Source organism: Suncus etruscus, chromosome 18 (assembly GCF_024139225.1).
Source record: "Suncus etruscus isolate mSunEtr1 chromosome 18, mSunEtr1.pri.cur, whole genome shotgun sequence".
Lineage (NCBI taxonomy): Eukaryota > Metazoa > Chordata > Mammalia > Eulipotyphla > Soricidae > Suncus > Suncus etruscus.
In genome coordinates this window covers 15821182-15965360 of record NC_064865.1, presented here as the reverse complement: position 1 = coordinate 15965360, position 144179 = coordinate 15821182, and the positions used below count along the sequence as shown (strand labels likewise).

Below are 144179 nucleotides of genomic sequence, written 5' to 3'. Positions count from 1 at the left end.
ACCTGGGATTGAGGCCCTGCTGCCTCCTTTAAAACCTGACCCAGCAATGGGACCCTAGCCATCACCCAGATCTGCATGACTGAGGTAGCCTACTGGCTGCAGACATTGGCAAAATTGAATCTCTGATGGTTATGCAGGCTCATTAGAACTTAACCCAGGTGCCCCCAGATACTTGTAATCTCAAATCCCATGTAACTTGCCAGGCTTGCTTAAACTTAGATCATATCAGGGAAAAAGCACAGGAGACTATATCCATTGCTTGTTCTCAACCACACATGACTTTATAGCAGGGGTCTCAAACTCATGGCCCGTGGGCCGCAAACAACATTTTGTGGCCCGCGGCCGGCCTTCAAACATCGTAGTATTCGCGATTATTCACTTACCAAATAATCACAATAAAAATTGCATTAGTAAGAAAAAATCGCATTAAACATTCGCATACCCCAAGCAGTTCCGTTTGGGGTATGCAAATGTTTAATGCGATTTTTTGCGATTTTTTTTTTATTCTTCTTTTTTTTTTTTTTTTTTTTTGGCCACACCCGGCGGTGCTCAGGGGTTACTCCTGGCTGTCTGCTCAGAAATAGCTCCTGGCAGGCACGGGGGACCATATGGGACATCGGGATTCAAACCAACCACCTTAGGTCCTGGATTGGCTGCTTGCAAGGCAAACACCGCTGTGCTATCTCTCCGGGTCCTAATGCGATTTTTTATTGCGAATACTCAGTGAGTGAATAATTGCGAATACTTTGCGCCTAGCGCAGACATCATTTCTGCTGCTCCTGTCCACTGTCCCTTGCATTATTGGAGGCCTAAGGGAGAGAAGGGAGAGAAGTTTATTACAGAATTAGATTTTGTCATACCTTCATCATGACTTCATCAAAGCCTGTAGTGAAGACAAAGATTGATGACGAGCACAGACAATTTCAGGAAAAGTGGAAGATGCAGTATTTCTTTGTTGAGCACAGGGGCATCCCCACATGTCTTATTTGCTCAGAGAACATTGCAGTGCACAAGGAATACAACTTGAAATGCCATTATTTAACTAAACTTGCCGAGGAATGTGCAAAACATTAAGGAAATGCTAGAGCCAAGCAGGTTGCCAGTCTTAAAGCATGTCTAATGAGGCAACAAGATTTCTTCAAGAAAGCAACCAAAGAGAATGTTGCATCAATCCAAGCTAGTTACATGGTTAGTGAGATGATTGCTAAGACAGGGAAACCATTCACAGAAGGAGAGTTTGTTAAAAAATGCATGTTACAGGCTGCAAGTATTTTCTGTCCAGAAAAGAAAGGTCAGTTTAGCAAAATCAGCCTTTCTGCCAACACTGTGGCAGAGTACATTTCTGACATGTCAAGTGACATTTATCATCAACTGTGTGAGAAAACCAAATGTTTTGATGCATACTCAGTTGCTATTGACGAGGGCACAGATATAACAGGCACTGCACAGCTCACAATTTATGTCCGTGATGTTGATTGCAATTTTGAATTGACAGAGGAGCTGCTCACAATAATTCCAATGCATGGCCAGACCACCTGTGTGATGCCATTGAGAATGCAGGTTTGCCATGGAAGAGGTTTGTTGGAATAATAACCAATGGAGTGCCATCGATGACAGGGAGAGAAAATGGACTGGTGGCACTTGTTCCAAAAAAACTTGAAGAGGAGGGTGTAGAGAAGGCTATCGCTCTTCACTGCATTATCCATCAGCAGGCCCTTTGCAGTAAATGCCTGTCGTGTGACAATGTGATGTCTGTTGTTGTGAAATGCATCAACCAAATCAGATCCAGGGGCTTAAAGCACAGGAGGTTCCATGCTTTTTTAGAGGAAATGGAGTCAGAATATGGAGATGTGCTCTATTTCACTGAGGTACATTAGCTTAGCAGGGGAAATGTCCTGAAAAGATTTTTTGAGTTGAGAGAAGTGAAAGCCTTCATGGAGAAGGATGGGAATGCTGTTTCTGAGTTGAGTGATAACAAATGGCTCATGGACTTAGCTTTTCTTGTTGACATCACATATAAGCTGAATGTACTAAACAAGATGTTACAAGGCCCCGGGGCAGCTTATCAGTGCTGCCTATGACAACGTGGGAGCATTCTCCACTAAACTTGTGTTATGGAAATCCCAGCTCTCTCAAACAAACCTTTGCCATTTCTCAGCATGCAAGGAACTTGTGGATGCAGGCATACCATTTCGTGATGAGAAATATGTTGATGCTATTTTTAAGATAGAGAAGAAATTTGATCACCAATTTGCAGACTTCAAAAAGCACAGAGCCACTTTCTAAATTTTTGTGGACCCCTTTTCCTTTGATGTGCAAGATACCCCTCCTGTGCTTCAAATGGAGCTCATTGACCTGCAATGCAACTCTGATCTCAAAGCCAAGTTCAGGGAGATTAGTGGAAAAGCAGACATGCATGGGCAATTTTTGAGATAATTGCCCCCCCAGCTTCCCTGAGCTTTCCCGAATGTTGAAGCGCACCATGTGCCTTTTTGGGAGCACCTATTTGTGTGAAAAGTTATTCTCCACATTGAACTTCAATAAGTCAAAGTACAGGTCTAGACTTAATGATGATCATCTTCAAGCCATACTGAGGGTCTTAACTGCTTCCTTTCTAAAGTCAAATGTGGTTCAGATTTGTGAGAAGGAGCACGGTCAAGTCTCTGGCAGGAAGGAATAGGCAAAAGATGCCATGTTCAGAAAACCTGTTCATGATCTTCACTCAATGTTCTATTCATGTTCAGAAGAAATAATTAAAACTGTTAATAATGATGTTTGAGGACTTTTTTTTTGTGGAATACCTTATGCAGCCCTGCCTCACCCCGACTTTGCCTCCTGCGGCCCCCAGGTAATTTGAGTTTGAGACCCCTGCTTTATAGAGAGAAATGATCTCAAGAACTCCTGACCATAAACTCAGAGTCACAGCTAGGGTCAGGCATCTATGAGTATGAGTTCTATGGCTTCCTCTTAAACCTGTCAAATACAGGCCACTACCATGGAGCACAAGGCATAATGGGAGACAAGGAACTCACCTACATTGATGAATCAAGATAAGAGCCCATGGAGAGATAGCATGAAGATAGGGTATTTGCCTTACATGCAGGACAGTGGTTCGAATCCCAGCATCCCATATGGTCCCCTGAGCCTGTCAGGAGCAATTTCTGAGCATAGAGCCAGGAGTGACCCCTGAGTGCTTTCAGGTGTGACCCCCCCCAAAAAAAAAAAAAACAAAAGATAAGGACCCAAAAATAGGGGCTGGCGAGGTGGCGCTAGAGGTAAGGTGTCTGCCTCGCAAGCGCTAGCCAAGGAAAGACCGCGGTTTGATCCCCCGGCGTCCCATATGGTCCCCCCCAAGCCAGGGGCAATTTCTGAATGCTTAGCCAGGAGTAACCCCTGAGCATCAAATGGGTGTGGCCCGAAAAACCAAAAAAAAAAAAAAAAAGAGCCCAAAATAATTAATAAAATAGAGTTATTCAATGTGTCTGAGGAATATTTGATTGCCACAGTCTTACTCATGATCACAGAAATGAGATCAAGGGGGCCAGAGAGATAGCATGGAGGTAGGGTATTTGCCTGGCATAAAGAAAGATGGTGGTTCGAATCCCAGCACCCGATATGGGCCCCAGAGCCTTCCAGGAGAAATTTCTGAGCATAGAGTTAGGAGTGATCCCTGAGCGTTGCCAAGTGCAATCCAAAAACAAAAACAAAAAAAAAAATGAGTTCAAGGCAAGAAAACCTCAACAAAGACATAATACTAGAGAAAGTTTGAGAAAAGTCCAAACAAATAATAGTTGTAAAAAATATAGAGGAACTAAAATATGCAACATTGGGAAGAATCAAGAGCAGAACAAAAAAGAAAGAAGGGACTAGAGCGGTGGTGCAAGAGGTAGGACATTTGTCTTACCTAGGTCAGACAGTGGTTTCATCCCCTGGCGTCCCATATGGTCCCTCAAGCCAGGAGCAGTTTCTGAGCGTTTATCCAGGAGTAACTCCTAAGCATCACTGGGTGTGGCCAAAAACAAAAACAAAAACAAAAAAATAGAAAATCATATCAGTAAACTAAGAGATAATGTAGTAGAAATAATTTTAAAAAAGCAGCAAAAAGAATTAAAGACAGTGGAGATAACATGAAAGCTATTTGGGATAGATAGCACAAAAAATATCATTCATGTCATAGAGATTCTATAGAGAAAAAAAAGGACAGAAATCTCTCTTTTTTTTCCTTCTGGCTTTGGTCCATACCTGATAGTGTTTGGGGGAACCATGTGCTACCAAAGATAGAATCTAGGGGCCGGAGTAGTGGTGCAAGGGTATCTGCCTTGTCCACACTAGCCTAGGACAGACCATGGTTGCAGTTCGATCCCCCAGCATCCTATACTGTCCCCCAAGCCAGGAACGATTTCTGAGCACAGAGCCAGGAGTAATCCCTGAGCATCACCGGGTGTGGGCCCCAAACAAAAAACAAAACAAAACAAAACAAAAAAACAAAGATAGAATCTAGGCCCCCCTTCATGCAAAGGATATGCTCCAAAATTTTAAGTTATTTTTCTAGCCCAAGGTACAATGCTTTTTTTTTCTTTTATTTTCTGCTTTTAGTTTTTGGGCCATGTCTGTCAGTGTTCAGGGGTTACTCTGGCTCCGTGCTCAGAAATTACTCCTGGCAGATTTCGGGGACCATATGGGATGCTGGTGATCAAACCCTGGTTGGCGTCAGATCATACAAGGCAAACACCCTGTCTGCTGTGCTACCACTCTGGCCTCAGTTTTCTTTTTTTTTTAATTAATTAATTTATTTAAATACCATGGTTAGTAAGTTGTTCATAATACACTTGGGTATTTTTCACTGTTACAAAGTTTTTCATGATTGAGTGTCAGTCATACACTCTTCATAAGTGTACATTTTCTGCCACGACACCTATGTCCCCAGTTGCTCTCACAGCCAGTTGATTTATTTTTAAATTAATTTTTATTGTGGCCAAAGTTTATTACAAATATTTCACAGTAATATTCAAGATTCTTAGTGACAATAAATCAAGGGCATTCCCACCACTAGTGATGTCCTCCCTCCACCCCTGTTCTCAATATGCATCCCGTATCTCCCTCCTTCACCTCCTAGAATACTAGTGTAACTGGTCCCCACTTGTAGAGCTTGCTGTGGGTTAGGTAGAGATTCTGTTGTCATTGACTTTGGGTTTGATGTTCAGGTTTGAACAATTGTTATTTCCACTAAATTTTCATGCAGTTGTCTGGACCTGGTACCATTCATTCCCCACCCTTTCAGTTTATGAGGCTGAACAAGATGATTCAATCAATGTGGTTCTGTTAAAGATATAGAAAAAGGAAATGGAAAAGAAGGAAAGAAAAAAACAAACAAAAAAAACCTAAGAAGGGTCCTTCTAGGCGTTGTAGATATCAATTTAGAAACGTGAAGAAAGGGGCCGGAGAGATAGCATGGAGGTAAGGCGTTTGCCTTTCATGCAGGAGGTCATCGGTTCGAATCCCAGCGCCCCATATGGTCCTCTGTGCCTGCCAGGAGCAATTTCTGAGCCTGGAGCCAGAAATAACCCCTGAGCACTGCCGGGTGTGACCCACAAACCACACACACACACACAAAAAAAAAGAAACGTGAAGAAAAAAAAAAAAAAAGTAACAAGCTTTTTTAAAAAAGGTTTTGCACTTTGTTTTATAGAACCTTTGCTGATAGGATTTTATGCATAACACTTTACCACCTTTTGGTCCCAACTGAACTCTCCCCCACATCATAATAATTCATAATTTATCAAGGTAGAATTCTAATTTGAAAAAAATAATAGCCAAGAAAGAACTTAGACACCAGATCCTGAGAGATCAAAGTGAACCAAAGAGAACCAAATAATCCTAAATAGATGCACACCCCACATATATAATTCAAATGTTAAAAGTCAAAGATGAAAGGCCAAAGCTATAGCACAGTGGTAAGGCGTTTGCCTTGCACGCGGCCAACACAGGAAGGACAGTGGTTCGAATCCCAGCATTCCATATGGTCCCCTGAGCCTGCCAGGAGTGACTTCTGAGTGCAGAGCCAGGAGTAACTCCTGAATGCCTCCGGGTGTGACCCAAAAAAAGCAAAACAATAACAAAAATAAGAAAAAATAAAGTCAAAGATGAGAGAAGATCCTAAAATCAGAAATAGAAAATCAAAGTCACTTATAAGGGAGAGATTACAATGATTAAGATATGGTTAAGATGCTTACCTCGAATGCAGTTGACTGGTGTTCCATTTCCGACACTACATATGGTTCCACAAGCACCAAGAGTGATCCCTGAGTTCTGAACTGGGTGTAAGTTTTGAGAACAGGTAAGTGTTATACAAAACTCAAAACAATAAAAAGTAAATTAAAAGTTACCTTATAATGTAACCCTATAAGACCATCCACAGATTTTTCTACAAGAACTCTACAGTCCAGAAGGGAGTGGTACAAACTATGAATACAATGTGCTAAATGACTAGGATGGCCAGGGTTTGATTCCGGCATCCCATATGGTCCCCCAAGCCTGCAAAGAGTCATTTCTGAGCACAGAACCAGGAGCACCACTTAAGTCCCCCTTAAGTCCCACTGGGTGTGTCCCCAAAACAAAAACAAACAAAGAAAACAATAAAGTGCTGAATGAAAAGACCTCTAATCCATTTATACTCTGGCTAGGAGATCATTCAGATTTAAAGGAGGAATAGAGAAGTTTTCAGACAAACAATAAAGAAATTTATCATGACAAATAGGCCATCCAAGAAACATTTAAGAGGCTTTTATAAAGAGACATGAAAACCCACTTGAAAGTAATAAAATGGCTGAAAAAAATGTAAATGCAAGAGAGGACAATAGTAGTGAGAATCTAATTTCAAGTTTACGAATTCTTTTATCTTCCATCTTTTAGATTTAGAGAATTTCAATTCCACTATATATCTTTTAGTACATTTTATACTTGTTTCTTTTCAAATACAACTTATTTCAGTGTCAAAAAGAACATTTAGATTTATTCATGTTATATGTTTTATTTTGACAAGTTTCTGTAGTTCTTAAGAAATAAATTTGTTTTATCCAAATTTTTAAAATTCATGGTCATCGTAGTTTCTTATGATCCTTCTAGTATTTTGTATAAATTCTACACTTGAGATTCAATTTTATTATGGAAATGATAAAAGTTGCCTCATTTATTTTTCTTCTTTTTCTGTTTTGTTAGCTTTATCAGTTATAACAAACTTTCCCAAAAATATTTGTTTCATTTGATTGTTTTTCAGCTTTCAAGTTAATATTTTCTTAATATCCTATGGCATTTTTCTGCTTACATGATGGATTATTATGTTCTTCTTTTGCTAGATTCTCGAAGTAGAAACATATTGAGGTCAGAGTAGAAACATCTTGGGGTCAAATGCAGGGAAGGCATTTGCCTTGCATGTAGCCTACCCAAGCATGGTTCCCTTGAGCCCTTCAAGGAGTTTGAGTACAGAATCAGGGGTTGTTCTTGAGCACCTCTAAGTGTGGCCCCCAAACAAATGAAAAACCAATTAGAAAAATTAAAATGTAAGTTAGAAAAATTAAAATGTAAAACTCTTCTGAATGAGCTGTAAATAGAGCTTGGAAAGATTATGACTGCACTGGCCCATGCAGCATAAAGCTGACCATCTCAGGAGAACAGGATGGCCAAGTACCCATCCTTCCAAAGCCACATGTGCTGTTTTCATCACCAAGAATCACTATTTCCCCGATGGCCTGCCTCATCACTGACCCTCTACAATACCCTGTAGTGATGCTGATCTGACCATGCTTCAGGTGCACAGAATGTTGGGCTAATATCACCAGAGCTTTTTTCAAGCAAGTGTGGGCACTCTCCCCTGAATCTTCCTTCTTCCGGGAAATCCTGGCAGCTATAACCACGCCCACAAACAGTCACCATGTTAGATCTGGGCCTTCTCCAGGGAGGTCCTGTGGCTGAGTATATGCCCCTAAATGTTGTAGTATCTTAGCTTTGAATTTCTGAATAACTTCATTTGTTTATGCTGTCATTCTTAAAGGAACACCCCAATGTAACAGACTGGACATATAACAAGAGCTTACTAAACTTTCTGCCATAGTATTAATGATTTCGTTGATGAAACAATTTTCGCAAATGAGCTTGCTACTGTGCTTTTTCTTTTTCCTTCCTTCCTTTCTTCCTTCTTTCCTTCCTTTTTCTTCCTTCTTTCCTTTCTTTCTTCTCTTTCATTTTATTTTTTTCATATTTTTCAATAATTTTGCTTTCACTTATCTGGGAACAAATGTATATGATCAACTATGTGCTGATCTATATGTCAACTATATGCCAACTATGTGATGCATTTTCTTTAAATAAATAAAATTATTAAAATGTAAGCATGTAGGGCTATTAATTTCTTCCCAAAACCTTGGTTCAAGGATTGGAGAAATGATTCAAAGGGCTGGCATGTATAATTTACATGTGGAGCCCTGCATTAATCATTCAATACTTGATATCACATGGTTTTCTGAATATTGCTAGCAATATTCTAAAATTTTTCAAAGTAGTTTCTAATCCTTTATGAAAAATAATTTTCCTCTTTTACTCATGAAACACAAGTGTAAAGTTTAATTTGTTTCTAAGATTTGTTATTGACTGTTTCTCTTATTGATTTATGGTTTAATTCTATTATAGTCAAAACAGACACTTGATATGAATTAAATTATTTTAAATGTATCTCCCTAATGTCAAAACAGAAGAATAAAAATATTTTAAAAGAAAATTGTAAGAAACTATTTCCTCAATAAGCAAATATTTGGGAGTTAAAATTTGGTATGAGAACAAATGAAGTCGATATAGAAAGCAAAGCCAGAGTGACAGCACAGTGGTAGTGCATTTGCCTTACACGTGGCTGACCAGGGATAGACCCAGGTTCAATTCCAGGTATCTAGGCATCCAAGCATCCAGGCATTCAGGCATCCAATATACTTCTCCAAGCCTGCCAGGAGCGATTTCTGAGCACAGAGCCAGGAGTAACCCCTGAGCACCTCCAGGTGTGGCCCAAAAACCAAAAAGAAGAAAAAAAATCAAAGCTTTATAGAACTAACTTGGGAGTTTCTTATTGTTTAAGTATTAGGTATTAGCATCTGACTTTCTGTGGTTCAAATATTCAATCTGCCCCATTTTTACTGCATGATATTGGATAAGTTACTTTATAAATTAGGGCCTAATTTCCTTATTTGCAGAGAGTAATAGAGTAAAAACTATGTAGCCATGTCTCCATATTTTATAGTTATTTAAATTATAAGAGGTCTTCATGTCATTCAATGAGAAGACAGTTCCATTTCTTAGCTGTGTGACCCTGGATGGTTCTCACCATTTATCCCCAATTAAGTCATCCCCTAATAATGTCACAGTCCAGGACAAGCAGTATATAAGTTGATGAGGAAGCAAAAGACTTAAGGACAGTTAATCTATCATAGTAAATATCTTGAGTTCTGTCAAGTATCTGACACATTTTATGTGTGCATTAAATTTTATTGAAGACGTGTAAATATTGAGTTACTATTTAATTTAACCTGGTGAACTATTTAACCAGAATAAAACTCATGGTTTATGATAAGGACTTATTTTGTCATTTTAATTACGAGTAATTACACAAAATTTAGACAAGTGCACACATCCCACTGACCCCATCATCCTGATTCAACAGCAATCATTCCATGGTCAATCTTGTTTTATTTCTCTCCCATTCAATCCATGACCAAGTTATTTTAAAGCAAATTCAAAATTTCATCTTATGACTAGTATAATTCAAAAAGGAAATGAAAAAGAGAAGGGCCACATATATTTTACTTAATGTTTACTTTTCTTTAAAAAAGAAAAAGGATGACATGGTAAAAATGAAAGCATAATAATCCAGTTCCGAGGATGGGCATAAGGGGGCTCATTCTATTCCATTTTAATGGCTTCTCTATTTTGTATTTATAGTTTCTCTTTTATTTTTGTTGTAGTATAGAATGCCCTATAATTTATAACTTTAATGGTCCCTCTTGGCTTTCTTCATCAACTCTATTGTAAATATTTGTTTAGCAAGACCCATGTCTTCTTACTAAATAGCTGACTTCTCTAATACTTTATCTGGCATCGGCTTAACTCTCTCCTTCCATTTCTTTTCAAGGTCTTCCTTCCTCCCTAACCAATCTCTTTACAATGCATAGCTCCCAACATTTTTAGAGAAAATTAAAATGAGGTGAAAACACCCTGAAGTCCACCCAGCTGACTTAGACCACTGAGAAGGAGCAACAAGGTGGTGAAAGCAGCTGTCCTGAAGAGAAAGAATGAATTAGCTAATAAAGAGGCTAGGAGGAGCTGAAGGAATGAGGGTTTGGGAGGGGACTAGGGGGCTTCTTTGGGACACTAAAATGTACCATATGGCTGAGCCAATGAATTTGAATGGGCAACGAGTGAAGAATCATGAGGGTTAAAAATGTACAAGTTAGCACTGTCTTGATCTGGGCCTATTTGGATTAGGGCCTGTGAGAAGAGAAACTGCGTTCTCCATGTGCCTAGATAATCAAAATACTTTTAACTTCACCAGCATCTGCTATGAGAATATGTCCTAACAAAAAGACTAGCATATCTAAAGTTAACCTCAATGACATTTTTGTGATACTGAGCCTACCTACACACCAAATACATGGACATATGTTTTTCCTGAAAATATTTTAAGAACATAAATTAGACAAGACCTTTTTATTTTTATGATCACTCCTTGCAATTAAACAAATGCTAATTGGGATGGTAGGGAGGAAGGGGATGGATGCAGATAACTCATTTTGTTCATTTGGATTGTGTTCTTAAATGCTTTGAAATTGAGATGGTCAAACCAAGCCAGCTCCATAGACCCACTCTTTTCTCAAACAAGATGTAAACCAAGCCGTGAAAGAGTATAGCTACACAGGCCTATGCAGCATAAAGCTGGCCATCTCAGGAGGAGAGGTGGGCCAAGTACCCACCCTGCCAAAGCCACATGTGCTGCCTCTATCACACACAGTCAACATTTCCCTGATGACCTGCCTTATTACTGACCCTCTATGATTCTTCACAGGATGCCAATCTGAGCACACTTCAGGTACACAGGATGTTGGGTTCATATCACCAGGGTATTTTTTGGAGTGAGTAGGGCACCTTCCCCAGCATCTTGCTTCTTCCTGGAAATCCTGGCAGCTATAACCACGTCCATAAACACTGTGACCATGTTAGATCTGGGGCTTCTTCCAGGAGGCTCTGCAGCTGAGTAGATGCCTCTAAAACCCATAGTATCTTAGCTTTACATTTCTGGACAACTTCATTTGCTTGATGCTGTACATCCTTAAAGGATCATCCCTATGTAACAGACTGGACATATAATGACAGCTTACTAAACCCTCTGCCATTGTATTAATGACTTCATTGATGATAGAATAATTTTCACAAACGAGCTTGCTACTATACTTTTTCTTTCTTTTCTTTCTCTTATTTTCCATTTATTTTTTTGCATTCCATTTTTTTCAATAATTTTGCTTTCACTTATCTGAAATAATATGTCATAATCAACTATGTCAACTATGTAATGTATTTTCTTTAAATAAATAAGAATGTTATTGAGGCCAGAGATAGCATGGAGGTAAGGCATTTGCCTTTCATGCAGAAGGACGGTGGTTCGAATCCCAGCATCCCATATGGTCCCCTGTGCCTGCCAGCGGCTATTTCTGAGCATAGAACCAGCTTGAGTGCTGCCAGGTGTGACCCAAAAATAAATAAATAAATAAACAAATAAATTAAAATGTTATTATGTTGACTATATCTGCAGTATATCTATAGAAATAAATTTATAAAGGTGATTTTTAGTGTAAGTACTATTGAATCAAGTAGTGGAGATTTTAAATTAGATCTGAAAAATTCAAATTGATACCACGAGTTGCCAACTGGCTGCTGGGTTGGAGTATGCAGATAATCATTACCACAGGATTATCTTTTCTGGCTATCTTTATTGCCCCATTAAAAATGCTATACTTTGCACTTGAGTTGTTGCACTTGAGTGATTTCAGAACTTCAGGGCTGGTGGGCTGAATGTTTTTTAAGTTCCAGGTCATGGATTTGAATTGCAGTAAAGTACGCAATAGAGAGTATAGGAGTGCAAAGTGTGATTAAATAACCTCTAATGTTTCAATTTACATAATATTAAGCTCCTAGGGCCACAGATCTAGAGAGCTACTAAATGTACAGTGATTTTTATTTCCAAAGTTAACTAAACTTCAGGGAAGTGATGTAATGACCAGCATAAATAGTGGAGGAAAAAAGAAAGTGCTTTTCTGTTGTTGTTGTTGCTCTTGTTATTTTGTTTTGGTGGGCACACCAAACCAGTAGTGCTTAGGGCTTACTCCTGGCTCTGGACTCAGCAATCACTCCTGGAATGGCTCAGGTAACCATATGCACTACTGGGGATTGAACTGGGATAACAAGTGCTAACATTTAAAACCCTGGACTACCTCTCCAGCCTACCCAACTCTAATTTTAAACAATTAGACCTTGGAAATGCTCTGTACAAATCTTTGTTCTATGTTCTAGAAATGCAAAGTTACTGAAACCTCACCCTCCTATATATCTCAGCTAAGCTCTCAGGGCGATACTCGGACATTGCCATGCTCAATTTGACAGCTTAGTCTGGGTTTTGAATCCCACAATCTGCCAGACCTGAAATTTCTCTTATAATCAGAGATTTTTTTTTTTTGATCAAGGAGAAAGTGATAGTGGAATCTCTGTCTTTGCTAAAGCATGGTGTTACTTATCAGTACCACATTATATAATTATCTTTCTTTGGCATCCATTTTCTTTTTTATTATATATAACATTTATATAATGTATATATATTTTAATGTATGTATTTATATAAAATATATGTTTAGGGGCCGGAGAGATAGCATGGAGGTAAGGTGTTTGCCTTTCATGCATGAGGTCATCGATTTGAATCCTGGCATCCCATATGGTCCCCCGTGCCTGCCAGAAGCAATTTCTGAGCCTGGAGCCAGGAATAACCCCTGAGCACTGCCGGGTATGACTCAGAAACCACACACACACACACACTCACAATATATATATGTTTATATTTATATTTAATATATTATATTATATAAAATATAAATAAATATATATAATATATGGAGGCTAACCCTGACTCAGAAATCAATTCTTTGATCATGGTAACTGTCATGCCCCATATGAAATTTTCAAGTCCCTTGAGCCTCCAGAATTATTTGTTTACTTGAATATATTCAGAACTCTTTAGACTTAACCAACCTGTGGGACCAAAACTTCTAACACCTAACTCACTGTACTTTTCTGGTTGCCATATTGCTAAATCTTACCTCAGTGTCCTTTAAACTCTTCATGTAGGGGCCAAAGAGATCACACAGTGGGTAGGACATTTGCCTTGCATGTGGTCAACCGGGGTTCAATTATTGGCACTCCATGTGGTGCCCTAGCTCTCCAAAAGTGATAACTGAGCAGACAGCCAGGAGCAATCCTTGAGCCCTGACAAATATGGTTGGGAGGAGGAATCTGCCCTGTTAAGAATTACTATCCCATGTGATGATAGACATTTGTAGAAGCAAGTATTTATGTGTGTATTTTATGATTATGTGAATTTTGGAAATACTATGTTTAATCAAGTTAAGCAAGTACCTTCATAATAGGATTTTATGGGGGCTTCTAAATTCTGTCAGTGAGCCTGTAATGTTCAAGGAACAGAAGGACTGGCATATACCATATTTTCCAGCGTATAAGACGACTTTTGAAACAAAAAATGTCAACCGAAAATCAGGGGTCGTCTTATACGCCGAGTATATCCCGACAAATGTTTCGATATGCAGCTAAATGAAAATTGTCTGAATATTGCCACAAAACGAATTTTCCAACTCGATCCTGCACCAATCACTGCCAGGCTGCTCGGACTGCCTCTTTAACTCAGCCAATCCAAGCAGGCTTTTGATGCCTGCAAATTAGACAATGTTCTGGACCCGAATCTACACTGCCAAAAGCCTGCTCAGATTGGCCAGAGTCAGAGAGGAAGTCTATGACAGTAGAACCTTTGAACCTTTGCTTGTTGTGTTTGGCTCACTGTGGTACATACAGTTGTAGCACAGGAACGTTCTGCCTGATACAGCAAATATAGGCCTAAACGTACGTTTTAAGTGCAAAATTAGGGGGTCGTCTTATACGCCGGAAAATACAGTATACCATTTTTACTCTTCAAGTTTATTAACCAGGCTGAAGAAATAGCATAGAGGTAGGACTTTTGCCTTACATGCAGAAAAACAATGGTTCAATTTCCAGCATCCCATATGGTTCCCGGAGCCTACCAGGAGTGATTTCTGATCATAGAGCCAGGAGGAACCTCTGAGCACTGCCAGGTGTGACCCAAAAACAAAAACAAAAACAAAACAAAACAAAACAAAAGTTTATTAGCCCACTGAGATATTTTTTTTTTTACTATAAGCTCCACCAAGCATACCACCAGAAGTTCCTCCAAATACTGTGTAGGAAAAGCTGTGCCATTTTTTTTTGGGGGGGGGGGTCACACCGGCAGTGCTCAGGGGTTACTCCTGGCTCTATGCTCAGAAATCGCTCCTGGCAGGCTCGGGGGACCATATGGGGTGCCGGGATTTGAACCACCGTCCTTCTGCATCTAAGGCAAATGCCTTTCCGCTGTGCTCTCTCTCCGGCCCCAAAAGCTGTGTCATTTAAGACACTCTCCTAAGACATTCTGAGTAAGTTTTCCTGGGTGAAAATTTAACTATAGCAGGGATGCAAAAACTTTCCTAAATATTAGAATGACATTTAAGCTCTAACTTATATCATACATAAAAATTAACTCAAAATGATTAAGATTTAATATAAAAACTGTACAACTCCTAGGTGAATGGAGGGCTTCCTCATAGTACTTTTGGCAATTATTTCAGATCGTGACTCCAAGAACAAAAATAAATACATGTGTTTCATTAAACTAAAAACTTCTGAACCCCAAAAGAAATAGCCCAACAGTCAAAAGTAAAATCACATTGGGAGAAAATATTTGCAAACCATGTACTGGTAGGGGGTCTCTTTCTGAAATATATTAAAAATTCTCACAACTCTGAAATAAAAACTAGTAACCAAAAATTTTTAAGGGTGATAGAGTTGGATAAATATTTCTGCAAAGACCACATAGAAATGGCCAAGAGAAATAGAAAACAATGCTCTGCATGACTAGTCATCAGGAAAATGAAAATCAAACTTACAGTGAGCTAGTACTTCACACCTGTTAGGATGACCATTGCCATAAAATAAAGAGCACAAGTACAGTGAGATTTAAAAAAATGGGGGAGAAAGAAACCCTTGTACAATATTGTGTATAAGTCAGTTACAGCTATTGTAACCCAAATATCAAGAGCTGGAGAGATAGCTCAGTGGCCTATGGGTAGCTCAATCAATGCATGTGGGAGGCCTGGATTCAATCCCAGGCACTGCTAGGTACCCAAATTCTCTTGGGATGAACTCCTGACTCAGAAGAGCCAGTTATAGCCCCTAAATTCCCCTGGGTGTGCTTCCAAGAAACAAACAAAAGATAAAAGGAATAAAAATTCCTTTAAAAATGAAAATTTAAAAAGCCATATGATATGGCAATCCCACTTCTGTGTTTCATCCAAAATAATTAAAGTATTAATCTCAAGGAGACAATAACACTCCAGTGTTCACCCTAGAACTCTTGACACTAGCCACGATGTGGAAACAACCTAAGTGGCCATTGACATAAGAATGGAAAACCAAAACTTGCTATATATTTAGAATGGAAAGTTATTCAAATTTATAAAGCAATAAAATTCTGCAATGTATGACAAGGTCAGTAAACTTTTAGATTATGTTAAGTGAAATAAGTCAGTCAGTCACAGAAAAATAATACATCAATACCACTTATAAAAGGTATCTAAATAGTTGCATTAACTATAAAACAAACTATTAGTGACTGCCAGGGGTTTCAGGGAGGGGGGAAATATCAAAATTTCTAATTAAGGGGCATAAATTTTATTTGTGCAAGATAAAATACATTTTCTTTTTGCGTGCCATCCTTACACAGGGGCCATGCTAATCATCTCTGTATCGTTCCAATTTTAGTATACATGCTGCTGAAGGGAGCATGATAAATATTTTCATTTTTGTTTGTTTGTTTGTTTTTGGGCCACATCCGGTGACACTCAGGGGTTACTCCTGGCTGAGAGTTCAGAAATTGTTCCTGGCTTGGGGAACCATCTGGGATGTTGGGGATAGAACCCAGGTCTGTCCTGGGTCAGCCGCGTGCAAAGTAAAACGCCCTACCGCTGTGCTACTGCTCCAGCCCCAAATAAATAAATTTTCGAGACTTGCTACGTATAGTCAATATGCTGCAAACTATAAAGTGAAAAAAATAGTTAAAAGAATAATTCTCCTTTTAAATGTTATTTCCTAAATAAAAATGAAATTATAGCAATTAAATATAAATGAGCAATGAAAGAGATTAAACTTTTAATTCTTATTTTTATATCTCTTCTTTATATGTCAAAATTATACCACTACACCACTATACTAAAATTACTAAAATTAAAATTTTGATATTTAGGACTAGCAAGAACACAGAGCAACTGGATCTCTCATACATCATTCTAAGAATACACAATATTATCTCTACTGTGAATGGATTTGACAACTTGCTGGAACATTTAGAATACATTGCAGGATTTACATATTTGAGTATTCACTTTAGAGAAATGAAACCTAGACTCTGGAGATATAGAACAGTGGACCACTGACTCAGTGGTCTTCCAAGCACTGACTATAGTGATACCTGAGATTAGAGTCAGGAGTAACCTTGAGCATAATTGGGTGTGCAAAAAAAAAAAAAAAAAAAAAAAACCTTAAAAAAAGAAAAAAGAGAAATGAAGTCTATTTCTGTACAATAACTTGTTCATAGATTAGTATTGCACTGCTTCCTATAGTAGCTCCAAATAGGAGACACTGCAACTCTTTTCCAATGAAGGAAAGATTAAATAAGCTATGATGAGGGGCCAGAGAGGTGGTGCTAGAGGTAAGGTGTCTGCCTTGGAACGCTAGCGTAGGACAGACCGTGGTTTGATCCCCTGGCGTCCCATATGGTCCCCCCAAGCCAGGAGCGACTTCTGAGCGCATAGCCAGGAGTAACCCCCTGAGCGTCAAATGGGTGTAGCCCAAAAACCAAAAAACCACCACCACCACCAACAACAACAACAAAAATAAGCTATGATACATGTTCTACCATAGAGTATGCCTCAGAGGTAAAAAAAAAAATTATATACATGGAATGATTTTGTTAGATCTCAAGGGATGCTGCAGAGTTGGAGAGAAAAGACCAATCTCAGGTTTTACATGTATAATTCCATCTATGGAGATGTCCCTAAATGACAACACTATGATCATAAAGAACAGTTGATAGAACTTAAAGTGGGGCTAATGAAGGAAGCACTATAAAGGGTGGCAGCAGAGAATTTCTCTGTGGGAACAAAGCAGTTACATATTCTGGTTATGAAGGTGGTTACATAAATATATACATGATCAATTTCTGTGTACCACCTATATACATACACACATAAACACAAACATACAGTGCATGTGATGAGATCTAAGCTGAAATCACCAAACTTTGTAAGTTGCCCATCAAGGTGGCAGATGGGGGTGAGTTGGGAGAGGGAGATGATAAAGTATGTGAATATTGGTGTTGGGAGTTGACACTAATGCTGGGATTGGTGTTGAAATATTATGTCTAAAACTCAACTATCAATAACTTTGTAAATTACAATCTTTAAATTTAAGTGCATGTGAAAACTGGTGTGAACTAAACAATGTATTTTATTAATAATATTTTACGAATGTCCACTTTCTGGTTTTGCTAATACCTCTATTTACATAAAACTTTATCATTGGAGGAAGTTGGGCAAAAGATGATAAAAATTTTTAGTTCAATCTGTTATATGAGTGTGGAGAGAGAGATGGGTAAAGGAGGAAAGGGTGCTGGGGATTGAATCAAGTCTCATGCATACAAGTCAAATATTGCAAATATTGAGCTATATCTTTTTTCTTTTATTCTACAAAAATGTATATATTTTTGAAATATATATTTCAAATTATTTCAAATAAAAATAATTAACAGGAAGAAAGTCAAAAGAATTATTCTATGTTGGTGCTGTATAGATGAGCCAGGTATGCTCTATTCTCTAATTTGAATTTATTTTAAGAGCTGTGCAACTTCTGAGAAACCATAATCTATGTGTGTGCCTCAGTTTCTCCAGTGGAAGAACAAAAGTAAAGTCAGTAGCTATATAATACGATTTAGCATATAGAATGAACAGTATGAAGTGCTTTTATAAGCTAACTTTTCTCCTTTCATTCCTTACTGCATGAGATTTCCTGTTTGGTGTTTTGTTATAGAAGTAGATTGATGAAAAGAAAACAATGTTAGTAAAGAAGAAATAATTTTATTTTATGAGGGGAGGAATTCCATGAAGGGACACATGCACTCTGACTTCTACAGGTGTGAGGTCTGCAAGCAGCCACAAGACTTACCTCAAGAAGAAAATAATTGCTGCCAATACTTCCAAGGTAGTCCAGTCTGAGCTGATACTTATGTGGCAGTCTCAGAAACAAGAGAGGCAGATTCCCCCTCCAGCATGAACTACCACAACCCATCGCCAACACCAACACCCACCAACAGAAAGGACCCAGCTCTGCAACTGAAATTATATATGAGCAGCTAAATCCTCTCAGGTGAGATAATACTACATGGCTGAAATCTTTTGGTATTTTCTTTTGAAATAGTCTAGAGTCAAGCCCTCCTGAAGAACACACCTCACCACTGGAAAGAAAGAAAGAAAGGACAGAAAGAAAGAAAAGAAGAAAGAAAGAAAGAAAAGAAAGAAAGAAAGAGAAAGAAGAAAGAAAGAAAGAAAGAAAGAAAGAAAGAAAGAAGGAAAGAAAGAAAGAAGAAAAGAAAGAAAGAAAGAAGAAGAAGAAAGAAAGAAGAAAGAAAGAAAGAAAGAAAGAAAGAAGAAAGAAAGAAAGAATAAGAAAGAAAGAGAAAGAAAGAAAGAAAGAAAGAAAAGAAGAGAAAGAAAGAAAAAAAGAAAGAAAGAGAGAGAGAAAAAGAAGGAAGGAGGAAGGAATGGAAGGAAGAAAGAAAGAAAGAAAGAAAGAAGAGAAAGAAAGAAGGACAGAAAGAAAGAAAGAAAGAAAGAAAAGGAAGGAAGGGGGAGGGAGGAAGAAGGGAGAGAGGAAGGAAGAAAGAGAGAAAGAAAGAATAAAGAAAGAAAGAGAGAAGAGAGAAAGAAAGAGAAAGAAAGAAAGAAAGAGAGCGAGAGAAAGAAAGAAAGAAAGAGAGAGAAGAAAGAAAGAAGAAAAGAAAGAAGAAAGAAAGAGAGAGAAAGAAAAAGGAAGGAAGGAAGGAAAGAAAAAGAGAAAGGAAGGAAGGAAGGAAGAAGAAAGGAAGGAGGAAGGAAGGAAGGAAAAAGAAAAAATACGGAAAAAGAAAAATGCCAGCTGTGCCACCATGCTCCAGAAAAAAAAATTATTGCAGATACTTCCCAGGCAATGTGGTTTGCTAATAGTTCTTTTGCAGTCTCAGAAGAGAGAGGGGCAGATTATCCTTCCTGCATACAACAGCCTAATGCCATCCCCAACACCCTCCAACAGAATCCAGCTTGAAGTTGTGAAAAGTGATAACTCACATCATTTTTTCCAAGGAATGCTTTAGCTATTCATGTAGATTTATTGTTTCATATGAATTTCAGAAGTGTTTGATCTATTTCATTGTAAAACATCATGCATATCTTTATAGGGATTGCATTGAATCTGTACAACACTTTGAGAAGTATTGTCATTTTAATGATGTTAATCTTCCCAATCCTTGAGAAGGTGTTTCCATTTGCTTGTGTCCTTTTATTCCTTGGAACAATGTTTTGTAGTTTTCTTTGTATAGGTCATTCACTTCTTTAGTTAACTCCAAGGTACTTAATTTTCTGAGGCACAATTGTCAATGATATTTTTTAAAAATATTTCACTCTTCTCTTTCATTATGTGTATGTAGATAATCCATACATTTTTGCACATTAGTTTTGTAGCCTGTCACTTTACTATAAAAATCTATTGTTTCTAGAAGTGTTTCTAGAAGTCTTTAGGATTTTCTAAATATAGTATCATGTCATCTGCAAAAAGTGAGAGTTTGACTTTTTCCTTTCTTATCTGAATGCCCTTAACATCTTCTTCTTGCCTAAGTGGAATGGCACATACTTCCAGTACAGTATTGAAAAGAAGTGAAGAGAGTGTACAACCTTGTCTTGAGTCAGACACTAGAGAAAAGACTTAGTTTTTGCCCATTGAGTATCATGTTTGCACTAGCTGTGGCAAATCGATTTGACTATTTTGAGTTTTTAACTATAGTAAAGTATATATTTAACTATAATACAGTTTTTTCAATGTCTTTCTTGTTGAGAGTTTTTATCATAAATTAATATTAAACTTGTCAAATGCTTTCTCTGCATCTATCACTATGATTGTGTGATTTTTACCTTTTCTTTTATTGATATAGAGATATATTGATTGATTTATATATGTTAAACTGTTCTTGCCTCTCTTGGATAAATCTTATAAAGCAGCAGATATTAAAACAGCATAGTACTAGAATAAATATAGACTTTCCTCTCAGAGGGATAAATTTGAGTATTTTAAGACTGACCCTCAGGTATGTGAACAATTAATCTTTGATAAAGAAGCAAGAAATGCGAAGTGAAGGAAGAAAGCCTCTTCAACAAGTGATGTTGGAAAAAATTTGATTAGCTACATGCAAATGTGAACTCAGTCCTCTCTTTAGTACCATGCACAAAGGTCAAATCAAAATGGATTAAAGACATTTTCATGTCATATCTGAAACCATAAGGTACATAGAGGAAATGTAGGCATAACATGTAGGCATAACACTCCATGACATTGAAGCTAAAGGTATCTTCAAAGATAAAACATCACTGACCAAGCAAGCAGAAGAAAATTAAACAAAGAAACTGCATAAAACTTAGTAGCTTCTTGGGGCTGGAGCAATGGCGCAGCAGTAGGGCATTTGCCTTGCATGTGGCTGACCCAGGATGGACCTCGGTTGGATCCCCAGGCATCCCATATAGTTCCCCCAAGCCAGGAGCGATTTCTGAGCATATAGCTAGACGTAACTGCCCCCCCCCCCCCAAAAAAAAAACTTAGAAGCTTCTGCACCTCAAAGGAAATGGTAACTAGAATAAAAATCTCCCCACAGAATGATAGAAATTATTCACCCAATACCCATCAAATAGGGGTTAATATCTAAGATATACAAGGCACTGATAAAACTTAGCCAGAACAACAACAGCAACAACAAAACATTTAACTCTATCCAAAAATAAAAAGAATTGAATAGACATTTACTCAAAGACTAAATACAGATGGCCAAAAGGTACATGAAAAAAAAAATGCTTCACATCACTAATCATCAGGGAGATGCAAATCAAAACTGTTAGGTCACACCCTACCTTTACCAAAAGCAAAGGAGTTCCCCTAATTTCTTCTTTCTTTTCACCAAGCCCTTTGACTTGTAAAAGTCCACCCAGATAAGTACTTTTATCTCTCACTTGACCTTCCCCCAGTTGGTTGAATTTGTACTGGTTTAATAAAGAAAGGTCAGTGAGGCTTGGCTTGTAGAGTGAGACCATAGGCAAGAAGTAAACTGACTCCCTGCTTTCTCCTGATAGCATTAGATTACTAATTCTTTGCAGTTACCTGCTTCAGACCTATTTACCTGGGTTTGGAAATACGGCACATGGTGGGTGATTTCACAATGTGGGATGATTTTATACAAAACAATAACGAGCTATCATCTCACTACACAGACTGGCACACACAGAGAGAACAAGAACAATTAGAACATCTGTGCTGTCATGGATGTGGGATGAAAGGAGCCCTCATTCACTACTTTTGTCAACTAGTCCAGCTTTTTGTAAAACAATATGAATGTTCCTCAAAAAACTAGAAATTGAGTTTCCATATAATCCAGCTCCAGCCTAAGAGCCCCAAAACACAATGCAAAAAAGTCCTCGGCATTCCTATGTATTCCTATTCCATTGCAGCACTATTCACATCCAGAATCTGGAAAAAGAACTGATGAGTGGCTGAAGAAACTGTGGTACATCTACATAATTGAATACTATGCAGCTGTTAGGAACAATTAAATTTGCTTATACATAGATGATAAGGAGAGTATTATGTTGAATAAAATTAGTCAAAGGGAGAGGAATATAGAGATATAGAATAATTGCACTCATTTGTGGGATATGAAAAGAAAAGATAATATAGTAATAATATCCAGACACATATTGATAAGGGCCAGGAGGAGCAGATCATGGTAAGAAGCTTGCCACAAATAGCAGGGGAGTGTATTTAGGGTAAAGAAGAGACTACTAGGGCAATGATAGTTGAAAATGATCAATTGGGATTAGAGCTACGTGCTGAAGGAAATAAAGTGATAGGCATGATAACCATTTAGCAACAGTATTAAACCACACTGTCTAAAAGAAAAAATATGAGAGAGAGAAAGAGAGGAGAGAAGAAAAATACCTGCCCCAATGGCATGTACGGAGAGAGTGTGGGAGGGAAACTGGGAACATTGGTAGTGGGAAATAAGCACTGGTAAAGGATGTTGTACATTGTATGAATGAAACTCTATCAGGAACAACTTTGCAATTGTGGAAAAAAGCCCAATTGAACAACCTTGTAATCAGTGTTTAAATAAAGTAATTAATTTTTTTTAAAAAAGCCCAGCTCCTCAACTTCACCTTTTCAAACGTCCAAGCTACCAAATGTTTTAGATTAATAACTCATGTACCATGCAGCAGCAAAAGGCTGCATCTCAGTATCTTGTAGTGACAGCCCAGAAGTATCACAGAAAATCTGATGAGTAAGTTACATAGTAATATATCCACTCCAGGGGACCTAACCAGTAGCAGAAAGGGCTCAACTGGCACCAAACCACAGCACAATCAATTCTCAGACACTGATTTTAGTAACGCAAGGTGAGATATAAGTACTGTATCATTTTAAACTAACCTGTCTTGATCTGTTTTGGTAATTCCATTTGTCTTTGTGTTGTAACAAATATGCAGTACACTTGTTTGTGCTTGCATGGAGGCAGGTACGTGGGTGACTGTAGGGTCACTAATGAAAGAATGGCAGGTCACACTAGTGGTGGAATTTATGTTTGAACATTTAATGCCTGGAATGAATGTATTATGAACAAATTAGTAAATCATGATATTATAATAAAAATTAGAAAGAAAAACAAAAATAAAAGTCTGAGCCCGGACCTGAGCGGTGGTGGTGCAGTTGTAGGGCATTTGCCTTTGCTTTGCATGCAGCTGACTTAGGACAGACCTCAGTTTGAACCCTTGGTATCCCATATGGTCCCCCAAGGCAGTAGCCAGGAGTAACCCCTGAGTGCCACCGGTGTGTGGCTCAAAAACGAAAACACAAAGTCTGAGCTCATGGCTCATGATGGTTTAGAACACACCTGGGAAGAGTAGAGCAGTCAATGTGTAAAAGGAACCAACCCATGGGGTGGGAAAACAAACAAACAAACAAACAAAAACAACCCCATGTGTCTAAAATGCTGCCTACAACAGCAAATTTTTCTTATTTTTTTCTACTTTTCAACCTCTCACCTCTTCAAAGACTTTTCTTTTGACTCAATTTTCTCTGCATTTCATTAAAAGGCAGGCCACACAAGGGACTTTGCAATAGTTTTCTTTGGTTCACATTGGATTTGTGATTCTTTAGGCCCTCTCTTGGATGTTTCTGTCACTTCACTTTTTAATTATGGGCCACACGCAACTGCTCTTATGCCTTAATCTTGACTCTGCACTGAGGGATCACTCTTGAAGAACTCAGGAGATATGCGAAGCTGGGATCAAAGCCTGGTTGGCTGAGAGCAAGACAAGCACCTTATCCAATATATTTTCTTTGACCCCTCTATCACATCACATAGATATATTTGAATCCAATATCAATAAGTCGGTTCTCCTTACTGAGCAATGAACAGTAGGTCAGGAGCCTGTGGGCATTCACTTATTCAGCATCTAATGACTGAAAATCTACCAAGTTCCAGATACTGTTCTTGGAACTGAGGACACAATGAGAACAACACTCTGGAGCTGTTGGCAATTAATTTTGTCTAGAATTCGTTGTATAACTAACTCCTAACATAATACCCACCCCACAAGTGAGTGTTTATGTTTTGATGAATGGGTGGAGTGATAAGATGGGTATTTTTAATGCTATGGTCATTATATTTAAGCAAAACTAAATTTGCTATTTTTAATTTTTAGAGAACTAGAAACTACTGTAGGATGATTGGAAACAAGCTGACTTTTCTTTTATCATTCATTTATGAGATAATGTTTGGCAATTTGATATGAAAGAAGTATATGCAAAGAAGACAATGCTAGTGACAAATAGAAGCAGCATCTCCTTTGGAGAGAAGAATAACTTAAGTTAAAAAGACCTGCATAATATTTCAGTGTACATATACCACAACTTCTTAATCTATTCATCTGGTGGTCATTTGAGTTGTTTTCAGTTTGGCTATTATACTAAGTGCTGGGATGAACATAGCATCCATTCATTCTTTAGAATTAATGGTTTTATGTTTGGGGATAGATGCCAAGTAGTTATATTATGGGGCTATACAAGAGCTCTATTTCTAATACTGCTAATAATATTCCTAATTATTGCTTTGTATAGAGTTTAAATCAGAAGACATTCCCAACAGTGGCAAATTCATTTTTTATACAGTCCCAATAACACTGGCTGTTTCCAGTCTTTTTGATAAAATACCATTCTTACTATGTATATCTCAGTATTATTTTACTTTGTTTCCTAACTATGAGTAACAATGAGCACTTTTTTAATATCTATTAGCTATCTGCATGTCTTGTTTTGAGAAATACCTATTTATCTTCACACTTTCGGGTGGACTAGTTGTATTTTTGTTAAATTTTGTGTGTTTTAATAGATGTTGGATATTAACCCCTTATATGACATATTGTGTGCAAATAATTATTTTCTCCCATTCAATAAATAGGATGTCTATAGCTTGAGTTTCTCTTGCTGTGCAAACCTTTACATTTTGTATAAACCCATATACAATGGCCAACATATGAAAATCCAAATGCCCCAACTTTGGATGAATGGATCAAGAAGTTGTGATATATATTTATATACCACACATATGCATATATACACATATACACAGGGGAATATTATTGCAATGCTAAGGAAGGATATATCATGCAATTTGCTGTTATTATGCTGAGTAGTCATAGAAAAGGAAAGCAATAGACACATAATGATCTCTCTCATATGTGGAATTTAAAAAAATACAACAGGAGACCTGATTCATAAACTTAGGTTCGTGCAAGGAATGGCTGAAAGGAAGCACTGGGGACTTTGAGAGGGGCGTGGGTGTACTGGCATACTGATATACTGATAAGTTTGGTGCTGGAATTATGTAATGTGAAGCTGTCATTAACAATACTATAAATCACAGTACCTCAATTAATTTAAAAACATCTAAAAACTTAAATGTGATGATTCAACAAAAACCTTGAAGACATATAAAATAGTTGGTATTTTCTTGTGCTATATTATCTGAGTGATGACTATGGTGAAAAAGTTGTGCTGTGTTCAAACACTCTAAATTTCTAAGTTTGACTTCTTGCCATTCAGATTTTGCAAAACGTTCACCTTTGTGATCTAAGTCTAAGATCACAAAAAAGACTGGGGTTGTCCATGTCACCTCTGGAGCGCCGGACAAGAGGCTGAATTCTTTTGCAGATTTTATTGAAATGCTTCTTACAAAACTATTACTAAGATTTTAAGTCTAATTCATGCAACCCTTTGTTTGGGGGGGGTGTGCTCAGAGGTTACCCCTGGGTCTGTACTCACAAATTTCTCCTGGCAGGCTTGGGGGACCATATGGGATGCGGGGATGTGACCACCATCTGTCCTGGATCGAATGCTTGCAAGGCAAACACCCTCCTGCTGTGCTATCTCTCAGATCCTGGTTCATGTAATTCTTATCATGGTCCTCCTTGGTATCTTATTTTCTAGATGCCACCAAAAGTCTAAAATTATTGTTAATTTATTGTTTTTAAAAATTCAACAAGGGGCTGGAGCATAGCAGGTGTTTGCTTTGCGTGCAGCCGACCTGAGATGGACCCAGATTCGATTCCCAGCATCCCATACAGTGCCCCAAGCCTGCCAGAAATGATTTGAGAGCAGAGCCTGAAGCACCTTTGGGTGTGGTTCAAAAACAAACAAACAAAATCAACAAGACATAAACATGGTGTAAAACTCAAAAGACTATAAGGAATCAATTCTGTGAAACAAAACATGTCCATCATCCATCCTTCTTCTTCCTGTCTGATAAAGAGCATATTGTCTCCTTGCATGCACTCATTGACAGGCTGCTTATATATATTATCACAAGACATTTTCTAGTATTCCTATTATCTCTGTTTTCACATAAAAAATATTTCAGCCTCGGGGGCCGGGCGGTGGCGCTAGAGGTAAGGTGCCTGCCTTGCCTGCACTAGCCTAGGACGGACCGTGGTTCGATCCCCCGGCGTCCCATATGGTCCCCCAAGCCAGGAGCGACTTCTGAGCGCATAGCCAGGAGTAACCCCTGAGCGTCAAATGGGTGTGGCCCAAAAACCAAAAAAAGAAAAAAATTTCAGCCTCAAAAGGCATTACCCATAACTATTCAAAATCAAATAGAGTTTCAACTTAAGATTTTCTATTTCAAATAATTTTTGCTTAAAAGATTAACTTTGTGTTCTTTTCACTTTTAAGAAGAGGCAAAAGAACTGTTTATGCAAGAGTAAAAGCATTGATGGGGACTACAGTAACTAAATTAATCTGCGTGTAGCAGTTATGGGCTTAACTTCTTACCTGAAAACCAAGTCTCTATATTCTATGATGAGCAAGATAACCTTCTAAAGGGAAGGGCCAGCATTCTGCTGACTTCAAGATCATATTTATTTTTCTCAAGTAGATGTTAAAGGTAAGTCACTAGGTAAGTCCAGTAGGTACTGGACTGAACAAGATTTGATCATATATCTATGCCACTTTTATTATATCTTCATTTGAAAAGTGGGAAACCTATTATATATCAAAATAAATCAGAATAGTGTCATTTCCTAAACGCTTATGATCAATTGGACCTTAGTAATATCATTCCCCAGATATTCTTTTTTTTTTTTTTTTGGTTTTTGGGTCACACCTGGCAGTGCTTAGGGTTTACTCGGGCTCTATGCCCAGAAATCATTCCTGGTAGGCTCAGAGGACCACATGAAATGCCGGGATTAGAACCACCTTCCTTCTGCATGCAGGGCAAAAGCCTTACTTCCATGCCATCTCTACAGCCCCATCCCCAGATATTTTGATTAATCATTCTTTATACATCATGCTCCAAGCTATGGAAAATTGATGATTTGCAGGTGGTTCATCAATACAATTAGGCTAAAAGATGTTACATGGTTGATGGGCATCAATTCTTTGATAGTTACATAAGAGTTTACAGTAGAGCTATGTATGGGTCAGAAAACTTGTCTGCAGAATTGAAAGGGACTGGGATACAGCAATATTCTAATGTCATTTCCCAAGTTTACTCTGTTATCAGAGTTATTAGATCTGGAATGAGGCTTGAGCAGTCTCTTCACAAGTCTCTGTAATCAATGCTTCACCAAACTGAAGCACAGACATCTCCTGAGAGCTTGGGGTGGGGGGATGCCTATATCTGAGCTCCAGGCCCAAGATTCGAAATCAGTCTGGGATTTGACCAAAGTGTTGAGATTCATGAATCCTCTTCTCCTGAGTGTAGTGTGTGACCAAGATTGAAAACACTGCAATATAATTTTGCCCAAGAGAGAGCCTGCCTGTGTGTGGAATTATAACCAGGAATTGTTTTTCCTTACGGGGGCATTGGTATAACCTTCCCTCCCTATTAAATGCTCTCCTCTGTTTGAAACTGGACATCAATTTATTATAATATGGAAATCCACAGTGTCCCCAGCACCCAAGTCCTCTGCTACCTAACAGCAAAAATAGAATCTGCATTTTAACAAAATCTCCAGGTATTTGTTTCATTTGCTCATTAAACTTGAAGGGGCACAGCAAAGAGATTTCAAATAACGCACTTATACCAGCTCTTGGGTGCTGTGGTTTGGCTGGGACCCTGTTCACAGAGGCAAGGAATAAAAAGTACTTTTCCCTCCTCAAAAGAAAGCCCCTGAAAAGTTTCCAGAAAAATTATATGGAAATTTCTACATCTCTAGTATAAGTCTTCCAAATGAAACGCTCTGGAATTCTGCTGTTATAAATAACTGCCCATTTTAGTGGTTCTTATTTACACAAAAAATGTCTGAGAACCACTGAAGCAGGTTCAATTCCCCCCTACCACCCCCCACTCACGAATCATTCTCTCCTTGGAAAATAAGTCTCATTTAATTTAAAAGGTCCTTTGTATTTGGCCTCATTCAGCATCAAGGAAACCATACTACTCTCTAAAGGAAAACAGTCTCTTCCTTAACCTTACTTCAAATAATTGAGCATAATCTCTCCCTTGCCCTTAAGATCTCTTCATCTTCAGGCTTGGGTTTTCTCACAGTGACTCCTGGTTTGGTTTCTTACCTTATAGTTATCCCCATCGCCACCCACAAAGGAGATTTTTTTCATTTGAGCCATAAATGAGTTAAGCAGCTCAAACCAGAAAGAAGTTCTGAAGAGAGCAAATCAATTACAAACAATTTATTGTCTGTCTGCTCTGATGGTACATTTTCATGCAGCTCAAATTGGATTTATTTTTTAAGTTATGCATATATCCATTCAATATTAAACTATGTTTAAACACCACTCATATATATACTTTTATTTCTGGGGCATCGAGATGGTGTCCCATTTATTACTTTACTTTGAAAATTACTGAAGTTCAGGGCTTTCCTAAGAGATAAATTTCACCATGTAATCTCTCTTCATGAAAAGTGGCTACTCCTGGTTCCGGAGCAGTGGTGCAAGTGGTAGGGCATTTGCCTTGCACGTGCTAACCTAGGATGGACTGAGTTGCGATCCCCCGGCATCCCCAAGTCAGGAGCGATTTCTGAGCAGAGCCAGGAGTAACACCTGAGCATCACTAGGTGTGGCCCAAAAAGAAAGAAAGAAAGAAAGAAAGGAAGGAAGGAAGGAAGGAGGGAGGGAGGGAGGGAGGGAGGGAGGGAGGGAGAAAGAAAGAAAGAAAGAAAGAAAGAAAGAAAGAAAGAAAGAAAGAAAGAAAGAAAGAAAGAAAGAAAGAAAGAAAGAAAGAAAGAAAGAAAAAAAGAAAGAAAGAAAGAAAGAAAGAAAGAAAAGGAAAGAAAGAAAGAAAGAAAGAAAGAAAGAAAGAAAGAAAGAAAGAAAGAAAGAAAGAAAGAAAGAAAGAAAGAAAGAAAGAAAGAAAGAAAGAAAAGTGGCTACTCCTAAACAGAATAGTGTTGGGTTCAAGTTCAAGTCTGATAACCACAGCTTGGCTTGTACTGGTTTATGCAAGCCCTTTAGCTTTTACAATCCTTTTTCCCACGTGGAAAATGAGCGCAATAGTAAGTACCAATCTTACATGGTAATTACGACAAGATAACATAAAAAGCACTTGGTCAAGTATAAAATTGGGTAAATGGTTAACTAATAAAAGCATTCTGAAACTATACACTTCAATATATACCATTTTATTTCATTCATTCGCTTTTTATCCCATAATAAAAAAAAGTAGCAGTCTGAAAATCCTCTGAAATGCAAAACCAGTTTCTTCTACCTGGAGTTGTAATTCTAGTTTGTTTTGTCTTTAGGGAAGATATCCTCTCTACACATGGCCTGAGAACCATGAAGCCAAATACTAGGATGGTTCTTTAAAAATAAACCACATGGGGGCCCGGAGAGATAGCACAGCGGTGTTTGCCTTGCAAGCAGCCGATCCAGGACCAAAGGTGGTTGGTTCGAATCCCGGTGTCCCATATGGTCCCCCGTGCCTGCCAGGAGCTATTTCTGAGCAGACAGCCAGAAGTAACCCCTGAGCACCGCTGGGTGTGGCCCAAAACCCAAAAAAAAAATAAATAAATAAACCACATGGACATAGATTAAACCCAAAAACCCCATCCATATTGCTGATGTGGATACAGCATGTTCAGACAGAAATTCTACTTCCAGTTTCTCATTGAAAGAGGAACCCCAAGTTGCTGATTTTCCAATTAGTGTGAATTCCCAAGTGAAGGGGAACAAGTGATAAAATATTTTTTTAAAAATAGATTTATTGTAATATAATATAATGTTATCTATCCCACCATTCGACAACTTTCCTGCCTTTCTGCCAAAAAAAAAAAAAAAACTCCCTGAGATTCAAATGAGACCCGGGATGTTGTACAGACCTTTCCATGCATAATTAACTTACCTAGATAGAAAGGAGTAAAAATAGGAGCCTGAGTGGTGGCACAAGTGGCAAAACTTTTGCTTTGCACAGAGGCTAACCTAGGACTGACCACAGTTCAATTCCCCTGGGTTCCCATATTGTCCTCCAAGCCAGGAGCAATTTCTGAGTGCATAGCTAGGAGTAACCTCTGAGTGTCGTCAAGTGTGGCTAAAAAAAAAGGGAGTAAAAATAATATATTCAGTCATCATTTGCAATTCTCCATGTTTAAATCAATTGCTCAAAAGACAGGTGATCTCAAGACAGGAATCTCTTGCGTTTCATTCAAAAATTTAAGGAATGCTTTATCATCTTTACTGCTTGATAATCTCCTATTAATCTCTGTATTTTCCAGATACAAACTCTTAATGAAATTTGCATGATTCGAAGATTAGAAGGCCTGAGCTTTTTAGAATAAACATTTTATCTAAGATACTAACCAAAGAGTCGTAACTTGAGCTCATCTACAAGGCAAAGATTAAATGCACTCAAACTACTCAAGTAACAAACACCTAATATTTATTAATAAATTAGTACACTTTGAAGGCATTTTTTCCAATTTCAGTCCCTCACCGCTATCCACAAACCCCATCCATACAAAGGGAGTCTTCTCTTTTTTTTTTGCTTTAGATCTGGCAACGGAGCATTAGAGAGTACACTTATAATTGAAAGCAGAGGCAAATATATCAGACAAGAGTTCTTAGAGCTGCAGCCATTTTTTAATTAAAGTGATTGATGAAAGAACTCCATTAAGACCAAGCAAGGCCTTAAGGGCAGACTGGACCTATAGACTATGTGTGTATTAAAAAAAAAAAAAGACATTTTTTTTAAAGCAAAGCTGGACAAGTTCCCTAAGGAAAAGCTGCCACTGTCACTTGGTTTTAAGTTTCCCAAGTGAAGTGCTGTGTTCCAGAACATTTCAATCAAATCCCTGAAAGATGAATTTCTAATTGTTTGGTGGCTCCATTGTCAAGCCACTTAAAGAGCAAGTCCCAATGACTGAAGATTTCATGTGTCCAGCCCAGAGCATACGTATGTAAGAGGAGCAGAGAGAATCAAGCATTCTACATGGGATCCAGGTGAAAACCATACAACCGGCAAGTGTGGTCAAGTTTCAGCCATTAATATGAATTGTACAACAAGGCATATTAAAAAAAGATTACTCAAAATCTAACTGTGGTACAGGAACGCAACAAGGTCTTACATTCCCTTAACCTTTAAGAAAATTCATAAATGACAAAAACACCAATAGTTTTTTTTGTTTTTTTAAAAAAGCAATTGTGGCTATTGAGACATGAAGGCTGCTTTGAGAAATCACAAGATGCATTACATGTTGAAGAAGTAAAGAGCCTCACCATTCAGTGTGGAGAAAAAGTCACACTGCATTTGTGGTATGTTAAGTGAATTTAAAGTGCACATAACAATTCCAAGGTATGTAAGAAGGCAAAACAGAGGGGGGACCCCCCACCAGAAACTTTAGTGGTAGATATTTTTTGACAGTTTCACCTTGAAAAGGCTCTTTAACTTCCCAGAAAGGTTTTAAAGGAAAGAAAAAGAAAAAGTAACTCAAAACACTGGCCATATATTCAGTTAAACACGCATACGCTCACTCACATGAGTGTTCACACACAGGGAAATAAAAAAAAAAAAAAAACAACACACACAACAAAACTAAAAAGACAAAACAAGCCACCCTGCCACTATAATTGAGTATTCCGGAGTGCGATATCCTTTGTGGTCTACAATAGGTCAGGAAGATGACTATAAACAGAGTCCAGGAGGGTCTGGCTAGCTTCCTGGCTCTTGACTCCAATGATCTCAAACAGTCGATCCAGCTTGTCCTCAGCCTGAGGAATCTCTTCAATCACACGCAGCTCCTCGGGATTCAGAATGTGGAGCATGTCATCAAAAATAGGCTGCAAGTCGCAGGGATCCAGGCGTACTTGCCGCAACACTGTGTCCTTCTTTTCTGTAAGGAAGAGAGGAAAGCAGCCGGTCATAGAGGGTCTCAATTATATTGAGAGAGAGCAGAGCTAATGGATATCTAGTCCTCTCTTCCCACTTTCAATCTTCATTTCTAATCTGAGGGAGTGAACTTCCGATCAGTTTCAAATAATACATACATTTTTTACTTGCAATGCACAGAAAAGGACAAACAAGATTTACCTAATAGAGATCAGACAAAGATCTACTTGAAATGGGTTGTGGATGTACCATTAATATGACATTTGCAGGACTATAGAAAGAGGACACTGGTTTGCAATGTGGCATACACTGGCTTGCAATGTGGCTGACCTGGGTTCAATTCCCAGTACCACAAATGGTCCCCCCCCCCAAACCTTCCAGGAGTGATCCCTGCCTGCAGAGCTAAGATTATGCTCTGAGTAATTCTTAGCATGGCCCAAAACCAAATCAGACAAACATGGGCTTGTCTAGACTTTGATGTCTTCCTAAATTCTTTAAAGCTTAGAAAGCTTGAACGACACCAGGAATGAACCCCCACGCCAGCCAGGTGTAGCCAAAGACCAGGATATCAAGAGACTATTTACAATATATGTTCTCTACTTTCCCATCTCTCATTTGTTTCCCAAAAGAAGCTCTTAGCAATTGTTTCCCCCTCAAAAGTTCCAAGACTACAGATCTGGCATTCAAATTACAATGCAAGTTTTTGTTTGTTTGGGGGCCACACCTGTTTAGGTGTGTTTAGGGCTTACTTTTGGCTCTGCACTCAGGGATCACCTCCTCACATGGTTTGGGGAACCATATGGGGTACCCAAGATGAAACCAGTGTTGGCCAAATGCAAGGCAAATGCCTTACCCACTGTATTAATTGCTCTGGCCCAACATTGCAATATTTTAAAACTAAATCAGATGTGGGAGAGTGGTATAGCTATATATTCGAAGCATAGACTCAACAACACTAAAAACATAAGTGAGATCTAAATTACAACCACATATCTATGTAATGTGCCTATTAAGGTAGGGGGATGGAGGAGATTGAGTACCGAACACTGGTTGAAAATTAAATTTTATATGACTAAAACTTAATTATCAATAACTTTTTGATGTCCTTTAATTAAATTTAAAAAGTCATTAAAAATAAACAAAACTAAATCAGAAAGCAAAAGAACTTAAAAAACACTGTTTCTGGGGCCGAAGTGATAGTATAGCAAAGAAGTCATTTGCCTTGCACACTGCTGGCTCAGGTTCTATCTCTGACATCCCATATAGTCCTTTGAGCCTGCCAGGAATAATTTCTGAGAGCAGAATCAGGAATAATCCCTGTAACTTGCTGGGTGTGCCCCCCCAAAAAAGAATAAAAGCAAAAAAAGTTTATTTTTTAATTTAATTTAATTTTTTAAATAATATATTTAAAAACATTGTTTCTTGATCATAACTAACAATAGGGTGAGGAACTAAAATTTTTATTAATATTAGAAAAACTTTTCCTTAAAATATGTAAAATATATAATACAAAATAGATGACTATAAACATAAGTTATAAAATATAAATATGCAAATCCACATTTGAAAAAAAACATGAAATCTGTGTAAACTACAAACTAAAATATAACTGAAATGCCAAAGAAAAATTAGCCATTAATGTAACGTGCATCTTAATTTCCTACCATTTTCTTAAAAACTGAAAACGGCAAATCATTTAGCTAAGGTAATGATCCATAATATTTAAAACATGGTTATTTGCAACCAAGCTTAAACAGTGAATTTTAATTCGAGTTCTTAAAATCTGTACTTCTGACTCTCAAAATAGATTAGACTTTAAATTCGTGGAATTTGCAAGCCTGATGAATATTAAAACAAAAATCAAAACCTGCCAGACATTTTATTAGACATTTTTTGATAGCATCTTGAAAATATAGGGTGCTTTATATTCCAACACACAGGCCCTTGTCCAGGCAGTCAGGCTACAGGTCTTTCTCAGGGGCATCCCCAATTCCCAGTCGTGTGGTTTCTCTGAGGCCAGTCACATCCAGAGCCTAGGACAGGTCTCATCTAAATGACTCAAGCAAGAGACAGAAACCTGGGGCCAACCTCGGCAAACGAAGACACCTTAGAAATAGTCGGTTCTGGATATTGTACCTTTGGTAATAAAGGAGCCAGTTCTACTCAGTGCAGAGGAGCCACTGGAGGTGGAGTCACAGCGAAGAAGGGGCTCTGATTCATCCACAAAGAAGCCCTTGCTCTTCTCTAGCGGAGATGGCTCCACAGTCAGCAGAGTGGAATTCTCAAGTTTGGTGTTGGGGCTGGGAATGGGACTCGGACTGAGTGGACCAGGGCTCATAGGGAGAGCCAGTTTGTCAGTCTCCAGCTGTGGGAGAGGGAAAGAATTTACATTTTAATTATAGATGTCCAAAAGAAGTATCAAGTACAAAAATGAAAGCCTTGCCTCCAATGACTTTTCTTTAGTGCCACTTAACTTTTATACAGAAGTTCTCCCTTTGGGGTAGCTCATCACATTTTTCTCAAAGAAGCTGTTTATTTCATTCAGGAAATGCCAGCATTTATTGTAAGCATATCAATATTATACACCAGACACCTGAACAAAATCCTGGGTATAGTTTCCTTAAATGAATTTTTGTTCTTTATGGTACTGTGTATTGAGCCCAGCACATGATCCATCACTGAGCTACAGACTCAGCTTGGATTTAATATCTAGTACTTTGGGCACAGGGGGTCAGGAGAAATATTAAAAAAAAAAAGACTATCCCTTAAGTTGGGTATTGTATTAAAATATGTCCTCAAAACACTTACATAGAAATATTACTCAATATGAAACATCACTACAAATTAAAACATATGCAGATCCTTAACTGCTTTTTTGTATAAAAAAATTTTTTTTTTTGATTTTGGGCCACAACTGGAGGCATTCAGGGTTACTCCTGACTCTGCACTTAGAAATCGCTCCTGGCAGGCTCTGGGGAACATATGGGATGCTGGGAATCAAACCCGGGTCCATCCTGGATCAGCAAGGCAAATGCCCTACCACTGTGCTATCACTCCGGCCCCTAAAAATTATTGTTAACTTGGTTTTTATCTTTAAATGCTCATATATGAAAATTAAGTCGCTCTAAAACCAGTCATTTTGGTGCTCAAGATTTTCTCCAGGCTCAAAACTCATGATCAGAAAGCAGTTATGCCACATTAGTGGAAGAAGATACTGTGTAGAGGAAGATTTCCTACTTAAATCATTGGATAGAGCTAGGAAAGATTCTAGATAAAAATCTAGGATATTCTCTTTGTTGTAGATTAAATTATGTCCCCATAAAAAGTCCGATGTTTTAGTCAGAACTTAGAAATGTCTGGCCTTCAGCCTGTGAGAAACGAATTGCTATTGTTTAAACTAGTGTTTCTCAACCTCTTCCCAGCTGTGCCACCCTTCTCACTGGTTTCCTTTCTGTGATTTGCCCTGTCCTGCTGATAGATTCCCCATGTATGATTTTTCACCTGTAGCCCCCTTAGCCTATCCCTGGAGTCCTACCAACTGATCACGTCTCATGAAACCATGGAAACTGCAAACATGCCTCGAGATTTTGATTAGAAGGAAAATAAGAAGCAAGTAAACTAACCAAGTGGTTACAGGGAGCTGGCTATGTTGAACACTGTAATGCTTGGAGGGTAATTTTATTTAGGTAGTAGGAATCAAGAGGCAAATGAGTTCGAAGGCTGCCCTAGTCAGGTGAAGTATGAACATAGATTTGTACCACAGTATATGGTGTCGACCATGGGTGGGGGGGATTGAAAAGTGAATATCACCCTCCATTTTTATAGATCTAGAGAGGGCATAAAGCTCCTGAGAGGGCAGAGTTCCTGGGAGAATGCTGGTGCTTAACCCATGTCAGATTGACAGCTTGACACTTCCTAGTCTCCTAAACTACATGGCAAGTCACTGGGGGCAGGGTTCAGGGGAGCGATGTACACTATCTCCAGAGCTGTTACTCATCCACCATGAATCCATATTCGAACCCTCATGACTCATACAAAACGTTTTCAAGTTCCCCAACCCAAAAGACATTGACCCTTAATTCAAAATATTACCCTTCAATTAGTTGCAAAACACACAAAGCAAACACAGCATTTTCTTTACAACCATAAGTCTAAAAAATGCTTGCTCCTGTTACAGCTTCTGAAGAGCAGGACTGGCTGCTCTTGCCCTGTGTCCACCGAGCAAGGTGTTCCCATGGTAGCATCAGCCACACACTCTTCTAGCTTTCACACAGTCACTCATAAGTCACACTTTTCCAGCAGCAGACATGTTTTATGTAAACAGTTTAAAAATTTTAAGTTAATAAACCATGGCATGTGTTCTTCCTTCCTGAAAATGCACATGGCCATTCATAAGGGAACACTTATTTTTGCACACTCAAAGATTATTTGCCTGTACTTTGGTTCTCAGGGACATTGCTTTGCATGGCATGATCAGTCAATATAGTTCTTGCAAGTTGTTCTGGAAAAAAAGAACTTCCCACCCACAAATCACATGCCCCTAACACACTGAGTCCACCCACTTATTTCCTGAACTCAGTTCAAACTTTGAATACTAGATTTTTTTCCTCCAGTCTTTTAGCAAGAGATCTTATCTGTGGATATTTAGCACACAAATTCCAGCAAAATTTGGGAGAATACAATGCTATAGTGAAGCTCTCCAGTAGTTAGGAGAACAAGTGCATATGAAAACACCCCAACAAATAGTTCTATCATTGCCACAATGGAGCTAACAGAGAGCTGGCTATGCTGAACACTGTAAAACTTGGAGGATTATTTTATTTAGGTAGTAGGAATCAAGAGGTAGAGATGTTTTGTCAACCATCTTTCTAAAAAACCTATCCAACTACTGAACGTAATATTCTTTCCTTTGTGGTTGATATACAGTAGACAACTGCATTCCAGATTTTTCTAAAGCTTCTTGCCTGTTTTCCTATTACATGTAGACACACACTTCTCTCCTTCCATTAAAATATTTATGCTATCAGAAGCACTGCAGTGACATTAAACATTGTGACCTGTAAAGTCTCTAACCAGAAAACTAGGTCATTAAGATATGTGGCATAAATCATCTATTTTATTAATCAGAAATATCATGACTCAGTACTGGGTTTATAGCAATAGATAGCATTTATGACTAAGATTTTAAAATTGAAGAAGGTTATTGCTAAGGCAGAAAGCCAGGTTTCCCTAGAAGGTCTAATCTTTTGTAGTACAAAAGCTTAGGGCACAAACTTATCAAAATCTTTCCCAAAATAGATGGGGGCCCCAACTTAATTTATTCCTTATGCTCCTTTTAGTTTCCCAAATGCTCCACAGGGCTTTGCTCACTTTTATACATAGAAAAACAATAACTGTTATTTTTAAAAAGCCATCATCACTGATAAGCATTTTCCTTCTGCTAACTTGGAAATATTGTGACTACTGCTACTCTTACTGATATTGATATTGGTAGTCAAGAAACAAGATAGTTGAAGAGGATCCATCTACTTGGATGAGCTCCTGTCTACCCATTCTTTAGTTCACTAGCACATATGGGCAATATTGCCCCCCAACATCTGAGGCAGATGTTAAGATCGAAATGAGAGACATCTGGGAAAATTTAGCCAGTAGAGGTGATGTAGCCACTGGATATTGAAAATCTCTGGTGAAACTTGAGAAGTACAGTTCTTTTTTTTTTTTTTTTGCTTGATAGCCATGAGGTAATCATGCTGACTTGTGAGATTAACTTGAGAAATGAAGTAGACAGTAAGGCAGAAAAGGAAGACAGCAGGGATAATGAGAGAGAGGAGAGCTACCCCAGCGGCCAAAACAGGAATGGTTCTATTGTGTGAACTCCAAAAGCAGGCAATTTATTTTGGCTGAATGAGCCCCAAATGTCCGCCTGCTTAGCTCCCATGCAAGTACACTGAGTCCTTTCAGATACTAGATTTATTAGCCCACAATGATAAAAGAAGAGAGGTAAATGTTCACCTTATTCAAAGGCTGAGTCACACCTAAATTTCCACTGCTGATTATTTTCCTTTCTGATTATCAGAACTGGGGAGTATCTGAAACTATCTAAATGGATTAAGTAAACAGAGTATTAATTAAAGTCTGCCATCTCAAACATCACTGTGCCCTAGAGGTTTACAGCATTGTTTGTGAGAACAACGAAAACCTTGTGTTTGGGTTGTTCCTGAATATGTCAAGGTTTCTCTCTTCCACATTTGCAACTCTGTCCTCATAACCTATCACTCTCATCTCAGCTCCGATATGTACACTCTGAGTAGTCTCCAAATCAAAATATGAGACTTGAGATAAAAAAATAATTCATCTTGTCTGTAATGAATACAGGCAGGGGAGGGGGAGGAAGAAGATTGGGGGCATTCATGGTGGAATTGTTGCACTGGTGAAGAGGGGTGTTCTGTTTATGACTGAAAGCCAACTACAATCATGCTTGTAATTATGGTGCTTAATTAAAAATTTTATTAAAAAATTATAATTCATCTGTACAGCTTGCCTTGCAAGCTGCTAACCTGGATTCAACCCCCAGCAATCCAAGTGGTCCCTGAGCACCACCAGGATTAATTCCTGAGTGCAAAGCCAGAAGTGAATCCCTGAGCATCATCGAGTGTGGCCAAAAGTCAAAATACAAATAAAAAATATATTTTAATACTAAACCCCAAACCCCATTCCCTTTTTTACTGGCATTTCCAATGATAGGGAGGAAGTTCTAATCCTATGAAAGGTTAAGATGTCTCTCTAGTCCCAGGGCAAGGGTTGGTGGGGCAGGTAAAGCAAATCTTTTCAAACTTCATCCAAGACAAGGATGAGCAGGTGAAGCAAATCTTTTCAAACTTCATTCAAGGCAAGCACTGAGCAGAGAGGAATCTGTCAGAACATTTGACAGTCTCAGAAACCATCTTTTTAGCATGCCTTTCATCTGTTCACAATTAACTCCTAAAAAATCAAACTCATGAAAATCCTAAAATATCACACAAGACAAGAGACAACTGACTGTGGTCTTAGACAAACCACTTCCCCTTCGGCTCTAGTTCCTTATTTCTAAAGCAACAAAGGTTAGATAAGGTCATCCTGTTCAAGTTATGCCTCATTGTCTTGCTATTGCTTTTCTGCTCCCCACTCCCCAACCCAATTCCCTTTCTCCCTCCAAATAACCCCTCAACTGGTTGGCTCAACCAAGGTTGACTACTGAGTAATTTTCAATTACTACCCAATTACAATTTCCCTGTGGTTGCACAATCTGTTTTCATAAAATTAATTAACAACCTTGATGCATCACTGACCTCCTGAAATGAAGCATTAATTACCCAGCCTGAATTGCTTCTTTTTAATCCACTAATACTGTTAGATTTAACCCTTGGGTTCCTAGCACTATTACTCAGACAAGATTCCAAAAGTCCATCACCCTTCCTCATCTCCCCCCAATGGTTTAGTAGGTATATAGATTGATAAAGCTCAATATATATATAAGTATGTATATATATATATATATGCCCAACAGATTCAATCTAATTTTCTGTTCAATCCCTATCATTGTAATAAGTGTTTAAAAAGCCTTATATTCAACTGAAGCTCATTGTTATTCCATCTGAGTAGACCAGCTACATAGATCTAGCAAATAGTAAGGGCTGTAAAGAAAAGCCATTAGCAATACTATGCTAGATATTTCATCATAAAATATGTGTAATCTGTTTGGTGTTATGGTAGCTGTCATTAACCCCATTTTACACATGTGAAGACCAAGGTTAAAAGGTTCAAGCAATCATTCCTAATTTCCCAGATCTATAATTCAAGATTAGATCAGACCTTTCAAAATAATCATTTTTGCTGAGTCATGTCATTTCTCTGTCTGAACACATAGAAACAGAGCAACTGTCTCCTTTAGAGAAAATGACCAAGCCCACAAATTGAACAAAAAGTTGAATATAATTGCAGTCAGAAGAAAGGCACTAGACACAAGGTATACTAATAAATATGGGGGGGGAGGGAGTGTTATTTCACTATAGCCTATAACTATTTAAATATATTATATATACATATATACATATATATATATATCTTTTTTTTGAGGGGGTCACACCCAGCAGTGCTCAGGGGACCATATGGGATGCCAGGAATCGAACCACCGTCTGTCCTAGGTTGACCATGTGCAAGACAAACGCCCTATCACTGTGGTATCTCTCTGGCCTCATATTTAAAATATTTTTAAAACTTTAAAAATATTTAAAAATATGTCAGATCCCCACAGACCAGTGATTGTTGAAAAACAAATTCAATTTCCACTAAAGGTTTGTCTCAAACATTTTGCCACAAATTACTATATTAAGTATATTGTTTAAAGGTCATGATATTAGCTCGAGCTTGTTTCCCTTGTTCTTCCAGCTACCTACATAGTCAAAGTAAGATTTTGATCTCCTGTAGATCAATGTAAAATGTAAGATTGGGTTCTGATATGCAGAAGGCCCAGATTTGATTCTTGATATCCATGATACCTTGGGCATTGTTGGTACTTAAAGTGACCATAAACTCTTCCAGCCTAAACACTGAGCCTTCAAGCTCATATAGCCAGGCAAACCTCCCAAGAATAGCCTTGAGACCCCCTAATCAATGCATATGACCTTCACAACCCTCCCTTGAAGAAAGATTAGTTGCTGATATAAGCAGCATCTTCTATGTTCTGAATGATAGTCCAATCTATTCCGTTTTCTATGTTCAGAGGAATTCAGATAAGGACTGCTTAGCTCCCCAAATTATGGCTCCAGGATTTTAGAAATTTTAAAGGGTTCACTGCTTATTAAATTCTTCTTTTAGCTCCCCTCTTCCATTTGGGAACCAATTGGGCTAATATCAGGGCACAGCCCTGGCTCTGTGTTTAGAAACCATTCCTGGCAAGGCTCAGGGGACTATCTGGGTGCTGAGGATTGCACCAGGATTGGCTGTGGGCAAGACAAACATTTACTTGTTGAGACCCTTCTAGTGCTTTTTCTACTTTTGCCCACCCAGACCCAAGAAAGGAGGCACTTGCATTGCTTGAGAAAGGAGCTGTGCTAACACATAAATCTAACTCTCATTTAGAAACCCAAGACTTTCTAGAAATTTTAGATTTAATGGAGTCACTGGAGATGTAGGGATGGAAGAAGGAAGAAGGAGCACATGGGTCCTGCTTAGCTTCTCTGGGAGCCACAGAAATAGCAGGGCCGAAAACTCATTTTTTCCTCACTCTCCTCTCTCCTCTTTCCCCTCTGATTATCTCCCTTTCTCTCTTATTTCTCATAATCATCTCTCTTTCTTCTACACCTCTTCTTTCCATCATACCACCGCCTGCCCCCAGTCCAGTATTAACCAAAATCACAGACAGAATTATTTTTTAATAAATATATTACAAAAATTATTGTTTCAACTTTGACCTTAATTATGACCTTAAAGATTCAATTTAAATTTAAAAATTAAAAATTGAAAAATTAAATGTTGACCTTAAATATAGTTTAAACATCAGCCCAGATGAGTTGGCCATGCAGTATCCCAAATTCAATTCAAATTAGTTATTACAGTCTTCTGTATGGAGATAATCCATGAGTTCATACACATTTCTAAAAGCTCTGCTCAAAATGGAATGGCAAGGGCTACAAATTTCATCTATATTTTTGTCTCAAGTTCTGGGGCTAGTTCCTGCCTTAAGCAACTTCCACTCTGAGAGGTACAGAGAAAAGCTACAGGAAGCCACAAGTAGTGCAGCAGAAAGCTGTCAGAGCTAGTAAGAACCAACTGGCTCCGGAGAGAGGGTGTACCCCGCCCAGTTTCGGGGTGAGTGTCTGCAAGCTGTCCTGGCTGCTGACACCCTGACAGCCTGTGCTGACTCACTGACAAGCTCTCTGAGAAAGGGAAGTAAGGACAGTGGGCCAGTGCACTTTCTTGGCCTCAGTATTAAAGCCCACTCACATTGAGATATACTGCACAGCTTTGGAAGCATTCAATCCCCTAGACAGGACAGGATATGCTTCTTCTGTTGGAAAGTACTTGTATTTCCCTAAACTTCATTCAATAAGATCTATTAGGAAGCCTTTCCCCACAAAAAAATGCCTTTGGTCAATTCTAACCATGATTTTTTAGAAGTTGCACAATTTTAAAAGCTCACTTAAAATGCTATGGGGATAGACCAGAATATAATTAATTGAAAAGAGAACTCCTGACCTTGTGGTATGAAGGCTCATCTTTATAATACACGTGCCATGAACTTGACATACTGGATTGAATTGGTGCTCTTTAATAAAAATCATGACTTGGATGGCTGCCATTGGAAACATAATACACGAGGGACATAATTTCAAAGGTATAACAGGGTATATGGGAATAATATTTTCCTTCCCTAATTTCTACCTTCCAAACTGAGACTTTCAGGACTCAGTTCCCCTGGGGGGGGTTGATAACCATCATTGCCATTTCACTATTCATTTTTCTGTTCTCACAAAGGATGTTACCAAAAACAAAACAAAACTAAACAAAACTTGCAATTACATTATTCTGCACATGAGGGTCCTATGTAAGTTTTAGGTTGGACATCTAACAGGAGTGAAATGTCAGTGGTTAACACACATGTACTTTGATAGTGAGTATAGCCAAAAGGTCCTTTTCTTCCCTCGTTCCCTTACAACACTGGAATGCCTTCCTACCTTTAGCTACCTGCCAGTCTGAAAGGTTAAGGCTGTCTCTCTGGGAGTTTCAATTTGAATTGTTCATTAAGGACAGTTTAACCTGAGCAAGGTTAAACAATAAGTATTTGAGCATTGCATATTTTCTTGTCTGTGAACCCTTCTGGTCATAGACTGCCCCCCATTTTTTCTATTTTTTAACCACACCCGAAGATGTTCAGGGGTTTGAACCCAGGTAGGGCACAGCAAGATAAGTGTACTATCACTCTGGGCCCATAAAAGTTCTTTTTTTTTTTTTAAGATAATTATCTCTATGTTGCAAACTTCTTCCAGTTGCTGTTTTGTCTTCTGCTTTGAAGATAGTGTTTTCTGACTTGTCAAATGGTTAAGTAGTTGGATTTTATATGGGTCTGTGTTTTATATCATTCTCAGAAGAGTTTTGTTGTCTACTGCTGTGACTATAAAAAAATTTCCCCAGGCTTTTCCCTAATATTTTAGATGATAGTTATTTTCATGGTTGACATTCCAAGATGTCCCCTGTCTTGACTCAGCTGTGGAGAAACCAAAATTCTCTCTGAGATTATTTTTAATAGGAAATTCAGCACTGACATGTGTCTTGCTCACAAGAAAATATAGAAATACATGGTTAAAACACTTAATAATTGGTGCATTCTAGGACCTACAGCTTATCATGATGCAACCACCATTAATAGATACCTGCTGTGTTTAAAAAATTATAGCAAGAGAGTCTCATAAGATGGGATAGAAAGTCTAGAACCAAACTAAAGCTATTACTTTAATCAAATAGGCGTTTTGGTTAAAAAAAAAGTTAAAGAAAAAAAAAGAAAATATTATTTTCAGTACAGGCAATTGACGGAGAAAATAAGCTTCATTTAACAATATTGATTCTGATTTCTTCACAGTGCACTTTTGGAAAAAGCCAGTAATGGTGTAGATTAAAAAAGAGAAAACTGCTACCAAATAATGTCTCAGTCCTTTGAAAACTGAGACACTGTCTCAGGAAAGACATAAAAAGGTGGGTGAGGGGGGCTATCTCAATCTTCTATAGTAGTTTCACAGAACACATATCCTAAAGTTTGGTTTATATAGCCATTCCTTCTCTTTTTTTTTTTTTTTTTTTTTTTGGTTTTTGGGCCACACCCGGTGACGCTCAGGGGTTACTCCTGGCTATGCGCTCAGAAGTCGCTCCTGGCTTGGGGGACCATATGGGACGCCGGGGGATCGAACCGCGGTCCGTCTCCTAGGCTAGCGCAGGTAAGGCAGGCACCTTACCTCGAGCGCCACCGCCCGGCCCGTATATAGCCATTCCTTCTATAAAATTGTCAGCATCTTTGGGGATAACTCCCTGTGTTTTTTTGTTTTGTTTTGTTTGGAGATCTAAAGGGGCCATTTCTGGTTCAATCCCTGGGACCACATATGCTTCCCTGAATACCACCAAGTCTGTTCACCAAATAAAAGTCAGGAGTAAGCTGTGAGCTGATATCAGCAAGTATGGTCCAAACACACACACACACACACACACACACACACACACACACACAAATACATACATTAGGAAAAATTCAAATAGGCAACTTTATAGCTATTTTCATGTTCTATGTATTTTTGCTTGAGTGAGAACCCCTGCCTTATAATTTATCATGTATACTTCTATTATAACATCTGCTTAGCCTATCAAATTCTGCATATCTCAGTGTGTGAGCTATGGAGATGTGGGGAACACCTTTCTTCTTTATCAGGCACACAGCTGGTATAACACATAAAACTGTTGACAAGTGAAAAGAAAATTTGATAATAGAATGGCCCTGAAATGTGATGAAAAATTAAAAGTGTATTCACAGACTTAACTACTTTGTATACAATAATTTCCTTGAACACTAATATTCCCTTTCTAATGTCCTCTTCTCGACATCCCAGAAGTACCCCAGAGTCCATAGCCACATGTTACAAATAAGCAACTTGACCTCAAATGACTTTCTAGGCTAATATAGCAAAAGACAGGGGCTAGACACACGAGTTTGGCTAACATCTTGAGACTTTAGGACAACGATCTCTATTTTCTAAGAGATGACCAACTGGCCAATTGAAGACAAAGGCAGACTCAAGTGCTAAAAGCCAACAGTGTAATGTACAGCTGGTATTTGCCTCTCACCCTCACTACATGAAACTTCTGAAAATAACTGGTCTTAGTCAGTCTACAGAGAAGGACAGCTGCATTTTGCAGCTGGTAAGCCAAAAAAAAAAAAAATCAATAACTGTAGTTCCCTCTGCAGTAGAAGCAGGGGGCACTTTACTTGCCAGAATAGAACATCCAGTGCTCCTCTCACTGTTGATTCTCCCAGTTGAGTATACAAAGCAAAGCTATCCAGATTCTTACACAGAAACTAATATAGTGAAAGGGACATAGTGATGGGGTAGGAGGTAGGGACCAAAGGTAGAACAAACCCTGTTACTGGAACCAGTTCTCGAATGTAGTTTCTGGAAAGGCTTAAGAGAGCCCAACAAGGAATCATTTTGCTATATAGAAATCATCAACAACAGAAGTTAAGTCTTCAATTCAAATCCACAATGTAATTTCAATCTACTTAGTCTTATGGAATAAGCTTTGGAAACCCAACTCTAAAGTTTTACATGTCAGCTGAAATAAAGCTTGATATTGTTCTGGGTTGTTATGGTTGTGTTTTAACGTCATTTAAAAAATGTATTTAAAAATAAATAAAATAAAGCTTTAAGTTTAAAAAAAATGTGCTTAAGGTTTCCCATCTTCTCTCATCATAAAATAATAGACAGACTAGAATTTGAATTATAATTACTTCCCAAACTGGCTACTAAAAATAGTTTTTTCTTATTTTACTATTTCACTCACTGATATTGTTTGTAATATTATGAAATTTCAAGAGTGTTTTGTTTGTTTTCTGTTTTGGTTTTTGGGCTACATCTAGAGGTGCTCAGGGTTTACTCCTAGCTCTGAGCTCAGATATCACTCTTTGAAGGCTCGGGAATACCAGGGATCAAACCCAGGTTGGCTGCATGCAAGACAAATGCCCTACTCCCTGTGCTATTGCTCCAGCCCCGGGAGACTGATTTAACTCTCTATACATATATGTTTCCATTCCCATAATCAATGTTCCAACGCAATCCCTCACCAAAAATACTTTATACTTTTTGTTCCTCATATCCTCTTGTCCTCCAGAAACCTCCAAAGCTTATGGAATCTAGGAGTTAATTTTGTTGTGTTTTGGTTTATGGGACACACCTGAAGGTGCACAGAGGTTGCTACTGGCTCTGCTCTCAGAAATCGCTCCTGGCAGGCTCTGGGGACCATATGGGATGCTGGGGATCAAAACTGGGTCCGTTCCAGTTGGCCTCATGCAAGGCAAATACCCCACCTCTCTGCTTTCACTCCGACCCCCTAAAATTGCACTTTTAAACAAATTAGTGACACAATTTATCGATAAACACTTGACTCTCCATTTTAAATGGCACAACCTAAGTCCAAGAAATGTTAGCCCAAGTTTTCCACAGAGAAAAACATCCAATCTAATCCTTCAATCAGGGAAAGGTCTCAAGAGATCACATATCTGAACATATCAAGTCTCCCCAAAATGAGAAGAAAGCAGAACTGAGAGGAAACCTAGATATTCCATTGCTCAATTGTTTCCCTTTCTACAAATATTGATAAAAGGAATCATACCATATATCATGACCTTCATTTCTTAGCTAAGAAAACACCCCTGTTAGCCTAGGAACATTTGTTCAGACAGTAATGAATAAATATTTGTAATGATCTATGATTTACAGTTCGTGAGCACTGACCCCAGATAGTGACACTCCCCTTAGTCATCTACTTGGTAATCCTGGAATTGGAAGTACCTCCCTGATCTAATACTAAGTAATCCTCAATTCGGGATTAAAAGGATCCATAATGTTTATAAATTAGAGTGAGTTAGGAATATTCTTCCCTTTCTTGCCTAGAACTCAGGAATAATTGCAATTATTAATTGTTTGCAGTGGCAAACATTCCCCAAGTATGTTCTATGGGTCATACACACTGAATCTTGACAACCGCTGCTAAAATGACACGAAGAATTCTCCCATTTCCTTTGGGAAATATTAGTATTTTACTCTAGGGTTCCCAAACTCATGGTTACTAGAGGAATTAACTTGGCAGCATATTTGTCCCAGTTGTTTACACGTGAATTTATATTCTGTTGTTCCCATTTGGAGTTTTAAATGGCTGATTGTTGAAGATCCAGCATTTGTTTCTCCTTCCCCTCTCAATTCACTCAAGATTAGGTGAATCTGCCTTTTCTATTCAGCCTAAAAGTTTCCTTCTAAAATGGCACTGATTTTTATCTCACCCATTTTTATATTGCTTGACGTGTTTGGTATAATATAGCACACAAATTTCTTACGTAATACAAATTTAAAAAACAAATCAAATCATCTCCTTTGCTAGCTACAATGGAAACTTAAAAATCCATTAAACTACTAAAAGAAAACTTTCAAGCTTAAATTCAATTTTCTAGCTAGTCTTCAAAAAGAAATGGCAAATGATACAATTTATTTGTTTAGTCATTTGCTTATAGGCTTTTTCCAAAGAAAGGCAGGATTTACTGCTAGAAACCTACACTAAGAAGTATTATAAAAGATAAAGAAAAATGACCTCAAGTAGAAGTTAAAACTGATTCTAAAAAGGAACAGGAAAACATAGATATACAAGTAAGTTTATGTGTAGACATATAATGCCATACTAATGCCTTTGGTAATTAAAAACTGTGTAATATTAAAAATTATTACAGGAAAAAGATAATACAAGAGCAAAAGAAAGAGAACCAAAGTCCCATTATATTTTGTAAATAGTAAAAAGAAAACATAGTGCTCGCTTCGGCAGCACATATACTAAAATTGGAACGATACAGAGAAGATTAGCATGGCCCCTGCGCAAGGATGACACGCAAATTCGTGAAGCGTTCCATATTTTAAAAAAAAAAAAAAAAAAAGAAAACATAAAATTTATCCATAACATTTCTTTGATAAGCTTTTATAAGTAGGCATTATAATCTATAAAACTAATAAAAAGTGGAGAAATTAGAACATGCTAAGAGAAGAGGAAAGAGTAGAATCATAAAATATATATTTTAAAAACCAAGAAAGGGGGACTGGAGTGAAGTGAACAAGGCACATGATTTGTGTTCAGCTGACCCACGTTTGATCCCTGGTACCCCATATTATACCTATATACACACACTGAGCCCACCAAGAGTGAACCCTAAGTACAGAATTAGGAGTAAGCAAGTCCTGAGCACAGCTGGGTATGGCTCAAAACCAAAACAAAATAAAACAAAATAAAAGCCAAGAAACAAAACTAGAGAAAAAGAGGATAAGGCACATATACAACAAATAAGATAGCAATTTTTTTTTGTTTATTTTGGGCCACACCCGTTTGATGTGCAGGGGTTACTCCTGGCTAAGCACTCAGAAATTGCCCCTCGCTTGGGGGGACCATATGGGACGCCGGGGGATCAAACCATGGTCCTTCCTTGGCTACCACTTGCAAGGCAGACATCTTACTCTAGCACCACCTCGCCGGCCCCAAGATAGCAAATTTAAACCCAAATATATATAATCACACTAAAACTTTCTACTTAAATGACTAAAATCATCAGAATAAACATTTTAAAACCTTGAATAGCTGCTGCTTAAAAGACCTTTCTTTAAATATAGTCACTGCAAGAAAAATCAACGAAGTAAAACATCATTAAAAATATAATATATAATTTGCAAAACAGCATTAAGATTTAGTTTTCTTTGTTTTGTTTCCTAAATTACATTGGTAAAATTCTAGTTACTTTTAACTACTGTTCGTGTTACTATTTGCTGCTTCTTTTAAATGACATACTCTAGAAGGGAAGAATGAATAATAAAATTCTGCTAGGCAGGGTTCAGTTAGATACTGAACTTGAAAGAAGAGAATACTGAAAAATAAAACAAAACCGTCTCAATTGGGCCCGGAGAGATAGCACAGCGGTGTTTGCCTTGCAAGCAGCTGATCCAGGACCTAAAATGGTTGGTTTGAATCCCGGTGTCCCATATGGTCCCCTGTGCCTGCCAGGAGCTATTTCTGAGCAGACAGCCAGGAGTAACCCCTGAGTACCGCCGGTGTGACCCAAAAACCAAAAACCAAAAAAACAAGAACAAAAACAAAAAACCGTCTCAATTAAAGAAAGCCATTGAGGTAAAGGATAAATAAACTGTGGAACATTAAGACATTCTTCAGTGCTAAAAACAAATCATGAAAGGCATGGAGGAAGGTTAAATGCTCATCGCAAGTGACATACATCACTCTGAAAAGGTAGCATACAATTTGACTCTAGAAAAATGATGTTCTGAAAAAGGCAAAACTATTAAAGGAAGGAAAGAGGAGAGGTCTTCATAGGGGACCATAATAATGGACTTTATAATCATCAATCATAGGGGGCAGAAATTCACAGTAATCATAGAGAATTTTTAGGGTAGCAAAATATTTCATATAGATCCTAATGAGAAATAAGGTCCTTATATATTTGTCCCAACTCAAAGAATATTTACCACCAGGAGTAAATAATAAACTTTGGCAGACTATGTGTTTGTGTAGGCTTACTTTTGGTTAAAAAAAATTCATCTGGTCATTGATGATTATAATGAGGGCTATTATGTGTAGGAACAGAGGGTATGTGGGAAATCTTTGTACCTTACTCTCAATTTTGTTATAAAGCTTAAACTGCTCTAAAAATGAGTTTTCAAAGATTCATACTCCAAAATGTAAATTGTACCCTGTAATTGTTGTACTGCATAAAAAATCTTTTTTTTAAGAAGATTTAATGTGTTTCATTAAACAATGGCTAATGGGCTACTATGGTTAATAATAGACCAGCTATTCTCAATAAAGATAACTAAAAAGCAAGATGGGGCTAATCTTTCAAGGGAACATTACATAGGTGCTCTCAGGTTCATGAATAAGAGAAAATGGTTACAATTTTTAAAAATGTGCTACCATCATTTTTCCACATTAAGAATCCATTAAACTCCTGGGGGGGGGCAAAGTTGCAAGTCTGTAAAAGTACAATAGACAAAGAATACAAATACATCTCAAGATGGGATGAGTAAGTTTAATTATGCCACCTGCTTGCTAATTTTTTATGTGAAAGAACAAATCTCAGAGATAAACTGTATAGTTAGTACATACTGTGTGTTTAGTAACGGTAGACAGAAATTCATGAGTGTTGGCTATTAAAATTAGAGACAAAACTGGATTTACAAAGTCAACGACAACAGAATCGATACCCAATCTACAATAAGCTGTACAATGGGGGAACAGTTGCACTAGCATTACGAAGGTAAAAGAGGGAGGTGTGGGGTGTATACTAAGAACAGGGGTGGAAGGAGGGCAACACTGGTGGTGGGAATGCCCCTCATCCACTGTCACTATGTACCTCAAATATTACTGTAAAAAACTGTAATTCACTTTGACCACAATAAAAAAACAAATGAATAAATAAATATAAAAAACCTAGATTTAGAATGCTGATAGACAATAACAAACAGCATCAAAACATGGAACAAAGCTACAGGGTGTTTGATTTTACTGTTTCTAAAAACTGCAATTCTTTTTTGTATTATAGAGATGATAAAAAGAGAGTAAAGGTACAAAAGTTTAACACTTGAGACCTGCGTGCTTTGTTTTCTTGCTGGGTAATCTAGTTTTCTTAAGAATCACTTTCCTTGAGTATCAGTGAAGTATCCATTGACAGTAGTATTTTCTGATATAGAAGAGGGAAACTTAAATATGAATAAGCTGTCAACTTTTTCCAAATTAATCTATTAGTAATTTTAAATACTTGTATTCAAACTTTGTATCATTTATCATCTTTACAATATATAATATTTCCATTTTAGTTCTGATTTTTTTCAATTAAGTGCCTTTCAAAGTTTAATATGTATAAGTAATTTTAAAAGAAAATATACTTTGAAAAATAGAATAACTCTCCTTGCTCTCCAGCTCTCAGCACCTATAATAAATACTCAATTAATACTTATGCAAGTTAATAACCTATTACATTACTGCCATCCATCCTCCCCTAAAACGTACTCTGAAGCCCTACAGACCAGGACAAAATTCCTAGTGATTGTTGAGTATGCACAGAAAAATAAGATGGATTTGCAGAAACCAAAACCAAAGTAAGGTTTTTCTAAATTTTTGCTAAATCTGACTCAAGTGTCACAAAGCTCATTCAGTCCTACAAAGAAAGATTGGATTGTCGCATAAACCACCATCCGCTCTTGATAAATTATCCTGACAATGGCTCCCTGGCTCAATTTAGCAGAATAAATTAAAGCCCACCTCTCTTTTCTGTCATGCTTCTTTAGCTATTTATTAAAAAATATACTTCAAATCAAAAAAAGATGTTGCATTTTAGAAAATCATGAAAAAAAGGCAAATCACTTACAACTAACATGAAATTACAGAAACATTTATGCCTTTTTAAAATTCTCCTATATTTTATTTCCCTGTGCTTATATTTGTTCCTTTCTAATCAGACATCATTACCAACAATATGTGAAGATCATCTCTCTTAAATATTCTATTTAACTATATTCTAATATTGTGTCAGCCACATGCCATTTTTGTTGTTGTTGTTTTCTTTTGTGAGGAGAGGGCAGGAGGGGCAGTATCCCTAATGGTGCTCAGGGTCTACACGTGACTCTGAAGTCAAGTATTGCTCCTAGTAATACTCAGGGAATCATGTGATACATAAGCTCAAACACAGGGCGTCTGCATACAAAGCATGGGTTCTAGTCCTTTCAGTTATCTCCAGACCCATATTTTGTCTTTCATGTAGGCAACATCAAAGAGACATTGTGACTTAATCTCAGTAATCTAAATCCTGCAAATCTGCTGCTTATCTGTTTTACCACTTCTTCCTTACATCCAGCTTCCAAGGAAGCACAATAATGTTTGCTCTGCAATCCCCTTTATATGAACTGCTGTCATTTTATTTAAATGAAACTTAAAGCAGATCCAACCATATACAGCCTAGTTTTCATGGTGATCCAAAGTTACTGAAATTGTTCTTCAGAAAATTCCCCAGGCAGCGCTATGTACCTTTCAATGTTTACAACATCAAACAGTACTTTTATTTTTCTGAAATTCAACATTTCACAGAAGTTTAGAATATGCTAGGAACTGTGAAGACCACCTTTGGAGTTAATTAACACCTGTAATATTTTCTTAGAAGATTCACTTGTTGAGTCTTCAGTGATGAGAAAAAAATGACGTTGAATACAAAAAAGATGAAAGCATTTGGACTACTTAAATATATAAAAGTGAATCCTTTTGAGACAAAATTTGGTAGAGAATGACAATGAATTAAAATTTGATATGGAAGGAGGAGGGAGAAGTTCTTAGCTCTTTCAGATACTGAACCACATGAATATAACACAGAATGCCTTTTAAATTCTGTGGGCTTTATTAAGTCTTCTTCATAGCAGCATTTTTTTCTTACTTTGGGAATGAATTCCAAAACATTTCTCAAAATCTGTGCAAAATATGATTTAATCCCAAATTTGTATTTAATTCATGACTTTTCATGGAAGTGCATCTTGATTAAGGAAAAGCAAGCTAAAAACGAGTTATATTTTATCCTAATCACCATCTGCAGAACACCTTCAGCACATTAGCCTTTTATAGACTTTATTTCTTGTCTTTATTTGATCAAATTGGCTTAGAAATAAAAGAAGCCGAGAAAGTTGGAGTAAATTAAGTCTCGGTAACCCAGTTAGTATGCGTCAAAGCCAGCAGAATTTGACATGTACTAACTCACCAATAACTGACATTTGTGGGTGCTCTTAGCTTCCACTAATGAAAAGAACATGCCCATAACTACCCTTGCCAGTATCACCTGCCCTATTGGGAGCTCAGTGAGTTATAGCACAGAAAAAAACAGCTTCTGGAGATGGGAAGGGCAGAGAAAAGAAACTTTCCTTCTTGGTTTTGTTCAAAGTGAGTCATGCAAAATGAGACTACAAATTGGATAACAAAACAGAGATTCTTTCGCACAATCTGTTACCAGAATCTACCCAAAGACAAAGATTCTCAACTGTAACTACACATTAGAATCATTTGGCAAACTTTCAATGTACTGGTGATATCTATCTAGTCTTTCCCACTTACAATTCTGGACTGACAAGTTTACAGTGAGGTCCCAGAATTTTTTAAACAGTTCTCTAGTGGATTTTAGTAAAAAACCATATCCCTAGATACTGTGTGTATCTGTACATGCTTATGCCTGCATGCATACATGGATACGTGTGAACCTAACACTTCCTATCAGTTCTTCTTCTCACATATTCCTGATAAACTCAGAAGCAGAAGCACAAAAAGGGAGGTGGAAAAGACATATGACCTGGAATGTATTACCTGGGTTGTATCTTCCATCAATCCACGAATTTTCTCCACGACATCATTGCGCCTGTGCTGGCGCAGGGCACTGATTAACTGGGCGAGGCTGGCCTCGGGTCCCCTGATGGTCCAGTGCTGCAGAGCCGCATAGGCCCGTTCGTGGTCTGCTGTGTACCCATTCGAGAAAGCTGCCACCTCCCTCTCACTGGCATTGCACAGAAACTGATAGATGTCTTTCCACTGGCTTCCCACTTGGGCTGCTACGAGCTTCAGGATGTCGATACCTGAACCAGAGAGAAAATAAAACATAAGGGCATAAGGGAAGATCAAAGACACTTTTGTTAAGGACCAGAAAGAAGCACGTCTTTCCATTGCCATGAATCAACCGAAGGAACAAACAGTCTTTTTTAAACACTCAGTGTATACTAGCCTATCCTGGGATAGATATCTAGCCCCTGCAGATTTCACTTCCTGAATATGGAATTGAAGAGGCAACCCTGGAAGTATAATCAGACACCACTAAGAAAGCTTCTTTGCAATGTAAGGAGTCAAAATCAGGGCTTCAAATATATAAGACAAATATTCTACAATGAAGCTCTATCCTGACCCTCTAGAAGGTGTTTTGCAAGCCAAACCCAAACAATGTAAGCAGAACATGAGCTAAAAACGGATGGGAACCCAATAAATTAGAGCCTCCCAGACAAAAATAAGTTCTAGGAAAAAGCAAACCCCTAATTAAATCTGCAGTGGTGTTTGTCCATCAAAGCCTGGGTAAAGAATGTTTAGATGCTGAATCACCCTGCCAACAGTTGTAGCCCAAGAAGGAATTCCCTCGGCACTTCTAACTTGTTTTCCAATTATATTGTCAACCATCAATTTTCTGAACTAGTCTCCATTTCCTGAATTAGCTGTATATCATAAAGTCAACAATCAAAAAAAGGGTGGTACAATAACAACTGTTATTATCTTCCAGGTATCATGTTTAAGCATGAGTTCAGTGAACATTTTTATTAATCCATTAACAATACAGCCACACCAATGAAAAAGTAAACTAGAAAAGTTAGGCAATTTGCCAAATGGCCTCAGTAAGAGGAATGAGAATTGAACCCCACTCACTGGATAGTGTCATTCTATCATATTATTATTAAGTTATTAAATTGGTCAGTATGATCTGCAGTCTCCAAATCTAATAAAGGGAGTGTGAGATGCCAATCACAAATCAAATTCAGGACTGGCATCTGGCACCCACCTTCTGGAAAATGTGGTTTTCCCAAGTAAAACTGAGAAGACACTTTGTTGTCTTCCTCTTTGCACCCCTTTCTGTGCAACTGCACATTGGCCTTGATTGCCCAGATCTGCCCAGGAGTGCCACTTTAAACTCACAGTAAGAGCTCTGGCCATTTATCACAAGGTGATGAGTCCAGAGTCAGAATCATGCCTTTCAATGAGGCTTAATTCACAAGTTCTTAAAAACATTCACTACTCAGTAAATAAAAATTAAGATCCCAATTAAGTAAAGGTTAGCAAGGATAACACCTTTTTTTGGCTCTACTCAGTTGCTGGATAAAATATTTGCAAAATGAGTGATTTCATTTTGAACTAAGATCATTTCTCTTGAAAAGGACTATATGGTTCCTTAATACAAACCCTTATCCTTGGAGGCAGGTGATTTGGAGTACTGCATATACATCCTGAATCACCTGCCCAAAAATTGGTTTTGAAAATTAAGTTCCTTGTAGATGATTGCTTAGTTGTCAATGGCAAAAGTAGAGCGCCATAAATGAGACAAGATAGGACTCTTAAATTATTTTCCCTGGCAGTGTAAAATACCTGTACCAGTTGCTTTTTCAATGCTCAGAGTCATGTTTACCTTATACAGGACTTTTGATTTCAAGCAAACAAACGCCTCACAAAACCCATGTCCTATTTAATATCCTACACATAAAATTTTAAAGAGCAAGCAACTCTTTGTGGTCAATGTGGTAGACTATTCCAAACATCAAAAACATAAGTTTTTTCATCCCTGAATCTTAATTTAGGGTCAAATTTGACTGAGGTTTCTACAGACTGATGAAAACATGACTGCATTTTAGTGGAACCACTGCCTAAATCTTCATGATGTTGGTGACCTGTAGCTTTGGGCAAACCACTAACTGTCATTTACATTTCCTCATTTGTACAATGGAGACATTCACTCAGGTCCCTAAGGTGGAGCTGATTATTTTCTATAGAGTTGCTTTATTTTTGGAAGTACTCCATCATTAGAAATGCTGCACACCCTGAACTCCAAAACTTAAAACTAAATGCATTTCTGGTGCAAATACACAGCCTTTATAGAGTTTAAAAGGCTTAAGCTAAACAACAGCTCCTTTTTCCAAAATGCAGTGTTTATACATTTTTAATATAATTTTTATTTTGATCATAGTGGCTTACATATTGTTGACAATATTTTAGGTACATATTTACATAAAATCAGGGGGGATTCCCATCACCAATTTGTCCTCCCTACACCTGTTTTTGTCCTACCTCCCATATCCTCTTCCCTCACCCCCAGGGCTGCTAGAATATGTGGTCCCCTCTGTACCTAGCCTACTACTTAGTAGTCTTGCACCTGTTTGGTCTTGGGGCCTCCCTTATTTCGCCCTCTAACTGGGAGGCAGGACTAGCTAGTTCAAGTTACGTGGTTTTGTTTGAAGAAGAGAAAAGTAATAAACTGGGGTACATTTTTTAAGCCACAAAATGGAGGGTGGGGGGAGAAACACACACACAAAGAATGAATGTAATGAGATTTCTTCTTTATCTTCAACAAAACCTGAATGCAAGTTAAATTTGAGACCCACAAATCAGGTTTTACTTATACTTTTACTATGAAAAACAGTCATGGTATGTGGCCCTTCCTATTTGGGAAGTGATAAATCTAAAGATGGCAAGGACAACAACCACTCCTGGTGGGTGTGACCAGATCTTTAGGCTAGCTCAAGATAACAAAATTCTAAAGGGAGAGAATAACTAGAACCACCCAGGGAGTTTGCTATACTGCGCCCCAACCCCATCAACACCAAAGAGGAAAAAAAATCTGTAAAAACAGTTCAAATGTATTTAGGGGTCAAAGAGAGAGCACAGTGGGTAAGGCACTTGCCTTGCATGTGATTGACTTAGGTTCTAGCCATATGATCTCCCAAGCCCACCAGGAGTGATCGCTGGGCACAGAGCCAGGGGTAAGCCCTGCAACACAGTATGTGGCCTATGCAATTACCATGCTCACCCCCAAAGTAAATACTTTTTGAGTAGCCACTGACTGTTCTGTGGTAGATGGATTACTCTCAGGAGATTGTTTAACAGTCTCCAACAAAGAGAAGGGGCCAGAGAGATAGCACAGTGGTAGAGCTTTTACCTTGCAAGTGGCAAGAACCAACATTGGTTCAAATCCAGGTATCCCATATGGTCCCCCGTGCCTGCCAGAAGCGATTTCTGAGCACAGAGCCAGGAGTAAACCCTGAGTGCTGCTGGGTGTGGCCCCAAAACAAAACAAAACAAAAACAAAAAGAAATAAGAAAGAAAGAGATGTAAAACTGATGCAACACAGAATTTGATGGGCTTTGAAAGTATTCTGCTTTAGGTAAAATTAAGCAACACAACTACCAAGAGGATGATACCAGTAGATTATATTTTGAAGCAGTAAAAAGGAATGTTACAGGGTAGACTGGTGGGCAGAGGGGACCACAGGGTATTTTCTATTAGTTGGTTTGACTATGCGGGATGGTGGAAAATTGGGTCTTCGAAAAAAATTCTTTTTAATTTTGGGTTCACACCTGTCCAAATAAACTCAAAGCTAACTCCTGCTTCTGCTTTCAGGGATCCCATCTGGTAAGCTTTGGGGACCATATAGGATGCTGCGGTTAGAACCTAGATCAGTCATGTGCAAGGCAAGTGCCTACCCACTGAATTATCTCTTCAACCCTAAAAAACTCTTGAACAATTCCAGATTTTTTTTTTTTTGCTGGAAGCAAAATGAAGCTTCTTTTTATCTTAGTGCTTGACTTAATTATTTTTTATAATATACTATAATATATATACATAACTATACATATAGTATGAAATGATATATAATTTAGATGTATACATTTATGTATGATGCACATATAAATTATTACAAGTGTTTACTTTTATTGACAAAGAATCTCATTAGAAAGATTTAAGAGCATTAAAAGTCATTATAATTCACTGGAATAATGTCCCTTGGATAGTGTCATTCAGTCCAGTATGATACATGTGGGGGTTGGCCCTGGTATATGTTCTTCTTCCTGGACTGTTTTTATAAATCAAGCAGATGCTGGGAAAGCTTTTCTCGCAAATTAAATTTTTTTTAAAACAACAGTACAATGAAAATAAACTCATGGGAGACTGCAAATAATTCTGTAAAGGATAATAGTAAATAATATAGACTTTGAGAAATGTACAGTCTCTGTTACAACTTGTCAATTCTGTTGTAACATAAAAGCAACTGTAGGCAATACAGAGGAGGGTGGCTGGCATCCAATTAAAGCTTTATATGCCAAAATAGATTGTAGGCTAAGTCGAGCTGACAACTATAGATCTACAATCTCAGTAAATTAAGAGATTTCCCCTACCAAATGGCAGAAAGATTTTGGAAAAAACATTTCATTAATGTCACACACACACACCAATGAGTGGTTCCACCAAAACTAAATTTCCAAACTAAATTCCACCAAAACACAAAACTAGATTTTCACTTGCCTTATTGGACTCAGAGTGAAAAAATAATAGGTGAACTATAGACCAGCTCCTGCTTGGCAGGTTTCCTGACCATCCAGCCCATTACTTTATAAGTTTTCATCTAGAAAGGAGACAATCACTAGGTGTGAAATGACCTGAACAGTTGTGCTGAGCATCACTATACCAACTCCCATTTCTCTTGTGCTGAAAAGCTTATTTCATTTAAAGGCTGACAGGCTAGTTTATGAGATTTAATTTTGCCTTTCCAATGACATCAGGTCCTGAAGCTCTGGAAAAAAGTGTCTAAAGAAATCAAGTCCCAGAGACCACATTTGCTGGGAATAGTGTATAAAAAGGTTACCCAGGGAAATGGCCAGTAAATTTTAAAATGCAGGACACAGATTATAAACTTTGTAGTCATAGGATATTGATTTCAACCTCTCATGACTTGACAATATGTGAACTTAGTTGAATGGCCACTCTTAGACTTCAGCTTCCCAAAAACAATGTAGAATTTGTTCTATCAAGATTTGGGCGTTTTACTGAAAATTGAGCTCCCATATGATTCAGCTATTCCACTCCTAGGGATATACTCTAGGAACACAAAAATACAACCCAAAAATCCCTTCCTCACACCTATATTCATTGCAGCACTATTTACAATAGCCAGACTCTGGAAGCAACCAAGATGCCCTTCAACAGACGAATGGCTAAAGAAACTGTGGTACATATACACAATGGAATATTATGCAGCTGTCAGGAGAGATGAAGTCATGAAACTTTCCTATACATGGATGTACATGGAATCTATTATGCTGAGTGAAATAAGTCAGAGGGAGATAGATAGATGCAGAATAGTCTTACTCATCTATGGGTTTTAAGAAAAATAAAAGACATTCTTGCAATAATTTTCAGAGACAAAAGGGCTGGAAGTTCCAGCTCATGACATGAAGTTCACCACAAAAAGTGATGAGTGCAGTTAGAGAAATAACTACATTGAGAACTATCATAACAACGTGAATGAATGAGGGAAGTAGAAAGCCTGTCTAGAGTACAGGTGTAGGTGGGGTGGGGAGGAGGGAGATTTGGGACATTGATGATGGAAATATTGCACTGGTGAAGGAGGCAGGTATTCTTTACATGAGTGAAACACAACCACAATCATGGTCGTAATCAAGATGTTTAAATAAAGATATTGATTTTAAAAAAAGATTTGGGTTTTTTATTGCTATTTTTTTTTGAGTGGTGGAGGAAAACGGAGTTGGGCCTCACCTAGTTGTGCTAAAACCCTGAGGTTTAATCCTGGCTGAGTTCAGGATACCACTCCTTGAGAGGCTCAGTACCAGGGGCTGAAACAGGGTAGGTTGCATGGAAAGCAAGCACCTAAAGTGCTACATTACATCTCTAGCCCTGAATCAAGTACTAAAATTTTGATAAAAAAAAAAATCAAGTACTGGGACTGGAGTACTGAAGTAATAGCACAGCAGGAGGGCATTTGCCTTAAAAGTGGCCGACTCTGGACAGACCCAGGTTCGATTCCTGGCATCCCCCCGTATGGTTCCCTGGGTCTGACAGGAGTGATTTCTGAGTGCAGAGCCAGGAGTAACCCCTGAGCACTGCCGGGTTTGGCCCAAAACAGAACAAAAAGAAAAAGGAAAAAAGAAAGACAGAGTATAAATACTATGCTTAAGAGCCTATGGGTCTCCTTTAGGTCCCACTGCTGCATGAACAATGTCAACAGAATAATGTATTTTATAGAGAAAGGAATTCAGCACAGACGGGTGAATCCAAATTTTGCATTATTGGGGAACTTTCCTAGGTAGGACATGTTAGATGGGACCCCCTAGCAGAGACACCACATTAGAGAGACTAATGTGAAAGGAAAATACTGTTCTGCTCATGACACCTGCAGAGCTTCCCAGCAGCACCAAGGGGGCTCTTCCCTGTGAGAGACACTGCCTGAGACATGGCTAAGGGAGCTAAAGAATAAAGGCAGGAGGCAATCAACTATGTTATTATGAAAGAAAAGATATTTTCCAGCACATTATGAAACCCTGAATGAGATATTAGCTGGGTGACAACTCTAATTTGAGCCTCATTTTGTAAAACTCAATGTCATATCCAGCATATAAAAAAGGTTCCTTCTCTTTTTGTACAAACCTAAATTGACATTTCTAATCAGAGAAGGTAGTACAGCTATTTGGCTAGGAGATAAGTAGTGAATATGAATAAGAAGCCATAGTAAGGCCTTTCCTAGAAGAGGCATGAAACACTCTAGCACTACAGAGCCTGCGGGAACAAAGGCTCACAACACAGTGCTCTGGGTTTTCTGCTAAGTGACCAGACTCCATGCAGAATGTGCACATCGAAAAGATGACTCTGTGTGTAAATTTGGCCAGGGTGCCAAATTCTCATCATGGAGAAGAGGTCAGCATTCCCCCTGCATTGCCCATACTTGTTACATGTAAAGTCAGTTCTCATTATTCTAGCAAGAGAGTTAGAGAAAATAATGAGAAAATTTCCATGGAGGCAATTACTACACAGCCTGCTCCCCAGAGAGATGACTCTACCACTGCCCTTTGTGCTGACTCCTCCACTCACTCAGCAATCTCCTGAGAAGGTCATGTGGGAAGCAGGACATGAGCTCAAGAACTCTATCATTACCATCTTGATCCCCCAATGCAGACAGTACACACACACACACACACACACACACAAAACACACACACATACACACACACACATATCCAATTTGCTCTTTAGTTAAAAACTGAGGCTTGCAAGTTCATGATAAACAGGTGGATACCACATATATTCAAGGAAATGCATATCATGGTCAGAAACTTATTATATCATTAGAAATGCCTTTTCTGATCACCTTTTACCATATCTATTTTGATCTATAATAACCCCAGCTCCTTCAAGGCCTCATTTATAGAAGAAATATAGCAAATATCTTGTGGAGTGGGTTTTAGAGCTATATCCAACAGTGCTCAATGCTTATTCATAACTCTGTGCTCAGGAATCACACCTGGTGGTGTTCAGGGAACTGTATGTCACTCTAAGGATCAAACCTACTTTAGCCAAGTTCAAGATGAATGCCTTAATTACCCTGTACTATCTCTCTGGTCCCAGTGAAAATCTCTGAATATCTTGTCTTTCCTTCCCTCTTGCCAGAATCTTCTGTTTCCCTTTGTCGCACACACATGCCATATATCCTTTTCAGTAGGCTCTGTAAATTAAGCTATTAAGAGTCTGGGTAGTCAGTCACCCCATGCAGTGAAGTCCTGCCCAATTTCCAATTTTTACCTATAATAATAAGAAAAGCCATAGTAAGATCACAACAGGTAGAACCTAGGCTACTGAACACAGGAATCCAGATCTTGTGTAAGTCTTCTCTTCTCTTCTCTCTCTTTCTCTCTCTCTCTCTTTCTCTCTCTCTCTCCTCTCCTCTCTCTTTCTCCTCTCTCTCTCTCTCCCCTCTCTCTTCCTCTCTCCCTTTCTCCTTCTCTCCCTCTATCCCTCCCTCCCTCTCAGGTGAGGGAGATCAATGTGTGCACATCTGGGGCAGAGCTCACCGGGAGGAAAATTCTCTCAGATTTTTTTCTACTGCAGCAAAAATCCACCTGTAGATAAGCTATTCAGCCTGTAGTTTGTCCAGCATGGTAACATTAAATGCCCCTAAAAGTAACAATGCCACAAATTTTACAGTAACCTATATCCTATGATTTAAAAAAAAATGGGTCATCATGAAAGGAATCATTCCAAATACATCACACACAGGAAACTGCTATATATCAGCCCTGAGACTTGGTATAGCCTCGGCTACCAAATATCCAATGTACAAAGGCCTTAGAAAATTAATAGCCAGAATATTTACTAATGACAATTTTTTTATTAAAATAGTAGATAACTATTCCAACAGACATTATTTCACTTTACAGAGAGAAACACAAAACTAAAAATGTCTCTTTCCTTTGTCCTAGTCTGCATTGAAGCTGCTCTTTCATTCACAAATATGTACTTACTTGGCCTCAGACACTATCCTAGACATTGGGCTCAAAGCAAAAATCAAAGACCTTTTATGCCAAGGTCTTCATTCTACTGAGGTAAGGCAGGAAGATAAGCAAGTCATAAAATGTTTAGCATGTTAGAGAATAAAAGAGTGCTAAGGAGAATGATAAGGCTGATAATGGGAGGGAAAGAGCAGGGGTGCTCTTTCTTTCTCCCCCATATCTAAGGAAAGATGTCACTGAAGACAATTAATTTCTATCAAGTCCCAGATTATAGCTACAGACATAGTTCAACAGGCTAGACACAGACTTTGCAAAGAACACCACCACATGATTCCCAGAGAACCACTGGGAGTGACCTTGAGTGTCAATCAGCCAGGAATAGAACCCTGAGCACCACCATGTGCATAAAAGCCTATGCATGGGGATGGAACAATAGTATAGCAGATCTGGAGTTTGCCTCGCATGCTGCTGACCCAGGTCCAATTCCTGGCAACCCATATGGTCCCTAAAGCATTGTCAGAAATGATCACCTGAGCATGAGCACCACACCAAGTGTGGTAATAGTACATACAAGGAGTGGAGAAACTCCTAGGAATATACCCTAGGAACACAAAAATACAATACAAAAATCCCTTCCTTACACCTATATTCATTGCAGTACTATTTACCATAGCAAGACTCTGGAAACAACCAAGATGCCCTTCAACAGAGGAATGGCTAAAGAAACTGTGGTACATATACACAATGGAATATTATGCAGCCATCAGGAGAGATGAAGTAATGAAATTTTCCTATACATGGATGTACATAGAATCTATTATGCTGAGTGAAATAAGTCAGAGAGAGAGAGAGAGAGAGAGAGAAAGCCTCAAAATGGTCTCACTCATCTATGGGTTTTAAGAAAAATGAAAGACATTCTTGCAATAATAACTTTCAGACACAAAAGAGAAAAGAGCTGGAAGTTACAGCTCACCTCATGAAGCTCACCACAAACAAGGATGAATTTAGCTAGAGAAATAACTACGTTTCGAACTATCCTAATAAAGAGAATGTACGAGGGAAATAGAAAGCCTGTCTAGAGTACAGGCAGGTGTTGGGTTGGGGAGGAGGGAGATTTGGGACATTGGTGATGGGAATGTTGCACTGGTGATGGGTGGTGTTTACATGACTGAAACCCAAACACAATCATGTATGTAATAAAGTTGTTTAAAAAATGTTTCATATTTTGTTAAGAAAATGTTAGTTTTTTTTTTCTGTTAGAAAACTAAAAGAGTTTCCTTGTTTGTATTTTTCCTACTCTTAAGTTTTGTTTGTTAACACTTAGACACGGACTGAATAAAGTATATCATATTTACAATCATAATGGATTTAAAACATTCTCTTAGCCCAACTTTCAACAGTAAAAAATGCAATTTAAAAAACAAATCAGCTTTGTCAAAAACTGTTCTCTTTCCTCAGTGCAGAAAAAAAAAAAAAGGAGTGGAGAAGGCTAGTGAAGCTGAAGTGTAGGACTGCATCTTTTCAGACAAAAAAACCCAAGGATGGGTTATGTCCATAAGTAAAACAGTTCAGTATTACAATACAAAGACTTTGTGCAGCCAGAAAAGACTAAACTAGCAGAAAATAATTAAATAGATGACAATATCTGCCAATTGCAAAAATGCCAAACAAGCATAGAATATGACTGTTGGATATTGTTTAGATGTAGGTATAATGTGAGCAAAAGTAGAATAGAAAACTATCAGAATTTGATATTTTAAGGGTACCGTCTGACAGCTATGTAAAATAACCCTGTCTCTGATCTTTTCATATCTATTGAAAGGTGATGTGCTTACTAATTGTCTCTAAACAGTGGCTTACCTATTGGGAGCCCAGTAGAAGTAAGGAGAGATAAGGTACTGAATAAATGGCCTGTGGAGTATAAAACTCTCTGTTCACAAGTAACTCTAGTACAGTCTGTTTGTATGTGTTTATCTGACTTTAAATGTCTGTCTAATTCTCTGCAGCCAACCCCTGCTGGGGTTAAAGGTGCCAATATGATTGGCTTTAGACACTGGAGCAAGAGAAAGGCTGAGACACAGACAGCTGGAAGGAGAGTACAGACAGCAGTGGGCCTTTAGGCTGCCAGTCTGTTCAAAAAAGTAACTGGCGAGTCAGACTTTTCAATGGATTGATTGATGTCATTCAGGAATGACAAAATCCAAATTAGATTTGATCTGTACCCACTCTGATTGTAATGTGAAGAGCCAACTGAAGGGAACAGAGAGAAGTGGAATGACTAATACTTGAGAGAAGTTTTGGCAATAAGCCAGGCTGAAGGAAATAGTGGTTTGGGCCATTCTGCAAACCGAGTTGGCCAACAGGATGGGAAGCAGTGAAGTTTGTATATAGATTTAAAGCAGCACTAATGAGCTTTCACATGGATGAAAGAGTGGTGATTGTAAGAAGGAAGAAAGTAGGCCTGGACTGGAAGAGGATTCACTTTCAGTATTGGTTAACAGATGTAGAAAGTCAGTACGGGACTCTGCCTGGGAAAAAGTGTGAGTCTGTAAAGCATTTTAAGTTCATATACAAGATCCAGACTGGATACAAAACACTTAGTTATTGCCAGAAGACAAGAGCCAGATGCTTCTCAGTCAGGGGAGAAAGAGATCTAAGACCCTGAGACTACTTTTTAGATTGAGTTGAAGAGGATGAACAAGTCAAAAAGATCGCTGGGAGCTAGATAGTACAGTGGTAGGGTTTTTGCCTTGCATGAAGCTAACCCTGTACAGACATTGGTTTGATTCCCAGAATCCCTTATGATCCCCGAGCCTGTCAGGGACTATTTCTAAGAACAGAGCCAGGAGAAATCCCTGATAGCCACCAGGTACGGCCCCAAAACAAAACAAACAAACAAAAGATTGACAGGGCATAACCAGAGATGTGGAAGAAATGAAGAGTACAGAGATCTGTAAGACAAGGAAAGAACATGATTTTATTTGTTTGTTTGTTTGTTTGTAGCCACACCCAGAAATACTTTGGGGTTATTCCTGGCATTCAGGAATCACTCCTGGTAGTGCTCAGGGAACCATATGGGATGTCAGTGGTTGAACCTCATATAAGGTAAGCATCTTTTCTGCTGTACTATCTCTCTGGCCTCAAAAAGAACTTGTTGTTGTTTTGGGTTTTTTGGGGGTTGGTTTTTTTTTTTTTTGGAGGGGGTCATACCCAGCAGTGCTTAGGGGTTACTCCTGGCTTTACGCTCAGAAGTCACTTCTGGCAGGCTCCAGGGACCATTGGTCCTGGGTCAGCTGCTTGCAAGGCAAATGCCTTACTGCTGTACTATATCTCCAGTCCCCAAAAGAACATTTTTTTAAGGAGGAGGAAATCCAAACTTTCCAAAGCTGCCAAAATGTCAAAGAAAGGAAAACTAAAAATTCTATCTAACACAGAATTGTGTTAAGACTATAGAAAAGAGACAAAGTTGTAGCTAAAAGAGAGCCATATTTCACTGATATTCAGACACCTGAATGCAGATTTTATTTTGAGGGGAGAGGCTCTCCTGTATTGCACTCTCAAGAGGCCTGGGGGCCACTCACAGTGGCTAATTGAGACCAAGAGTCATGATCAGGCCCAGCAGTGCTCAAGACCTCCTCGTCTACACCTGAGGAATAAGATCTATGCCCCTGCGCTATCTTCCCTGAATTAATATTTTAATCAATGCTTTTCATTGGGTTGCAAGAGTTTTTTCTTCTGTATGTCTCTATCAAAGGTACCTTAGGTTTGATGAACTATAGCATGATTTTCTTTTAATTTATATACTTAAGCCTACTTATTTTTAAAAGAATTCACACTATCTGGATTTTTTTTTAATATACTGTGAATAGCTAACAGCTAATTACTATTGAAGAATGGTCAAGAATTCAAGAACCTACTACTCCTCTACAAATATCTGCTTATATAAAGCCATCTAGGTTGATTTAAGGACACTTATTCTTCATTTCCTCCCTCCTATCCTTGTATTTTCCATTTGTGTTTTAGTTTCTGAGTGGGGAAATATTGACATTTTTCAATATCCCACTTTAAATTCAAAACCTTTTGGTTAGATACATGACCAAATAAAAATATACATTTTAAAAGAGAAAACTCTCTTTAAAAAGTTAGGGGGAGATGGCTGAAAGAACTGAATGTCACAGTCATTGTATGCAGGATCTCTGGGTTTTAACTTGCCTAGTATGGTTCCCTAGCACATGCCCAAAGCAACTCCACAAGTAGAGCTGAGAGCAACCTCCATGCAACTCCAGATGTGGCCTAGAATTTAAAAAGCAAAAAAAAAAAAATTTCCCCAATCAGTGGGAAAACAATCAGTGGGTAGTTCTGGGAAGAAGAGCTGCTTCAATTCTCCAGAGAAAAGGCCACAGAGGTCCTGCTGCTGTCTCCTGTGGCTATCCTCTGAATACAGACAAGATAACAACTTTTTGAGCCCCAGATAAGAGGTTTTCCTCCAGCTTCAGTTCTGTGTGCTCTATACTCAACAAATATCCAAGGTGGTATCTGCTGGAGATGGACGGTAATCTGAAAGCCAAGATAGGAAGGGCAGGATGGGAGTGAAGTCTTGGTGGGATGAAAAAACAGCCCGATTCTTGCTGCCACTGAAAAATGACCATGGCTCAGGATGGCCCATGGCACAGCTCTAGACCAGAATATCTGCTCCCTTCTGCCAGCTTTCCTGGTGTTTACACTTCAAGTCTACTTCCCATAGGAAATTTGGGCTGACAGACAGGATGACTGTCTGGAATTTTCTGTCCAGGAGGCATGGGAAGGAGGGCTCCTTTGATTGCAGCAGCTGCTGCTGCTTGTCTGAGGCTGTGAACACCAAGGCCAACATATGTGCATTCAGATTAACAGAACTCCATCACCTCTGATTTACTGGCAGCGGCCTTTTTTCTTTAAACAGCCTGCAGAGCTTGCCGCACTGGATATGGGAGTTTAAAACGTTTCCATTGTGAGAAAACAAGGGGAAAAGTGAAAAGGAGAAATTGGGACTTCCACAGAGACAACTGTTACTGCTGACAATTTTAGAAGTGTCTGATTTCAGAGTAAGTTCAGTTTTGCTTAAGGAAAAACAAATTTCACTTGGTTGAATACAATCAAACACACACAACCACACACACACACACAACCACACACACACACACACACAACCACACACACACACACACACACACACACACACACAGAAACCTAAAAATGTCTAACCTCAAGCAACTAAAGTAGGGGTCTCAAACTCGCGGTCTGCAGGTCGTTTGCAGCTCTTCGTACAACATTTTGTGGCCCTGCCCTAAAGAAATCTTTTTTTGTTTTGTTTTGTTTTAGTTGTTTGGGTCACACCCCCTAATGTTCAAGGCTTACTATTGACTTTGCACTCAAGGATAACCCCGACTTTGCCTCCTGCGGCCCCCAGGTAAATTGTTTTGAGACCCTGAACTAAAGGTTCTATGAATCCAGTTGGCAATATCAGGAGTCAAACTGGTGTCTGAATTTAAGCCGGGCACTGTCACTTTCTAATTATATGACTTTGGTTAAGTTACTCTCCTTACCTCAAACTTCCCTACCTGAAAAAAAAAAAAATAATAATAATAATGGCATATTCATTATTTTGAAATTTAAGTGAATTTTTATAAAAATACTTAGAGTATATATATATAAAGCATGATTAAAAGTCTTTGCTAAAAATATTAACAATAGATGTTCGAACCAGGCCTTGAAAGACCATGGGAACACAAGTTACACAGCAGAAAGCTGGCAGGCCAAAGTCCAGTCCTGCTAAAGATATGTCTGCTGCTTTTATCAACCAGAGTTGCTATTTTCTTGATAGCCCTAACTCATCATCCTTCCATAAATCCCTTAAGAGACACTAATCTGACCAAATTTAAGATATGCCAGTATTGGGCTGATTATCACCAGGGCTTCCCCCTATATCTTCCTAGAAGCCTAGCAGCCAAGAACATGCCCTTAAAAACCACAATATTAATAATAGTGCTTTGAATTCTTGGACAACTTCATTTGATGCTGTCATCCCTATAGGAATACACCAATTTAACAGAATGGACAGCTAACAAGAGCTTACTAAATGCTTTGCCACTATACTAATGATTTCCTTAGAGATACAATATTTTTCACAAATGTTCTTGTTCCTGTACTTTTTCTTCTTTTTAAAAATTTATTCTTTTCCTTTTTCTTTTATCTTTTTTATTTCTGTTTTTTCATTTTAAATAACTTTGCTCTCATTTATCTGGAAACAAATGTATTATGGTCAATCATGTCAACTATATGAAACATTTTCTTTAAATAAAGTTTTAAAAAGTTAACAAAAATATAATAGAAGCAGGGCCGGAGAGATAGCATGGAGGTAAGGTATTCACCTTGCATGCAGGTCAGTGGTTTGAATCCCGGCATGCCATATGGTCCCCTGAGCCTGTCAGGAGTGATTTCTGAGCATAGAGCCAGGAGTAACCCATGAGCGCTGCCAGGTGTGACCCCCAAACAAACAAAAGCAGAAATCTTTCTTTTTTAAGTTAAAATTATATTATTAGTCAGAGTTATGCCATCTTTGCATCTCCTTCTAATTTGGTACAAACGTTCAATAGTTTCACTGTTTTGTTTTGTTTTGTTTTTTGGCCACAGCCAGTGTGCTCAGGGTTGACTCAGCAGACCATATGGGATTCTTAAAGATGAGTGCAAGGCAACTGCCCTTCTGGCTTTACTTATCTACTATCGTTCTGGCCCAATACCTCACTGAAGAACAAACTAAAGTGGAGAACTTATTACCTAATTTCTAACAGACATCATTTCATCTTTACTTTTCTACACTACATAAATGACTATTAATTCAAATGGGGGTCTGAGAGATAGTACAGGAGTCAGGGTCCATAACATGCACCCAACACATGTTCTATCTCAGGCAAACCATGATTCCAATCTAGCTAGTATTTCTAGAGGCCACTGAGCACTGAAAGACAAGAATAGCACCCCATTTTCAGTTCTTTTTACTGAACCAGTGGCCAAGTTGGCTAAAACTCATCAGTGGACCCCTGGCACCTCCTCCCCCAAGATAATAATTCAGATAAAATGTTTTCAGCTTTTCCTAAAAACCTGATTAGAGTACACTGAGCCTGTCTGAATATACAATGAGCACAGCTTACTAACTATCTGTAACGTAACCAACTTCCACTAATCCAGAAAATAACTGTACAAAGAAAACACAATCGCAATTCTATTTCTTTTCTGGACTACCTTGGTAAGATGAAACATTAAGAGTTGTAAATCTGAGAGCTGTATTTACTTTACAACCACCAATAAAAACCAACTCTTCCTCACTTGATCAATAAAAAACACGAAAATATTGTTTCTCAAGCTAGACTCAGAAGGGACCACTTATACTAGCAACCTGGGGAGTATGAAGGGAGGACAACTTTGGTGGTAGAAATTCTCCTGATTCAATATCAATATGTACCTAAAATATTACTGTGAAAGATATGTAATCCATTTTGGTCAAAATAAAAATTATAATTATATTAAAAAAATAAAAGAAAACATTGTTTCTCAGTTCAACGTAAGGTCCAGAACTAGATCCTAAGAAATAAAGACAATATGAGTGAAAAAGGATATTTTAGCTTCTTTGCCAGACAATGTAGGATGAACCAAGTTTTGCTTTTTGGGGAGCAGTGAGTTGTAAATAAGGCATGAAAAAAAAAAAAAACAGAAAAAATATATTGCCAGAAACTCAAGATCAACAATGTAACTTGTTTCAAAGGCAGGGTCTGAATTATTAAATAAATGCATCATGCAAATTATATCCTGTTTCTCAAACCAGGCTTTTTCTCCTTAAAATGGTTTCACAAATCAACCAGGGCACCACAGTTATGCAAATAAGAAGCTCAACCACCATGCTAGCTAGTTTGCACTTTAACTTGATTTGGAGGTTTCAAGTCTGGGACTGTGGAAGGGCTGAAAATTGTGAGCTACATTTAACTTCTGGTATTAATTTATGTATGATCGAAGTATAAGGTTTAGGAGAGAAAGGAGACTTCAAATATGCTTGGATTAACACTTCCATGATTTAAATGAGTAAAACCAGGCCCACAAGGTCCTTCTTTCTGCAGTTTTCCTTTTCCAAGCAAGGTGACCCCCATCTTTCCCTCCCCCGAGTCTCTTATGAAGCAGATTTCCAGCCCTCAACTCCAGCCCTCTGGTTCGGAGGGTGTCATCCCTTCACCCAGTTCCTTAGGTTGCTAACATGATTCCCTCAGCAGGTCCTCCACACACTACAGGAGCAAGGTTTTTTTTTTTTTTTTTTTTTGAGTTTTTGAGTTTTTGGGCCACACCCGGCAGTGCTCAGGGGTTGCTCCTGGCTATCTGCTCAGAAATAGCTCTTGGCAGGCACGGGGACTATATGGGATGCCAGGATTAAACCAACCACCTTAGGTCCTGAGTCGGCTGCTTGCTAGGCAAACACTGCTGTGCTATCCTCCGGCCCTTACAGGAACAAGTTTATGGCTACTTTTCTCAATCTAAAGAGACCAGACTTGACCACATTTGTCAAACTGTCACTTTCTTTGCTGGCACTTTTTATACTCATCAACCAGATTTTAAGGCCAACATTCCTACTGTAGATTTTTTTTCTACAGCAATTTCTCTTGGTCCATATGACTCATTAAATTTGACCCCTAATGGTTTTCTTTTGGGTTAAAAAATCAAATGTAATGGCCCTTTTGCTCTGACCTTCTTTCTCCACTAATGCTTTAGCCTGGTTCGTGTGGAGAGAGAGAAAAAGGAGAAGCTAGAAGCTGTTTTAGAGATACAGGTAATGCCATTCAATCTATCAATCTTAAGAGATAGAAGCTATGTTCATGTCACAGATGAGAAAACCAAAAGGCTCACAGTAGGATATAGTTACAAAGGGCTAATGTTTTCAAGTATAGTCAATCTGCTGACCAGCCCTCATCCTTCACTGTATTGTTTTTGAGGGCTTGATTTGGAGGTTTTCAAGTCTCAGAAGTCTCAGGACTCTCAGGACTCTCAGGACTTATCACCCCTCTCTTTTTGTAAGCAAGGGATTGAGCCCAATGCCACACACATGCAAGCATAAATGTTACCACTTCATCCAAGCCCATTCCTATCAAACACATCTTTGTGAGTCTTGGTTATGTCTTTAAATATAAAACCTCTCAATGTCTGCTCACCAATCCCCACTCCCTATCAGGTTGTAAAAGTGGAGACAGAGAAATAAATGAGAAATATATTGCAATAATATATGTGTGACAGTCTTGGTTGCTTCTTTGAATACAAAGTTCCAATTGTCTGCTGACAGCACCCTCCCTTGTTCTCCAGAGGATGGTGAGACAAAAGAGAGAACAGTGTAGCTCTCTAGTTGTCAGGCCACACTGGAAAGCCAAATGCTCAAGTTCCTATCCTGGCTCACTACAGACTCGAGGTGTGGTTTAGGTCATGTCATTTCATCTGTCTGTAGCCTCTGTTCTTTTTTTTTGGTTTTTGGCTCTGCGCTCAGAAATCACTCCTGGCAGTCTCAGGGGACCATATGGGACGCCAGGGATCAAACCCAGGCCGGCCATGTGCAAAGCAAACACCCTACCTATTGTGCTATCGCTCCAGTTTCTGAGCCTCTGTTCTTAATATACAAAAGAGCCTGGGCAACATTCTAAGATGGTTCAGAAAACACACGAAAATCTCACAGAACAGTGCCTGGCATCTAATGTGCATTCTATAAAAATAAAGTATTATATTAATCCCTCCTTCCAGAACCAGTGTATCAAAGGCACCCTTAGAGAAATTTTCTTACAAACTATTTTCCTCAAAATAAAACATTTTTAATATAATTTCTATTTTTATCGTAGTGGTTTACATATTGTTGACAATAATATTATAGGTACATATTTACATAAAATCAGGGGGGTTCCCATCACCGATTTGTTCTCCCTACACCTCCGTGTTCGTCCTGCCTCCCATGTCCTCCTCCCTCACCCCCGGGGCTGCGAGAATATGTGGTCCCCTCTGTACCTAGCTTACTACTTAGTAGTCTTGGTCTTGGTGCCTCCCTTATTTCCCCCTCTAACTACATAGTTCAAGTTATGTGGTTTTATTTGAAGAAGAGAAAAGTAATAAACTGGAGTAAAAGTCTAATATGCTGAAAATGGGCGGAATCCTTCTAGAGGCTCTCATCATCTGTTTGAGAGATGAAGGAGAAAAAGAAGGTGAAACACCCCAACAGTACAAAAAGAATTGTCAAATATCCAGTGAGCACTCCAGTGATAACGATAGGCACCACAAAAAAAAAGCCATGATCTTGAGTTAAAAAACATGGCGGAGCACCTAAAGAGAGAAAAGAAAAGAAGAGAAGAAAAAAAAACCAAACACAACAATATAAACATAAATGGGGACAACAACTTCAATGACCATACCAAAACAAAGAAATCAACAGAAAGTAGATAGGTAAATAAAATAATAATAATAATAATAAATGAAGAAAAAAATACATAAAAGATAAAAAATGTTTTGTGCTTTTTGTTTTTTTTTCCCTCCTGCACTGGCACAGTAAATATTGGGGTCATTCGAAAATAAAACATTTGAGAGAGAGAGAGAGAGAAGGAGAGAGAGAGAGAGAGAGAGAGAGAGAGAGAGAGAGAGAGAAGGAGAGAGAGAGAGCTCAATAGGTAAGACATTTACTTTGCATGTGACTGACTCAGATTTGATCCTTGGCATCTGATATGATCCCCCAATGCCTGTCAGGAGTGATCCTGGAGTGCAGAGCCAGAAAGGAGTAAGCCCTGAGCACTGCTGGGTATTACTCAAAGACAAACAAAAAAACAAAAAATTTTCTCCAAATAAAGCTGATCTTAAGTCAGTGATGTCAAAAAAACAACAGATTCACAAAAGTGCAAGTCATTGAGGAGCAAAAAAGGGAATTGATGACTTCGCCTAACAGTGAGAAGGATTAGATTAGGCTGTCAGAACTTCACTTCTTTCATGACTGCCAAGTTCTCCTGATGCATTTCCCAGCACCAGCTCTTTCACCTCACGCAACCTGAAATCACCCAATTAAGCTGGGGAGACAGGTAGACAAGTCCCAATTTCCCTTTTGATTTAATGATCCTCTAGGGACCATTACTGTCACAACAGCAATCCAGATGGTGCTCCTCCTCTGAGACACATCTTCATCTCTGCCTCGTTCAACTTCCTCCTGAGTCCCTAAAAATGGCCAAAGGGCTGGCTGTTGGTTGCCCCAACATTACCTTACCATCTTCACAGGTAAAAGGCTCTACAAATGTCATTCAAGAGATTGGAGTTACAGTTTTCAAAGCCCAATATCTTCTATACTAAACTGAATGCTGAAATCTTCTGACTAATGACAAAGGACAAAAGCTCACTGTTCAAGAGTCAGGACACCCTTCCTGCCATTTATCTAACCAACTGGTCAACCTTGGCAAGTCAACTTTCTTTCCTGAGTCCTTGTCAGCTTCTATCAAGGAAGAGAGTTGGCCAATGAACTGTCATACAATTCTCCATGACTCCCACTGCTCTCCAACTTCAAAGTTTTCTCTAAAGAAACATAAAATATGCTATGTCCCTATGTTCCAGGCTACTGCCTTGGAAATTGAAGTTTAAAATTTTAATTAAGTGACAATGATAGGCAACCTAATATGGTCATTTTTTTAAATTTAATTTTATAATTGCTTTGGAATTCCTGAAAGGTGAATCTGGTTACCAACTTCTCCCCAGCTCTGTCTGCTTCCAGTAGCCAGGCACAGGGCATAGAGGAAAGGGTTACTTCATAAACTCTTTTTCCTGGCTTCACTCAGTCAAAAGTGACACCAGGTCAGAATTTGACAGACTAACCTTTAACTTTTCTTTAAAAAATAATTCGACATCTGAACAACTCCTTTTAAACAGAAGCTTATACAGCAAAAAGCAGAAGGAAAATTATGTAACTTGTGACACAGACTACTACTTCTCTTATCTAATATCACTCATAGCACGTTTCTCTGAAGAAATTCATGGCAGTCATGCTCACAGATAAATGCTGTGTGATAAATGCTGTGCTAAGAGTTTTGCTTGGGCCTGAGATGACTGGTGGAAAGCTTGACTCTAGGTGAAAGCAGACGCGGACATTGCTTTTCAGAAATGATTTCCATTACCCCTACTTTACACTTTTATATGAGTAACACTTATCCTCCCAGCCTTCAAAGATCACATTTAGAAGATCTTGTGAAATTTGAACACAAAGTACCAGTAAATTACAAAGAATCATGTATATGCTATGAAAATGCAATTTAAGATTTTTATTAGTAAGTCATGATAAGAATATAGGAAGCGAAGAGGATGGCTATGTAACAAAATTCTAAATCTCTGTTTTTAAATAAATGTTGCTGGCTTACCACTGGTTTGCAATACATAAAATCTTCAGAGAACAGTTTCATATACCTCTCTGTCTATAGAAAAGGCACCAATCACCACATATTATGAAATCAGCCCCTCGCCCTTATCATCTAATAAACCTTGTAGTTGTCATTCTGACAGTTATTTGTTATGCCTATCCCTCTTATTAAGACATTGTCATACTGGGAGCATACTGGGAGTTCCTGCCAGCATATATGTATCCCGGATGCTAGGTGCTCTTCACAGAAAGACAGAATGAGCTGTTGGCCTCCCATCAGCTCAAATGAGAGTTCAACAGCTTTTCCAAAGTAGAAAAAGCATTTACCAACAATGCTCCCTTTGTAACCACACAAACTTATTCTTGAAAGTTCTGTTTGTCACCAGGGTTCCCTGGTCCTCATAGAGAGCCAGGTTTCTCTCATAAAAATTCAGAAAAAGTAGCCCGAGATACTGGAGAGGACAGTTCCGCATCTTTGTGAATGATCACAAGAAGTTTTGCTCGATTCTCTGATCCATTTGGGAAAACACTGTCTGCCACAGTAAAGTAAAGCAATAAAAGAAATCATGCCTGGTGCCACGAGATAGTGTATCAGTTAGGGAACATGCCTGCTATGAGGCTAATCTGCTATTTGATCCCAAGCACCACATGGTTTTCTAACATAGCTGAATGAATACAGCCTGGAATTGCCTTCACACTACTAGAGGTCCCCAAGTACTGCCAATTCCAGGCACTGCAGCACTTAACAGCAAGCTCAGGCCCTTACATAAAATTGCAGGTTCGATTAGCCAAGAAAAATTGAAAAGAAAAACGTATCACACCTGGTTTGCAGATGAAAACACTTTTCTTTTGCTTTTTTCTAGTTTTCTTGTTGCGGCATCAAGAAATCAAACCAGTAGACTCATGCATGTAAGACAAGTGTGCAGGCCATAGAGTCACAACCTCAACCTCTAATAAGCTCTTTTCTGTGGTAATTTGGACACTACAGAAACACAAAGTACTTTTTGTGTCTTATGAAGAGGAAGAATTTTTCTTGTTTGTGTTTATTATGAGCCACGAACAAGTCAAAACTAATGAAAGATTAGCAGAGAACATAGACAATTACCGAGGGGATGCTTGTAATAATGATGGAGCACACCTATCTCTCTCCATCATCTTGCCAGCATTGATGACCAATGGCTGTGTGACCAATAAGGTCCTAAGTACCAGGCACTCAATCTTTTATTTAACCATCACAACTTCTATATATTATCATCATTCCCCATTTTATACAAAAGAAAATTTATTTTATATATTTATTTATTTTTATTTATTTTATATAAAAGAAAATTTAAAAAAGTTAAATAAATTGCCCTCGATCACATGGTAAATGGAGCCAGACTCCAGAATCTTTGTTATTTACTAATTACTATTATAATGAATTCTGTGCCTTATGAACAGGAGTCCACAGAAGTAAACAGTATTAAGTGAAATGACTAGACAACGGCAAAAGTAGTATTTGAGAACTCAGATGTCTTGATGTAATTTCTATTCTAGGATATTGCTTTCCTCTCCCAAATCCTTCTTCCATTTTGCCTTAGTCCTGTTCTGGCCTTGGTCACATGATTCCCTCCAGCTAGCTACTCAATCCATTTCCGTTTTGGTGAAATGCAAACACTTGAAAGATGCAAATAAGACTGAGCATTGGGACCATCTTTGTTGCTGGTTTTCTTATGTTTTAGAGCACTGCTGTCATGGTTGTCCCTCCATTAGTTTTAAAAAATAACTAATCTTGGTCTATGCTCATTTTATATAAAGAAACCACTTTAAGCCCTTTATTTAAATCCCTGGGGAAAAATCCAATAGTAAGTAACCTGAAAACAATGCAATCCAAGCTTGAGAATGAATGTCACAGGTGCTCTACTTTAGAGAAGAGTTATTCAATGATACTTTCTTTATTGAAAAAGTCCTATACCTATCTGTCTTGTTAAATATGATAACTACTATCATAACTATATGAATCATGACTTGAGCCTTTCAAGTGGGTAGAAAGGAGAAACTATAATTTTTATGTAGGTTAATATTAGCTTCATTTATTTCTTTTTTCATTTCCAAAACTGTGCTCAAGAGGCCTGGAGGTCACCAGGGCCACCCTGGTGGTATTCAAGTGACCACTTGGTGATGGGAATTGAACCTGGAACCTCTAAATGATGGGCATGTACTCCAGTCTTTTAAGCCATCTCCCAGTCCCTAACTTAGGTAGTGACTCCTATAGCTACAGTGGAACAAGCTCAGTTCTAGACCTCTCTTCCTGGAGACTGAGTTATTGTTCAGGCAGAGTAAACAAAGAATAAGGCCCAGAGTCTGTTCCCAGAGCACTTAAAACAACTGTGGATAGAGAACTGTGGATAGACAAGGGCAAAGGGAATTAAGAAGTAGTGCCCTAGAGGACAGAAAACTGTTGTACTGATGCTCCTGAGAGATGGAGGAAAACCAGCTGCCTTCGCTATCCTTTTGCAGCTGGCTTGAACATCATTCTTCTTTGTCCTCTGCACTAAAAAACTACACAGGAAGAGATGACTGTTTCTGTCAAATGCTCACTCACTATCTTCCTACTGCATGGGACTAAGAACATGCTAATCAGGAACCGAGCACATTTTCAACAAGTTCCTTTGTCTCCTGCCCTTATCCTTCCTCCCCCCATCCATTTGCTCTTGCAGTCTCAATTTTGAAAGTAAAAATGAAATATGATGGGAAAGAGATCACATCCATTTTTATTCCCTTTTTCTGGAGCCTTCTCTATGCATATTTTCATGGCAGTTTGCACTCCTCATCTGCTATTCACTCAGTCTCTTCAAATTCCATAGGTCTTTAGAAGGCTGGGTTATATTATTTTGTGACTATCTATTCATGCTTTTTTTAAAATAAATATTTGAGAAAGGGAAACATAAAGAAAAAAAGGAAGAGATAGAGTGAAAGGGAGAGGGGGAGAGAAAGATCATCTCTATAGTGGAAAGAGAGTAGCCACTACTTCGAAACTCAGCCACCTCTATTCTCACCAGCAACTGGAACTGAGGAAAATTCCTTTTGGTACTCAGGGACTATTTCTTTTCTTTTTTGGGAGGGGGGGGGCAGAGTCAGGGCCACACCTAGTGATGCTCAGAAGCTACTCCTGGCCCTAAATTCGGAAATCATATAGATGCCAGGAATTGAGCCCAGGTTGGCTTGGTGTAAGACAAGTGTGTTACCTGCTGTACTATGTCCTCAGCCCCTCAGGGGCTATTTCTTGTTCTATACTCAGAGATTAATCCTGATGGTAGATCAAACCAGATCAAACTAGATATATTCAAGGCAAGTGCTTTACCCATTGTGTTATCTCTCCAGTCCCAGAAGAGAATTTTCTCTCTTCCATAGTTATAAGTTATGAAGAATGACTTCTTGGTGATCATCTCTGACATAACTGTGTTTTCCATATATGCTCCTAAATATTGTGATCCTGAAATAGTTTTCATTTTAAATATATAATATTTTGTACCTTCATTTCATAGCATACAAAAAGAAATTAAATTTTTAGGACCAGAGTCAATGTACAGTGGTTAGTATACTTGCCTTGCACACAAGATTTGAACCCCAACTCCCCAAAAGGTCCTTCAAGACTGTCAGTGATCCCTGAGTGCAAAGCTAGGAGTAAGCCTAGCTATTGGATGCAGCCCAAGAATCAAAACAAAACAGGATAAAAATTTTAGAGGTTACATAAACCTAGCATATCTCAATATAGAAAACAGAGCATGAAAAACAGACATATCTGACACTCAGAACTGACCTACACTCTTCCATTTTTAAGCACAAAAGCTCTGCAAGGGCTTTCTATTCCTATTGACAAAGTAAGATGTATTGTAAGAAACAACAGCAGCAGCAAACAAGACATCAGAAAGGAAGTACCCAAAATACCACAGAACCCCAGTCTTCCAGCTTCCTCCCAGAAGGTCGTCTGATAGTCTCACCTAATAGTAGGGTTCAATGAAATTAAGAGTGCAGTTTTTGCAAAGTTCAACTTAAAAAACATCCAAGGGAGGTAGAGTGGGATTAATGGATGCAAAGAAACTGTTCGTGATGGAGAGAAAGATATGAATCTATGATCAAGCTTCAGGGTTTTGAGGGTCTAAAAGGACATTCAGGGGTAGGAGATGGACTATTCAAGGTGGGTCAAGTTAAATGAGTGCAAATATAATTATCATATTATGATATTATAAGTATATAATTATTATTATATACTTATAATTATTTCTTCTATTCTTATCTTCTTCCTAAACAACAATTCAGTGTAAATTAAACGAGGAACAGAAAGAAAAAGGTCTTATTATACATGATTATCTGCTGCCTAATATTCATCAAGCATTTCCATTCATATCAGCAAGGCATTGCTTCTAGAGGTCTCTTTGTATACCTGGTATGACTTATTAAACAGAACCTCCCTTTGTATGGATATTACCTGGTCATACCTCTGAGATGAGGAATTTCATAAAGGGTCTTTTTCACATAAACACCTCAAATACAACATCCCAATGTAAAAAACAAGGGTAAAAGTTTGAACTATTGGAAGAGGTAGCCACACCTGAATAAGACTATTGTGATTTAACTGGGAAAGCTTATTGCTGAAGTACTGCTTTTACAGAAGGTATGGCCAGACATTGTTTGATTTGGCACGTCCATTCTTTTCCATGAAATAGAACATTGTTTTAAGAATATTGGCATACTAGATTACAAGGTTACTATGACTATAAGAATATCTAAGGTCATTGTATTAAGTTGCTTTCCATTGATGAACTTGTTTTACATCTGCAACTGGGCTCTCAAAATTTCTGAAAATTACATTGCAAAAGTGAGTTTGGAAAATAAGGCCGCTCACAATCTAATCCGTAAATGCAACAGCTAAAGAAACAGAGTGATTTTTTTTAACAAGACAAATAATGAGAGCACAGCTCCAAATATTTACATAATCTAACAGAAGGTTCACTCAGTTTTCACTAATTAGATATATCAGAACAATCTTCTAACAAGCTACTTAAAGGCAATTTAATGGAAGTAGGAGCTGATCCTAAACTCATTCTATACCAGAGAAAAAAAGGTATCAAGGGCCTTACTAGGTCAATTGATGTTAGGATAGGGATGCTAGATTAAAATACTATAGCCATTTTCAATTTCTTTATTTTTTTCTGGTGAGTTCATCTTTTTTTTTCTTTATTTAAACATCTTGATTACAAATATGATGTGATTAGGTTTCAGTCATGTAAAGAACACCCCCCCTCCTTCACGAGTGCAACATTCCCACCAGCAATGTCCCAAATCTTCCTCCATCCCATCCCACCCCCACCTGTACTCCAGACAGGCTTTTCAGTTCCCTCATGCATTCACATGATTATGGTAGTTCTCAGTGTAGTTATTTCTATAACTGCACTCACCACTCTTTGTGGTGAGCTTCATGAAGTGAGCTGAAAGTTTCAGCCCTCCTCTCATTATCTCTGAGGATTGTTGCAAAAATGACTTTTATTTTTCTTAAAACCCATAAATGAGTGAGACTATTCTGCATCTCTCTCTCTCCCTCTGACTTATTTCACTCAGCATGATAGATTCCATGTACATCCATGTATAGGAAAATTTCATGACTTTATCTCTCCTGACAGCTGCATAATATTCCATTGTGTATATGTACCACAGTTTCTTTAGCCATTTGTCTGTTGCAGGGCATCTTGGTTGTTTCCAGAGCCTGGCTATTGTGAATAGTGGTGCAATAATATTCAATTTCTTGAGGTTGAAAATAATTCTGCATCCAAGAGGATATTCTGATTTTAGGGAGTATACACTGAAGCATCTAGAAGTGAAGGGGTCATGAAGTAATTCTGTATATGCACATATATATAATGTGCATGTGCTGGGACCAGAGAGATAGTACAGCGGGTGTTTGTTTGCCTTGCACACCACAGCCAAACTAGGTTTGATCCCTGGCACCCTGTATGGTCTTCTGAGATCGCCAAAAGTGAATCCTGAGTGCAGAGCCAGGAGTAACGCCTGAGCACCACCAGGTATGCCCCCCCCAAAAATCATATATGTGTATATTCACTATACATATAAATATTATAAGCACTATAACCTATTACACATATTTCTTTTTAATTGTTGTGGGGATAGTCAGCAGTGTTCAGGATTCACCAGGGTCACACGGGGTAGATTATCAATGCTGGGGATCAAACTTAAAACTTCAACATAAGAAGTAGTTTATATCTTTAGGAGAAAAGAGGACACTGAATTGGGGTTATCAAAACTTCAGGGTGAAATTTCATTTAGGAGTTAGAGAAATGAAAGTTACTGCCAGAGTCTGAAATCTGCAGAGTTCAAGTCAATCTTAGCTGCTGAAACAAGTTCTATTAGTTATTCTTTGCCTTCATAAGAAAAAAAAAACAACAATATATCAACCTGTATCAACACAGAGATCACCAGATAAAAATTGTAGGACCCAGCCTTAAGTGATCACTAACATTAAATTTGGAGTATCAATAATCCAAAAGACTTTCCTATTCTGATAGAAACTAGAGTCAAAAATATAAGGGAGAGAGCCGGAGAGATAGCACAGCAATAGGGCGTTTGCCTTGCAAGCAGCCGACCCAGGACCAATGGTGGTTTGAATCCCAGCATTCCAGATGGTCCCCCGAGCCTGCCAGGAGCAATTTCTGAGCAGAGAGCCAAGAGTAACCCCTGAATGCTGCGTGTGGCCCACCCCCCCAAAATAAGGGAGAAATAGTATATGTGAGAAACGTGATGGGAATTTGAAAACAAAGGCTCACATCAAAATGCAAACTTAAAACAAATTGTTTAGCTTCATCTAATTATTAGCTTTACAGAGGCAAATAAGGGACCAATAGTCAAGAGACACACAGTCTACTCTCACCTTCCCCAGAACAAAACAACCAGTTTGGGTCAGCACCACCAAACCTCTCAGAACTCAATTTCTCACTTCTTTCATGTCAAAGTTAAACCAAGTCCCTACATATTCCTGGATCTCTAGTTCTGGAATATTCTCCTTTGAAGGCAGAAAAGCTATTTGTTCTGAACTAATGACATTCATGGGGACCACCTGCTTCTTCATCCATCCACCACCAGATCAAATCGCACTGAGCACAACAGAGTTCAGAAACTTTTGCTTTGCCCATTCCTTCATACAACATGGGGGAAATGGGGGCTCAGGAGGGGAAGAAGGAGAAAAATTTGGAGAGATCAAAGGAGATACACTAGGAAAAAAAGCATGCTCACCATGGCCGTTGCAGTAGTACACCCACTTCTCTCGGTTCTGGGTTTGGGCCACAGATTTCTTCAACCCTGCCTTTTCCACAATGGCGCTGGGATCCTGCCTGGGCCCCTTTTTCAGAGTCCTTGAGCTTTTCCGGACACTGCATATCACTATCACCACCAGCACCAACAGCAGGAAAAGCACAATCATCCAGGGCAAATGCTCATTGATGTCAAAATGCTTGTGGACATTCTGTCTTGGAGGGCTCCTCTTGGGACCTTTGATAGGAGTGCTGGATTTCTCCCCTGCAGTGGCCTCCATGGACGGCAGCAGCTTCAGAATGTGTCTGTGGTGAGGACCTTGCTGGTGGTTGAGTATCTGGGGCTTTGGGAAGGTCTTGTTCACATTTTCCTCCCCACTCGCTGAGCTTGCATTGTCAGGGACTGTCCCTTCCTGGATGTCACTGGGTACCTTTGGTCTAACAGAGGCAGAAGAGTTGGATTCTGTTGAGTTCATGCCTAGAAAAAAAGAGTAAGGAGGGGGGGAAAAGCTTTTCTATATCTGGGGATCTATAAATTCTCTCCTGGTCAACTCCAAACCTGGCCAAATAATCAAGTGACTTATAAAGCTTAAAAAAATACTAGATTGCACATTTTCATAAAAACCCTAACAGCCTATTTATGCAGAAAGTAAAAGCTAAATTGTAACTAAATTTCCTCCCTTGTTCCAGAACTAAGGGCATCCTCAGTGATGTCAGCTTTGGAGCACTTTCTCCTGTGCAGCATATATTATGCATATATTATATTCTGAGCTTTAACTATTAATTGTTTTGATTATTCAGAGAATTAGTTCCAATATAATTCCTTTATTCCTCCTCCTCCTCCCACTACTACTACTTTGATGCCATGAGTTAAATTGAGAATATGCTTAAGAAAAGCTAAGAGCTCAAATGCAAATCTAAGTTGAACCAGTGAAAAATAATGAGAGAGGTCAGTGTATAAAATAAGGCTAGCCATTCTTAGCATCTGCTATTGACAGAAAAATAAGATTTGCAGTGATAGCTAAGAATTTCTTTCCATGAAGATGATAAAATATCACAGTTGTCTTTGCTAAGGAGAGTGACAACCAGAATTCTGAATCCCCAGAAATAGGACCTGACCTGTATCAGCCAAATAAGAAACTTGGGTCAGCTACTGGAGCTCTCGAATCCTACTGCTTGATTTCAAAAATGGTGGCTGTAAAATGACCCCCTTATACGTTACCATAAAGGTCAACTGTAATCCCCCATGGTAGTATATGAGAGAGCACAGCTCAAGTTGGCTAACATCTCAAAAATTAAGCTTGTTTTCAAAGGAATTGAAAATGAAAAACAAATTCTATACATATTTGATATATGTATATTTGATATATATTTGATGCATGTCATATCTTAAAATCACCTTTAAAAAATAGTTTCTTGGGGCCGGAGCAATAGCAAAGCATTAGGGCATTTGCCTTGCATGTGGCTGACCTGGGACGGACCTTGGTTCGATCCCCGGCGTCCCATATGGGCCCCCAAGCCAGGAGTGATTTCTGAGCCCATAGTCAGGAGTAATCCCTGAGCATCACAGGGTGTGTCCCAAAATTTAAAAAACTAACAACAGAGTTTCCTATTCCAATTGTGACTGTTGATTTATATCTCCATGTGATGTAAATTTACAATTTTCTAAAGCTTCCTCCCCTTTCTTTGCCCTACTTTAGATCTATATTTAGGGGTCCAATATTCATTGCCTCCCTTTTTAGATGCCATGGTATTTTCTCCCAGTCTCCCTCCTTTCCTCCAGGTTTCTATCCAGAATAGGCAGCATGTAAGTACCTTGAAGTTGGAAAGGATCTTAAATATCTACATTACCACATACTGACAAGTTTCAAATGAAAGCCTGAAAAAGTCAAGTGACTTAAATAAGGCTCACTAACGTATCTTTTGGTGCTTTCTTATCTTATCTTTTTTTATTTTTCTTTCTTTCTTTTCCAGAAAAGCAAAATAATTTTATTGGAAGTAATTTATTTTGAGAAGTGTGAAGAAAGAGAATTACATTTTCAAGAGAGAACTCAGGCTTCACCCTGAAAAAAGCCTCTTGATTCTTATTTCCCTCTCAGGTGTGATTTTCTTATTTTGTGGGAGCAAGGGAAATTGGGCCACACCCAGCAATGCTCAGGGGTTACTCCTGGCCCTGCACTTAGAAATTATACCTGGAAGTGCTCAGAGGACCATATGGGATGCCAGGGATAGAACCCAAGTCGGCCATGTGCAACGTAAATGCCCTACCCATTAAGCTATCACTTCAGCACCACTGGTATTACTTTCTATCTTGATTTTCCATCTTCAATATTTGACAAACCTCCACCAATAGAAAATTCCTAAAATTAAGTGTTTCTAAGAGGTTTAAAGACTCCATATTCAAGTAGCTCTAGATTGGAGGGGCTTTTGTCAAGGGCTAACTATGGAAGACACAAATAAAGAAAATATCCTCACACAAAGCCCACTCTTGATTTTTCTGTTGAGCACAAAGCCTTCTTCAAATAAATAACTCATAAGGTTAAGTTACCTTTGGGAACGTAAGGTGAGGAAGGAACTTCATGGGATTCCATGTGCTCAGGGTGTGAAAAGATGGTTGTGCCAGGGGGTTGTGGGGTGGTGCTGGAGAAAGATGGGAGGGTGCCACAGACGTTGTCTGTCTCCTTGGTTCCCGGTTTGATCACTGTCAGGTTCTGACTCACACAGTCTGTGTACACTTTACATTTCATTACACTAGAAGGCACATCAGAGAAGGTCCCCCGAGCACACTGCTTACACCGCACGTCCTCAAACTCTGTCCCTTTCTTCCGCATACCCCATCCTACAGGACACAGTGTGTGGGGTACACAAGTACCATTAGACTGGAACATGCCAGGTGGACAAGTGCATTCTCGGTCAGTCAAGGCAGCACAAGGTAATTTTTCAACCATTGGCCATGGGCATGGTTGAGTACAGTCATGGCATTTCTCTATGCCATTCTCGTGCCTGGTAAAGGTTCCCACAGGGCAGCTATCGCAGACTCGCAGGCTTGTGTTGGTACAGTGCTTAGAAACATAGGTCCCTGCTGGACACTTGTCACAGGTTAACACCTGGCCAGTGGCTCGGTCAACATGATGATATTTGCCAGTGAGAATTGGGGGCTTCAGCTCTGGCTGAGCCATGGTGGTGCTAAGGAAGCCAAGCTGGAAGAAATAAAAGGGGTGGGAGAGAGACAAAAACAGAAAAGTGTTATTTGGAAGCAGGAAAGAAAAGAGAAAAATCCCACACCATCATTATTAGTCCTATGAAAATATCTCACCTATTCCAAGCATGCCCTCTTTATATTACTACATTAACATCACAGATAGAGGGGGGTCAAAGATTCACAATTCCATCCTTGAGCCTGCTCCACTAACTGTAAAACTTTCACTGTGTTCCCTCCTCTTTGCCTCAGCTTCTTATTTTTCCATCTGTAAACTGAAGCTGACAAGAGCTCTCAAACGGATTATAAACATCAGTTGAAGATATGAATGTGAGAACATTTTGTAGCCTATACTTTAAACACTACCTGAATGTCAAAAATCCTAATACAACTTATAAACTAGCCCCCTTCTCCTTTTCTTTCCAGAGCCTAATTGTTGAGTTGTCATTTCTTGCAAAGTTTTAACTAGCTACAGGGTTCTCTGGGAGTTTGAACAATGTATGAACGTAAATGAAAAGCAAAGAACAAAGTGGGTATTCCAAATGAAAACTGCCCATCTTCTGGCCCATTCAGGGGAAAACGGTTGGCCCAGACATATACCCAGAAGGTGGCAGTACAATTGGGGCACCAGGATGACAAAAACACTGTGTTTGTGTCCAGGTGAGGGGTTAGGGCGTGCCAACCTACCATTTCATAGCATGTATCACCTCCCCAAATATATACCAAGTTCCCAGTCATATACTCCATCCCCTGAAAAGGGAGGTTTCTAGAATCCATTGAATGCAAAGGCTACCTACGTCTAAAGTCCAGATAACCATTTTCCCCACTCACTTTGTGGATCATTCAGTTCTTTGTTCATTTAGAATACTGATGTTTAAGTTTTTACTTAAAGAATAGTTCAGGCACACTCCCCATTCCTGGGGTCACTTGCATCTCAACATCAGGTGTGTAACTCCTTTCTTTGACTTTATGGGTTCTCTTCCCTCTAGAGAAGTCCACCTTCTCTCTTAAACATATAACTCACTCTCTACTTTCTTATTTCCCTAAAGTAAGCTAATTTTACTTCATGAAAATAAATAGCTAAAACAAAGCTGGGGGCTCTTTTTATTTATTTATTTATTTATTTATTTATTTATTTATTTTGGTTTTGGGGCCGCACCCAGCAATGCTCAGCTTTGCACTCAGACATCACTCCTGGTGGTGCTCAGGGGACTATATGGAGTGCCAGGAATCGAACTTGGGTCTGCCACCTGCAAGTCAAGAGCCCTACTAGCTATTCTATCACTCCAGCTCTTCTCGGGGTTCTTTACATTGCATCATGTCAATAATCAAGTTAGACAAAATGACTCATAAAATAAGCTTTTGAATAATCTCATGCTACAGGAACATCATCTAACTTTTAGGAACAGAGCTAACAAACCTGCAGTCTGCCCAGGCTGAACACTAGAAATGAGATTTGGAGCAAAAACTGGACACAGTTATTTCACTAGATAAATATTTATTAAATATCCATTATATATAAAATATATATAATACATATATATTTCACTAGATAAATATTTATTAAATATACATATATATATATATATATATATATATATATATATATATATATATATATATATATATATATATCCATTCTACAAGCAATTCATTGTACCAGTGACTAATAGCAGAACCTTGAAAGCACTGTCCTATGGAGTTTAACTGCTCTATCAGCTGGGACAAAAACAACTCAGCACCTCAGTAATTTCCTAATTGGAGTGAGATTACTGATGAGAATGAACTGGGTCCTATGTGAAGGGGCTTAACAGATACTTGCTAACTCAGGGGTGTAAGAGAAATGCTGCATACAGTCTTCTGAAGGAGAAGCAGAACTCCAGGAAATGAGCAAGCTTAGGCCAAAGGAGCTCAGAGCAAAGGTCAGAAATAGAAGGAAGCTCAGCTCAGAGAATAGAAAGCCCTGGGACCTGATGCTATGTTTCTAGAGGTAGAGCACATGCCACGAATGTGCAAGGCCTTGAGTTTGCTCTACTCAAAGTGCATGGCATCTAGCACTAGAAATTGTGGGCAACTGGGTTCTGAACAGGGAAAGATGCCATTTTGTAAAGGGCCACATGCTGTATATTTCTTAGGCTTCTCTTTCTCAAGCCTAAGTTTCCATTAACACCACCCAGATACCTGGACATATCAGGTAGCCTATCTGCAAAGCACACAAGGAAAAGGTAGAAAGTTATCTTAAACATCAGCCGATCGGTTTAAGATCATCAGAAGGGGGTAGGAGAGATAGCACAGTGGTAGGGTGTTTGCCTTGCACTCAAGCTATTCAGGTCAGACAGTGATGGTTCAAATCCCAGCATCCCATATGGTTCCTCCTGCCTGCCAGGAGCCATTTCTGAGTGAAGAGCCAGGAGTAACCCCTGTCATTGTCAGGGGTGACCCAAAAATTAAAAAAAAAAAAAAGATCATCAGAAGCTAGACCTTTCTCATCCCCTCCCTATATAAACTGATTTATACTTTGGTGGGGATCACCCCCTTTAGGAGGTAGCCCTGGCCCTGTGGCTGTTAGAAAAGTCTTGCTTTGCTTTATTTCAATTGTGCAATCTCATCCTTTGACTCCAGACCCTAACAGAAATGAGCTTTTTTTCCTTGTTATTCCCAAAGCTCCTGTATTTCCCAAGGTTTGAGTCTCAGGTCCACAGCTGCCCAGTCTGCCCAGTCCATTCTGATCCACTCCAGTGTCCTTTATGGAAGTAGGGCCCTGAACTGACCCCTTGAAAGCTGCCAGTGTCGGGCCCACAGGGTCAAGGGCCTGGCTTCAAGACTGTCCTTTCTGTGGGGCTCGAGGTCCTGCCCGGGGGCCATGCTTCCAGATGTGGTTCATACAACTATTTAAAGACTTCCATCCATCCATCCATATAAACACATCAACATGAGCACTGTGACTGTAGTTACACTTGGAGAGTGTATTTTAAGTCTAACCCAAACCACAATGAGAAGTCATAATGTTTTAGATGAGGGAGTTATAGGAGTCAAGGAGAATTCTATCCCAGTCCATTTGAAAAGGAACATGAAGATGGTGGAACTAGAAGGGTCTTGAGCTAAGGTTGTATCCTGGAAAGAGAATACTGATCAGCTTGCTTTGGAATATACTTATCTGTAGAGGAAGAAGACAATCTCAACAGTTTTTGAGGTGGACTGGCAAGAGTACAGAAGAGAGCACACTACCGCTGAAAGCAGAAAGTTGACCCTGAGCACCTACCTATCTGCAGGGCAGGGAAGTCTGGAAGCCCCCCAATCTGTGTGTCAAACACAACAGGCTCAATTATACCCATTTGCTGAAAGGACTTCCAAGTAAAAATTCAGTTGAAGGAAGGTTTATTCCCTAAACAAGAAATTGAAAATCACTGCCCTAAAAGGACCTCTAATAAACCTTCCAGTTCCAAAGTTAACAGCTAAAGCATATGGACTACTAGTCTGGAGGAAGTGTTTTTGGAGGGGCAGGTCTTTACCCTCACTAAAAGCCTACTGAGAGGAGGCCTGGACAACAGATGCATAGATGGCAGTTATTCTTCTAAAGTCTTCCAGTCACCTAAAGTCTCCTGATCTGAACTGAGGGCTTTTCCCACTACCCTAGTGGCTACCCTCTGGTTTCTAAGGAACTTAAAATGATATCAAAGAATATTCTATATTGTAAAACCCTGGAAAGATAGATGGAGGGGGTCCGGAGAGATAGCACAGCGGCGTTTGCCTTGCAAGCAGCCGATCCAGGACCAAAGGTGGTTGGTTCGAATCCCGGTGTCCCATATGGTCCCCCGTGCCTGCCAGGAGCTATTTCTGAGCAGACAGCCAGGAGTGGCCCCTGAGCACTGCCGGGTGTGGCCCAAAAACCAAAAAAAAAAAAAAAAAAAAAAAAAAGAAAGATAGATGGAGGGGACAAGGTGGAAATCCTTTAAAACCATTCAGTAAGAGGGGCCAAAATGATAGCACAGCTAGTATGGTATCTGCCTTGCACGGGTTCGATCCCCAAAATCCCATATGGTCCCCAAGCCTGCCTGAAGTGATTTCTGAGCACAGAGCCAAGGAGTGTTGCTGGGTGGGACCCAAAAACAAATAATCAAACAAACAAACAAACAAAAAGCATTAAGAATATGCCCTGGAAAATATAAAAACAAGTTTAAGTCCTAAGGACATTGGTGGAGCAAAGCATGCTGTCTGATGTGGGTGTGGTCTTGGAACGAGGTATGCAGAAAGCAAATTTTTGTTTGTTTTGTTTTTGCGTCACACCAGGTGGTGCTCAGGGGTTACTCCTGGCTCTAGGCTCAGAAATCACCCCTGGCAGGCAAGGGGGACCATATGGGATGCTGGGATTCGAACCACCATCCTTCCTAGGTTGGCTGCATAGAAGGCAAATGCCCTTCCACTGTGCTATCTCTCTGGCTCCAGCACCGGCTTTTGCCTTGCAAGCAGCCGATCCAGGACCAAAGGTGGTTGGTTCGAATCCCGGTGTCCCATATGGTCCCCTGTGCCTGCCAGGAGCTATTTCTGAGCAGACAGCCAGGAGTAACCCCTGAGCAATTCCGGGTGTGGCCCAAAAACCAAAAAAAAAAAAAAAAAAAAAAGAGTATTGTAAACCCCAGGGCAAGAGTGGTAGTACAGTGGTAGGGTGTTTGCCTTGCATGTGACTGACTTAGGACGGACTGCGATTCGATCTCCAGGCATCCCATATGGTCCCCTGTGCCAGGAGTAATTTCTCTCAGGAAAGTGAGTGAGGAAAGCACTGAAAGAGCATCAGAATTATCTAGGAGGCTTTTTGAAGATTAGAATCCCCAGTGCTGCCATATGAAATCATTGTGGGTCTGCAATGGGAGGAGAGATTTGCTTTGTTTGTTCTTGAACTTCCCCCAAAATTCAGCTGCCCAACCACGTTTAGATCCCCTGAACTAAGGCAGGGCACTGCTCTGGCTTTAATCTTATATGATCTGATAAACACTCTGGAAACTATCTGTTTTCACTATCTGAGCCTCTCCTTCCCCCTCTTTCCCAACTAGACACTCTACTTGAATATTGCTCCTTCCTCATTATTTATTTATTTATTTATTTATTTTTGGTTTTTGGGTCACACCCAGCTGCGCTTCAGGGGTGACTCCTGGCTCTGCACTCAGAAATCGCTCCTGGCAGGCTCGGGGGACCATATGGGATGTGGGGATTCGAACCACTATCCATCCTAGATCTTGGCTGCATGTAAGGCAAATGCCCTACCTCTGTGCTATCTTTCCAGCCCCTCATTTTAATTTTTAAAAAATCTTGCGAGAGTATTAACAAACTACAAAAGACAGTAAAATGCTCAAGTTCTTGCTCAATCCATCTGACCCCACAAATCTTTCTATGAACTTTAGTGCTGGTCTTTCTAAACACTTTATTAGCATGTGTTCATATTATATAAATATTATATAAATAGACTTTAATTAGTTTTGTTAGGTCAGATGTTTACAAAGGTATTTACATTTTGTGGTGTACAGTTATGTCCCCTCATCAACAATCCTTAACCATTGACTTTTCAGTCCACTTCATTTCCAATTTTAGAGACAGAAAATGCAATTTCTGCTGAAGATCAGTTTGTATTGTTTTTTGTTTTTGTTTTTGGGTCACACCCGGTAGCGCTCAGGGATTCCTCCTGGCTCTGTGCTTAGAAATCGCTCCTGACAGCCTCAGGGGACCAGATGGAATGCTGGGATTTGAATCACTGTCCTTCTGCATGCAAGGCAAACACCCTACCTCCATGCTATCTCTCCGGTCCCTGAAGATCAGTTTTATCTTATTTTACTTGCCTAGAAAATCAGCAGGATGGGTTCTGCTGTATTTAATTCTGACCTTCAAGGTGTCTGTAATGATCAAGTTCTACCTTCCCTAGAAAATCTTTTACGCAATTCCTTGACACCCAGATTCCAAACAGATGAATGAACTTCCATCAGATTTCCTGTTTCTGTGCCCTCATTTTGGTGCCTAATTATATATTATCTTGTAATGTGCGTTGATGGCCTCCTAAGTGCATATATTTATCTGCCAACAATGATGATAAGCAGCTCAAGGCCAAGGACAATAATGTAGATTTCCTCCCTTGCTCAACCACCTCCATAAAGAAGAGCAAGAGAATAATAAACAAAGCATCTGGAAGCCCAAGATCAGCAAGCTAAAACCCCATGAGCACTTGTTCTTCTCAATCAGTGTCAGTGACACATCCATGTTACAACCATATGCTGGTTGGCTGCAGAAGAAACTAAAACCTTTGCATATTGACTATTTGGCTATTTTGGCAAAACGTTGGCCAATAACCTGCACTGGGCTTGCCAAAGAAATGTCAAAAGGTACAAGAACTCACAAAAAATCCTCAAGTCTCCTCAAAAAGCCAGCACTGAAGAATAGAAGCTTCAGATTTCTTTCTTGACACTCTCTCCAAATGCACACAAAAGTTGATCCTTTCGACCCTTGCTTCACACTTTCAGTGGCTGCCCAGAGTGGATAAAATGAAAACATTTTCACCAAGAGAGGATTTCCTGTGAAATGTCATACTTCCAACTAAAAATGAGTTTCACAACCTCCTCTTTTCCTTTTTCCCTCTAGAACTACCTAAGATTTTGTTTGGTTTTGGTTTAAGGCCACATTTAGTGATTACCCCTGGTTATGCAGTCAGGCATCATTCCTGGCAGGGTCTGGGGACCCTGCAGTGCCAGGGGATGTAACTCAGATAGATTACATGCAAGTCAAATGCCTTTCCCACTGTACTATCGCTCTGGTCCCAGTGTTGTACTTATATTTAGCTGTGTTTCTTTCTTTGGTGACATCCTCAATGAGAGAGTATAGACTATTTTACATACTGATAATCTCAAAGCCCTCAAAGATAGTGCCATTCCATAACAAATGTTGATCAGGTAGATCATGGAGGGATGTGCAAACCTTAAGTAATTGTGCACTAAAAATTAAAGTGCAGTAGTAAAGGAAGTTGCTGGAGAGAATCCTGGGCATAAAAACAAGCATAAAAGAACTAAAAGGCCTTCTCAATTTAGTCACAAAAATTTTAAGATAGAATAATGAGGCATCTTTCAGAATAAGATCAAAAAGTTATCTCAACTCCAAAGACCCAAAGCACATCACTCTGTTTCAACAGTACCATAACTGGCATATAAGAATTATGCTCAGCATGGCACTTGAAATGACAAGCAAATATAATAAAAAATATAATCTCATTTTATTAAAAATAATAATTACTCTACTGTTAATAAGGAATGTAATTCACCAGACAATATCTTAAGTTTCATCTTTATCTAAACCTCAATTATCTGGAAATGCAGGGCATTTATTTCACAAACTTAAACAGATATAAAAGAAAATATTCATGTGCCATCCTACCCTATACAGAATTTGGAGCATTATAAATACTTATAGAATGATTACAAGATGTAACCTTGACATAAAGCAAATTTCAAAGCTGGGAGAAGAGAGGTCTAAAATGAAAATGACCAACTAGGACATAGCTCAATAGTAAAGCATTGGTCTTGCCTTGAGTTGAATCCCCACAAAAGAAAAAATAAAATAACCAGTTCAATAAGCTTCCAAGGTTTTACACTCACTTTGGTGACTGACTCATCTCTCTACTGTCCTAGTGTCACTTCTACTTTAGGGCACATAGATGGACCATGAATGGTCCATGGATCTCCATGGATGGAGGAGCATCCAGATATGCTCTATATGTTAGAAGGTTAATGCCTATTTGTCCTTCAATAATTCTTTTTCCCCGACCTTATCTTTCAAATGTGAGGTCATTTTCTTGCAATGTGTTTTCTCTGGAATTCCAATTGTTTTGTTTTGTTTTGAATTGGGAGGCCATATCTGGTAGTACTCAAGTGCTACTACTAACTCTATGCTCGGGAGTCATCCTGGCAGTGTTCCAGAGATTACATTCAGTGCCCAGTATGAAATTAGAATTAGTCAAATACAAGGCAAGTATCTTATCTCCTGTACTGTCTTTTCTGACCATCAAAATTCCAATAATTTTTCAAAGAAAGTGAACCAACTCAATGCAGTGATAAATCTGTATTTATTCTGAATGTAAAAGCAAGAAGACAGCTTCTTGAGATTAAATTAGACATCTTAATGCTGCATAAATTTCATATTTTAAGAGTAATCCTAGTTACTAAAGTAAATACAAAACATGCTGATGATTAAAAGATGAAAGCCAGGCCAGAGTGACAGTACAATGGGCAAGGTACATGCCTTGCACGTAGCCGACCCAAGTTCTATCCCTGACATCCTATTTGATCCTCTAAATCCACCAAGAGTGATTTTTGAGCAAATAACCAGGAGTAATCCCTAATCACTGCCTGATGAGGCTCAAACCACCCTTCCCCCTCCAAAAGTCAAAAGCCAGAATTAGACACCACAGGCATTCTGATCATTTTATTCTGAACATTATTATTACATTCACAACACCAAGGCACTAACTACTGGGAATTCTCTAGATTTGGAGAGAAAAAGAACGTATGCAAAGGAAGGCTCCATGTAAGAACTAGCTTCCACAAATCACAGACCAAAATGTTCCCAGTGACATTATATAAATTTGTTGGCTCTCACATTTCCTACTATCCTCTCTGATTAAAAAAAGTCTTCTGTTGCTAGGGGAAAAGCAGGCACTGTTGTAAAAGCTGGCAAATAGAGAGACTGCCAGTGCTAGAATGTGCTGACTGTAAGACTGGAAGGAGGCAAGCTCAGGGGACATGGGAAAAAGGAAAAAAACAGGCAAGACAACGTAGAGGCTGTCCTCTCTGGCACCTGCAATGCAGAAAAGCATGCACTCTGCACTCAGCATATAGACCCTGAATAACAAAACTCCATCTTCTAACCATCACTGCCATAGTTATTTCTGTAGGCTCGAGCACCCTAATACACACACACATGCCAAGAGCAATAGCGATGACACTGACCTGGGAAAGACGAACTATCAACAACAAGACAACGGTAAGGATTTAAGAAGCATACTCACAGTGCCCTCTAAGAACTGATAGAATTCTTATATAAACAAGGCAAAACAAATGACAGAAGGCAGAGCAGCCACTCCAGCAAGAAAGCATCAACAAAAGCTACTATAGCCAAGAATGTACTGAATAGACCCAGTTTTACCAGGCACAAGGATGTGGCTGGGGGAGCTTGGCCAATAGTTCAAGTCATGTGCATATCCTCATGAGTACAGAGGGCTGATATTATTACCTACTTCGTTGAGATTGTCTTCAGAATCAAAAGTTCATTCAGATAAAACAGGTGCATGACACAGGTACATGCTTCATATATAGATGTGTATATACATTTATATACATATATAGATATCAGACTTCAGACTTTAAGATGTCATCCTAAAACATGCTTATTTATCTTCAAACCTTCTACAACATAGAAAATACAGATATGTAAGGGCTGCAGAGATAGTATAGCAGGTAAGATATAGCCTTACATATGTATAGCTGATAATGGGATCGATTACCAGCATCTCAAAGGACCCCTGATCACCACCAGGAGTGAATCCTGAGTACAGAGTCAGGAGCAACAACTGAGCATTTTTGGGTCTGGCCCACACTACTCCCAGGTGTGGCTCAAACCCCAACACCACCTTCACCACCAAAATACAGACAGCTTGGCAATGAGTTAAAAGACAGACAAGGCCCTTCCAAGTAGTTTTAAATTATAAACAGTATGTAGCAAATGAAAGAGCACAAGAGAAAGGATAGGGTTTCTATTAATAAATGTACTAGATAAATAGGGCAGAATCGAATCATTTTTTCAGAGTAAAAAAATCCCTAATACAGTGACACAAGATGTTAAATAGTTCTAGGACTTACACCAGTGGTGGGCAAATCCTTGCCAACTGCTTACTTTCTTATAGCCGGCAAGCTAAGAAAGGTTTCTAATTTTAAAATAGTTGGGGATATGGGAATCAAAAGAATACTAATACTTTGTGGCCCATAAAAAATATATGAAATTTAAATGTCAGTTTCCATAAATCTTGCCCAAATCTTTAGTTACTGCCTTGAGTTACTTTTTAAATAGTAGTTTAGTAGATTCGTTGGTGCAAAGATTTCTGGGGTCTTCTTGGATTGGAGGAGGACAGTTTCCCCTTTCTGCCTGAAGGCACAGCAGACCACAGTCTCAACCAATTCCATCTGACAGAAACCACCCAGCTTCACAACTGAACTCAAAAAGTATGAGCAGCTAAATCTTCCAGGTGGGACCCATTTATGGGATGAAAACTCTTTAGATATTCTCGGAATGGGGATGAGCCAAGTTCTAAAATATCCATCTCATTGCCACTAGAAAACCCAAAAGCCCCCAACCCACACTCAACATCCTCTTGTCAGAAAAGGTTGTGTAGCTACACTAAGGTCCAAAAGAAAATGAAGGTCACGACTCTTTCCAGGTAGACTGGGGCCTTCTCAAATTGGTGGTGGGCAGATTCCTTTTTCTGCCTGAAGGCCCAGCAACCCACAGTCTCAACTGACACCCTCCAATGAAATGGCCCAGCTCTCCTACTCAACTTTTAAACTACCAAGTTACCAAATTTGCCCCAGATAGATTCTGCCATGCACTACATCATGCAACCACACAAACCCCAAAATTATACAGTAGTGTCAACCCGCTATCATCACAGCTAATCTGATGGGAAAGTTGCATAGAAGATCACCAAACTATGCGAGCCTACACAATAGCAGGAGTCTCAACTGGCACCACTGTCCAGTAAATTCTGAAGATGATGATTTTAGTAACACTAGTGAGATATAACTATTATAAATTGATCCTGAGTGACTTGAGTTTTGAAACTTGCATTTGCTTTAGTGGGTTTTTTTTTTTGGGGGGGGATTGTTTGTTTTTGGGTCACACCCCGCAGCGCTCAGGGGTTGCTCCTGGCTCTGTGCTCAGAAAGCGATCCTGGCAGGCATAGGGGACCATATGGGATTTCGGGATTCGAACCAATGTCCGTACTGAAACAACTGTGTGCATGGCAAATGCCATTCCACTGTGCTTTCTCTCTGGTCCCTTTGCTTTTGTGTTTTAATAAATAATATTAAGTAAATTTTTTGGACCTGCACTTCAAGGGTTGTGAGTGGGAAACTGGGAACAATGGTGAAGGGAAAGTCACTGGTAGTGAGATTGGTGTTCGAACATTTAATACTGAAACCAACTGTTTTAAAAGCAGTTTGGTAAGCTACTGTGTCATAACAAAAAAATAAATTTTGGGGGGGGTTTTGGGGCCACACCCGGTGATGTTCAGGGGTTGGTCCTGGCTCTGCACTCATAGAAATTGCTCCTGGCTTGGAAGACCATATGAGACGCCAGGGATAGAACCGAGGTCCGTCCTGGGTCAGCCACATGCAAGGCAAATACCTTACCATTGTGCCATCGCTCCAGCCCCCCAAAAATTATTTTTTAAGAAAGAAAAAAGACTATGTAAAAAAATGTAGTTTCTACAAGACCACATAGTCCACAAAGCAAGTGGGGAAAAAAGTTATCTAATTCTTTACAGACAAATCTGTGTCTAAAATTTAGGAAACATTCCAGATTACAGTCCTCACTTAAAGCAACCCTAATGTCCAGAAAAGCAAACCTATTTTGAAATGTCACATATAAAGTAAAAATTAATCAGGTTAATTAACCCATTTGAAAGGTCAGTTTCTGGCCATTAAAAGAAAATCAAGAGCCAAAGGATATTCTAAAACAAAATGAATGAGTTTAAGAATATTAACCTTCATTTTTGTGTTCTTAAATATTTAAAGTTGAATGTAAAATCATGCCTGAAACAACCAATAGAATAACCAAAGATGGAAAGAAATCATCCAATGGAGATTAGTACAGATTCCTCTCAGTAGCTGAGGCAGCAGACATGAGTATTTACAAAGGGAATAATCACATGGAGGAATTTATGAGCTCTCCAGCAACTACTGAAATGAATTTGCATAACCAATGACCCTTTGCATACTTACATTAAAGCAGCATAAATAAATTTAAATAAATTCCAAAAAGCAGTCATGCTTATGGGGTAGAAGAGATAGCTATAGGTTGCTGGTGCTTTTGGAGATTAATCAGTCTCTCTAAGCCAATCTGGCAATATGCAACAAGAGCCATAAAATCGCTCATCCATTCCCTGTGACCCAGCAATTCCACTTTGGGGAATATACCTTAGGGAAACAAAGCAATTGGACAAAGAGCTATTGGTTTGCATAGAGACAACTTCATTAGTGCTGCCTGTAGTCAAAGAACAATGACAGCAGCCCAAGCACATAACATCCAACAGGATATGAGGACAGCTCAACTCACTGCCAGCCAGGAGACAGCTATGAAAACTTGCCATACATAAAAGCTGAACCAACACAAATCATAGGCACCTCAAACCCAAAAACATCCAAACTCCTTCAGCTTGCTCAACTCTACAAAAACCAGCAAGTCTCTAGGTTGTAAACATCTTCTCTTTCAAAGAACAGACTACAGATTACCCGGACTGTTCAGGGACTAGGACAACAATCTTTTTTTTTTTTTTTTTTTTTTTTTTTTTTTTTTTTTGGTTTTTGGGCCACACCCTGTGACGCTCAGGGGTTACTCCTGGCTATGCGCTCAGAAGTTGCTCCTGGCTTCTTGGGGGACCATATGGGACGCCGGGGGATCGAACCGTGGTCCGTCCTAGGCTAGCACAGGCAAGGCAGGAACCTTACCTCCAGCGCCACTGCCCGGCCCCAGGACAACAATCTTGATGATTCCCTTCTTTCAACTCCTCTAGCCCATCTTATCTCACCAATTTTAAACCCTCCAAATGCCCTCAAATCCATCTAGTACCCCCACTATCTCCAATATGTCCATCACCTCTCCCTAAACTACTGTATAGGATTCCTATTAGCTTCTGTTTCTCCTCCTCTCTAATTCAATCTTCACAGGCTTGCCAGAGATCTTGTTAACATTTGTTTGTGGCCACACCCAGGGTTGCTCAGGAGTGACTTCTAGCTTTGTACTTGGGAGTCATTTCATGGGGACCCATGTGGTGATAGGGATCAACTCCAGGCCTCCTGCATGTAACACATGTGTTCACACCCATTGAGCTATCTCTTCAATCACTAAAAACCTAATTCAAGTTCGACTCTTTTCCTCTTCACCTGCTCAAGTAGTCATTCTCATTTCCTCATGCATTTATACCTTAAAAGATCTTTATGATCTGGACTCTGCCTTCCTCTGTGCTCCCTTTGCACTTACTCATTGAGTACTAATACCAACCTTTATAAATTTCCTTCTATTTTCTTGGCATACATGCTCTTTTCCTACCTGTAGGCCATTCCACATACTGTGCACTCTATCAGTATATTCTTGTCCCTGATATTTCAACAACTAATTTTCTTAAATAAAATTTCTTTTATCTTCCCTAATGAAATGGAAACTCCAAGAGGGACCATGAACAGCTCCTTCACTACCATAGACATATACTCTAAGAAAGCTGGACATTTAGAAGATGTAACATGTTTTTTGAAGTTTTGAGCAAATCCCAGTAGTGTTCAGGGTTTACCCCAGGCTCTGCTCTCAGGGTACAAGGCAAATGCCTTATTCACTGTAATATCGCAATGGCCTTGATGTGCCATTAATTTTGAGTAAAAAATATAAATTTATCTCTGTAAACCAGGGGTCTCAAACTCAATTTACCTGAGGGCCACAGGAGGCAAAGTCAGGGTAATCATTGAGTGCAAAGTCAGTAGTAAGCCTTGAACATTGGGGGTGTGACCCAAATAACTAAAACAAAACAAAACAAAAAAAGATTCCTCTAGGACAGGGCCACAAAATGTTTAATAATAGAAAGTGTTTGGGGCCGTTTAGCAATAGCAAATAGCTAAATAAGAAAAAGCAGACTATAAGCCCATACATTCAGTTGTTAATATAAATGTATACTGTCAAAGAATAGAAATAAATTGGGAAGACAAGACTAGCTTAAGTTTAAAGTATTTTGGGTTAATTACTCAAATGTCTTTTCTAGAATAAATGATTAAGCTTTGAGCAAGATCCTTCTAAGATACACTGAACAAACATTTGTCGATTAGTATGTTTCAAGGTTTTGAGCTAGAAATAAAAAAGATAAACAGCATATTGAGAGCGTAAAGGGAAATAAAAACCTTGGTCCTGAACATTTTAAATGAGGAGAGAATGAAGCTCAAATCTTGTCCAACTTGGTATTTTTCTTGAACCATATACATAACACTAAAATTCAAAGCCAGAGTAAAGATGTGAACTAAAAGAAGTGCGAGGAATAATAAACAGTAAAATTATCTTAGGAAGCCGACATGATTTACGTCTGTAACATCCCCCCTCCCCCACCTTAACCTAATCCTACTTCAGTTGAGGAAGCCACACCTAGGATGAAATCAGGTAGTCATCTTGTTTTAAGAAAACAGAATTAATGAGAAGATATCATCTTATCTGTATCTTACTCTATGCAATGTGGAATCTATTAAGAGACATATTTAAACCTTTGCTTAGAAGAGCACTACAATGAGTGGGATCAACCCTCCAAAACACATTACAGCAGGGGGTCCTTAAGCAATTTCTGGAGACCAAAATGAAAAGTTAACAAAGGAGAAATTGGTACCAGATGATGCCACAACCCAGGCACTCATCCTATATGATCATCTGAATGGCAGAAAAGAAAACCCTTGAAAGCTGCTCAAGGTTCTCAAGATAAATGAGTTGAAACTACCTGGCTAAGCAAAATCCCTGTCACACTGTTACTCACTAAGCAAATATTTTTTTAAATGATCCAAGCAGCAGGAAAGCAAAGTATCCATTTCCTATTTATAACATTTTCAATTTGCGAGAGTATCTTTCCATCTTAGCTATGGCACCATTGCCCGTCAGAGTCTCACCAGAGGAAAATCTGCGCCAATGACTGACTCACCACCAACAACACCCCATCCCACCTTGTCCCTCCACAGAAGGTGCTCTTACTTCAAAATCAGCCTTTTGGCTAACCTGCCAAGTATCATCATGGAACAGAAACATTCCCCTTATGGAAAGAGAAAGTTCAACTCTGGGATAAAATCATTCCTCTAACAGGAAACAAAATCCCGGTAAACTAAGGTCTCTTCATTCTCTACTTGGCAAAAAAGTACAAAACCACACTGACCCAGATTTGACACATCTCGAGCCATTTCCAGTTGCTCCGCTAGCACTTCTGGTAAGTCTTATTCCCTGATCTGGAAAATGGACTAATGCTACTTCTTTATGGGCTTAGAAGACTGAGGTCACTTGTAGAAAGTCATCAACACAAAGCCAACAGTAACTAGGCACATTACAATAGTGAGGGTTAATATTAACTATTTGTAGTCTCTCCCCTTGGGACTACTCTCAGTACTATTTTTTTTCTATTTTACTCATTAAAATCATTTAAAATATGATCATTTATAAGAATATTGAGTCATTACTCTATAGTTAGAGTTACTATATCAATCCTTTTACCAGTGTTTCAAGTGCCCACCACCAAAAACCCTTCCCTTCCCGCCTCCCTCCCCAACTCCCTCTGTTCCCAGTTTTATTAATCCTGTCTCAAGCAAGGTCTGTTTGCATTGAGGATTGTCTAATCCCTCTTATTCTACATATGAACTAGATCATATTTACTTTGGGACTCATTTAGCATAATACCTTTCAATTCCATCCAAGTTACAGGAAACTGCAAAATTTCATCTTAGTGCTGACCAGTAGTATCAAGTGTATATATACCCCACCATTTCTTTTTCTTTTTCCTCTTTGGTTTGTTAGTCCTGGTAGTACTAGGTTCTCTGTTCCGAGAGCTCACCTTGAACTGCTCTGGAGACTACATGCAGTGCCAGGAATCAACTAGTCAATCACATGGAAGGCAAGCACCATAACTCCTATACTGTCTCTCCAGATCCTACCCCCAGTTTCTTTTTCCACTCATTTGCTGCTGAGCAAAATCTTGCTCTCCCTTAGTTTCCACAACTCACTCTTCCAGCTCTGTTGCATCTGTTAAAATCAGGTTTCTCCTCCCAAAACAGACTTGCCAACAATTCACAACTCTGCATGATAGAGCTGGAGGGCATGAAAGGTATGTAAATCCAGACAGCCTTTTGCAACCCCTCTAATGAGGGGAAGCAATAGGGCTTTGAATCCACTGTCTCAGCCCCAACTTTAGCACATGCTGCTGACATCTGCTAGGTTTCTCTTAGATTGTAACCTCCACGTGAACACCTCTGAGTCTGGATTCAGGCTGCAAATGGAAGGTGCTAGGAAAGCCAGGTGGCGGCACACACACACACTAATGTAGGATTTGTTTGATTTTTTTGTATTTGACAAATACAAACACTGAGCCACGTCAGTAGTAATTCATGATCTGGCCATTCTCGCTAAAGAATGAAAAGTCCAGCAGCTGCTTTTGCAGCCACAGCAGCAAAACCCTGTGCCCTGTTATTCAACATTAAGTGGGTGCCAATTCTGAGGACCAAGATGACTCCTATTTTGGCTTAGATTTGGCTTAGAAACCTCTGCACCTAATGGATGATCCAGCCTAAATCTGCTCCAATTGGTCATGAGAAATATGCCCAATAATTATGAGATACCTGGAGATTCTCTAGTGACAGAATCTCCTAGGAAGTGGCTGGTGACCTGGCATCACAGAAATTTGCAGGTTGGTTCAAGCAAGGAAGAGGGCCAGCAGAATATTAGCCTTAGTGGAACACAACATTGGCATTTACACAAAAAAAAAAAAATCCCTAGACTGTGCTGGCTCCTGAATAGTCTGAGGATGCATCTGACCATTTTGAGTCAACAGCAACATATTTTACGTAAGTTTACTTATGCTGATTAGATTTTCCAGGCTTTACAAAGACAGTTGGGTCCAAAATAGATCTGCATCTTAACTCAGGTGTCTCCAAAGGCTTTACCTCTCACATCTTCACAAATGGAATCAAGTGTAAAGTTAAAGTGTGATGTGGCACCTTCTAATCTGCAAAGTCTCAAGTTCTGGACCACCTGAGAGAGCCGATCCAGGAGCTTAGTCCTTAAACTAAAGAGCAGACCTGGAGGAAAAAAGCCATCTACATACTATCTTTCCTGGCACATATGGCATTAACTGTGCCTCTTCTATTTCTATTCTGTTCCAAAAACTTGATCCAAATTCAACCATGTCTACATAAGATCTACACTTATTTCATCTCAAGTTGTTTTTTCTCAACTTGAGGTAGTATGCATTCCATTTGATGAAATGTATATTCTTGCATATTTAGTTTGCTTGTGCATTTTATAAGGACTGGGAAGCAGACTGAAAGAGATAAGAAAGCTCAATACCATGCTGTGCATTTTGACACCCAGGAATTCTGCATTTCAGTAGAACTCTCTGCTTCTCATTCTTTTGATTATCTGTCACTTTTCCTAGCAAGGCTAATGTATTCTGCAACATGAAAGAGTTTCCTTTCTTGAATTTTCAGGCTAAGTTTCTTCAAGTATTTTGAAGATTTTAATGTCATTCATATTTTTTTTTACTTTACATACATTCATTAACTGACTGCAGAAGCAAGAGAAATCAAACTTATTTGCCATAAACATTCTATTTGTGCTTGTAAGCCAAGACCCAAATCTAAAGTGATACCCAGATTTTCACTGCCTATGAAGTGACTTTCAATAGTAGGGTTTCAATAAAGCGTCAAAAAAAAAAAAATCTACTTTTTTTTTTTTTTTGCTGATGTTTTTTGCCACAGCCAGAATGCTAAGAGTCTATGCCCAATTTAGGGCTCTCTCCCAGTGATGCTGAAGATCAAATTCAGAGCCCCAGCAGGCAAAGCTAGTGCTCCTGCTCTTTGAGATATTTCCACAACCCACAATATAATCTATTTTAAGTTTTAGGATTTGGGAGGGCACATCTGCTGGTGCTCAGGAGTTACTCCCAACAGTGTGGATGTTGCTGCAGGCGGGTCTCAGGGAACCATGTGGTGCTAGAGCTGGAACATAAGTCTCCCATAAGCAAAGCATGTTTTTCAGCCCTCTAAACCAGGGATCCTCAAACTTTTTAAACAGGGGGCCAGTTCGCTGCCCTTCAGACCATTGGAGGGTCTGACTATAGTAAAAACAAAACTTATGAATGAATTTTTATGCACACTGCATATATCTTATTTTGCAATGAAGAAACAAAACAGATACAAATACAATATGTGGCCCTTGGGCCATAGTTTGAGGACCACTGCTCTAAATTATGCTCAAAATATGTTTTTTGACATGGAATCTACTCAGCTCCCCCCAGCTGTTGGATCTTTTTTTTTTTTTTAACAGATGGAAACATGGAGGCTGCAGATTCTTCATTGACTTGTCATTAGTTAATAAGATGGTTGTTCCCTTTCCAGTTTTCTGTTCCAGTATTTGGGCTTAAGAACTATAGAATCAAGTATAAAGAAAGGAGAAAGTCTCTAGAATATATAATCAACTTTAATAAAAATTTTTACTAGAACCAAGTCCTTTAGAACATTAGCCAGCTTACTTAAATTTTCAGAAAATGCAGGACCAAGACAATAGGTCCTGCTAAGTTACATTCAGTTAAAAGGACAATGATGAATGTTAATGCTTGCTTTTTTGTAAGCTAACACACAACTGAGCAGGTGCTTAGAGCAAATGTTCCTCTACCTGTAATTCATAATAATTGCACAAGAGTGGTTTCCACAACTTTCACTTGTCCTTTATCAACTAGAACTCCCTTCTCTTCAGGCTGCTCCACTGACATGCCCAATCCAAGCAAGCTCCCTGAAGGCCAGAGAGACAGCTCGATGCATGTTGGATTATACCGGGCAAGCCCTTCCAAGGCATTCGGCAACACTGGCACAACCTAAAGATCTTGTTTAGACTTTTGGCCCAGAAAATATATTTCGTCTTTAAATTTGTGATTTCCTTGCCAATATCAGGCAGATGTCTGAACTCGTCAGTCACAGAAGGACAATCGAGAGCCCCTCTTTTCCAAAGGCACTCATAAAATTCTCACTGAAGTTCTGCAAAAAACTAAACCACCAGTTTTCACTTTCCCCCAGTGAGCCTTCTTTGTTGCTGCATTTCCTCATCTAAGTCATTTGGAGTTGTGAAACGGGCAATGTGGCAGTAACACAGGATATAGGGAAGGCAGTCCTAGGTTCCAGTCTCAGTGCTATTAATTCAAAGCTATGTAGGCCTAGCACAGACCAATCTACACTGCAGCCTCCAGTTTCTTAACTGTAAAGTGAAGATAGCACCACCTGCTTCAAGGGAGATAATTGAGATACTGGAAAATAGTAACTTATATCTATAAAATATTTATAATCATACTCTAAATAATAGGTAATCACGATGTATAATATTGTACAGGGGCCAGAGAGTACTATAATACTCAGGCTAGAAGTTATAAGTGCTAGCCTTGCATGTGACCAACCAAAAATTTAATCCCCAGAGTCATATATGTATGATGCCATGATCCCTTAGCTTTTCCAGGAGTTATCTTTGAGCACCAGGAGTAGCCCCTGTGCACCACCAGATGTAATCTCCAAACACACCCACACTATATATATGTGTGTGTGTATTACATTCTATGTTATAAAGTTATAATATATAGTTATAAAGTTCTCTTTTATACAGTTAGCTTGTCTTAATAAGAAAGAAAGATCCAACAGGGGGCTGGAGAAATAGCATGGAGGTAGGACAGTTTGCTTTGCATATAGAAGGATGGTGGTTTGAATCCCGGCATCCCATATGGTCCCACAAGCCTGCCAGGAGCGATTTCTAAGCTTAGAGCCAGGAGTAACCCCTGAGCACTGCCGAGTGTGACCCAAAAACCAAAAAAATAAAATAAAATAAGAAAAAAAAATAAAAAGAAAAAAAGGAAAAGAAAGAACGATACAACAGAATGACAATAACAAAAAAAAAGTTAGTTACCCAAGGGGCCAAAGCAATGGTGCAAGCCTTGCTCACACTAGCCTAAGACATAGGTTTGACCCCCCAGTGTCCCATATGGTCCTCCAAGCCAGGAGCGATTTCTGAGATCATAGCCAAAAGTAACCCCTGAGCATCACTGGGTGTAGCCCAAAAACCAAAATAAAAAGTTATTTCCTCAAAAACTATAGCAAACAGGTTTGCTATAGTTTTGGGTTTGTTATTTTTTCTAATAAACTGTAATCAATGTCCCCATATGCCTGAGCAGTGTTCTGAACATTTTAACATATTTGCTTAAACTCCAATATCTACTGTCTCAATTTCACATGCGCAAGAATTTCAATGAGTTAAGGAATACTTCGAAAAATGTCATGAGATCATTATTGTATACTTTGATAGCACTTTCCCTGAGCTCTGGGGCTTAGAGTAGAGGAGGGAAAAATAAAAGACATTGTCTCCCTAGTTTAGGGGGTTGGTGGGGGTATTTTAGTGTACCCCTGGTGACCCATGCTTCAACTTCTCAGTCTCCCTTCCCAATAACAGGATTAATCAACCTGAGACCATTGCATAACTGTACATGGAAAGCTATCTAACACAGTTACCAGGAAAAATAAGGATTGCAGTGTTGGACAACTCCTTGAAATGGCTTCTTAGCTCAATACTGTTCATTTCTTTTAAAAGCCTAATTTACATTGTCATCAATTGCAAATCTAGAAATCAATAGTTTAAGAAAAAGGGATTTAAGTATTAAGTGACTAAAGCAACCTACATTTAGATGACATCAAGATCTTCTAATTTTAAGGCCAGTCTTGATGAAAAGTAGACCAAATAAATGAAGCATCGCATTGATTAAAATTTCATCTGCGAGATAGTGCTTGCCTTGCATGCATCCAATCTGCCATCCCCGGCATCCCATATGATCCCATGAGCCCAGCAGGACTGACCCCTGAGCACAGAGCCTGAAATAAGCTCTGAGCACAGCTGGGTGTGGCCCCCAAACAAAAGAAATCAAAAATTTCATCTGGGAGTGATTTAATGATTCTAATAATGATCAAATATGACGAGGGACCCACTAGGCAGGTAATAGGGATAAATAGAAGATCTAAATGAGAAGGAAGTTCAAGGCTACATTCACCTTCAGTGACACTAAGATAAGTGCTCCCACTTAACAGGGTTCCCCCCCCCAAAAAAAAACACTGGTGCTCTAACAACAGGTAAGAGACCCCCTGCTGCGACATTGATTTCAGCCCTCTAAATGCTGACTTAGCCTTTACTATAAATGGGCATAAAAGAGTCTGTAAAGGGACATTGGGTCATGATTCATTATAAATGCTAACAGCACCAAACTTTTCTGAACTTTCTCTTCCCCTTAAAACACACTGAGGAGAAAACAGATTGTCTGTAGGATGAATTCCAGGTCCATAGCAACTGTAATGCCCTGGAATCTAAACAGACTTTGGCCGGCCATGTAATGAATCCATCTGGGCAAGAGACAGCAAGCCTCTCTCTCTCTCTCTCTCTCTCTCTCTCTCTCTCTCTCTCTCTCTCTCTCTCTCTCTCTCTCTCTCTCTGTCTCTCTTCTCTCTCTCTTCTCTCTCTCTCTCTCCTCTCTCTCTCCTCTCTCCTTTCTCTCTTCTCTCTCTCTTTCCCTCTCTCCCTCCTCTCTGTCTCTCTCCCCTCTCTCCTCTCTCCTTTCTCTCTTCTCTCTCTCTTTCCCTCTCTCCCTCCTCTCTGTCTCTCTCCCCTCTCTCTGTCTCTCTCTCTTCGTCTCTGTCTCTGTCTCTCTCTGTCTCTGTCTGTCTGTCTGTCTCTCTTTCACTCTCACTCTCTCTCTCCAATATTCAGCCTGACCGAGAAAATAAAATTCTAGTGTTTGTTTTTGTTTGGCTCTTAGCTCTCAGCATTGCCATTCCTCCCAGTGGAGACAGAAAGGCCTGGGAAGCTTCTGCTTCTCCAGGTTTGTATGGCATACAAATGGTCTTCCCACCCTAACATTTGCAAAGAAGTGAAAGAAAACAAGGGAAGGTAAGTCTTAAGTTTGGGGAAAGGATGCTTGCAGGCTCCCACCAGGTAAGAAGTGATGGAGGACCCACTAGAGGACACTGCCCTAGAGCTAATTGCAGTTGGGAGGTGCTCAAAGAAAGATGCTGCCCCACCCTGCGTGATCAGCAATCCCGCAGCAAGGCAAGGAAGGAAGGATGGGAGTAGAGGGAAGAAAACAATTTCATTTTCCTTCATGCAGTTCTTAATCCTGCCCCCCCCCTTCAAATGCCAGCGCGCTGGACAAGACTGGGAGAAGGAGCTTGGGGTGTGCCTGCTTGAGCTTGTGTCTCCGGCTTGCAAAAAATAACTAAGAACCAGCAGCCCAGCTCAATAAGGGCAAATGGGGGTGTCTGGGGGACTGACACCCCTCTTTGAAGCCACTGCTAGCTAGGTGCAGAGGCAACGCGGTGGGGCCCAGCCAGGGTGTGCACCGGTGTCATGTCCCTCTCTCCCACTGCGGTAGCATCCCGACATGACACTGCAGCAGCCAACAAAGCGCCCCGCATCACCGTCCCGCACTTTGGTGTGTGTGTGGGGGTGTTGGCCTGCTCCCCAAAGCGGGTGTCAAGAGAAGGAGAAGCCAAGAGGAAGAAAATAAAGCCCTAAAGTCTGCAGTAAGTAAGCAGTTGGTGGCTTCCTCCAGCTGGGCAAACAATTCTCCTTCCTTCACAGTCCCACCTGAGCCTGGTTGGGGGATCTGCACCCCAAAGATGGGAGAGGGGCTCCAACTTCCCAGCCCAGCCTGACCCCCTCAGCTCTTAGGAGAAGCCCCTCCACTCTTGGCGTGCAAAGCTTTTTGTGATTCTTCCTCTTTATCAATTTGCTCCCACCACCCCCAAGCAGGGTGTTTGCCCCCCAAATGTTGACTTACCAGGAGCAAGGAGGCTGTGAGCATCTTGATGGCTGGAGAGAGAACTGGGCCCAGGCTCAATGGGCAGTGCTCCATGGCCAAACTTGGGGCGCTCGGACCCCCAAGCAGCTGGAATAGGAGATTGCTTGCACCCACCGCCGCCCCCCGACTTGGGAGCCCATCTACCTACCCCCAGCGCCCCATAGGCACTGCGGCAGCTTTGGGGGGGCCCCCACCAGCCGGGCCAGGACTGAGGGAGGGAGGCGGAGACAGGCTCCGGGGTGCTTCAGCACCTGCCCAGCCCCGCGGCCCCCCGAAAGTGGAAAGGCAGCCGCGGCGGCACCCCGAGCCCCCCGATGCTTGCCTCCGACAGCCGCTGCGGAGAAGCGGGGTGCAGCCGGGCAGCACGCGGGGGAGCCCAAGGACCACTGCCCATCGCGAAGCGCCTCCGGCCACTGCAAGTCCAGCCGGCCTCCCTTCCACCTCTGCCCAACGCGGCCGGCGACGGGGACGGGACTGCAGCCGGGGACACGCCGGGCACGGGGGACACACGTGGTGGAGCCCAGGGGGCGGAGGATCGGCCCTTTGTGATGTCACCCCGAAAAGAGGCCGGCCTCTTTGTGCTCCTGCGAAAGGAGCAGGCGGGCCAGGCGGAGCCAGAAGCCAGGAGGAGGTGGAGGGTGCCCCTTGGCGTTTGCAGAAGAAAATGCAGCTGCTTGCTCAAAGCCAGGGGTGCAGGGAGGGCATGCACACACACACACACACACACACACACACACACACACACACACACACACACACACACACCAATTTGGGCCTTTATTTATTTATTTGTTTGTTTTCTGGACTTGATTCAAAATTGTATCAGTTCTATTCTATAGATATATGGATTATATATGTATATAATATATGTATACATATATGATATGTATATATGAGTATATTGGGTACATATATCCATGTATCCATATATTATATAACATAATGTAATATATATGGATACATACATCATATACATACATATGCATATATTCAGATATATGCATATATCCATCTTAGAGACCTATAGATATATAGATAGGCCTTCCCACCTATATACTCCTGAAAATCGCACCCAAAAGCAAATGTCCTCCTGCCATTTTTTGTTATTTTGTTTACTTATTCATTTATTAATCCTGATTCTGCACTCAAGAATTACTCCTAGCAGTATATATTGATATATATGTATGTGGATATATATGGATATATGTGCATTATATGAATATATGTATGGATTCTGCACTCAAGAGTTACTCCTAGCAGTGCTTGGGAGACCATCGGAGTTGCCTGGCATTGAACTTAGGTTGGCAAATGTCTATAACCCACTGCACTATGGCTCTGTGCCTAATTAGTGGGCTCTGATGCTTTTCTATTGTTTGTGACACCAAGGCCAAGGAGGCTTACTTAGGTCGACTGCATTGGCTTTTCCAACTTGGCTTAGCTGGGTTTTAGAATCACCCACAGAATTTGGAACATCTCTATTAACTATGCGGATCACCCCACAAGAAAGTCTGATTTATTCCAAAAGGGATTTTTCCTGGGCATTGATTGCTTTTTTTCTCTTTATTTTTTTTTAAAGTTGTTCAGATGATTGGAATCAAGTGCATACTTCAAGAACTTCTGAACTAATGAATGCAGCAGCAATTAAGGAAATCTAGTACCAAGTGGGCCATTTCAGTGTTTTATATATAATGTGGCCAATAAATATCATTACTCCTCAAAAAAGTAAAAATAAAAAGGAAATCTAAACTCCAATTCCAAACCTGGAATTTATTCAGTTTGCTTCCCAGATCTTGGTGTCTTTTGGGAAGATTTGAACTATGTGAGCATCTGCCTCTTCCTACTGAAAGGAACCTGTGTTTTGAATTAGATTGTCATAGAGATTAAGAAGTAGTTTTCAAAAACAATAAGTGTGGCATATTTTTAAGTTTTACGTGCTTGGTGTGTTGGGTAGATCAAAGAGAGTTAGTGAGCTATTGTAGAAGGCCATGTGGATGATTGACATCTCCCAAAGATACCTGATGAAAGAGGACTAGGCATCTATCTCTCACCCTGGGAGGTAGGTAAGCAGACCTGACCAGCATTATCCTTTCCTGATGCTTCATATCCATTATCTATCTAGAAATAGACATGTGGCCTGCTGTACTGAAATCTCTTAAACCATCAGTCCGACACCCAAATTTTTCCAAAAAAAAAAAATGTCTTTACTTAAAACACCATGATTACGAACATGATTGTAGTAGGGTTTCAGTCATTAAAAGAACACCACCACCCCTTCTCTAGTACAACCTTCCAATCACCATGCCCCATCTCTCTCCTCCCCCACATCCACCTCGCCTATATTCGAGACAGACTTTCTACTTCCCTCACTCACTGACATTGTTATGATAGTTCTCAGTGTAGTTATTTCCCTAACTGTACTCATTGCTCTTTGTGGTGAGTTTTATATCTTGAGCTGGTCCCTTCTAGACCTCATCTCTGGAAATTATTTTAATATCTTTTATTTTTCTTAAAACCCATAGATGAGTTAGGCTATTCTGTGTGTGTCTCTCTCTCCCACTGACTTATTTCACTCAGCATAATAGATTCCATGTCCATCCATGTATAGGAAAATTTCATGACTTCATCTCTCCTGATGGCCCACAGCCAATTTTAAATTGTATGGTACTGGAATTAGATTTGCTTTTCTATTCCATTTTCAAGACAAGTACAACTTTCCAATTGTCTACTTTAAGCCTTCCCACCCTATATACTCCTGAAAATCGCCAACCAAAAGCAAATGTCCTCTTGTCATTTTATGTTTTTAATTTGTTTATTTATTTATAATTCCTGATTCTGCACTCAAGAATTACTCCTACCAGGGCTTGGGAGACGATCTGAGTTGCCTGGAATTGAACTTAGGTTGGCAAATGCCATAACCCACTGCACTATGGCTCCAAGCCCAATAAGTAATTGATTATAAATAATTTGATCTAGATGCAGTGAAATTTTAGTATTTTGAATTAAAATATATAATACTTTTTTTTGGTTTTTTTATTGGGGGGTCACACCCAGCACTCAGAGGTTACTCCTGGCTCTATGCTCAGAAATCGCCCCTGGCAGACACAGGGGACCATATGGGATGTCGGGATTCGAACCACCTTCCTTCTGCATGAAAGGCAAACACCTTACCTCCATGCTATCTCTACGGCCCCCTATAATGCTTTTTCATTATAAAAGTTATTCATCCATCAGTTAGCTCATTGTCATTTTTTTTTAGTTTTTTGGGCCACACCCAGTGACACTCAGGGGTTACTACTAGCTATGCTCTCAGAAATCGCTCCTGACTTGGGGGACCATATAGGGCGCCCAGGGATCAAACAGCAGTTAATCCAAGGCTAGCACCAGCAAGGCAGATGCCTTACCTCTTGCACTACTGCTTCAGCCCCTAGTTGCCACATTTTTAATATAATCACCAAGAAATGTTATTTTATGAGAAAATAAATAATTCATAAAAATTAACTTTGCCATAACATTATCTCCAATCTCTGTGTCCTTTCCACATCCTACCTAGCTATGGGCTTTTCTATTTCTGCCAATGATGTACAATAATCCCAATTCCTATCTTGAAAATCACTTTTTTGTTTTTTTTTGTTTTTTTTTGTTTTTTTTTGTTTTGTTTTTTTGTTTGTTTTGGGGGGGGTTGGGTCACATGTGTCAGCGCTCAGGGGTTACTCCTAGTTCTCTACTCAAAAATCGCCCTTGGCAGACTTGGAAACCATATGGAATGCCAGGATTCGAATCACCCTTCTTCTGCATGCAAGGCAAACGCCCTACCTCCATGCTATCTCTCCAGCCTCTGAAAATCACTTTGAAGTCTTTCCTTTTGCTTCATAAGGAATTTCCAGTTAGTTTTCTCTTCCTATTGCTTAATTTTGTTTGTTTGTTTGTTTGTTTTTGGGCCACACCCATTGATACTCAGGGATTACTCCTGGCTATGCGTTAAAAATCACTCCTGGCTTGAGGGGACCATATGGGGCACCAGGGGATTGAACTGCGGTTCGTCCTAGGCTAGCACTTGCAAGGCAGATGCCTTACCTCTAGTGCCACTGCTCCGGCCCTATTGTTTTATTTTTATTCCTTTTCTTCCTTAGTTAAAATCATTGGTTCTCATTTTTCTATATATGCATGTACATGGAATCTATTATTCTGAGTAAAATATGTCAGAGTGAGAGAGTTAGACACAGAATAGTCTCACTCATCTATGAGTTTTAAGAAAAATTAAGGACATTATTGTAATAATGCCTAGAGACACAAACAGGACAGTCACAGGATGTCCTGTTTCTGACTGTAAGCATGTTTATAATCATCATACTTAAATATAAAAATATGAAAAGAATACCTAAACCAACAAAAAAATAATGACTAGAGACAATAGAGATGAGGGCCAGAAGGACCGTCTCACAATATGAAGCTCGCCACAAAGAGTAATTGGTGCAGTTAGGGAAATAACTACACTAACAACTATCTTAATGAGTGAGAGAAGTAGAATGCTTGTATCAAATACAGGCAGGGGTTGGGAAGGAGAGGGGGCATTGGTGGTGGGAATGTTGCACTGGTGAAAAGGGGTGTTCTGTTTATGACTGAACCCAACCACGATCATGTTTGTAATCATGGTGCATAAATAAAGATTTTATATTAAATAATTAGTTGCTTCTCACTCCTTATGCCCTAGGACCACACACACACAAACACAATACAATAATGCTTCTGCACTCCTATGTTCATAGAAGCACTATTTATAGTAGCTAGAACCTGGAACAACCCAGATGCCCAACAACAGATGACTGACTAAAAAAAAAAAAACAACAAAAAAACTATGGTACATCTATACAATAGAATACTATGCAGCTGTTAGGAAAAAATGAAGTCATGAAATCTGCTTCTACGTGGATGGATTTGGAGACTATTATGTTGAATGAAATAAGTCAGAGGTAGAAAAATAAGCACAAAATAGTCTCATTCACCCAGAGACAATAAAGATGAAGGTTGGAAGGACAGACCAGCCCATGATAACAAGCTTATCACAAAGAGTGGTAAGTGCAGTTAGAAAAATAACTACACTAACAGCTACCATGACAATGGGGAGGAAGAGAGAGAGAGAGAGAGAGAGAGAGAGAGAGAGAGAGAGAGAGAGTGAGAGAGAGAGATAGCTCCTGTTTAAAGATGGAAAAGGTGTGGGGAGATGTAGGAAATGGGGTGTCAATGGTGACAGGAAAGTTGCACTAGTGAAGGGTGTGCGCATTTTATAGTTGAAACCCAATTATGAACATGTTTGTAATCATTGTGCTTAAATAAATTATAAATAAAAGAAAATTGGTGGTTCTATAACTGGACATTGGATAAATCACTAAAATCACTATTTTTTCCCGTAAGCTTTAATTTTTTCATTTATGCTGTATACTTCTGGTAGCTCTAATAAAATTTCAACTTTTTATTTTCACTGTTTTGATAGGGACTACACAATACTGCTGGGCAGTACATGCAATGCCAACAGCCATAGGGCTTTGTACATTCTAAAGTAGAGATTCCAAAGTAGAGTAGTAGAGATTGCTGTCTCATTTAGAATGCACATCTAATCATGATGCTTTGTTTTGTTTTGTTTTTGTTTTTTTGTGTCACACCCGGTGGCACTCAGAGGTTACTCCTGGCTCTACACTCAGAAATCGCACCCGGCAGGCTCAGGGGACCATATGGGATGCTGGGATTCGAACCACCATCCTTCTGTATGCAAGGCAAAATGCACTACCTCCATGCCATCTCTCCGGTCCCATCATGATGCTTATTTAAAAAAATAAAATAAAATACACACTTTTCAGCTGTTATATGATTACATTTTCAGATTTCAGTGTGCCTAATTTTGGTCTTGTGACTATAGTTCTGTCTAAGCTACATTGTTACAGGTACCTTCTGGGAAGCATTCCTATTGATTAGAACTTAGCTGTTCATTAGTAAGTCACTGTAAACACATACAAATAAGATCAAAAGAGCCTGTCCTAACCATATTCAGCTTGTTTTTCCATGTCTACTCCCTACCAGTTTTCATAAATCCCAGATACTAAAACTTAATCACATTAACTCATTGTGCTTCCTAATTGTCTGGTTCCTGTCCCACTTTCTAAACTTGGGTAGTTATTGTTTTCTTTTCATTTCCCCTAGTCTGCTTATTAAATTATTTTCTTATAAGTCTGTCCTTTAGGACTCACCTTCAATGGAGCCTCAAATGCAAAGCCTTTTTCCAATATTCCCCCTATATGTTCTTTTTTCTCCTTTGGAAAAAGCTGTTCCTTCCTCTAATTCTATTTCCCATGTCTGTTACAGCATTACTTCCTTGTGTCTCTGGCCAAAATCTAAGTTCTTTAGGGTCATGATTATTTCTGAATTATCTTCCTATCTCCATAGTTCAGATTCAAGATATTTGCTTTGTTGAGTGGTACAACTTATCAAGTCTTATCAAAAGCTTATCAAGTCTTTTTTTGTTGTTGTTGTTGTTTTTGTTTTGTTTTTCGGCCACACCCAGTGGTGCTCAAGGATTACTCCTAGCTATGTGCTCAGAACTCGCTCCTGCTTGGGGGAATATTTGGGACGCTGGGGGATCGAACCTCAGTTAGTCCTAGGCTAGTGTGCTCAAGGCAGATGCCTTATGCCCTGCACCACGGTTTCGGCACCATTATCAAGTCTTGTAATAGTTAACACACCTGAAGTACGTACTGTTTCTTTTATCAAGTCTTAATTCAAAGATCCTCAATAATGTTATGCAAATGTTTTAGGTTTAATCTTATGTATTATCAAAGTGTCATGTTTTGATCAGAATAGAAATTCTGTCCACAAATATATTTCCTCTGAAGAACTCATTTGCTGTTCTCTGGTCTGAGAAGGGCTATCAGCCATTTAGCAACAGTGTGAGATTAAGTGCATGAGCGTGAGTTTGATCAAGTCATCACTGTGACATGCTACAAAAGGAGGCAGTTTTAGATTATATCAAATGAGAATAGACTTGCAAAATAGGCAGAATTATAAAAACTTCCTTCTCTTTGCATTCATCAGAGGGGAAAGATTTAAAAGTAATATGGCCGATCCTTTGATCATGCAGGACCTTTGTCTCATGATGATGCTATTTAATTATTAAATTGTTTCCTGTCTCTGAAGAATCTTCCAAAGGGTGGAGTTCTGAGAAGAGTGAAACTCACCTAGAATTGTTTGCCATCTACATAGATCTAGGAGTCCCATCTGTTGTGTTTTTATATTTTTCTATAATATTGTTTTACTCAGGTCTCTCAACCATTTCTTCTTTGATTGAAGAGGTAATAAGAAAATTGACTTTTTTTTTTTCAATTTCTGAATCTTGGTTTATTTTGGGAGGGTCACACCCGGTAGTGCTCAGGGGTTACTCTTGGTTCTACGCTCAGAAATCGCTCCTGGCAGGCTCAGGGGACCATATGGGATGCCGGGATTCGAACCACTGTCCATCCTGAATCAGCTATGTGTAAAACAAATGCCCTACCTTGGATTTTTCTTAACCATCCTGATAGGCACCAGAATATAGTCTGAGTGATCTTTTATTATCCTTCTTAACTCTAAAGCTCTAGAATGATATTTTATCTATTTTTTTTATTTTTGGGCCACACCCGCTGACGCTTAGGGGTTACTCCTGGCTATGCGCTCAGAAATTGCTCCTGGCTTGGGGGATCATATGGAATGCGTGGGGATCGAACCATGGTCCATCTGAAGTTAGCGTGCAAAGCAAACACTCTACCATCTGCACCACCACTCTAGAATTTTAATTGAGCATTCCTTTTCCTAGCTATGAAGACTTGAGCAGTTGAAAGTCAGAAGGAAGAGAGAAAAAGAAAGAAGGAAATAGTTTAAAGAAGATCCAATCCAAGTAAAACCTGCGCAGAGGCAGGATCCTAGAGAACAATTTGTTTCCGTTCAAGAATAGTGCATTAAGCTTGAAATTTATTAAACTGTTGACTCCTCTGCTTTTCTTGCTTATTCGCTAGCTGATGTCCTTTCATTCGTTCAATTGCCAAGTAGTGGGGGTTGGGGGTGGGGTAACAGCGTGGGGAAAGACTTTGGCTCAGCACTGTGCTAAGAAGGAGGATTGCTGACAATGCATCAAACAAGTTGACTGGCTTCCAGAACCTGACAGTGAAAGCAGATAGCTGAGACAAGCGTATATGAAAGCATATAGATTGTATCATAACATAAAATCAAATATATAACCTGAGCTATACATGTAGAGAAGTAAGACTGTTAAGAAAGGGGAAGGCAGAATAATTATTAATATTAAATGAGTTATTTAATATTAAAATAACTATATGAATAATACATAATATTAATTTAATATTAATAAGTAAATAAATATTTCTTGAGTAGAAACATTTGCATTGGAAAAAAATGGATTTCTGAATCAAGAAGCAACAGGATATTGCAAGAAATTCGTGATATTGCCTGTGTGATCTATACATCATAACACCCTGTCATCTTCTCTCTCCTTCAGTCCCAAGAGCCCGTCCTTCATTCTCCTCATGGTTTCTAGCCTGTCTCTCTGTCACTATTCTTCTAGCCTGGCATGGTATCCCTCACCCCATTGCCATTTTATTTGCCCCAGAGTCACCCTAAATGTCTTGCCACTTGGCCTACCATTTCTTCCTTAGAGCAGAACCCTGGCTTTTGTTTTGCTCTAACCTGGCCCTATGAAAGAATGCTCTATTTTGTTGTTGTCCTTTCCATGGAGTCGACTCTGCTGTCCCATTTTAGCTTTCTCTTCACTGTTCAGTGGCAATTATGCATTTTTTTTCATTGACTTCTTTCCTCCAATCCTCTGCTCCCACCTTGGCCTCTTCATCCTTATGAATATCTTGATGAATAGTTTTGCATCAGAAGCGTCCTATACTACCTGCCCTACACAAGTCTGACCTGTTATCTTCTTTCTTTTATTTTTTATTTCTGTTTTAATGAGGGAAGCAACAGAGCCTCTTGCCACACTGGTACTTTCTCTCATGATCTTGAGTTCACATCCCCTGCCTCCCTTGAAAATTGCAACTCTTGTACCCCTGATGCCTTAAAAATAGCCTTTTTCTGTTTTTTTTCCATTACATAATGTCCTATTATCTTTGTATAAAACTCATATTCAAACAAGGCAAATTTTAGCTTGCTAAAAATATTTTCCTAAAAATAATTTACTTTCATAAAAAATTAAATATTTTTTTTGTTATTGGGAGTTTATTTGTTGCTGTTGTTTTGGTTTTGTTTCTACTGGTACCACTACTATTCCCACTTATTACCCTTGATTAACCACTTATGAGCCTAAACTATGCTAATTATTCCTTTATTTTGCCTTCTCAAACCCCTTGCCCATCCTAAATTCCAGTATCTATGCTGCTGCTAAGTCTTGCACTTTGATGGCTTCTTCTGTCTTTATTGGCCTTTCCTTTTATTTCTACAATTTAATTGATATTTTAACATATTTGCTTAATTGGATTAATTAGCCCCATTACTTGGTTTCTTCTTTCTAGGTAATCTCTTCTAACACTTAACATGCCACAGTCAAATTATGTTTTTAAAATCACAAGTTCGATCATTTTCACACCTGGCAGAAACTCACAACACAATTACTCACCAGTGAATAAAAAATTAAGTGTGAAATCTTGTATTCAAGGATCTCCATAATATGTCCTCAACATCCCTTTATGGCATGTAAATCTACCATTCCCTGAGCTATAGACTACAGAAACTTTTCACTGTTGATAATACATGCCAGGTACTTCCTTACTCAGTGATTGATTTAATCCATTTTTTCTGCCTGGAAGCTCTAGCAGATGCAATCACTCCTCAAGTCTCATTTTAATATTTCACCAATTTGATTCCATTCACCTCAACAAATAGATTTGGACAATGGTCAGAGCATCATGCCAGGCAATATGGTTTATACAATGCACGAAATGATCATGGAAGATGATTACTGTCTTTAAAGGGGATGGTAGTATAATGGGAAAGACATCGTGTTCATATTTTGATACTTTAGTAAATGCCTACTTGAATTACATTTGCACACATTATGTAATGTCTGTTGAATGATTAAGTGTTATATAAAATGCAAAAATGTGCTGCAGTCATGTTTAGAAAATAAAGATTTATTTTAACTGAGAATTCACATGCAAAGTATTGGATTTCTTAGAAGAGGCCCTGGGGTGAAGTGGTTAAGATCATGGATATGACTAAGTTAAATTACATGCAGTTATTCTGGAAATATATCTGCCTGTTAAAGGCAAACAAACCATGTTTCTCTTAACAGTCATCTTTCTCGTAACAATCCCTTCTTGAATCAATCCTCTCTACATCAGATCTCAAATTTTGTCTGTTTACAATATCCCTGAACATTCCAAAACCTTCCTGGGAGCAGCCTGAAGAAAATATTGGATTATTTTATACTTAAAAACCTTCAAAGAGGGGCCAGTGAGATAACATGGAAGTAGTGTGTTTGCCTTGCATCCAGAAGGACAGTGATTCAAATCCCAGCATCCCATATGGTCACCTGCACCTACCAAGAGCAATTTCTGAGCGTAGAGCGAGGAGTAATCCCTGAACGCTGCCAGGTGTGAACAAAACAAACAAAAACAGAAAAAAAAACCTTCAAAGAAATAAAGATTTTACTTTGATATTCAGAGTTCTTTACCTCCTTCTGTTTTGAAACTTCAGACCTATCTTTCAAATAGACATTTTGCAATGCAAAAAAAATTTTTTTTTCATTAACTGTAGTGAGAGAAACCTAACTTCTTTTACATGGGTGTATATAAGAAAAGGATTTGAGGTTTTGTAGTCACAAGTAATACTAATATCAATAACATGGATAAGAAATTTACTATGGGCCGAAGAGATAGCATAGAGATAGGGTGTTTGCCTTGCATGCAGAAGGACGATGATTCGAATCCCGGCATCCCATATGGTCCCCCGAGTCTGCTAGGAGCGATTTCTGAGTGTAGAGTCAGGAGTAACCCCCAAGCACTGTCAGTGTGACACCCCCCAAAAAAAAGAAATTTACTATGTGCCAAGCACAATATGAATCTTCATATCTGATCTCCTTTGAGCCACACTACAAACTTTTGAGCTTTATTAGTGTAAGTATCACCAACTTACAGATGGGGAAACTGAGGTTTTAAGAGGCTAGGTTACTTGCCTAATTCACATACCTTGCCACTGGTACAGACAGAATCTAAACACATCTTGTGATTTCATAGCTTAGCCTATATGTAGAAGACTGCTTCCCCATAAAAGGTTGTGGGTTAGAGATCCTTCTTTCTATAGAAAATCTTTCTGTAGATCACTTGGGTAAGGACACTGGAATACATGGGACTGGAACTAAAGCACAGCAGGTAGTGCATTTTCCTTGCATGCAGCTGACCTGAGTTCGATCCTTGACATTCCATATGGTCCCCAGAGTCCTCTAGGAGTACTTTCTGAGTGCAAAGCTAAGGATAACCCCTCAGCACCACCAATTGTGGCCCCAAAACAAAACAAAAAGGACACTAGCGGGGCCAGAGAGATAGCATTGAGGTAGGGTGTTTGCCTTGCATGCCAAAGAACGGTGGCTTGAATCCTAACATCCCATATGGTCCCCCAAGCCTGCCAGGAGCGATTTCTGAGCGTAGGCCCAGAAGTAACCCTGAGTGCTGCCGGGTGTGACCCAAAACCAAAAACCAAAAACCAAAACCAAAACAAAACAAAAAAAAGGACACTAGAATACATGTCCTGAGCAATTCTCTCAGCATTTGTCACTTCTGTGCAATTTTTTTTAGCTTTTAATGAGAACATTAAAAAGCCTCTGACAAATGGACAGAGACCACTTCAGCTTTGAGAGCACATAAGTCCAAGATCTTTAGTCAATGGAAATGTAACAATATAATTGTATTTTCCTCAATTCACCATCCTTCCCACACCTCCTATATTTTCCCATCAAGGGTTTTTATGATTTTTGAATGTTCTGAGGGTCCTACTTGTAGCAGCTAATGTGAGGAAAATAAACATTTTTCCTGAAAAAAGATTTTTTTCCTCCCAATTAATTTCTTCTACTTTTCTTCTCATAGCACTTACATGTTTTGCAAAGTGTATCTCAAATACTTTGTAGTTTTAATCTATAATAATTTCAGAAGTGTTAGTAACTTACAAAAAAACCTGAAAGTTTAATTTCCTCACTGCTTCTTATAGTTTTTACATTTTTGGTTTGTGGGTCTGTGGCATAATACTTATTTAACTTTTGTTTATCTGTCTGAAAAAGAGCATGGATCAAAACAAAATAAATTAAACATTATTTAAAAATCACTAAGCTGCATCAAAAGTAAGCAACAGAAATGATGCTTTTGAGCCAGTTTACCCTTTAGTGTGCACATCTAACATGCATTTGATTTAGGTTCAATTCCTGGTATCACATGGACCCCACCACCTCTCCTCCCCTCCCCTCTCCATTCCTCTCCTCTACACTATTCCCCTCCCCTCTCCATTCCACTCTTCTCTCCTGGAAATTCTCAGTACCTCCAAGGTGGTCTAGATAATCCCTAGTACCAGTCCCACAGGGTCTGAGTATCTTTGCTTTCTCTGGACCTTGCACCAAGTTGACAACCTTGTTGACAGAGAATCACCAGTAGGGCACCTGAGCCTCCTAAGTACTGCTTGTGAACCTGGATAGACCCAGCTTGGGCAGGTAGATAGGTAGATAATAGATATTAATAGATAGATAGATGATAGATAGATAGATGATGGATAAATGGATGAGTGGGTGGATAGATGGATGGATAAATGGATGGTGGGTGGATGGATAAATAGATGGGTAGATAGATGATGGATGGATGGATGGATAGATAGATGATGGATACATGGATGGGTGGGTGAATAGATGGATGGATAGATGGATGGATGGATAGATAGATAGATAGATGATGGATGGATAAGTGGATGGATGAGTGGATGGGTAGATGGATGGATAGATAGATGATGGATGGATGGATGGATAGATAATGGATAAATGGATGGGTGGGTGAATAGATGAATGGATAGATGATTAATGGATGGTGGGTAGATGGATAGATGGATGATAGATAGATAGATAATAGAGAGATAGATGAATAGATGGATGATAAATGGGTGGATGGATAGATAGATGATGGATAAATGGATGGGTGGGTGGATAGATGTATGGATAAATGGATGATGGATGGATGGATAGATAGATGATGGATACATGGATGGGTGGGTGAATAGGTAGATGGATGGATAGATGGATGGAGATGGACAGATGGATGGAAATAGATAGATGATAGATAGATAGATGATGGATAAATGGATGGGTGGGTGGATAGATGGATGGATAAATGGATGATGGGTGGATGGATAGATAGATGGATAGATAGATGATAGATGGATGGATAGATGATGGATACATGGATGGGTGGGTGAATAGATAGATGGATGGATAGATAGATGATAGATGGATAAGTGAATGGATGAGTGGATGGATAGATAGATGATAGATGGCTGGATAGATGATGGATAAATGGATGGGTGGGTGAATAGATGGATGATAGATGATGAATGGATAAATGGATGGATGGGTGGATGGATAGATGGATGAATAGATAGATGATAGATAGATAGATAGATAGATAGATAGATAGATAGATAGATAGATAGATAGATAGATAGATAGATAGATGATAGATGCTTGCTTTACATGCTTCAGGCCCAGATTCAAACCCTGGCACAACGTATTCCCCTCAGCACCACTGAAAGTAATCCTTGAGTACAGAGTTAGGAGTAGCCACTGAGCACCACGAGGAGTAGCCCCCAAACAAAATCAGAATAGTATTTCCATATTATGTTTTTACTAAAATGTTCTTAAGAGAATCGAGATTGAAGTGATAAAAGGTGAAGACTGCATTAAGATTTGGTGAAACATACTGCTCAGTTGAAAAGCTTATACTGAGTCACTTCGCAAGCACACCCAAACTTAGAAAATAATTATTTCACAGAAATATCTAAAATATTCAAAAGTTTTAGATTAACCAACAATGTGATTGTCACTTTACAGGGTTTCCAGGCCTCTCTCTGCCCAGAACTAAAATTGATGCTAAATAAATGATGAGTACAGTGAATATTTGTATCTTGAAGCAGTCTTTTCTAGAATTGATTTATGCACTGAGTTCTTTGAAAATCTATCCAACTTAAATGTCTACTCTAAAAATCTGCTAAATGCCAACTTTAATATAAAATTATTACCTAAAATATAATTCCAAAGGTAAAGATTATAATTGACTTTATTGATGATTTTTAATGAGTCTTTATGCTATCTTTATCTTACAGTAGTTAGAAAAATGAGTTTATTTTGTCTTTTAATGTATTTATTTATTTATTTATTTTGGTTTTTGGGTCACACCCGGCGGTGCTCAGGGGTTACTCTTGGCTGTCTGCTCAGAAATAGCTCCTGGCAGGCACGGGGGACCATATGGGACACCGGGATTCGAACCAACCATCTTTGGTCCTGGATCGGCTGCTTGCAAGGCAAACGCCGCTGTACTATCTCTCCGGGCCCTAATGTATTTATTTTTAATAAAAAAGTAAATATTTAAAGCTTAAACATACAAACAGTACTACAGGATATATTTCTAAACACAGTGCATATTTTAGGGAATATAATGTTACCACATCATGCCCCCTACCAAAAGCAATATCCCTCTATCACAGTAGAGCAGTGTTACCCATTGCCCCACTCCAAACTTATTCTTTTCTGTGGGACCCCTGTGCTACCAGTTGGCTCCTTAGTCTTTATTCCCCCTTTTATACCATTTTCAGTTGTGGCCCCACTGAAATATCCTGGTCATGTAATAATAAAACACTATGTTCACTTACTCTTTCCCTAATAAAATATTTTTTCTCTTCAGAAGTGATTTTAAAAATGACATCATTGAAGCCAGAGTGATAGCACAGTGGGCAGGGTGTTTGCCTTCCACACAGCCAATCCAGGCTCAATCCCTGGCATTCCATATGATCCCCATAGCCTGCCAGGAGTGATTTCTGAGCACAGAGCAAGTAGTGATGCCTGAGTGTCGCTGGACATGTCCCAAAAACAAAATCAAAAAATTGTTTTTGTCTCATTCATTTCTGTTGATTCTTTGAGAAATTCTCCTGTTGGTGAGATGAGTGAAAGAATTTGCAGACAGAGAACAGAATTTATAGAATAAGAAAGCTAGACTTGGAGATGGAATTTTATCAGTTAAGAACTAAGAGAAAAAAAGAACTTGAATTTTCTCTGGTAGGTTGATTATATTATGCAGACATTTCCAAAACATAACCTTAGATGATCCTGAATCTCAAGATTCCATAACAGTATTTCACAGATTAAGAAATAAGTGTTGGTAGGAGTGTTGACCTGATATGAAAATGACTCTTGGAGTCAAAGAGTAGACTGCTGCTGGTCTTTTAGTCTACCTCAATTTCTTGGAACTTTCTATCTTTGTGGAGCTTGGCAGAGGTGGCTCAAAGACACCACTCTTTCTCCTGGGTCTTGATTATTGTCTTTCCCTTGGAGTGCCCTGACACAGGGTTAAAATGTCTATTCTCAAAATCTCTCACTTGCTTGTCAAGCCTGTGTCCTCCCTTGAACATGTCTCATACATTTTTGTCTCTATGACTCTTTGCTTTGCTTAATATTTGCAATGTCTGAATGCATACTTTCTCTCCTGCTCCTACTACATCTTTCTATGAAAGTTTCAATAAAAACTATATTGCATAATTTAAAAAATATTTCTATAAATTAATAACTATGTCAAATAATAAAAATGCATTTGAAATTAGAAATGTTTTAAATCAAAATCGAGTAAGAATAAATACATCTATATATCAATGTAATGCACAATTAAATAATCAGTTTTCTCATTTCTAAGTTTTATTTTAGAGATCCAGAAATTGGAATTAATTGCTTCCTGTAATAACTGCATTAAAACTAAGTATATTTTGTTAAAAATGGAATCAATTTCGTAATGTGATAATATTACTAAACAAACTTCCATTTTTGCTCATATGTGTACCTTATTAAATATGTATCTATATGTAGACTTATTATTCAGACCCTCAAAAATATGGGGTCAGCTTAGTGCTACCCAATATTCCTAACATTGTATCTCAGTCATAATTGTGCTAGAAATATGCTATTTTTGTAATAATTAAATACTTAGCAATACAGGGCAGGAAAATTTAAGGAAGGAAGAAACTGACAAACTGTTAGAAAAGTCTCATCATACAACTTATGACTAAAGGACTAACTACATTAAAAATAATGATATGTATTCAAATTAATAAAGACATAAGAAATGAAAAAAAAAAAGAAATAAGTGTTGGAGCCAGAGTGGTGGCACAGCGGGAGGGCATTTGCCTTGCATGTGGATAACCTAGGACGGACCACAGTTTGATCCTCCGGTGTCCCCCAAGCCAGAAGTAACCCCTGAGCATCACAGGGTATGGCCCAAAAAGGGGAAAAAAAATAAGTGTTTCATGAGGAAGGCCACCAGTTTGAGTTCACAAAGCCAAGACATAAAACTTCAATCCAAGGCCAGATCAATAGCATAATGTGTTGGGGTTTGCCTTGCATGCAGCTGACCCAGATTAGATCCCCAGCACTCACATATGGTCCCCTGAGCTCCACCAGGAATGAATCCTGAGCACAAAGCCAGGAGTAAGCCCTGGGTACTGCTGCTGGGTGTAGCCCCCCAAACAAAGCAACCCCCCCAAAAAAAAGCTGGAGTCTGATGGTTACAGAAGAAAGCTAGAGAAATTGCAACTTTATCCAGCTAAAATTAAAAAAAATAATAATTTTAAGATTCATCTTTTCATACTGGTTGATCCTCACTGAAGACCACTGTCTGAACTCACTAGCCCTAATCATCGCATTTGCAAAATATTGAAAGATTACGCTTACTTTCTGACTGTACCCTAGGCTTTGACCTAGGATCTGTGCAAAAACAAGATTACTAGTTACAGAAGACTGATTACAACATATGTGACAGAACAGATCTTCTAGAATAATAACAAAAGGCTCTATCCTAGACTTTGTCTTATGACCTATTGAAATACCAAAATCTCTAGCTACAGAGGACTGATTTTGTCATCCACAACTGAGTAGAAAGTTTTCTGGCACCATAAAAAGACCTTGGGGTTTGATAATGAGCGTGTATGGAGCCTGTAGTTGTTCCCATGACAGTATGCTTCAAGGGCAAAAAAAGAGAATTCCCTTTCTAACTTCCCCAATACTTACTGTGCCTATGCAAAACAAAAACAAAAACAAAAACAAAAACACAAAGCTTTGACACACCAGCCCTTCATTTTCTTTTCTTTTCTTTATTGTGGTTGTTGTTTTGGTGATGACTTTTATGTTACTGCTGTTGTGTTTTTGTCATTGCTTGTTTTTCTTTTTTTGCTTGTTTTGTTTTGTTTTGTTTTCCTTTCTTCTTTTGAATTGATATTTATAGCCTCAAGATGGATTTCTCCCAGCCTTTTTTTCTTTTCTTCTTCTTTTCTTTTTCCAACAGAACCACAGAACTTGAAACATTTTCTCTCCCTCATAAACTGAGGGAGAAAAAAATGGATGGTACCAGGAGCAACCAGTTATATGAATATTGAGTGGAAATAAAAAAAATGATCAAACTTAAGCACTGAAGCCAAAGTCAACTACATCAAAATTGATACCCAATCTACAACAAGCTATACACAAAGGAGACCTGTTACATCAGTAGTCCATGGGGCAAACGGGGGAGTTATGGGATGCATGCTGGGAACAGGGGTGGAAGGAGGACAACACTAGTTGTGGAAATGACCCTAATTTGTCACACTGTACCTTAAATATTACTATGAAAGACTTGCAATTCCCTTTGATCACAGTAAAATTATATAAAATTATTACATTTACTTTCTACACTATTAGCATATATTAATTTCAAATATTAAGCTTACCAAGGTTGATACTTAGTATCACATATGGTTCCCCCAAGCATTACCAACAATCATCCTTAAGTGCAGAAAAATGAGTAAGACTTGAGCACAGCTGGGTGAGACCCCCAAAACAGAAAGAAACAAAAAGAATATCAGGCACCTATTTTGTACCGTCTTTGTACCTACTCCGTACCTGTATTGTTCTGAATTCTTGGCAATAAATAAGATATTTTACAACTTTTACCCTTACGAAATTCAGAGAAATTATAAAATTGATGATGATGATGATGATGATAATAATAATAATAATAATCAGTACTTAAGTTTTTTCTATGAGCTGAACTGTGTCCCCTCCAATTTCATGCTGAAGTCCCAACTTTGGGTGACCCCAAACATGATTGAACATTGAAATAGAGTCTACAAAGAGATAATCAAGGTAAAGTGATATCTTTCTGGAAGACTCTCTTCCCATATGGCAGAAATCCCTATGAGATAAGTAAATTAGAACATAGATATGGACAGAATGAAGATTCTGGTAAAGTCTCAGGAAGAGAATAGCCTTCTAAAGGCAAGGAAAGATGTCTCAAAAGGGTTGTGATGACCTCTTGGTCTCGATCTTCTCGGTCTAGCCTGCTTAACTATTAGGAAGTGATTTTTTATTGGTTAGGCTACCCAGAGTGTGCTCCATGTTACGACCTAGCAAATCAATGCAGTTGTTCAGTGTGACATTGACAAATTAAGGCAAAAAGAAGTTAAAATACCAGTAGGATGAACAAAGAAGATAATATTATCATAAATGTTTGAGAAAGGGGATGGAGGGTTTCCTGTACATATCTGGGAACAGAGCCCAAGTAATGGAAATGGCAAGAAAGGAAGTCAGATTACAGAAACCAAACCCTAGAAGTTCTTTTGACCCATAGTTAATTAATAAGTTGATGTTTCCCTCTGTGAATCAAGACCCTAATAGGTAGAGAATTTCATGAGCTGTTGTGTGTTTATCTGGGTCAGTCTGGTTGTACTAAGAATAAACATTCTTGAAGTTACTGAAATAGCACAGACAGGAGAGAATGGTGGCTTTGACCAATTGATAGTACCAACCTGGGATCCAGAGAGATAATGTAGGACTTAAGCCACTTGCCTTGCATCTCACCGCCCAGTTATTCCCTGACACTACATACAAGCACTGCCAGAGGTTGCTCCTGATCACAAAGTCAGGAATTAGCTCCTGAGTGCCTCTGGGTGTGGTCCAAAAACAAACAAAAAATATAGTAGCAACCTTGCTCCTCATTTTTATAACCTTGGCTATACTTCCCAGAATACGTGGAAAAGACAAACAGGATATAGAATCTAGAAAGATTTTTATGCATAAACACCTGGTTGGTGTTATAAGACTGTATTGCTGGAATGTCAACCATATAAAGTGCAGATCTATTTTGTCCGTGTTGGTCATCCCACAAATACCTGACACGATGCTCTTGAGACAGAGGTCTGATATATTCTCTCTTTAAATGTTCAATGAGATGGGAACTCGACTTAGACCTCATGTGATCAGACATCGACCATCCAACTCCGAACCCCGGATCCCAACCTTAGAACTGGCACAGCTCCCTACAGTACCACCAGGAATCAAACCCCCAGGGGAGTCCCCAATACTGCTCCAGCACCAACTTGCATGAGGGTAGGTTCATATGACACCTTGACAACGAAGAAACAACCACTTGATCTCAGGGCAGGTTGCCCTTACTTCATCACCTAATGGTAAGATGAAATCAGAAGACCCTCCCTGCTAGGATCTGTGCAAAAACCATGATCTCTAATTACAGAGGACTAACTTTGACAACCAAGATGGAGCAGAACGTTTTCTCAAAGAAAGACCTTGGGATTTGACAATGAACATGTTCAGAGACTGTAGTTTATCTCATGACATTATGCTTCAAGGGTGGCAAAGAGAATTTCCTTTCTGAAAATTTCTGAAAATTTCCCCAATACTTACTGTGACTATGCAAAAAGACCCAAACAAACAAAAACAAAAAACAAACTTGCCGCATCAGCTTTCTTTTTTCTTTTTTTAAGTTTATATTTATAGCTTCAAGACAGAGGTTCTCACCAGCTTTCTTTTTTAAAACAGCACTATAGAACATGAATCATTTTGTTCTGCCTCATATTTCTATAGCTTCCTACCCAAGTTGGGTATATGCTAGGCATGCATTGTAACCCTATAATATCACTCCAGCCTCAATTTTAATAGGCTTTCTAAAAACAAATGGTTTTGATATTCTGAAATAAAACCCTACCAAGGAGTACTTGCTTTGTTTATAATAGTTTAATTTTCATCCATTATATTTAAATGCATTAAAGTATATTGAAGGGGACCAGAGTAATAGCACAGCAGTAGGGTATTTGCCTTGCATGTGGCCAACCCAGAACAGACCCTGGTTTGATTCCCAGCTCACCATATGGTCTCCCGAACCTGCCAGGAGCAATTTCTGCATGCAAAGCCAGAAATTCTATGGTTTTTCTTTTTTTTTGGGGGGGGGGTTTGGGTCACACCTGGCAGTGCTCAGGGGTTACTCCTGGCTCAGAAATCGCTCCTGGCATTCTCAAGGGGCCATATGGGATGCTGAGATTCAAACCAATGACCTTCTGCATAAAAGGCAAATGCCATGCTATCTCTCAGGCCCCGTGCAAAGCCAGGAGTAACCCATGAGTGCCACCGGGTGAGACCCCCCAAAATATTTATTGGAAATACAAATATATACATATATTTGTTATATCTTTTACACGGTTACATATCTCACTCTAAACAAAATATTCTATTTTTCTTCAATTTACCCTTCCCCTAGTGGTGATAGGCAAGGACATTTGCTCAATTTTAGATCAGGGCAAGGACTGAATTGCATTCCTTACCCCTCCCTACTCACCGCTTCACCTTGTTAGATGACAGACCAACCTTGATTTTGTTTTTTTCTTTTATCTTTTCTTTTGCCTTTTTTATAATCTCTGTTTTGTTTCCTGACTCTTCCTTCTTTCAACTTCCAGGCTTTTACCTCTTCTCTTACCTTGACCTCTCATTTACTGTTGAGTCCCTCTTCATTCTAGATGCCAACAATGCAAGCCATAAAATAAAGGCCAACGTATGCAATGTGAGCAGAGTCAGGCAGTGAATAAAGCCGTTTCTCTATTTCTTTTAAAATAAAGCAGAAGAAAAACAATCCTAGAAAAGAGACACCGAGACACTGGGCAGTGGCTCAGAGCTGGGCTTTGGGGGGAAAATGAGGGGAGAGAGAGATAGATAGATAGATAGATAGAGAGAGAGAGAGAGAGAGAGAGAGAGAGAGAGAGAGAAATAGAGAGAGAGGAGATAAAGTGAGTTAGTGCAGAGACTGAGCTATTGAGAAGAAATAGCTAGCCAAAGAGGAAGATTCCACACAACATGGAAACTATTATGCTGAGTGAAATAAGTGAGAGGGAGAGAGACAGACACAGAATAGTCTAACTTACCTGTGGGATTTAAGAAAAATAAAAGACATTATTGCAATAATGCCCAGAGACAATAGAGATGAGGATTGAAAGGACCAGCCACAATATGTAGCTCACTACAAAGAGTGGTGAGTTCAGTTAGAAAAATAATTACACTAGGGCTGGAGTGGTGGCGCAAGCAGTAGGGTGTTTGCCTTGCACACACTGACCTAGGACAGACCGAGTTTCTATCCCCCAGCATCCCATTTGGTCCCCCAAGCCAGGAGTGATTTCTGAGCCATAGCCAGGAGTAATACCTGAGCATCTCCGGGTGTGGCCCAAAAACCAAAAAAAGAAAGAAAGAAAAGAAGTAAAGATAAATAATTGCACTAACAACTACTATGACAATGTTAATGAGTAGAGAAATAGAATGCCTATCTCGAAGACAAGCAGGATGTTGGGGAGGAAGGAGATGGTGGTGGGAATGTTGCACTGGTGAAGTGTGGTGTTCTTTTTTATGACTGAAACCCAACTACAAACATGTTTGTAGTCATGCTGCTTAAATAAAGCTATTATATTTTAAAAATAAAAATAAAATAAAATAAAATAAACAAGAGGACCCAAAGACTCAGCAATGGTGAGAGGCCATGACCACGCACGAGAGCAGGAGACCAAAGGGAGCTATCAGCTGAGCAGAGATGGAAGCAGTGCTTTTCTAAAGGCAGAGTGATTTTCCTGCAGAGGCTCTCTCACCAGAGGAGCAGAACAAGGACATTAAGTTCTTCAGCACTTTCCCTGGAGACCTTGCCTGCTCCATCTGCTATTCCCACTCAGGCTTTCCTTGTTAAACTCACTTAGCATGCTGTACCTTAAACTCGCCCAGGAAAGCTTCCTCTGGAGTTTGCACTTGCGATTCTTCCTGCCTGTTCATCTCTTTCCATATGCCCCTGATCCCCTGATGCAATTTGCACTCCCAGACCACATTCTCCAACCTCTTTGTACAATAACAATCTTTTCTGTTGTCCTTTCTCTTCCCTGTCTGACTTTTATCAGTAGCTTTTTTCTACTTGACATTACATTTTATCTTTGTGTGCTTAACTTATCCATGTTGCTTTCCCCAATAAGCATTTAAGCCCTGTACTTACATGACCTTTCCCCAAAGCTTCTTAGCAGAACTGGAAATACTCCCTTGGCCACATAACTTTCACTCTGTCTTAGAATCCCATCATCAAGAGGACTTCACATAACAACTCCTCACAGTCAAGGCATTTGTTCCTAACTATTCATTTTCAAATCCAGATGGAATGCCTTATCCTCATTTAACCTCTTCTGTTTTTCCCCTCCTTTCATTTTATTATCAAAAAATGAATAATTTTACCTTTTCCTAGCCTGCTTACTTTCTGGTCTATGTCAGATGCTCTTCGTTGATATCGGAGGGAAAACAAAGAAAGCACTTAGATATGGGATAAGCAATATTAGGTAGAATATGTAAAACAATAATAATTTTCCAGTCGCATTGAGATGCTTGGATGCATATATTACTGGAGTCTTTTTTCCTATGCCTGAAGCTTAAAACAAAAGATAGAACAGGGCCATAGTGATAGTACAGAGGGTAGGGCTCTTGTCTTAAACATGACCAGTCAGGGTTTGATACCCAGTACAGCATATGATCCCTGGAATGATTCTTGAGAGCAGAGTCAGGAGTAAGACCTGAATCACCTAAGCCTCTTTTATAGATTAAGGTTGGGCTGTATTTTTGCTAGCCTCAATATCCCTTATCTGTGATATGCCCCAAAACATATTAACTTCTCAATCTATGTCTGTGAAATAAAGGTAAGGGTGACAGGTGAAGATATATGCAAAATAGTCCTGGAGCTCTCTGTATTGCTGTACAGAATAAGTTCACACTTATTTTTTATGTTTATATGGAAATTGAAGTTGCCCTAGGAAATTTGCTCTCTCCCAAGCCTTTCCTTTCTCTAGCACAATATGAAATGCCACATTAGAAGGTAATTTGTTCTGCTTAAGGCATTATTAAAATGTAAATGCCCAGGGAAATAGACTAAGCCTTTCTTAGTTATAATTAGTTTACTAGGCCCTTTTCAATAATTCCAGGATCTAAGCGTGGGCTGTGCTTAAAGGAGAGTGAATACAATAGAATGTCACACAGAGCAGGGAAAGCTAAAGGCTAGAGAGCTGGTGAGGAAGAAATGTACAGAACCAGGAAGAACCCAAGTTTCTTTGGCATAGTGGGAAGAGTGCTGGTGTAGGAACCCCATCACCTGCATTGTAGTCCACCTGCTACACTCACACATTCTGTGAGTCTATTTTGAGAAGTCTAGCACTGCCATCTCCACAACCTCATCTACTGTCAACAAACTATTGCCACCTGGTCACAGCAGATGAACCCAAGGACAGCTGATCCCCAAGCCAGGTGGTAGTCTTGAAGAAGGTTTGGCACAGGAAGTTCATCCAAAAAAAAGAATAACTGTGAAATTCCATTACCTGATCATTTTCTCTTAGAGAAACTGAAAATTAGACAGAAAACAGAGAGTTGGTAGAACTGGGCATAAGATAAAATATCTATGGAGTGACCAATAGACAGAACCCATCTCTCAGGAGATTTGGGACATTGGTTGCGGGAATGTTGCACTGGTGAAGAGGGGTGTTCTTTATATGACTGAAACCTTATCACAATCATTTATGTAATCAAGATATTCAAAACTGGGGCCGGGAAGGTGGCGCCAGAGGTAAGGTGTCTGCCTTACAAGTGCTAGCCAAGGAACGGACTGCGGTTCGATCCCCCGGCGTCCCATATGGTCCCCCCAAGCCAGGGGCGATTTCTGAGCACATAGCCAGGAGTAACCCCTGAGCGTCAAACGGGTGTGGCCCAAAAACAAAAAAAAAAAAAAAAGATATTCAAATAAAGAGAAAAAAATTAAAAAAAAGAGAGTCATAAATGAAAACAGGGACAAGGCCTAAAAGTACAAGAATTACTTGCCTTACACGTGTCTGACCCAGATCCAATCCCTGGCACCACATATGATTCCCAAGAACTCTGGCCACAAAGAATGATCCCTGAGAAGAGCCAGGTGAAATCCATGAGCCATAAGCTACATGTAACACAAAAATAAACATACCAAAAAAGACACACAAGAAAAAATTATTTCATAACTATAGATGTCAATTGTATGAATTGTATGCCAACTGTATCTCAACTTTTTCCAAAAAAGAAAATAAGAATTAAGTTAGTTCTTCCTTAAGAACTTAAGAATTAAGTTACTGAGGTAGCAGAAACAGAGTAGGGCTTGAGTGGAAGAAGGACATTCAAAGACATAACAGTTGAGTAGGGAGTAAATTCCCTGACACTGATGACATGGCCAGGATTAAGCACTACATAATTCCTACAGAATGGAGTCTGGCAAATGTTCCAGCTATGGGTGACTACAGGAATTTGTGTCTTATAACTTCCACTTTCTCTGGGTCTCTTTCTCCACCCCTGTGCACATATACATGCATGCACGCACAAACATAAAAACATTCAGATCTGCATACATATTTACCTCTATTTCCTCACTAAGGGAGGGCTACTGAACAAATCTCCATTGCTTTCAACTCCAGAGCCTGTTAATTTTAGATACATTTCTCTAGTACTTTTTTTTGTAAAACCATGAAGTTACATTTCACTTTCTTCTCAACTTTGAGATCCCATCTAGCTCTTGCATATACCATTTTATGAATTTAATAAAGATACAAACAGATTAGAACCAGACCACGTTTTACATTGAAGCCCCTTCCTATACTTTTGTTGTTGTTTTTTGGGTCACAGCCAGCAGCGCTCATGGTTTACTCCTGGCTCTAAGCTCAGAAATAGCTCCTGGCAGGCTCAGGGGACCATATGGGATGCCGCAATTCGAACCATCTTCATTCTGCATGCAAGGCAAATGTCCTACCTCCATGCTATCTCTCCACCCCCCTTTCTATTCTTTAAGAGAAAAAGAATTTAAGGCTTTACCCTAACCATCTTATAAAAAAATCTAATTTCTTGGGTTGGAGCCATTGTATATTGCCATAGGGTATTTATCTTGCACACAACTGACCTAGATTAGATCCCCAGCATCCCATATGGTACCTGGTATCTGAGAACAGAATTAGGAGTAAGCCTAGAGCACAGCCATGTGTGGCCCCCAAACAAAAAAATAACTAGTCTAGGCTTTTTTCATTACAAGAAACAAGAAAATAGAATGAAATTAAGACAGGACACAGTGTGTGTGTGCATATACGTGTGTATGTGTGTATTTATAAGTGTGTTTATGTATGCATGTGCAAGTTAATTTTGTAGGGAAAGGGTTGAGGGTTGGGGTGACAGGGAAGTAGATTATCTAAAACCTAAGATATCATACTAAGAAGCAGGACTGAAGTCAACGTCATAGAAATAAGAGGACCTGAGGTTTGCTTTCTTCTAACCATTGCTAATCACATTATTTGTGCATGGAATGGGGTCTTGTGCATTTTCTCCAAATGATGTTGACACATGTCTGCTCAAATAAACTACTGTTCCCAGCCTGACTGACTTATTTAATAGGAATGACATGCAAAAAAAGCTGACTGCAACAGAAAGGAGAGGGCATAGATCCACGCATACGCACACACACACACACACACACAGTACAATTTAGCAAATACTGTATTAAAGTTCCTTCCTATATTTTAAGAAAGAATTTCACAGGATAACACCCAGCCTACAGCCAAGTGCACATCTGCTCATCTTCCATGAATTCATCATAACTTTCTTTACTGGTTAATTTCATTGAAATTTCATTCACTGTTTCTTGCTTTTGTGTCTTTTTTGTTTATAAATTTGTGCTGGGGGAAATCTTGATTCTTTTGCCTATAAAGTGAAGCCCTATTCATCTTGAAAGATATTAACAAAATTTATTGTCTATCATATAGTTTCAGGTTTATAGGGCAGGACCCATGTTGCTGTTGTGTTGTCCATGACTTTATAGCAATTGTTAGAGCCAATGTCTGCAATTAGGCTCTCAACCTATTTTTGTTGGATGTAAGGGTGGATGGATGAATAGAAGAATGGATGGATGGATAGATAGATAGATCGATGGATTGGTGAATGGATTGATCCACAGATTACTTGTCAAACTTTTCCCTATTTCCCACAAGTTCCTTTGGATGCAAGTGGCTTATTTTCTGATATTCCTTCAGTACTTTATTAATATTATTTCAAAACTTTGAGCATATCTTTATTAGATCAAACTCCAAACTTACTTAAATCAACATAAAAAAGATATCACATAATATTCATGGCAGACAGTTATGGGGGAGAGGTTGGAAAAGACCTGCTATTTGCAACCACAAATTTTCATCCAAAAAAATTAGATTCAAGATCCCTTACTATGGTCTTGAGTTACTAAGACAATCTGATATCCAATGAATCTGAAAAATTGGCCTGCTAAAACATGAATTGGGCCGATGTGACCCGAAAACGGAAGAAATAAAGAAGAAAAGAAAGAGAGAGAAAGAAAGAAAGAAAGAGAAAGAAAGAAAGAAAGAGAAAGAAAGAAAGAAAGAAAGAAAGAACGAAAGAAAGAAAGAGAGAAAGAAAGAAAGAAAGAAAGATAAGAAAGAAAGAAAGAAAGAAAGAAAGATAAGAAAGAAAGAAAGAAAGAAGAAGAGAGAGAGAAAGAAAGAAAGAGAGGAAGAAAAAGAAAGAAAAGAAAAGAAAGAAAGAAAGAAAAAAGAAAGAAAGAAAGAAGGAAGAAAGAGGAAAGAAAGAAGAAAGAAAGGAACAAAGAAAGAAAGAAAGAAAAAGAAAGGGAGAAAGAAAGGAGGAAGGAAAAAAGGAAGGAAAGAAAAGAAATAAAGAAAGAAAGAAAGGAACAAAGAAAGAAAGAGAAGAAAGAAAAGAAAGAAGAGAAAGAAAAGAAAGAAAAAGAAAGGGAGGAAAGAAAGGAGGAAGGAAAGAAGGAGGGAAAGAAAGAAAGGAACAAAGAAAGAAAGAAAGAAAAGAAAGAAAGAAAGAAAAAAAAGAAAGGGAGGAAAGAAAGGAGGAAGGAAAAAAGGAAGGAAAGAAAAGAAAGAAAGAAAGAAAGAAAGAAGAAAGAAAGAAAGAAAGAAAGAAAGAAAGAAAGAAAGAAAGAAAGAAAGAAAGAAAGAAAGAAAGAAAGAAAGAAGAAACAATATAGAAAGAAAGGAAGGAAGGAAGAAAGAAAGAAAGAAAGAAAGAAAGAAAGAAAGAAAGAAAGAAAGAAAGAAAGAAAGAAAGAAAGAAAGAAAGAAAAGAAAGAAAGAAAGAAAGAAAGAAAAAAGAAAGAAAGAAAGAAATATGATAGATTAAATAGATAGATAGAGAGAGAGAGAGAGATCGATCGATCGATCGATCGATCGATCAGACATTGAGGAGTGACATAGAACTACCTACTTAAGGCGTTAGCGACCTCTACCCAACCGTTGATCTAGGAGTGAAACCACCTCCCCAAGGCTACAGTTTGACTTACCCGTTTCAATGAGGCAGGAGAGAAGAAAGAGCCAGAACTGGGGGAATTATTTGGGGAAACGGGAAGGACAGGGTGGGGGGTTGTAGTGGGGTAAACCACGTGGGAAATGCCTATCTTCAGCGTGGTGAGATGTTTGGGAGGAAGATCCGCGAATGGGTGGAAATGAAGTCTGTGATGCCGATGAAGTATTTTGCGAGGTGACTAACCTGCAAGGATGTGGTGGGTTGGCAAAAATGTAGTCCAGTGAAGGTTTGGCAGGGCGCCGTGGGATGATGTGGGAGGCAGTTGTAGCGTGGTGAGTGGCAGGTTTGCGCGGTGGAGGGTTTTTGGGGGGGACAATGACTTTACTCGAATTAGAGTGGTTAGTAGATACAATATGAGGAAGGCGGGTGATGCGAGTAATAATCAGTCCTGGAAGCTCACAGGGAGGTTTAGGAGGGTTAGGAGGGGGATTTAGGTGAGGTAAGAAAGTTCCTGGAGGAATTTTCCTAGGCATTCTCCGAAGTCACTAGTGTATGTCCTAGTTCAAATGAGAGAATGAATCTGAGCAGTGCAAGCACCTGCTTTTTATCACCGGTCTCTTTGTGACAGCATCTGTATGTATATATATCTATATATCTATATATATGTATATATATTTGATATTAACTCCTTATCAGATGGTTGGTGAGTAAAGAATGTCTCCCAATACATGAGCTGTAACAAAAAAAAAGAACTATCTACTTAAACTGTATAATTAAGAAACTTTAATATAAACGTTGGGAAATTTGTGTGTTAATTTTAATACAGAATTCAAGGGCCCAGTGTTAATAGTCGTTGAAAATATGGTGAATAAATGCAGGAAATCAATTTTTGCAAGTAATTAGGAAACTATGTGATACAAGTTTCCTCCAGTTGGGAATAAGACCATACTGAGGTCATAAAAAAATAAGTATTTGTGAATAGACAAGTTAGGTTTCAACTTAGTGCATTCAATGCAATTCCCTACAAAACAAGTGCCCAAAGCATGTGAAATCATGCTGAGTGCCTACTCTATGCTAATACTTGACTGACAACTTCTCCTACTGCCAAAATATCATAGTATTGTTGTTTATGTTTTAGATAACCTAAGTTAACATATACTGACTGGTTATTATGGAAAATAGGTTCAGAGAACGTAGCTACCACATCCAATATTATACATTTGGCCCAAAGAGAAATCCGGAAATTTATGGCATAATTTGCTGCTTCAAAGCCCACCATCTCACTATTCTACAATGAGACACTTCCAAGATGTTCTCCAGATCTTTTTGCATTGTTTTGTAAAGAATTCTGGACCAGGGGCCAGAGAGATAACATAGAAGTAAGGCGTTTGCCTTGCATGCAGAAGGTCTGTAGTTTGAATCCCAGCATCCCATATGGTCCAAAAAAGAAAAAGAGAGAGAGATTCTGGACCAGATTTTCTCAAACCCAAACCCAACCTCCACTCCCACCTCTATTGAGGGCATTTGGCAATGTGGAGATATATTGAATTAATACAATTTGGATGTTGTTAGGAAAGGGAAGTTGCTAGCATTTAGTGGCCAAAGACCAAGGATGATGTTGATCATCCTACAATGCACAGGACAGCCCACAAGAGAAAATCATCTTTGTTTTCTTTCTTTCTTTTTTTTTTTTATTCTCCTGGTTATTGTTTGGTTATTTTATTTGTTGCTTGGTACTTTTTTGTAGTTGTTGGTTTTTGTTATTTTTGTTTCTATTTTGTTTTGTTTTGTTGTTCTTTGTTTTTTGTATTTTTTATTTTTTGTTATATTTCTCTTCTTTTCATTTGTTGTAGTTTTTGTCACACCCGACAGGGCTCAGAAGTTACTCCAGACTCTATGCTCAAAAATCTCTCCTGGCCGGCTTGGGGGACCATCTGGGATGCTGCGATTCGAGCCACTGCCCTTCTGCATGCAAGGCAAACACCCTACCTTCATGCTACCTCTCTCTCCCCTCCCTTTCTTATTTTAAATTGATATTTATAACCTCTAGAATTCAGTGGTCCTCAAACTATGGCCCGCGGGCCACATATTGTATTTGTATCTGTTTTTTTCTTCATTGCAAAATAAGATATATGCAGTGTGCATAAGAATTCGTTTATAAGTTTTGTTTTTACTATAGTCAGACCCTCCAATGGTCTGAGGGACAGTGAACTGGCCTCCTATTTAAAAAGTTTGAGGACCCCTGCTAGATGGACTTCTCCCAGTTTGGGGTGTTTTTGTTTATTTGTTTTTGTTTTTTGTTTTTTGTTTTTTCTCTTTTCTTTTTTTTCCCAAAGAGAACCATATAATTTGAACCATCTTGTTTTGCTTCACAAATTGAGGGGAGGAAAATGGTTGGTACCAGGATCAAACAGTCATACGAACATTGTAGAAATAAAAAAATTATCAAACTTAAACACCAAACCCAAAGTCAAAGACAATAGAATCAATACCCAATCTACAACGAGTTATACACAGAGAGGGCCAGTTATACTAGCAGTTGAAGGATACTGGGAACAGGAGTGGAGGGAGAACACTGGTGGTGGGAATATCCTGATTCAATGAATGTTATGTACCTTAAAAGATTCATGATTTACATTGGTCACAAGAAAAATTATTAAAAAAAAAAAGAAGCAAGGCGCTTTTTTAAAATTATAAACTGAGCCTGACCTACTACATTCATCACCCATAATCATTATTTCCTCCTAGATGCCAGTATTTCACCCAAAAATATTTGCATTTCCTAAGGGTGACTTCTAACCCTAGAAGACCTCTAAGTGAAGAATTTGTATGCTTATAGAAGGGGCGGGAGGGGTTTTATTTTATATATATAAAGGTTTTAGGATTTTCTTTTTTTACTAAGGGATTAAAAAGCTTCCTACTGGGGCCTGAGTGGTGGCACAAGTGGTAAAGCTTCGGCCTTACCGACGATAGCCTAGGATGGACCGTGGTTTGATCCCCTGGCATCCTGTATGATTCCCAAAGCCAGGAGCAATTTCTGAGCACATAGCCAGGAGAAAAAGCTTTCCACTAGGAGTAAATATTCATATGGAGTCTTGGGTGGTTTGTGCCATTTTTAAAATATCTTTATCTAACCCCTTGATTACGAATAATTGTAGTTGGGTTTCAGTCATGTAAAGAACACCCCCCCCTTCACCAGTGCAATATTCCCATCACCAATGTCCCAATTGTCCCTCCTCCCCACCTCACCCTCACCTGTACTCTAGACAGGCTTTCCACTTCCCTCATTCATTCACATTGTTATGATAGTTCTCAATGTAGTTATTTCTCTAACTGCACTCATCACTCTTTTTTTTCGCGAGCTTCATGTCGTAAGCTGGACCTTCCAGCCCTCCTTTCTTATCTCTGGGAATTATTGTAAAAATTTCTTTTGTTTAACTTAAAACCCACATATGAGGAAGACTATTCTGCATCTATCTCTCTCCCTCTGACTTATTTCACTCAGCATAATAATTCCATGTACATCCATGTATAGGAAAATTTCATGACTTAATTTCTCCTGATGGCTGCATAATATTCCATTGTGTATATGTACCATAGTTTCTTTAGCCATTCCTCTTTTGAAGGGCATCTTGGTTGTTTCCAGAGTCTGGGTACTGTAAATAGCCATTTTCTTCTATAAACTCCCCTACCTGGTGTGAGCACAAAGTGGGAAGTGGGACATAATAACTAAATCTTCATTTCTCACATTTCATCACCCTCTCTCTCATCCTTCCTAGTTGAAGTAGAGGAGGGAAAGGAGTTGCACCAGTTAATTTAATAGGTCTTTTTTTTTTTTTGAGGTGGGGGTTGGGTCACACTCTGCAGCTCTCAGGAGCTTGTCATTGGGGCTTCCTGCCTTCATTCCTCAACATCTGTCCCTCCACTGTTCTTTGTCCCTTTGACTTTCCTTTGTTCTACAGCCATATGGGGGATCTGATGCTTTCTTGCCTGCTACCTGCCCAGATACAGGCGAGAGACCAAAGAAGTTCCCTCTGCTACACACCATTGTTTTATAAGTTTACAATCTCCTTTAGCTCTTTTTATTGCCTAATAGGCTATTTATCTCTCATGTTGGCAAGTTTAAAAATGACCAATTAAGGGGCTGGATAGATAGTATGGAGATAGGGTATTTGCCTTGCATGCAGAAGGACGGTGGTTCGAATCCCACATTGCATCCCAAAGGGTCCTCCCCCCGCCCAGTGCCTGCCAGGAGCGATTTCTGAACATAGAGCCAGGAGTAAACCCTGAGCACTGCCGGATGTTACCCAAAAACGAACGAATGAACGAAAGAAAGAAAGAAAGACAGAAAGAAAGAAAAGAAAAGAAGAAAGAAGAAAGAAAGAAATAAGAAAGAAGAAAGAAAGAAAGAAAGAAAAGAAGAAAAAGAAAGAGAAAGAAAGAAAGAAGAAAGAAAGAAAGAAAGAAAGAAAGAGAGAGAAGAGAAGAGAGAAAGAGGAAAGAGAGAAGAGAGAGAAAGAGGAAAGAGAGAAGAGAGAGAAAGAAAGAAGAGAGAGAAAGAAAAAAGAAAGAAAAAAGAAAGAAAGAAAGAGAAAGAAAGAAGAAAGAAAGAAAGAAAGAAAAGAGAAAGAATTAGAGAGAGAGAGAGAAGACAGAAAGAAAGAAAGAAAGAAAGAAAGAAAGAAAGAAAGAAGAGAAAGAATTAGAGAGAGAAAGAAAGAAAGAAAGAAAGAAAGAAAGAAAGAAAGAAAGAAAGAAGGAAGGAAGGAAAGAAGGAAAGAGAAAGAAGAGAGAAAGAAGATAGTAAGAAAGAAGAAAGAAAGAAGATAAAAAGGAAGGAAGGAAGGATGGAAGGAAGAAAGAAAGAAAGAAAGAAAGAAAGGAAGGAAGGAAGGAAGGAAGGAAGGAAGGAAGAAAGAAAGAAAGAAAGAAAGAAGGAAGGAAGGAAGAAAGGAAAGAGAAAGAAGAGAGAAAGAAGATAGTAAGAAAGAAGAAAGAATGAAGATAAAAAGGAAGGAAGGAAGGATGGAAGGAAGGAAGGAAGGAAGGAAGAAAGAACGAAAGAAAGAAAGAAAGAAAGAAAGAAAGGAAGGAAGGAAGGAAGGAAGAAAGAAAAAAAGAAAGAAAGGAAGGAAGGAAGAAAGAAGGAAGGAAAGAGAAAGAAGAGAGAAAGAAGATAGTAAGAAAGAAGAAAGAAGATAAAAAGGAAGGAAGAAAGAAAGAAAGAAAGGAAGGAAGGAAGGAAGGAAGGAATGAAGAAAGAAAGAAAGAAAGAAAGAAAAAGAAAGAAAGAAAGAGAAGGAAGGAAAGAAGAAAGGAAGAAAGGAAGAAAGAATGAAGGAAGGAAGGAAAAAAGAAAGAAAAGAAGGAAGGAAAGAGAAAGAAAGAAGAAAGGAGATAAAAAGAAAGAAAGAAGAAAGAAAGGGAGAGAGGAGAAAAGAAGAGAAAGAAAGGAAGAAAGAATGAAGGAAGGAAGGAAAAAAGAAAGAAAAGAAGGAAGGAAAGAGAAAGAAAGAAAGGAAGGAAGGAAGAAAGAAGGAAGGAATGAAGAAAGAAGGAGGAAAGAAGAAAGGAAGAAAGAAAGAAAGAATGAAGGAAGGAAGGAAAAAAGAAAGAAAAGAAGGAAGGAAAGAGAAAGAAAGAAGAAAGGAGATAAAAAGAAAGAAAGAAGAAAGGGAGGGAGGAAAAAAGAAGAGAAAGAAAGGAAGGAAGAAAGAAAGAAAGAAAGGAAGGAAGGAAGGAAGAAGGAAGGAAAGAGAAAGAAGAGAGAAAGAAGATAGTAAGAAGAAAGAAGATAAAAAGGAAGGAAGGAAGGAATAAAGAAAAAGAAAGAAAGAAAGAAAGAAAGAAAGAAAGAAAGAAAGAAAGAAAGAAAGAAAGAAAGAAAGAAAGAAAGAAAGAAAGAAAGGAAGGAAGGAAGGAAGGAAGGAAGAAGGAACGAAGGAAGGAAGGTTGGAAGGAAGGAAGGAAGGAGGAAGGAAGAAGAAAGAGAAGGAAGGAAAGAAGAAAGGAAGAAAGAAAGAAGGAAGGAAGGAAAAAAGAAAGAAAAGAAGGAAGGAAAGAGAAAGAAAGAAGAAAGGAGATAAAAAGAAAGAAAGAAGAAAGAAAGGAAGGGAGGAAAAAAGAAGAGAAAGGAAGGAAGGAAGAAGGAAGGAAGAAAGAAAAAGGAAGGAAGGGAGAAAGGGAGAAAGGAAGGAAGGAAAGAGAAAGAAAGAAGATATGAAGGAAGGAAGGAAGGAGGAAGGAAGGAAGAAAGACAGAAAGAAAGAAAGATGAAAGAAAGAAAGAAAGAAAAAGGAAGGAAGGAAAGAGAGAGAAAAGAAAGAATATAGGAAAAAAGAAAGAAAGACAAAGAAAGACAAAGAAAGAGAGTGAGCGAGGGAGGAACAAGGAAGAAAGAAAGAAAGAGGAAGGAAGGAAGAAAGGAAGAAAGAAAGAAGGAAGGAAAGAGAAAGAAAGAAAGAAAGAAAGAAAGAAAGAAAGAAAGAAAGAAAGAAAGAAAGAAAGAAAAGAAAGAAAGAAAGAAAGAAAGGAAGGAAGAAAGAAGAAGGAAGAAAGGAAGGAAGGAGGAAGGAAGGAAGAAAGAAAAAAGAAAGGAAGGAAGAAAGAAAGAATGAAAGAAAGAAAGAAAGAAAGAAAGAAAGAAAGAAAAGGAAGGAAGAAGGAAGGAAGGAAAGAAGAAAGGAAAGAAGGAAGGAAAGAGAAAGAAAGAAAAAAGAAGATAAAAAGAAAGAAAGAAGAAAGGGGGGAGAAAGAAAGCAGGAAGGAAGGAAAGAAGGAAGGAAAGAAGGAAGGAAAGAGAAAGAAAGATAGAAAGGAAGGAGGAAGGAAGAAAGAAAGAAAGAAAGATGAAAGAAAGAAAGAAAAAGGAAGGAAGGAAGGAAGGAAGAAGGAAGGAAAGAAGGAAGGAGAGAGAAAGAAGGAAGAAAGATAGGAAGAAAGAAAGAAAGAGAGGGAGGGAGGAAGGAAGAAAAGAAAGAAAGAAAGAAAGATAGAAAGGAAGGAAGAAAGAAAGAAAGAAAGAAAGAAAGAAAGAAAGAAAGAAAGAAAGAAAGAGAAAGAAAGAGAGAAAGAAAGAAAGGAAGGAAGAGAGAGAAAGAAAGAAAGAAAGAAAGAAAGAGAGAGAAAGAAAGAAAGAAAGAAAGAAAGAAAGAAAGAAAGAAAGAAGAAAGAAAGAAAGAAAGAAAAAAGAAAGACGAAAGAAAGAAGAAGGAAGGAAGAAAGAAGGAAGGAAGGAAAGAAAGAAGGAAAGAAGGAAGGAGAGAGAAAGAAGGAAAAAAGATAGGAAGAAAGAAAGAAAGAGAGAGGGAGGGAGGAAGGAAAGAAGAAAAGAGAAAGAAAGAACGAACGAATGAAAGAAAAAAGAAAGAGAGAAAGAAAGAAAGAAAGATAGAAAGAGAGAGAAAGAAGAAAGAAAGAAAGAAAGAAAGAAAGAAAGAAAAAGAAAATAAGAAAGAAAGAAAGAAAGAAAAGAAAGAAAAGAAAGAAAAGAAAGAAAAAGAAAGAAAGAAAGAAAGAAAGAAAGAAAGAAAGAAAGAGAGAGAAAGAAGAAAGAAAGAAAGAAAGTAAGAAAGAAAGAAAAGAAAGAAGAAAGAAAGAAAGAAAGAAAAGAAAGAAGAAAGAAAGATAAGAAAGAAAAAAAGAAAGGAAAGAAAGAAAGAAAGAAAGGAAAGAAAGAAAGAAAGAAAGAACGGAAGGAAGGAAGGAAGGAAGGAAGGAAGGAAGGAAGGAAGGAAGGTATAGATAGATGATGATAGATAGATAGATAGATAGATAGATAGATAGATAGATAGATAGATAGATAGATAGATAGATAGATAGATAGATAGATAGATCGACCAGACATTGAGGAGTGACATAGAACTACCTACTTAAGGCGT

The 144179-nt window shown here is 38.9% G+C and overlaps 1 protein-coding gene and 2 non-coding genes across 3 annotated transcripts; 1 reads left to right on the top strand and 2 right to left on the bottom strand.

Moving 5' to 3' along the window:
• Nucleotides 1-16105: 16105 nt before the first annotated feature.
• LOC125996769 (U6 spliceosomal RNA) lies at nucleotides 16106-16209 on the bottom strand. Its single transcript, XR_007491450.1, has one exon. It is a non-coding gene; the product is annotated as a U6 spliceosomal RNA (small nuclear RNA).
• A 15971-nt stretch (nucleotides 16210-32180) lies between these two features.
• TNFRSF21 (TNF receptor superfamily member 21) lies at nucleotides 32181-108454 on the bottom strand. Its single transcript, XM_049765341.1, has 6 exons — nucleotides 108330-108454; nucleotides 84797-85448; nucleotides 82232-82726; nucleotides 53774-54039; nucleotides 34736-34964; nucleotides 32181-32603 (listed from the first exon to the last, which is right to left on the bottom strand). Exons 1-6 carry the CDS (start codon nucleotides 108402-108404, stop codon nucleotides 32374-32376), a joined length of 1947 nt encoding a protein of 648 aa, XP_049621298.1. The 5' UTR covers nucleotides 108405-108454; the 3' UTR covers nucleotides 32181-32373.
• LOC125996638 (U6 spliceosomal RNA) lies at nucleotides 48193-48299 on the top strand. The gene has a single exon (XR_007491320.1). It is a non-coding gene; the product is annotated as a U6 spliceosomal RNA (small nuclear RNA).
• Nucleotides 108455-144179: the final 35725 nt, after the last annotated feature.

Excerpts from the sequence above, each read along its gene's own strand:
- TNFRSF21 (XM_049765341.1), bottom strand. The coding sequence starts at position 108,404 with ATGGAGCACTGCCCATTGAGCCTGGGCCCAGTTCTCTCTCCAGCCATC. Across the intron at positions 54,040-82,231 it reads GTACTACTGCAACGGCCATG|GTATCGACATCCTGAAGCTC; the intron begins GTGAGCATGCTT and ends TCTCTGGTTCAG. Across the intron at positions 32,604-34,735 it reads TGGCTCCTTTATTACCAAAG|AAAAGAAGGACACAGTGTTG; the intron begins GTACAATATCCA and ends TCTTCCTTACAG.